This window comes from Triturus cristatus, chromosome 4_2, assembly GCF_964204655.1.
Source record: "Triturus cristatus chromosome 4_2, aTriCri1.1, whole genome shotgun sequence".
Classification (NCBI taxonomy): Eukaryota; Metazoa; Chordata; class Amphibia; order Caudata; family Salamandridae; genus Triturus; species Triturus cristatus.
In genome coordinates, this window is record NC_140586.1 from 234,147,386 (window position 1) to 234,280,799 (window position 133,414).

Genomic DNA, 133,414 nt, shown 5'->3' on the forward strand with positions numbered 1-133,414 from the left:
GCTGGTGGTTGTCACATGGTACCGGTGCACCCATGTGCTCGACTGGTATGTATGCATACTACTAATTTATTGTGTTACACACTATTTCTGCACCCAGATGCCAGAACACTGGTTCATTGGATGTCTGCGTTGTGGCACACCCTACCAGTCGGTCCTTTATACCTGATCAAGCATTAGAGGCCTATGGTTTGTCACGCAGTATCTCTGCACTCGGTTTCTGCGATACACTGTACCTACCGCTCATGGCTTGTGCACTTATAGTGTGTTGGATGCCTATGATATCTTGCATTTGTTTTGTGTCAGTCACACTGTGTATCTTTTACCCAAAGACAAAAACACTAATCATCTGTTTGGTTTTCATTTATGTATACCTGGATCCACGCCTGATGCCTGGAAGTGCTACACACCGCTATGACTACTAGAGGTGGACAATCAGGGGAACTGGTGGATCCGGAGTGGCAAGCGGCAGCAGCAAGTTGGATGGGTGATCATCCAGTGGTTCAAGTGGTGCTAGCTTGAGACAGTGCGCCATATGTTTCATAGTGGAATGTATAATTGTCACTCATTTGTTGTTGTCATTTGTGGTAAGTCGGCAGTACGTCTGCCTGGCAGGGGTATACCTTCAGAGCTGCCCATGCATTATAGTGGGAGGGTATGGTTGTCATCCATTTACTTTGCCAATCGTGTTACGGTGGCAGTGCGCTGCCATGTAGGTATATACCTTCGCCGATGGGATACAACACCAGTATCCGGGGCAGAGGGACACATTAACTCCTGTGTCACGGAACGGTTAACTGCCATTACGGCGCATGTGCACGCAGGTGCCTTTTGGTGCGGACATTGAGAAGTTGGGATGCTCCGTATAGGGGGATAGGCTGGTCACGGGGCCTATTCCAGAACATTGTGCTCGGATGCAGATAAGTTCACGGAACATAATTTCGGAGATTAGTTGGTTAGCCAAGGCCTGGCAGGGTTGTTGCATAGTTTGGTCTCACATGATACCCGGATTTAAATGGAGAGGGGGGACTCTGTGAGGGCTTCGAATCACTCGGTAAAGAGGGTCAACAATAATTTAGGGAAACTTTTCAGATCTTCCAAATTGCAATGCATTGCGCATGGGTGTGTCAGGGGGGAACCGTGCTTCTTAAAAGACGGGGTCCACCTGACTAGGTTAGGTAATGACATAATGTTGGAGAATTTCATGGCCTGACTAGAGGGTCTGAGGGAAGGGGCATGACCTTTTTGAGGGTTAGTTTGGGGGGGGCCAGATAGTCGGTCAACTATGCTGGCCTGTGGCGGTAAGGTCATGACTGGTGAGCAGTAACTTTAAGGTCCTTAGGGGGCGGCGCCATTCACGTATGGGGTCGCCCAGGAGGAGAGACAAGGGTCTCTCCTAGAACTCCAGGGGCGGTACATCCGGTTGGATGGATGGGTGCGGGGAAAGAGGGGAGTCACGCTTTCTTTAGGCTGGTTGGCCACCCCGCACTGGTATGGACGTCATTAAAATGGCGCCGAGTGCAAGACCCCCCAAATTGGAATGGAGTTCAGGGAACGTATGGGGGTAACCGGGGGGGGAAGTACCCTCTCGGTAAGCGGGCCCTCTGCGCATGCGCAACTCCTACGGGAGGGCGTGGTTAATTGATAAGGATCTGACACCGGTTAGCGACCTTGCCGTAGGCCCAAATAGGATACGCAGAAAATAAGTAATGTATGATTATGTCCAGATGTTAGATTTGGATAGAAAAACTATGTATTAGAGATAGTTTAAGGTTAGCCATCTGATATCTGTGCATATGAATTGTAATCAAATGTTGTGTTATGTTTCTGCGTATAATTGTGTAAATATTGTTTATTTCAAAATTTTAATTTTGTTTTCATATTTTAATAAATACGGCCGGGGGTTGTACGACCCCCGCCTCCAAAAGTAATTACCTTCTCATGTCCCTCATTAAAAATTGTGGTTTATGTGCAGGGGGAGGGGGAAATTCGGTAGTCCCAGACCATATGGAAAGGCGGGTCCGGTATCGGCCCAGCCGCAGATATGGCGGGGCACCGACCCCCTCCCCCCTCGCCTGTTCGCCCGGCCCGGCGCGTCCACCGCGTCAGCATGACGCGGTGGGCGCGTCACGGCCGGGATTGGGTGGCGGCAGGGAACCCTTGGCCCGGAAGCAATTAAGGTGCTTCCGGGTCAAGGGGGCGGCAGGGGACAGGCCAGTTAGAACTGGCCTGCCCCCAGTATTATGATAAAAGGCCGGGGAGCGCGTGACGCGGTGTTCTGCTTGGGTTTTCGGATCAGATAGAACCCGCTCATCAGAGCCTCACTAACCCGGCCAGAACGTTACCCCCTCCCTAGAACCTATTTACAATCCTACAACCACATATATCTATCACCTAAGGACAGGGGATTCCTACTATGCATACCAAGATCTCATAAGTGGCGGCCTCGCGGTCCCATACGAACCCAGACCTCTCTGCCCATACGACAGTATCACAAGTGGCGGCCTCGCGGTCCCATACGAACCCAGACCTCTCTGCCCATACGACAGTATCACAAGTGGCGGCCTCGCGGTCCCATACGAACCCAGACCTCTCTGCCCATACGACAGTATCACAAGTGGCGGCCTCGCGGTCCCATACGAACCCAGACCTCTCTACCCAGACGGCAGTCTCAGTACAATCGGCGGCCTCGCGATCCCATACGGATCCAGACCTCTCTGCCCATACGACAGTATCACAAGTGGCGGCCTCGCGGTCCCATACGAACCCAGACCTCTCTACCCAGACGGCAGTCTCAGCACAATCGGCGGCCTCGCGATCCCATACGGATCCAGACCTCTCTGCCCATACGACAGTATCACAAGTGGCGGCCTCGCGGTCCCATACGAACCCAGACCTCTCTACCTAGACGGCAGTCTCATACGACGGTTCATCCTATGATCACCATAACATACAAAAAGGGAATCAGTCTCACTATTCATCAGATCACACAAGGATTGCCAGTTCGGGCATAGCCTGTTCTCAGGTTTGAGGGGCTCCTCTTTCCCTTATTCAGTTACCACTTACCTGATCAGGGTTAACATCTGTTCATGTAGCCGCAGCTGACTAGAAGAATAGGCTACCCTCTTATACAAGAACACACAGCATATGTTGGTTCACTACAAACTGGATACTTTATTACTCATTGCACATACAATCACATAACATTACGATATAACACATAACCTGCAAAGAAAAGTGAAAGATTAAGTTGTACACTCTAATAAGAAAGGGTCGACATCACCTTAGTAGTATGTAGCCTGCACTCAGTGGTCATCTAGGCTCCCTTCTCGTCTGTGCCTCGGCTCGCCTGGAATCACCCTTCTCCGAGTCACTGGGACCTCTTCCTTATCGGCTACTCTCTCCTCTCTGGTTATTCTGTTAGGAAAGCATCTGTCTCTCAGTTCTTCTCCGCCCTCAAGATGGCGTCTGTCTTCCCTGGAATAAGTAGTAGCTCTACTGCTAACGGCTAGATGCCGCCTACGGACTGCCCTTGTAACTGCCTCAGACTTTCACTAATATAGAGGTGCATTTCCTCATGGAAAATTCCGGCCCGTAACCTGCCGCCCACCAAATTCTTGTACCTCCCCGTACCAAGGACACGTTCCCAGCCGGCCGGCCTGATGTAGTGTCTTCGGCATGAAGAAAAATACAATCCTTCGATAAGGGCCGGCCTGAATCGGTTCTCTCCAAGCGAATAACACCTCATAACTAAAACATTACGTTTGACCTAGAAGAATCCCAAGCTGCCGGAGCAGAAAGAAAGATGGAGTCTCTCCCGTTTGAGGCCTACCAGGCCTGCATTCAGCACGGCTCCATGAAATACCCTCACTACAGGACAGGTTATCCCTAATACTAACAAATCTATCCCCTAGGCTATATGTGCAAGCCCTGATCTATGGGGAAGAGCACAGAATCATGTCGAAGTGCCTAGTAAATAGGCTCCATCCACTACTCTAACCCTTAGGCTTGAATGGTAAGAGACTGAAGTCACATTCAATCACTTGTTAACACAAGAAGGCCAGGAAAATCGAGCAGAACATTTCACCCTTGACTTCAGTCTATTATACATTCATTAAACAGAACTAACATCTGTGGAAGAATAATATGAAACAAAACTAACTGATCTATGTCTATTACCAGGTGTGCAGAAGTGAAGTAGTGAAGGAATACACTGAATAAAGCAACAGATGGAAATCAAAATGCCAATAGCAATCAGAATACCTCCTAATATTTGATGTAACATATGTAAATCAGGTAACCAATTAAAGAGCCAGTCAAACCAGCCCTGGTCAATGTGTTTTCTAACTTCTTCTGTTAAGTCATGTAGCTTATTAATGTGAGCTCGAATGGATTGTGTATGATCAGACAAGTTAAAACAACAAAGACCCTCAAAATCAGAACAATCGTGTCCATGTTTAAGCAAAAGATAATCAATGGCCGCTCGATTTTGCAAGATAGCCCTTCGTTCACCCTGGGCGTCTAATAGCATGTCCGACAGGACTGTAGAAGTATTATTAATGGATTTCACCATCCAGCAGGCCATTTTCTCAATAGATTTTGCATTATAAACTGCCAAAGCAGGAACACCAATAATTGAAATAGCCAGGCTAAGGTATTCGGACTTAGAATATAAATGCAAAGATGAGTCACAATCCTCCTGTAACCTCACTGTATCTCGAATCATACGAGAGTTGGCATTCGGATGTGATGAAAACATGAGCAAGCTTAGTCTAGTAATGGCACAAGGGCCTCCAGAAATATTTGCGGGGACATATGGCCAGGAAGTATTACCACATGAGAAAAGCCATCCGGCAGGTAGTAGCATCGTGCGATAATGACTGGGGGCAACTACCATACTCTTGCAAGTCATGTTATTCTGAACAGAAGTACATATTTTCGGTGTCCTTTGAAGGCACAAAGTTCGTTCATGAGTGGTGAATGAGGTGGCACCTTTCAATTTTAAACGCATACATTCCGAAATTGCACTAGGATTACACGTAAGGAAAAAATACAAATCACCTTGTGTGATATTATAGGTAACTATTTGGGACTGGATGGGGGGTATCGGGTCTGACAATTCAGTACACAAGGGGCAATACTGATGGGTAGCGAAATCGCCCAGAAGAATATTGGGGCGAGCGGTTGATATATTGAAAATATGAGTCAGAGTCTCCAACGAAGCAGGGACAGCAACCAAACAAGTTGCCAAAATGTCATTTACTGATCTCATCGGTGTCAAGCAGAAATGAGGGGCGCTAGTCACCCGTTTCGCTAGTGAAGTCCAAAAGTTCGACGACGAATCCCACGCAGCGAAGGAACGCGACACTCGGGTTCTCAACTCATCCCGGGTTGATGGGATCCCTCCTCTCTCGTCGTAGCAGCCCAAAAACAGTCCAACGCTGACACATCCTGCAGCAACAGTCCAAAGAATGATCTGAAAGAGAATCAAATACAGGCATTATTCATTCTCGTAAGTAACATTTGTCAGCCGGGACTGCTTCCCAGCTATCTTTCCCTGGTCTCATAACTAAAATGGTATTATCTTGACCGGTTGCAATGACCTCTGCTTGTTCAGGGGGATTCTTAGGCGACTGCACCCAAACTCTGGCCCCAGGATTATCTGTGGAGCCAAAACCTTTCTGGCCTCGTACAGTTAGCAACGTTGGGGCAGTGCCTTTTACCATCTCACCACTGAAGACAGGCATTATTAGCAATTGAGCCACTCGGTCAGTTTTATGTATCAGTAAGTCAACCTCACTGCTATTCAGCAGGAGCACCTTAATCTCTCCCTGATAATCACTATCAATGATTCCTCCAAGCACCTGAATACCTTTTACAGCCAGCCCCGATCTAGGGGCAATTAATCCGAAATTTCCAGGTGGTATCTGAACACCAACACCTGTTTCAATGATGACTCGATCTTTACTTTTTATAATGGTGTCATCCATGGCATGCAAGTCTAAAGCTGCCGACCCTGGGGTCGCTCTGCATGGAGCCAAAGCTCCGGGAGTAATCTCCCAGTACATCTCAGTCTCTCTGATCTCGTTAGGTTTAGCATCAACATTCGGAGGAAACAAACGCATAAGTGGGGATTCAGCATTTAGAAAAGGACGGTTATTCAAAATCAATAGCGCTTGAGGCAAAAAATCTCGCCAATTCTTATACTTGTCATCTGTTAATTTGCGAAGTTGGTCTTTTAGCAGGCCATTTAACCTCTCCACAAGACCCGAGGCCTGTGGATAATATGGTATATGAAATACCCATTCAATATTGTTTTCCACACAGAATTCCTGTACCAATCTTCCACGAAAATGGGATGCATTATCAGATTGAATTTGGAATGGCACACCATAATACATCATAATCAATTCCAATGTTTTAATAGTATTCAATTGGGTAGCTTGCTTACAGGGAAGGGCCACCAACAGGCCACTGTATGTATCAACAATGGTGCAAACATATTGACAATTCCTACTCATAGGAAGTGGACCAATGTAATCAATCTGCCAAATTTGAGCGGGCAATTTCCCGCGATGTAAATGACCTTTAACAATTTGGGGCACTTTGCGCTGCCTGATATGCTGACAAATGGGACAATGTAGAATAACATTTTTAATTAAATCTAGGGGAATATAAATTCCTCGATCAGCAGCCCACCTGCTAGTGGCTTTCTCTCCAAAGTGTCCTGCTTTCTGGTGGGCCCATTTCGCCAATCCCGTAATATCAGAATCTTGCGTGTCCACCACTGCCTCAGCAATTTTAGATTTCTCATCTGCAATGTTATGAAAGAATTTGTCAAGAGAGTCTATCGGGGTATGAGCATCCACATGGAAGATTGTAACAGTACTCTGTGGGAGCATTTCCCAAATCTCCTGCCATAATTCTTTTCCCCACAATTCCTTGGAATGGATTTTCCAACTATGGGAATGCCAAGTCGGTAACCAAACTGCCAGTCCATTGGCAGTAGACCAAGAATCGGTAAAAATATGACATGTGCCAGGTAACTCTTGTTTCAGAACTTGATAAACAGCATAGAGTTCAGCAAATTGACTGCTCTTACCCTCACCAGTTGTACTCAGCAATTTTTGTGTGATCGGATTATAGGACAATGTCTTCCAATGCCGTTTCGTCCCTATGAACCTTGCTGAACCATCCGTAAACCAGACATGGTTTCTGTCCTCTGCGGACAAATCATCAAAAGGTTTACCCCACTTAACAGGAGACTCCTGTACTAAAGGTACGGAACATTCACTCTCAGTCTCAGTTGATGGCGCCCGTGCCACCTGCTCATGCAAAGATGCAACTCCTTTTTGTCCCACACGTGCCCTGTCTTGTATATACCATTTCCATTTAATCACACTCGCCTCTTGAGCGTGTCCAATTCGGTGAGTTTTCGGCGAACTCATAACCCACTGCATGATAGGAATTTCAGGTCGCAAAACTATATCATGTCCCAAAGTCAATTGCTCGGTATCCACCAGAGCCCAATAACATGCAAGTAGCTGTTTCTCAAAAGGTGTATAACGCTCACCAGCATCAGGTAACTTTTTGGTCCAGAAACCTAACGGTACTCTACTCTTGCCTTGTTTCTGCCACAAACTCCAATTCGCATAAAGGCCTTGTACAGACACATTCAAATCCACATCACCATCACATACAGGCCACAAATCCAGAGCATGCTGAATTGCTTCTTTTGCCAGACTGAACGCATCTTGCTGTGGCTTACCCCATTCAAATGCATTCTTTTTACGAGTGACCTGGTACAAAGGGGCCAATATTTGACTCAAATGAGGAATATGCTGGCGCCAAAATCCAAACAAACCAATGAAGCTTTGGGCTTCTTTCCTATTTCTCGGAACTGCAAAATCAAGAATTTTCTGTTTAACCTGAGGGATCACTTCTCGGTGCCCTTCATGCCAATTAATACCCAAAAATTTCACAGCCTGGGACGGACCTTGTAATTTATCCGGGTTGATTTCCCAACCTTTCTCACGCAAGCACTCAATGACTCTATCCAATTGGGTCTGAACTTCCTCTTGTGATTCACCTTGGATCAAAATATCATCAATATAGTGACATATCTGAATTTGTGGATGAACTGGTACCTCAGCCAGATGCTCTGCCACCAGCCGGTGACATATCGTAGGACTATGCACATAGCCCTGAGGAAGACTTCTAAACGTCATTTGACGCCCGTTCCACGTAAAACTGAATTGTTCCTGACACTCAGGGGCAATCGGAATCGAAAAGAAAGCATTAGCAATATCAATGGATGCATACCATGTACCTGGATGTTTCTGGATTCTTTCAATTAGGGTAATAACATCCGGTACTGCAACAGTCAAAGAGGGTGTGTGTCTATTCAATTCTCGATAATCAACAGTCATGCGCCAAGAATTATCACTCTTACGTACAGGCCAAACAGGATTATTCCAAGCAGAAGTAACTGGGGTTATAACTCCTGCATCCACCAACTCCTGAATAGTGGTACTAATCTCTTCATGACCACCTGGAATACGATACTGCTTCTGACGAACCACTTTTGTCGCCTGAGGAACTTTTATGGGGGGCATTCTTAAACGACCAACCCGTACAGGCCTGGACGATATATAATGTTTAGTTCCAAATTGGTAACATCCATCATCTAAGTGCAAAGTCATTCCTTTCAAAATATCAATTCCAATTATGAATTCTAAGAGTGGCACCACTAATACAGAGTATTCTTTTCTAGGAATTCTACCTATTCTTATTTCAAGTAAGGTTTGAACTGCGGGAGTTTCCTTTCCACCTAATCCGGTAATTGTAAAAGGCTGACCTTTAAACTTCTTTGATTTTCCATGAATAAGAGTGGCCTCCGCTCCTGTATCTACCAATGCTCGGGCCCTTTGGATATTACGATGTCTCCAATAAATATCAATATCTACATAGGGTCTATTATCTCTGTGAGCCCATCTGCGTACTGGAGCTTGACCTATTTCCTAGTCCTTTTTATTGTGTTCTGTGTACCAGGATAAATCAGGATAAAGACTCTCACGGTTCCTAGGTATCGATACCTCCTGTTCATATCCATCTCCATTACGAAATGGATTATTGTTCCCTGCATTGTACTGCGGGTTTCGATCGGCCAATATGTGTCGATCCTCTCTCCTTCTCAACTCAGGGGATTGATCCCTATCATCTCTACGTCTGCTGTTAACATAATCATCTCTCCCCCTCTCTCTTTCCCCCTCTCTCTCCCTGTCTCTCTCACGACGGGGGGACAAATCACGCGCATAACGTCGATCATCACGACGATCAGAGCGCCCACGGCGGTCGTCATCACCGCTACCGTCAGAAAAACCACGATCACACTCAGTTGTCCGAACACACCGGGCACCCTCCTTTCGATCCAAGCCACGTTTGCGAAACATTTCCCACAAACGAGAAGTAGTCTCACCATCAATGTCCTCCTTACACACACCATCAGCCAGAAGAGCAAGAAACATATCACGTCTAGTAAATTTATTTTCACCAGGAGTACGAGTGTCAGGCCGGGACTTCCGTTCAGGTTTAAACCACTCACCCAACTCACCGAGTTGGCGTACCGATTCCAGCACCACAGATAACATGTTACCAGTCTGATTAATCAATAAAGTCATCATGACCTGCTTATAAGCAACAGGGGAAGAACGAATAATACGATTCCGCACAGAAGATGTCAAGAAAGCATCAAGCAACCGGTCGGCAGTATTCAGAAAAATTGCCGTTTTCATCACCTCCTCTTTGAGACGTTGCGCAGCATCGCGCAAAGTATACCACGGTTTGTCATTCACAGGCCAGTCAGACTCAGTAGGATATTTTTGATTACAACCCTCAGTCGCCAATTGAAGCAAAGAAATTTGACCACCACCATTAAAGTTACGAAAATGATCCTGTACAGTAGAATCCGAACTCAAGGAGCAAAACTTCAAACAATCGCCAGCATCCAACATAATGCCAGCAGCGCCCAGTTCATAAAGGCGCACCATCCATGTGAGCAAGGGCTCACCAACTTGCTGCCGAAATCGCTGCAAAATATCACTAATTTCTTGTTGAGTAAAATCCTCCAAAGAGTCTAAAGCAATACCATTCGGAGCACCGGGAGCCTGCTGCACCTTCCGTCGAAAAACTGGATGCGCCGAGACCGCGGGATGAGCATTACAAGGAGCTCGACCAGTACACGTAGAGGAACAATCAGTGGAAGAAGCGTCGACCCCGCTCGAAGGACGAGCGTAATCACGGGGTGCACCATCAGAGGCGCAAGAAGCAGATTTACAAGCACGGCCGGAGCGAGAGGACTCGCGCTTGGCAGACTCCTCACCCGAGGAAGGAGAATCACTCGAGTTCCAGATATTACCATCCCATTCATCAGGATCCCAATCCAGTCCGGCTTTCGCCACGACCAGACGCACCTTCCGCGTCGAAACTCGACCACGCCGATTCTTGTATTTATAACGAGCAATTCGCACAGCCGCTCTCTCGGCAATAGTTTGGTACGTCTCAAGTTTGTCAGCAAGCAACGTATTTTGACACCGCAACAAAGTATGAGCATTCTGAATTTCAACAAAGTTCGCTTCCAAATCCTTATGCAAGTTGTGCAATTTCAACAACCTCTCATGGAGAATCCTGTACGCAGACAGAACAATCCAACCTCTGCGCCCTAAAACGGGAAGCTCATCACCCTTAGATACCGGCGCCTTCTGTAAGCAAGTAATCACATTAGCCGGCTCCGCCAGCTCCAAAAAAGAATTCCAATTCTCACTCAAACCAGTAGAATCAGCCCACTCACGGGCTAAGGCTTTATAAGGCGTTGAATCCCAACCGGGAATATCAACGGGCAACTTAAAAGCAGATTTCGACTTTCTAGAAAACATGTTTGAAAAGAAAGAAAAAGAGAAAAAGAAAAAGAAGAAAGAGAAAAGAAAATTATACGCAGGTAGATACAAATAATATACAAACAAAACCACGCACGCGCCAAAGGCAAACACAATACAACCACAACGCACACAGGTTTCGTAAACGGTTCGTGACGCCAAATGTTCTGCTTGGGTTTTCGGATCAGATAGAACCCGCTCATCAGAGCCTCACTAACCCGGCCAGAACGTTACCCCCTCCCTAGAACCTATTTACAATCCTACAACCACATATATCTATCACCTAAGGACAGGGGATTCCTACTATGCATACCAAGATCTCATAAGTGGCGGCCTCGCGGTCCCATACGAACCCAGACCTCTCTGCCCATACGACAGTATCACAAGTGGCGGCCTCGCGGTCCCATACGAACCCAGACCTCTCTGCCCATACGACAGTATCACAAGTGGCGGCCTCGCGGTCCCATACGAACCCAGACCTCTCTGCCCATACGACAGTATCACAAGTGGCGGCCTCGCGGTCCCATACGAACCCAGACCTCTCTACCCAGACGGCAGTCTCAGTACAATCGGCGGCCTCGCGATCCCATACGGATCCAGACCTCTCTGCCCATATGACAGTATCACAAGTGGCGGCCTCGCGGTCCCATACGAACCCAGACCTCTCTACCCAGACGGCAGTCTCAGCACAATCGGCGGCCTCGCGATCCCATACGGATCCAGACCTCTCTGCCCATACGACAGTATCACAAGTGGCGGCCTCGCGGTCCCATACGAACCCAGACCTCTCTACCTAGACGGCAGTCTCATACGACGGTTCATCCTATGATCACCATAACATACAAAAAGGGAATCAGTCTCACTATTCATCAGATCACACAAGGATTGCCAGTTCGGGCATAGCCTGTTCTCAGGTTTGAGGGGCTCCTCTTTCCCTTATTCAGTTACCACTTACCTGATCAGGGTTAACATCTGTTCATGTAGCCGCAGCTGACTAGAAGAATAGGCTACCCTCTTATACAAGAACACACAGCATATGTTGGTTCACTACAAACTGGATACTTTATTACTCATTGCACATACAATCACATAACATTACGATATAACACATAACCTGCAAAGAAAAGTGAAAGATTAAGTTGTACACTCTAATAAGAAAGGGTCGACATCACCTTAGTAGTATGTAGCCTGCACTCAGTGGTCATCTAGGCTCCCTTCTCGTCTGTGCCTCGGCTCGCCTGGAATCACCCTTCTCCGAGTCACTGGGACCTCTTCCTTATCGGCTACTCTCTCCTCTCTGGTTATTCTGTTAGGAAAGCATCTGTCTCTCAGTTCTTCTCCGCCCTCAAGATGGCGTCTGTCTTCCCTGGAATAAGTAGTAGCTCTACTGCTAACGGCTAGATGCCGCCTACGGACTGCCCTTGTAACTGCCTCAGACTTTCACTAATATAGAGGTGCATTTCCTCATGGAAAATTCCGGCCCGTAACCTGCCGCCCACCAAATTCTTGTACCTCCCCGTACCAAGGACACGTTCCCAGCCGGCCGGCCTGATGTAGTGTCTTCGGCATGAAGAAAAATACAATCCTTCGATAAGGGCCGGCCTGAACCGGTTCTCTCCAAGCGAATAACACCTCATAACTAAAACATTACGTTTGACCTAGAAGAATCCCAAGCTGCCGGAGCAGAAAGAAAGATGGAGTCTCTCCCGTTTGAGGCCTACCAGGCCTGCATTCAGCACGGCTCCATGAAATACCCTCACTACAGGACAGGTTATCCCTAATACTAACGAATCTATCCCCTAGGCTATATGTGCAAGCCCTGATCTATGGGGAAGAGCACAGAATCATGTCGAAGTGCCTAGTAAATAGGCTCCATCCACTACTCTAACCCTTAGGCTTGAATGGTAAGAGACTGAAGTCACATTCAATCACTTGTTAACACAAGAAGGCCAGGAAAATCGAGCAGAACACGCGGTCTCTTGGTCCCGCGCTCTCGGCCATCCGGACGCAGCCCCTGGGAGGCTGCTAACCATTTTGTTTGCCCACCCACCATCCCCTGTTGCAATATGGTCATCGAGTAATGAATGTGACGGTGCGGTTTTGTTTTGTTCCTTAGGTTTTTTCCCGTTTACAGGTCATCTATCGTCGTATTTATTGCTATTCCTTGGTCAGGCGGTAAGGTCATGACTGGTGAGCAGTAACTTTAAGGTCCTTAGGGGGCGGCGCCATTCACGTATGGGGTCGCCCAGGAGGAGAGACAAGGGTCTCTCCTAGAACTCCAGGGGCGGTACATCCGGTTGGATGGATGGGTGCGGGGAAAGAGGGGAGTCACGCTTTCTTTAGGCTGGTTGGCCACCCCGCACTGGTATGGACGTCATTAAAATGGCGCAGAGTGCAAGACCCCCCAAATTGGAATGGAGTTCAGGGAACGTATGGGGGTAACCGGGGGGGGGGAAGTACCCTCTCGGTAAGCGGGCCCTCTGCGCATGCGCAACTCCTACGGGAGGGCGTGGTTAATTGATAAGGATCTGACACCGGTTAGCAACCTTGCCGTAGGCCCAAATAGGATACGCAGAAAATAATTAATGTATGATTATGTCCAGATGTTAGATTCGGATAGAAAAACTATGTATTAGAGATAGTTTAAGGTTAGCCATCTGATATCTGTGCATATGAATTGTAATCGAATGTCGTGTTATGTTTCTGCGTATAATTGTGTAAATATTGTTTATTTCAACATTTTAATTTTGTTTTCATATTTTAATAAATACGGCCGGGGGTTGTACGACCCCCGCCTCCAAAAGTAATTACCTTCTCATGTCCCTCATTAAAAATTGTGGTTTACGCGCAGGGGGAGGGGGAAATTCGGTAGTCCCAGACCATATCACTCTCCACTCTTTCTATCCATCTTTCTCTTTTTCCTGTACATATTCACTTTTTATCATCTCCTTCCTCTTTTTCCTTCCCGTGTGTGTCTCTCTCTAGTCTCCACTCCCTTAAGTTTCATCTCTCATGTCCTTTCTTAACTCTTATTGTTACCTGTCTCCGCCCCCTCACTTTTCGCCACTCATCCACAACAATGTTCCGTGTTTGTCTCGCCTCTACCCCCCTTTTGTCTCCTCACCCTCTGTGCTCTAGCTACCCGTTCCACTCTACCTCCTTTCTCTCCCCTCCTCCTTCCTCACCCCCGCTCCGGGAAAACAGCACCTGAAAAAGCCCTCCCCACCCTCCTTGTCACACACCTACTCCAGGAAGTCTGAGACGAAAATGTCCAAGGTTCCTCCAATGGGGCTCTGGGGAGGGGCCCTTGCTCTGCCCCCGCTCCCTGTCCCAGGAAACTATTGAGTCACCAGGAAGGACTGCCTGCTGCAGCACACCCTGCACAGAGAGGCCAGGAGGCAGGTGGACACCTTCGGCCCCTCACCTCGCGCCCGCCTCGATCCGTCACCTGTGCGCGTGACAGCCGCGCTGCTCTTCCCGCGTCGGACGTTGTCCCTTCTGCACGTCTCATTTCAAAGGACGCCTCGAGGCCTTTCTCCGGCCCCACGCCTGAGCGGGCTTCCTCCCACCAGATACTGTTTCGGTTTTACCTCACTGTTCTTTCTTAGCCTCGCACCTGAGCAGCCCCCCAACTGCCGACCCACCCCCACACTCGAGCAGTCTCAGGGTGCCCCCCGCACCTGGGCAGGCGAACCTCTCCTCCAGTGACAGTGCCTCCGTGGGGGGCAGGCCTCCCCTCAATTTTCGGCAAAAATGCAGACCCTCTCTATCAAGTGTGTGGTCGTGGGAGACGGGTAGGTGAAATGCTTTTCTGTGTCTTGTTGGGGGTTATGGGTGGGGGCTGAGGTTTGGAGTGAGAGGGTTCAGTCACGGAGTGCGTGTTTTGTGAATGTCGTCCCGGCTCTCCACTGACTGTGTGTGAAATTTCTGTTGCCTCAGTGCCTGCCTGTACCAGCGAGGGATTGAGAAAGGTTTACACATTGAGTCACAGAAGCACATGCTGTGCCGAGCACTGCCGGAGACAGGTCACACTGATGGCACTGCCGGTCGTGCAGATCCGACAGGGCTCTGCTGGGAGTTACATGTGTACTTCCCGGCAGTCCACTCACGGCGGGACGGAGCAGCCTTTGCTGGTGCCATGTGGCACTGACAGGTCACTGGTTGTGGGAGCTCTCACTGTCTGGTGCTTTGGTATTGTGACTTGAATAGCAAGTTTGACAAGTGTTTGGGAAAGAACATTTTCTGAATATTGCAAAATGTGTCTGACATGAAACAACATGCTTCCGGTTTCCTCCTTGGATGTCAAAGCTTCTTAAATTGGAAAAGTCACCCGGATCTTATCACTCTAACCTGATGGCACCCTTCTCAACCCTTGTGCCTTAGACACCTTGCCAGTGCATAATACCCTACTCCCTGGATTGTGCTAGTACTTGTAATGCGTTTTCTTACGCCTTGTGGGGCCAAAAATACTTTCAGGGAATTTGAGTAAACAGGGATTGAGTTATATAATTTATAAAGCGCTTCGTATCCCTGGCAAGGTTTTGAAGCACTCTGATATGCGTCTGCTTACTGTGTGCGCTTCTCAGTGCATGATTAAAAAGGGCATTCTTTGTTATTTGGAATGTATGGGGCATGCTAGTTGAGGTGCGTGGGGTTTGAAGATGTGGTATTAGCATGTCATGTTATGTGTATTTGTTAAACGCACTATCACCCGTGAGGGTAGTTTCTTGGTGCTGAGCAGGTGCGTGTGCCTAGCCCTGTCTATGGCACTTTGATTGGTTAATTGGAAAGCCAGGTCCCCCAGCTTGCAGAGTTCAGGAAGAGAGGAGGAGGCTCTGATGTGGAGTGGGGGCCGTGCCACGCTTTACGAGCGATGCAGGAGAACACCTGTCCTGGCGATCTGTGTCTGGGTGGTTGGTGGAAGGAGCTGCGACTGTTTAGGTGAGGAGTTTGAAATGAGCGCGTGTGTGTATCAGGAGCCAGTGGAGCTCGCTGAGGTGTGGTGTGATGTGAGTGCTGTTTGGGAGGTTGAGGATGAGTCTGGCTGCTGAGTTCTGGATGGGTTGTAGTCTTCTAGTGAGTGAGCACGGTGTGTCGAAAATTACTGTGTATAAGCATGGAGTGTTGCAGAGTGTTAGAATGTGTGCAAGTGCACAAGAAGGTGCTTACCATCTTTGCAGTTTGCCTGTATCATTGCAGGCAAGACGCATATTGGTGTGCATCAGAGGGTCAACCAGGGTATATACTGTGTGGAGTCCACCTAGTAGTGACAAAAGCTCAACCCTCTGGTACACTGTTAAACCAGAGAACTACTCTGAGGATGATGGTTAGTAGTGACCGGGCCCGGCCTACTGGAGGAAAAAGTAAGTCATAATTAGGGCTCCCGGTTTTATGGTTTATTTTTTTGACATTTCCATCGGTATTTAACCATATTTATTTTTTGCTAATTTTTTCTGTATTTATCTATTTTTATTTTCTGTTTTCTACATAAATGAAGCTGCAATGGGTATTTTCCCCCAATTATTTGACTGATAAATGAATACTCGCATTTGAATGTCCAAAAGGTTACAGAAGTATACAGTGCAATAGCGTTATCTGAAAACACTTGAATTATAGAATGGTTGTATGATTATACAACTACCTCCTAAATCACGAGTGCCTAAACCACGAAGGCTAAACAACGATCAAAGCCAAACCCCTAAGTATTGAACCACGACTTCCTGAACCACAAGAGATATTCAATTTACATATTTACCGAATCTTCCACTACCATAAAAACAGAACATACCATGAGCAACTTGCTTTCTGGCTGTGCTTTAGCGGACTTGCAATATTTATGTTATCTTGCTTCACTCATTTGCAATGAACCTTCAGTGGGCCTCTTTGGCAATGAACCGTGTTACATTTTTTAAAAATTTGAATTCCACTATACAATACGATCTGCAATGTGCCAAAGGATTTTCCTCCTGAATTTCTTTCTACAAGGGTGAGACACTGTTTATTATACGCCACCAGCAGCTCCACACTCGCAAGGAGTCCCTCACAGTGTCCATGAAAAACATCAGCACTATGAAATAGAGGTCAGTGGAACCCTCCCTCTCGATTATTGAGTGAAAATCCATGGTGGCACTGAATGGACGAGAGTGCCTGACCTTCGAATGGCTGCTGCCAGAGACAGCCCTGCATAAGGAGCGAGTTACACCTCAGCACCAATCAACATCACTGTGCGGGAGGCAGAGGTTGCAGAAGTGAGGGGCACATTGCGAGTCACCTAACACCAGTGAGGGAAGAGAAGCATCACTATGCTGCGTATTGAGTTGCCCCCCTGCCCCCGCCTTGCCAGAGCATTAACTCGCTGCCAGCAGCTCCATACTCACAAGGAACCCGACATTGAGAGGGGAATCCGCGAGGTGCACTCCGAACGCTAAGCATGGCTCTGGAGAATTCTGGCGGGAGCTGAGCAGAGCCACGAGTGCCCAACCCCCTTGCGTCTTCTGTTTGCCCGCACTCTCCCGCACATCCCGATACTTTTAATTGCCGTTCAGATGTCGTGCATCCATGCACCATTATCTGTCCCTACAATCACCACACTGCGATGGCCGACTTTCCTCTGCCTTGTAAGCTTTAAAATGACAAGGCCTTGATTGCTTTGATTGCCATGCCCTGTTGCTACCGCCGGCATCTGGTCCTCCGCTCTGTCCTCCTCATAATGGCGGCCCATCGACTGCTCCAAAATGTCTCTATCTACCCACTTCTTGGACGCCTGCGATTACCACGCTGCGATGGATGATGCTCCCCTGCCTTGTAAGCATTAATATGACACACCTATTTTTGAATAATGGTCACCATGAGTGGGCCCCTTTCCAAAGCACTTCTTCTCCCCTTGTTGGGGAGAGGTCCAGCATTTATGTCCTGGAGTCTCAGAGACCACTCTGAGAGAGTCCACAGCGACAAGAGAGTCTCACACAGCTGAGGCCTGGGTTTTTACCCCATTACCGCTGGGAGCACAGCACCGTACACCGTGACCGGCGTGCTCGATGGAACCTTTTGGACCATGCCCCCCTTGGTGGAAACTATAACCTTTCTGTATGTACTGCGGTGCCAGAGCAACCTCTGGCCGATGACCGGTGGAGATGTCCCACACAGCTATAGAGGAGTTTGGCTCTGGTTCACCCCTCGGCCGTCACCTACCCAGCCGGACGTCGGACACTGTTTTTCCTCATCTTCCCGTTGTGCCTCCTTTACCCTCCCCCTCCTCCTCCCTCCATTATTATCCTCTACCTCCCCTATTCCTTCCCTCTCTCCCCTATTCTTCTTTTCTCTTGCCTATTTTGTACCTTATATTTATGCTATGCTTTTGTACTCATGTAATTCCTGTAACTACGCTCAAGTAACAGATGTAATTTTGTAACCATGTTCTGAAACAATGTTTTTTCCTTGTGTAAAGCGCTCTGATACCTCCGGGTATAGCCAGCGCTATATAAAACTTAATAAATAAATAAAATAAATAAATAAATTATACAAAGATCTACCGGGCACTTGTAGCCATGTCAGTTATCAGCGGTGTGCTTTTTTATGTTGAAGGTCTGCCCCGTACTTTTGAAATCAGCGCTGAGTACCTAACTCTGCCTGTTATTTTGGGGAAATGCTACAATTCTTCCTCTGTTTGTGGAGATTACACTGTGGGCCTCCTCTCTAAGGTGTAACTGGTCTCATGACAGACGACACACTCGCCCATGCCATGCCGGCCTTTCAGACCAGAACAGCCAGTTTTCCCTCTAGAATAGTCATTATTAGCGTTATTATTACTACTGTTCTCATTATTTTATTACTAATTATTACAATTACTATTAGTAGTAATACTCCTATTGTCAGTAGTAGCAGCGATCGCGTTGTTCCTCCATACACTTAAATCTGGAGACCCCTGCCTTGCGCCGGGAGCTGCTGACGTGTTCATACATGAACAACAGCCTGGATACTCCACACACAGAGGAAGAATGGCAGCATTTCCCAAAAAATACCAGGCAGAGTTAGGCACATCACGTGAGCTTTGACCCCTTTGCCATATCGCAGGAAGTGGCATTTGTTCTGGTCTCAGTGATATCGCACATCACATAAGGATGCCTTTGTCTCTGGGGAAATCTCAGAACATCTCACACATTTTATGACATTCTGATATGTAACTTTTAATTATCATAAAAGCAGATAAAAGGCCATCGCAGGAACCAGAAGGATAGCATGGGCCCGATTTGCAGACTCTGGTAATGCTCAAGAATGATGCAAATGTGTCCCATTCCAGATGTGTATTCCCAGCAACCTTTGCATCAATCCGTCATGGAAGCCACAGCTCCGAACTGACTCTCCTTACTAAACAAATAAATATGTCTAAGAGGTTCTCACCTATCACAAATTTACAAATAAAACGTTACTAGGCAAATGTCAGTAAAAAGCTGTGTAGAAGAACTAAGGAATAGACTATGTTTCCCATTACAACAGTAACTCTGTACATTTCTTGTATACATATTAATTTAAAATTAATCTAAAATGTGTAACCAGAAAGTATATCTCCCCTGAATGGATGATGGCTGCCTCTGCTAGAGGTTACATAAGAAAATAATAAACTTACCTTTGAAAATCGGAGCTCAATCAGTCGTTGTAAATGAAGTAGTGGTTAAGGAGGCCGTGGTTCAGGTCCAGGTCGTTGTTTAGGAATCGTTGTTAAGGCTACTCGTTGTAAAAAATTTGTTGTTAAGGCCGTCTCCCTTGTAGAATAGTATCAATAACTAGATCTGCACTTAATTGGGAAATCTATTGTCTTTTTTCATCTCCTATACCTCTCAATTTGTACTCCTGCTGAGCTGTCACTCATGATTGACTGTAGAACAAATCATCCAAAGAAGACCTATATTCCGTATTTTTCTGTATTTAAAAATAAACACCAACAGGAAAATAAATAGTTTTCTGTCTGTATTTATCTGTAAAAATCTGTAAAAACGGAAAACAGGGAGCCCTAGTCATAATGAAGTCGTTTATGTGGTCCACGCAGGAGCGACAGATAACTTACTCAAGGAAGGCATTGACATAATACATGGGAGCATGCAATTATGGTATAAAAGCCTGTCTCTAATGTCCTTATTATAGGTGACTTGTGACAACTCTAGTCACAACTCCTCAGTGAATTGCCAATTCCTTATAATTCCCTTTTCCCATATATAATGGCTTGCACAGCAATCCATAGTTATTTCGCACACAATGCCACCTCAGTTTGGACTCCGCCATATGCAAATCAGTCTTGACCCAGCTCCAATGGGAACAGTCCAGCCCAAACTGCCAGGCCAGGCCAGGCCCTCCCTGAACTGGAAGACAAGCAACCCAAGACTGGTTTAGCCCTATTTAGGGCTCATCAGCCAGGTATAACTTGATTCCATTGACACAGTGTGCATATGACCCACGTCTGGGCATACTCATCCCACTTAGGGTGAAACTCTAAAGTATGGAATGCTCGAATAAATCTCTGTCGCTTGGCCGCATTCCAATTCATCATTATTTTTCACACAATGCCACCTCAGTTTAGACCCAGCCATATGCAAATTAGTCTTGACCCTGTTCCAGTGGGAACAGTCCAGCCCGAACTGCCAGGCCAAGTTCTCCCTGAACCAGAACACAAGGAACACAGGACTGGTTTGGCCCTAATTAGAGCTTACCAGCCAGGTATAGCTTGGTTCCAGTGACCCAGTATGCACAAGACCAACGTTTGGGCATACCTGTGCAACTTAGGACAATAAACTAAAGTATACAAAAATGTGATGGATGGAATGCTTGAATGAATCTCAACCACTGGTAATTACTCAGGCCGCATCCCAATCCATCATTATTTTGCACACCAGCTCAATCCATCATTATTTTGCACACCATGCCACTTCAGTTTGGACCCAACCCTATGCAAATCAGTCTTTACCCTGCTCCAATGGGAGCAGTCCAGCCCGAACTGCCAGGCCAAGTTCTCCCTTAACCTGAACACAAGGAACACATGACTGGTTTGGCCCTAACTGGGGCTTAACAGCTAGGTATAGCTTGGTTCAAGTGACCCAGTATGCACAAGACCAACGTCTGGGCATACCTGTGCAACTTAGGACAACAAACTAAAGTATACAAAAATGTGATGGATGAAATGCTTGAATGAATCTCAACCACTGGTAATTACTCAGGCCGCATTCCAGTCCATTATTATTTTGCACACCATGCCGCTTCAGTTTGGACCCAGCCCTATGCAAATCACTCTTTACCCTCCTCCAATGAGAGCAGTCCAGCCCGAACTGCCAGGCCAGGTCCTAGCGGAACTGAAATACAAGCAACCCAGGACCGGTTTAGCCAGTGCTTAATATGTAAAATGATGAGGGCCAGTGCTCAAAGCTCTTCTCAGAAGTCTGCGGCTGGTGCAGTTAAATACCAGCACACCAAATTCCAAAGATGGCAGTCTTAAATCCAGCTCATGCCTCTTTAATCCACTACCAGACACTCCCCGACTCTTTATCTCACTCTTGCATGTTCCTGCTTTCTGCCTTTGAAGAGGTTTTTCTTTCTTTCCCTTCCTCCATCTTTTTGAATTGTGTGTTTTTCCCTCTTTTACCATGGGAGCAGTAAAAAAAAGTGAGGTTCCCTAAAAATAAGAGCATGTGGCCCCCACCAGCAACCACTGGCTCAAATTAAGCACTTGGTAAGTCCTAGTTTGGGCTCATCTACCAGTTAAAGCTTAGATCCAGTGACACAGTTTGCCCGGGACCCACGTCTGGGCATACCCATCCCACTCAGCGCCATACAATGATGCTGTGCATTATAACAGCGTGCACAGCACCACTGCAGCCCATATATATGGGATTAAGTTCCCCCTTGCTGTACATTATAAGGATATTGCAAGTCACTGGGGAGTTTCATGTCCATATAGAGGAACAAGGTCTAAGGTCAAGTTTTCATGTAAGGTTATGGAACTCTGAGGAGACTTTCAATATCCTTAAAATGTACGGAAGGGGGTACGTTATCCCTTTACATGGTCACATCATCACCTTTCCCATAAGCCTCTTAATACCTATGTGCGTAGTTTTTTCATATGAAGGAGAGAGCCTGTTTGCAAACATGAAGAATAAAAATAGAGTCACTAGTGCAAAATCCAACACTTTAAAAAAGTTGTTATCTTGTTGATGAAAACAGATATTAGAAGCAATTGAATAGAAGTCAGTTTTTAAAGAAAAAAAAGGTGCTGCTGAAACATGCAGAAATATTCTAACTTTTCTATAGTTTCCCAAGGAGTGCAAAAAATAAATATGTTGCCATATATTTTCTTGGCACTGTAGAGTAAAAAAAAACAGAACAGAAAAAAGGAACATTTCATTTTGATTGCTTTAATTAGCTGCTTCATGTCCTGACCTGCCTTCCCCCTCCACTGCTGGCATCTGAACTCAACTGTAATAAGTTTTTACAGTTGGCTTCTGACATTGTTTCTTTTTAATTGGTGGCTCAGTGCGCCAGAAGTTGCTGATTATAAAGAAATTAGAGATAGATGTTTATACAGGGATTACAGAATCCCATGTATTATATAAGGAATAAAGTACCCCATGTTGTACATTATAAGGATATTGCAAGTCAGCGAGGAGACCATATAGAGGACCGAGGCCAAAGGCTGAGCTCCTTTATAAGGTTATGGAACTCCAAGGTGACTTGCAATATCCTTAATATGTACGCCATGAGGTATGTTATTCCATATAATACATGGTCACACCTCCACCTTTCCCACAAGCCACTTAAAACTTTGGTGCATAGCTCTTTCATATGAAAAATAGAGCATGTTCGCAAATATGAAAAATAAAAGTCGAACATCTAGAGCAATATTAAACACATCAAAACCCTGTTATATATTTGTTGCAAAAAGATATTAGAAACAGTTCTATACAAGTCCGTTATTTTTAATACAAAAAACTACAGTAGCTCAGATTGTATAGAAAGACGGAGAAATACCCTAACTTTGCTATAATTATCTAAGGAATGCAAAAATAATCCTGTTATTTCTTGTAGTCACTGCAAGCTAGTAAAATAGGGCAGGAGAAAGAAAAGCTGTGTTTTATTTCCATTACTTTAAACAGCGGCTCCATGACATGACATGCCTTTTACCTTGGCTGCTGGTCTGGCATCAGGCATTGTGAAGTCTGAACTCTATTGCAAATACAATTGAGTTCTGACATCTTTTCTTCATAATTGGCAACTAGTTGCACCACAAGTCACCGATTATATAAGGGGTAAAGTACCCCCTGAAGCACATTATAAGGATATTGCAAATCACAGAGGAATTACAGAACCGTATAGAGAAACAAGGCCAAAGGCTGAGTTCCTTTATACGGTTATGGAACTCTGATGTGACTTGCAATACTGTTATCAGGGACATCTGCCAGGGGGTACTTTATCCCATATAATACTTGGTCCCACCATCACCTTTCCCACCAAAAACCACATAAAACCTTGGTTTGTAGCTCTTCCATATAAAAGAGCGAGCATGTTTGCAAACATTGAAGAGTAAAAATAAAAAACCCTAGTGCAAAATTAAACACATCAAAAACCTGTTAGATAATTGTCACAAACAGATATTAGAAACAGGTCAATACAAGTCAGTATTTTTTTTTAAAATAAAAGAAAGCTGCAGTAACTAGGAATGTGTAGAAACATGCAGACAGATTCTAGTTTTTTGCTATCTTAGGAGCGGAACAAAGAAACACATTTATCACTGTAAGCTATTAAAGTAAAGCAGAAGAAAGAAAAGAAAAGTTCTGTTTTCGTTGCTTCAAACTGCTGCTTCAATTATGCTCTGTTCGTTTCACCTCCGCTGCTGGCTTTGGCAGCAGGCATTGTGTTGCCAGAACTCGACGGCATGATGTATAATAGTCAAGGTCTGATATCTTTTCATTGTAATCGGCGCGTCACAATTCGCTGATTATTAAAACATTTGAGCCTGCCGTTTATACAGGGATTCCAGAATTTCATGTATTATAAAGAAATTGGAGACAGGCGTTTATACAGGGAATGCAGAATCCCATGTATTACAAACAGAAATGTGTATTCTGTGCGAATACAATTGAGTGAGCAGTCTTACCCAGGCCAATATGATTGTATGTTAGTATGCTATGCGGATATAATTGCATGCACAGCACTATTGGAGCAATTATAAAGGCATTTTATATACTATGTGGATATAGTGGTATGCACAGAACTGCTGGAGCCGTCAAAATGCATGTTAGTATATTATTTGGATATAATAGCATGTGAAGCAATACCCGAGCAATAATAAAGGCATTTTTGTAAAATGTGCTGATGTAATAGGTGCACAGAACTACTGGAGTCATTATAACGACATATTTGTATAAGTGGATCTGGCGGCATGCACCACACTACCTGAGCTATTTTTAAGGTATGTTAGTATACTACGTAGATATAATGGTATGGGAAACGCTACCCGAGCGATGATAAAGGCATATTTGTGTACTGTGCGAATATAATTGCGTGCACAGCACTACTGGAGCCATATTAAAACCATGTCTGTTTACTATGCTGGTATAATGGCATGCACAGCACTACCTGAGCAAATATAAATACATGTTAGCATGTTATGCTGATTTAATGGTTTGCACAGGACTACTGAAACCATTAAAAAGGCATGTTAATATACTATGCTAATTTAATGATGCGCACAACATTGCCAGAGCCATTATAGAGGCATGTTCATATGCTATGCACAGCACGTCTGAAGATATTACGGATGCATGTTCAAACACTGTCTGGATAAAATGATGTATGCAGCACTCCCACAATTAGATGCCATTCTTAATATATGTATGGATACCATTCAGATATAATGGCAAGCACAAGCAATAGTTAACAAGGTGGTGCAAAAACAAAGAAAAAAAGACAATTGACAAAGACAAGTACAACGGTTTTCCATTAAAGGTAATGAGAGGCAGTTAAACTCTTCATAAAAAATGTGAAAAACTGCATATAATGTTAAATTGCGCAGGGAACGTTTCCAAGTCTGAATAAAACACAAAAGTTGCATGTAACTATCTGTCTGCTTAATGCGAAAATAATTAACTATACTACATCAGACTTTTTTTAGCTGTATTCATTTGTTTTCAATTTTCCTAAATGTTTGGGAAAATAATTGAAATAGGTCAGGCCTCTGTTGCCCCCCCCCCTGCATCTTGATGTCAACATTTCTGTTCTCCTCTCACATATACTCTTGCAGCCCCCCTATGTCATTATGCCATGTGGTCTGCTCTTTTACACACCCACCTGTTGTGTGTTTGTGCTTTAAGAACAGACACGTGCCTGACACATTCACTGTCAGTGGGTGGAGCAGAGCCTCTTCTGAGTGACTGTGGCTGGATGACTTCCCTGAAAGATTTAATACGCAGGTCCCCACTACTCAGAAAGGGGGTTTTATCACTACCTCCTGGTCGAATTAGGGACCTGGAAAAATATCTTAGCCACAATATTGTTACGGTAAGTGTTTGGGGAGAGACGATTCGTAAATATATGTGTACATCTCTATATTTTGATAATATAGTGGCTGTTGAGTTTACAGATGCAATATTTTTGCAAGTCAATATTTTGAGCATGATATAGCGACATGTAACCCTCAACCTCGCCGCCAGTTCACTTGAGCTGCCATTACAATAATGTATTGCCTCAGTCATTACTGCTGCTGTGTGACTGCCATACAATGATAATTGCTGTGATAGCACTGCTTCTTAGCTCCAGTCATTCCTTCTTCATTTCTGATGCTTAGGCACACATTGTCTCTTTCTGACCATTCAGGCCTTGATAGAAAACATGGAAAATTCCCCAAAATGTGTGCAAAAAATAAAATAATTCCGAAATCTGCAAGAAATTCATATATGTTTTCAACAGCAGACTATGTGCCGCAGATCTTCATTCTTTGTAGATGTAGGGAACGATGTACAAAATCTTTTTCATCCACACAGAGGAGTCTTTGTGAGGGAGGAAAACAAGAATACAATATTGCTAAATTGCAATGCAATTTGTAAATGATTTGCAACTCAAACATTTTCTAAGAAATAGCGCAAAGCAGTGCAGAAACCAAAGTTGTTTCCCTTGGAGAGAGACCAGTGCTCTCAGCTACATTCATTAAATATGGCTTTCTGCAACTCTTATCCCCTGTGCTTGTGTACAAACAGGCTGCCTAATGTCTCATTACTTACCGGTTATCTTCATTACTCCTAATCCTGTTGTCCTCGTCCCATTCATTACACTCACACTCACTCGCAAATTGTCAGCCTTCATATGGAGGGCTTGGTAGTTCAGGTGGAATGCTGGTTAAGTATTGCCTATGTAGGTTCCAGAGTGAGGGGGAGGGGCAATCTCTATGAGCATTCCTCTGTTCTTTTTAGGTCTTGCCTAGGCAGGGCTTGCGCTGTCCTTTCAAGACATGCTCTATCTAGGATATGGGCTTGAAAAAACGACCCTCTTTTTCATTGGGTCCTCTTGCTGTCCTTCAGAAATGCTAGCTTTTCATTGGTGAATACACTAAGTAGTCCCTCCTTTTTGGATTTTGTATCCTCCCATGAAGACTGCCCCTCTTACATGTGTTCTTACTGTTCAGGTTATTTATACTTAGAGAGAAATCTTTTTTTAGTTGGCCTGCCCCTTTGCTCGTTTCTGAATGGCGAGAGGGCTACATCTCAATAGTGATGAAGGGGACAAGGACAAGAGTGACCTGGGGTAATGTCATGCATGCACGTTTGTGTCTGCCTCAATGAGACATTAATTTTTGATGCAAAGCCAGGTTTGACAATCTTTGTAGATCTGCCTTTGCAACAGAAACCGTGGGTGGAAGCATTGGAATGCCCAACGACCACCCATTAAACGTTCCCCCTAAAGCAAAGCAGCACAAAATACTATTTGCTGGATTTTAGGGCAACTTTTCAGCACAAAAATGTGTTGCATGGAAAGTAAATACTTTACCAACAGTTTGCACTGCTTTGCGTTACGTAGTGTGACTTTGTGGTGGCCACTTGTCTTGATCCATCTGCCCCATATTGTCAACATTGCAATACCTTATGAATTGCATTTAGGAGTGCTTAGCAAGTGGTATTCCACCATTTCTTGTGATTTATTTATTTATAAAGTTTTATATAGAGCGAACAAGATCCCAAGGGATATCAGAGCGCTTTACAATCAAACTAGAACTGGAATGATATTAATGTAACAACAACAAGTTAAAAACACAAATGATCATAAGGTGCACGAAAATTCAAATGGAAGTTATGTTAAACAAGGTACAGTGTAACGACAGAGGGACACAGTATGTCACAACAAAAAAAAGTGTAGTAGTAAATGTTGAAACAATGGAAGTAGGAACAATGTCAACGGGCCAAGGGGCTAGCCCAATTACTGAAGGAGTTTATTCATCAGGAATCTTTTGACTTCCAGTTTGAACACCGTTGTTCTGGAGATTCTGCGTATTTCTGGAGGAAGAGAGTTCCATATCTTTGGAGCCGTGCCAGAGAAGGCTCTGTGACAGGTTCTCTTTTTGTTAAGGATAGGTGGTTTCAAGAGTAAGGTAGTGGCGCTTCTAGAGGCTCTTGCACCACAAGATAGTTCAAGTTTTTGTGCCAGGTACCTGGGCGTCTTGAAGTGGATAGCTTTGTGCGTCATAGTGGCAATTTTTAGCTGGATTCGTGCTTCATAGGGGAGCCAATTTAGAGTTTTTAGGACTGGCGATATGCGCTCATTGCGTTTGGAGCCTGTAACCAGTCTAGCAGCAGCATTCAGTTTTGATTCCCAAAGAAACGGATCAGTGTGTTCGGACAACTCCAGCAGTTGCAAAACATTGAATGTTTACAGACTAACCTTGTCAGTCACAACACATTTTCAAATTGAATCATTTTTGTGTGGGACAGCTTCATCAATGTGAGTGCCAATTTGGACATAGTGGGAGATACTGGTCCCATTGCTAGCTGTGTGCTCCCAACAGTGCCATTTCCACAATGATTCACTTGTATAGGGTGTATTGCTTGGAATGCTAGCATTTTGCATTTGCAGGTGGGGGTCTCCTGTCTCTTGCAAGCCTCCATTTGTGCATTCACAGGTATTTGCAACAAGCATTGATAATGCAATAGGTCTCACCCTCGTTTAAGTTAAAGCAATTCTGTTTGTAATTAGGTGGCTTTTTAGCTTTGCCTTTATTAGTGTTTTTCAAACTTTCATGTACATAACATGCATATGTATGCATATATGTATATGTATATGTATGCAGGCTTTATATTTGTATTTATATAGATATGCAGATGTGTGTATATATATATATATATATGTTTATGTATGTATGTATATATATACACATACATATATATATAAATGCATATGCATATATATGTATATATATATGTGCATATGTATTGTATTGTATTGTAATTGCATTTATATAGCGCTTCCTACCCCTGACGAGGCGTCGAAGTGCTTTTTCGGGGAGGCTAAGAGTAGCCTCCGGGACCCATAGAGGATTAGTGTTGAAATAGTATAGTGAAACATGCAAGTACATTTTAAGTGGTGGATAGGTTAGTCAGTTATTTGGATTTGGATTTGGAATGATAGCAGAAGGATAGAGGAGGAAAAAAGGTTTGTATTTATATAACGCTTGTTACCACTGATGGGGTGTCGAAGCACACTATTCAGGAAGCCCATAAAGGATTAGTGGTGAATTAATATGGTGAAATATGAAAGTGATATTCAGTGGTGAATATTAGTCAGTTATTTGGAGTGAGAAGGATAGCGGAGGGATAAAAGGGGAAGAAAGGTTTGCATTCATATAGCACTTGTTACCCCTGATGGGTTTTGAAGCACTTTTCTGGCGAGTAGCACACCACTCCGGAACCCACAAAGGAATAGTGTTGAGTATTAGTATAGTAAAATATGAAGTAATTTGAGTAGTGGAAATGTTATTCAGTTATTTGGGTAGAGAACGGTAGGTGGCGGGATAGAAGAGGGAAAGAGGTTTGTATTTATATAGCGCTTATTACCCCTGATGGGGTTTTGAAGTGCAAGTAGCACGCTACTCTGGAACCCATAAGGATTAGTGTTGTGTGCGCGTAGAGAGGTAGAGGTAGAGAGAGGTAGAGAGAGAGAGGTAGAGAGGTAGAGAGTAGAGAGTGAGTAGTAGAGAGAGAGTAGTAGAGAGTGAGTAGTAGAGAGTAGTAGAGAGTGAATAGTAGAGAGTAGTAGAGAGTGAGTAGTAGAGAGTAGAGGGTAGAGTAGTTGAGAGTGAGTAGAGAGTAGTAGAGAGAGAGTAGTAGAGAGAGAGTGAGTAGTGGAGAGTAGTAGAGTGTGAGTAGTAGAGATTAGTAGAGAGTGAGTAGTAGAGAGTGAGTAGTAGAGCATGAGTAGTAGAGAGTAGTAGAGAGAGTGAGTAGTAGAGAGTAGTAGAGAGTGGTAGAGAGTGAGTAGTAGAGAGTAGTAGAGAATGAGTAGTAGAGAGTAGAGGGTAGAGTAGTAGAGAGTAGTAGAGAGAGAGTAGTAGAGAGTAGTGGAGAGTGAGTAGTAGAGAGTAGAGGGTAGAGTAGTAGAGGGTGGAGTAGTAGAGAGTAGTAGAGAGTGAGTAGTAGAGAGAGTGAGTAGTAGAGAGTGAGTAGTAGAGAGTGAGTACTAGAGAGTAATAGAGAGTGAGTAGTAGAGAGTGAGTAGTAGAGAGTGAGTAGTCTTGATTAGTAGAGAATAAGTAGTAGATAGTAGAGGGTAGAGTAGTAGACGGTTGTTAGACCTGTCAGCCCTTTGGGTGGTCCCTCCTCATCATTATTTATTTTGTCCCACTTTTGCCTCAAACCCTGTTTGAATTTTTCCTTTTTGGGAACCACCAGACTTTTTAGTGTTGCTACAGATTCAGGGAGCCATTTTAGCTACCCCTGAAACTTCTGTCTGAGGGCCTGAAGCACAAAATGGTGGCCTCCTGTGACATCACCAGCATCCACTGGAACCTACCAGCACCTTCCAGAACCTTCCAGGAGATTCCAGAACTGTGTGACAGTTGGAAACCGTTTAGAATGTTGGGAGGATAAGAGAGGCAGTTGGCAGTTGGAGCTGGCAGTTGGCACCTGACTGGTGAAGAGAGAGCAGCACAACAGTGAAGGAGGAAGGAGTGAAGCAGCAGGGGTGGAAACTTGTGCCTGGAGTGGGGTCCATAAACCCACCCTTGATACTTGTCCCTACTGATGGATCCCAGCCTATAGCCCTGTGTGGGAAGAAGACAGAAAAACCCATCCTAAGGACCTGGACAGCAGGAACAGGCCTTAGAACCAAGAAAACAGCAAGATTCTGACCTGAGAACTGGTTTCCCTGGAGTCTGGCGTCGAGTAGCCGAAGACCTGGAGCCCGAGGTGGAGAAGCGGCGCTGACTGAGGTAGCAGACGTCGTACCCGGAGCCGCCTGAGGTCGTGAGAGGGCGCCGACGGAGGTCGTGAGGAATACCAGAGGTCGAGGAGGAAGTGAACCGAGGTCGAGCGAGCGGCGTCATCGGAGGAGTGAAGTCCGCCCTCCGGAGTCGTCGGAGACCGAGGTAGAGGAGCACCGGAGGTCGGGAGTGAGGATCGCACTCCGGAGTCGCCCGGAGCCTGTGAGGAGGAGCACCGGAGGTCGGGGGTGAGGATCGCACCCCGGAGTCGCCGGAAGTCGACAGCGAGGCCAGGCCGGCCGACGTCATCGGAGCCGAGAGCGCCATCGGACCGGAGCCGCCCGAAGTCGACATCGTGAAGAGACTGCCCGACGCCATCGAATCGGAGGTCGAGATCGAACCGAGGCCACCGACATCGGACCGGAACCGCCTACCGGCGTCGACAAAGAACTGACACTGTGCCGAGGCCGCCGAGACCGAACCGGAACCGCCTCACGGCGTCGACACGACTCCAGCGGCGTCGGAACATCAGAAAAGGGCAGTAAGTGGAGTAGAGGGCGCCTAAGGCCCTGTGGAGACCTGAGAGACTACTCTAAGGGGCTAGGGAGGTGCTGAAACCCACCTGACTGTGCCTGGGGTGAACTGGGACTAACCTAGAGAGGTTGTGTGGAGAGGAAAGCCAGGGCATTGGAATTCCCCCCTTTGATCTACCTCAGTTTAGGCCTCAGCCTTTGCCTCAGCCAGGGAGTAGGACCCCCCAAGCCTTCCACACCCTACAAGCTGTGCCTGGGCCAAATCAGCCCTTAAGAATTGAAGTGTCATCTGATTCACGAAGTGTACGGTATACTTCTAATTATTTATTGGGGATACTGTATTTATCAAATTCTTATCTATTTAATGCTGCACTGTGTTTATAGGTCCACAGGACTTGTTGGTGTACAGTATTTATTGGTACAGTATTTATTGGTACAGTATTTATTACCTCAAAGTATTTAATTGTCTGTATATATTGCACTTGTATTTATGCCCTGTTATTTATGATCACCCCTATTTATTTCAGCAAACAGCAATTATTTATTTGACCTGCTCTATTTAAGAATTTGTATATTGTGATTGTTATTTATTTTCCCAATCAGCAACTAAGAGAAAAAGATAAAGAAAGGATATTTTCATAATTTTTACGGTGTAGAGTCGTTTTTGGAACGGATGCACGCATGGTTATTGTATGGGTATATTGTATGCTTAGCACTGCGCCTGTTTCCTGACCACTCGAGCCAAGCTACCACAGTGTGTTCGGGAAGGCCCTCCACCACCCTGCGGAGTGGGGGTGGGGCTGTTTCCAACATAAATTGGTGTTCAGCGGTGGGATAGAGCTGTGCCTACATATACTCAACAATAACTGTGGGTAGTCCATAGGCCTACACCGGGAGTTTTCTCACAGCGGCCTTCCTAATTGTGGGTTTTTGTTTTTTCCAAATTTACTCTGGTGGTGGGAGGAGGTATTACTAAAGGTACCCCCCTGCATTGTTACTGCACAAAACCTGTCCTCTAACCTGAGTGGGCAAGATGGAGTTTGTTCTTGAAAATCTAGACACGTACACTGTGGCCCAACTCAGGGAGTTTTGCCAGCGAGAGGGGGTGTACTGTCCCCCAGGAGCAAAGAAGGGTGCACTTCAAACCAGCTTAAGGGCTTGGGGGGAGGCACGCAGGGAAAGCAAGGCTGAGGAAGAGGACAGGGATGGAGAGCCTGACCCCGAGGGGGCTGAGATGTACCAACCTGAGGTGGGGAACCTGTCAGCAGGGCCCAGGACACTTTCTAGGAAGGGCAGCACTGTCTCTAGTGGGGGCTTATCCGAAGTGGAGTTAGCAGACCGGAGAGAGAAGAGACAGCTCACATGGGACTTAGCAAGGCTGGAAAAGGAGAAAGAGGAGCAGAGGATGGCCCATGAATTGCGACTGAAAGAAATAGATCTTCAGATTTTGAGAATCGGGGCACAACCTGTTCCTAATGGTGGCAGCCAAAACCAAGAGTCCACCAGGGAACCCAAACCTTACCTGCCAAAGGACATAGTAGCTAGCTATGGGGCGGGTGACGACATCGCCAAGTGGCTAGCAGCCTATGAGGTCTCGTTGAGGGCCCATGGGGTTCCAGTGAAGTATTGGGGAGGAGGATTGTATAGGTACATGCCTCCAGCTGGTAGGGATGCTTTATTGGGCCTCGAAGAGGATGAGCAGACCCACTACCCCACCATGAAACTGGCGCTCATCAGAAAGTTTGGACTAACACCTGAAAAGTACAGACAGAAGTTCAGGGGTAGTCACAAACTGGGCACACAGAATTGGGTGGACTTCCTGGACTATGCAAAGAAGGCACTGGAAGGTTGGATTCAGGGCAGTGAAGTAAGGAACTACGAGGAGCTGTTTGACCTAGTACTGAAGGAACACCTACTCGAGAAATGTTTCCCTGAACTGCGGCAACACCTGGTGGATAGCAAGCTGACCAGTCCCCGGAAGCTTGCTGAGGAGGCGGACACTTGGGCTAGTACCCGGGTGTCCACAAGGGGGACTGGAGGGGATACTCAAAAGGCCGGACAGGGCGCCCCCCAGAAGAAAGAAGGAGGGGAAAAGAAAAAGGAGTTCTCCAAAGGCCCCCAAAATAACTTCCAAGGGAAGGGAACAGGATTCACCTCTAAGGCTAACCCACCCAGAAACCCTAATCCTGGCCAGAGTCAGCAGCCAAGGGTTGTCCATTGCTATGAGTGCGGTGGCGTTGGACACTATAAAGGAGATCCGAAGTGTCAGAAACGATCACCCCCTCCCACTGGAGGAAAGCCCCCCGGAGTAGCTAGTGTAGTGCTCGGGGAGGAGATGCCCTTAACTAAGGGAAGGGAGTGGGCGGGTGTCACTTTAGTGTCCCGGGGAGAACGGGAGATGGTTCCTAAGATCCAGGTGCCCGCAAATACCGCAAAGTATGGGCAGTGGATCACCATCAACGGCCAAAGAGGGGAGGCTCTGAGAGACACAGGAGCCAGTATGACTATGGTGCGTAGCCAGCTGGTGTCTCCAGAGCAGGTAATTCCCGATGTACTCCACCCAGCCGCGATGGCTGACGGCAGAACAGGTCACTATCCAGTGGCCGAGGTTCCCTTTGAATGGGGGGGGGTTGCAGGTTCACTTCGAGTTGCCGTAAGCCCTGCCGTGCCAGTCGATTGTCTGCTGGGCAATGACATGGAGCACAACGCTTGGAAGGAGGTGGAATACCGGACTCACACCGAGATGCTGGGTACACCTGACTGGGCCTGTGTTAGCACAAGGTCCGCGACTACCCGAAGAGGGAGTTCATTCCGGCTGGAGCCTGGAACAAAGGCCCAGCCAGCTGCCAGTCAAGGGATGAACCGAGGACAGGAGGAGCCTGCCTCGGCGTCTCCACCCCGTAGGACGGATAGGCCACCGGAGGTGGTGGACCAGGAGTCTGCGGAGGGGGACGTTACCAACCTGGAGGACCTGCCCATCCCGGCCGAGTGGCACGTGGAGGGAGGCCCGTCCAGGGAGGAATTCTGCCAGGGCCAGAGGGAGTGCCCTACCCTTGAGGGGCTGAGGCGACAGGCCGAAGCCCAGGCAGCAGGGAACGTTGAAGGGAACTACAGTGTTTACTGGGAGGATGGCCTCCTCTACAGTGAACCCAAGGCACCCCTACATGGATCGTCACGAGCCTTGGTAGTTCCTCAACGTTATCGAGCCTTCCTTTTAGAGTTGGCTCACGAGATACCATTGGCAGGACACCTGGGGCAAGACAAGACCTTCGCCCGTCTTGTCCCACACTTTTATTGGCCTCAGATGAAAGTGTCGTCCGATACCTACTGCCGGACATGTGTGTCTTGCCAAGCCAGTGGGAAAACAGGGGTGAAGCTGAAAGCTCCCCTGGAACCACTTCCTGTCGTTAGCACCCCCTTTGAAAGGGTGGGCATCGACATTGTGGGTCCGTTAGATCCGCCAACATCAGCTGGTCACAGGTTTATCCTGGTTCTGGTGGATCATGCCACACGGTACCCAGAGGCAATACCTCTGAGGACCATAACAGCACCTGTTGTGGCTAGGGCCCTGATGGGAATCTTTACCCGAGTGGGTTTTCCCAAGGAAGTTGTGTCCGACAGGGGGACCAACTTCATGTCAGCATATATGCGGGCAATGTGGAAGGAGTGTGGAGTGACCTACCGGTTCACCACTCCTTACCACCCCCAGACAAATGGTCTGGTGGAGAGGTTTAATAAAACCTTAAAAGGCATGATCAGAAGTCTGCCTGAAAGCCTGCGGAGGAAATGGGACGTCCTCCTACCCTGTTTACTTTTTTCCTACAGGGAAGTGCCACAGAAGGGAGTGGGCTTCAGCCCCTTCGAGCTTCTGTATGGGCACCCTGTACGTGGACCTCTTAACCTGGTGAGAGACGGATGGGAAAGAACTCCCAGAAAGCTCCCCCAGGATGTGGTGAGCTACATGCTGGCCTTCCGGAGCCAAATGGCTAAGTTGTGGAAGCAAGCTTCTGACAACTTGGAAGCCAGCCAAGCAGTGATGAAGGCGTGGTATGACCACAATGCTCACCCGGTGGAGTTGGAGCCTGGCCAGAAAGTGTGGGTGATCGAACCAGGAGAGCTTAGTGCCCTCCAGGATCGCTGGTCAGGACCCTTTGAGGTGTTGGAGAAGAAGGGTAAGGCTACTTACTTGGTGGACCTGAAGACCCCTCGTCAGCCCCTGCGGGTGCTGCATGCCAACCGCCTCAAACCCCACCACGAGAGGCCCGAAGTCATCTTGATGATGGTGACTGACGGAGGAGAGGACGTGGAAAGCGAGCCTCTCCCTGATCTGTTTGCGTCTCAGGAAAAGGATGGGTCGGTGGAGGGAGTGATTCTCTCCCCATCTCTAACTCCTGAACAGCAGGAGGACTGTCGCCAGGTCCTGGGGCAGTACTCTTCGTTGTTCTCCCTTGTCCCGGGTAGGACTCACCTGTGCGTCCATGACGTGGACACAGGAGACAGCCCACCTGTGAAGTCCAAGATCTACCGGATGTCAGACAAGGTGAAGGCCAGCATTCATAGTGAAGTCCCTAAGATGCTGGAGCTAGGAGTGATTGAACCTTCTAGCAGCCCCTGGTCCAGTCCGGTGGTGTTAGTACCAAAAGCTGCACCACCGGGTGCCCAACCAGAACTGAGGTTCTGTGTGGACTACCGGGGACTGAATTCAGTGACAAAGACTGATGCTCATCCGATCCCTAGGGCGGATGAATTAATTGACCGGCTGGGAGCTGCCCAATATCTAAGTACCTTTGACCTTACTTCGGGGTACTGGCAGATCTCTTTGACTGATGGAGCAAGGGAAAGGTCAGCCTTCTCCACGCCCAATGGCCACTACCAGTTCTGTGTGATGCCCTTTGGGCTCAAGAACGCACCTGCCACGTTTCAGCGCCTGGTAAACCAGATCCTCACCGGAATGGAGAGTTTCTCTGCTGCTTATCTGGATGACATAGCCGTCTTCAGTAACAGCTGGGAGGATCACTTGCGTCACCTGCAAGCTGTTCTCCAGGCCCTGAGACAAGCTGGATTGACGATCAAGGCCAGCAAGTGCCAGATCGGGCAGGGGTCGGTAGTGTACCTTGGACACTTGGTGGGTAGGGGAACGGTGCAACCCCTCCAGGCGAAGATCGAGGCCATCATGGCCTGGGAACCCCCCAAGACACAGACTGAGGTCCGAGCATTTTTGGGCCTCACGGGTTACTATCGCCGCTTCGTGAAGGGGTACGGTACCATCGTAGCCCCTCTCACGGAGCTCACGTCCAAGAAACAACCTCGACGGGTAGTCTGGACGGAGGCTTGTCAGCAAGCCTTTGAGAAATTGAAGAAAGCCATGTGCGAGGCCCCGGTCTTAAGGGCCCCAGACTTTTCCAAGGAGTTCATTGTCCAGACAGATGCATCAGAACATGGCATTGGGGCAGTGTTATCGCAACTCAACGAAGAGGGTCTGGATCAACCCGTGGTCTTCCTATCCCGGAGACTACTTCCCAGGGAACAGAAGTGGAGTGCAATAGAGCGTGAAGCCTTTGCAGTGGTATGGGCTCTGAAGAAGTTGCGGCCATACCTGTTTGGCTCGCACTTCCTAGTTCAGACCGACCACAGACCCCTTCGTTGGCTTATGCAAATGAAGGGGGAGAATCCCAAGTTGTTGAGGTGGTCTATTTCCCTACAGGGGATGGACTTTCAGGTGGAACATCGGCCTGGAGTGGACCACGCCAATGCAGACGGTCTCTCAAGGTATTTCCGCCTTAGTGATGAGAACTCCCAAGGGGTTGGGTAGCTCTCCCCACTTTCAGCTGGGGGGGACGCGTGTTAGACCTGTCAGCCCTTTGGGTGGTCCCTCCTCATCATTATTTATTTTGTCCCACTTTTGCCTCAAACCCTGTTTGAATTTTTCCTTTTTGGGAACCACCAGACTTTTTAGTGTTGCTACAGATTCAGGGAGCCATTTTAGCTACCCCTGAAACTTCTGTCTGAGGGCCTGAAGCACAAAATGGTGGCCTCCTGTGACATCACCAGCATCCACTGGAACCTACCAGCACCTTCCAGAACCTTCCAGGAGATTCCAGAACTGTGTGACAGTTGGAAACCGTTTAGAATGTTGGGAGGATAAGAGAGGCAGTTGGCAGTTGGAGCTGGCAGTTGGCACCTGACTGGTGAAGAGAGAGCAGCACAACAGTGAAGGAGGAAGGAGTGAAGCAGCAGGGGTGGAAACTTGTGCCTGGAGTGGGGTCCATAAACCCACCCTTGATACTTGTCCCTACTGATGGATCCCAGCCTATAGCCCTGTGTGGGAAGAAGACAGAAAAATCCATCCTAAGGACCTGGACAGCAGGAACAGGCCTTAGAACCAAGAAAACAGCAAGATTCTGACCTGAGAACTGGTTTCCCTGGAGTCTGGCGTCGAGTAGCCGAAGACCTGGAGCCCGAGGTGGAGAAGCGGCGCTGACTGAGGTAGCAGACGTCGTACCCGGAGCCGCCTGAGGTCGTGAGAGGGCGCCGACGGAGGTCGTGAGGAATACCAGAGGTCGAGGAGGAAGTGAACCGAGGTCGAGCGAGCGGCGTCATCGGAGGAGTGAAGTCCGCCCTCCGGAGTCGTCGGAGACCGAGGTAGAGGAGCACCGGAGGTCGGGAGTGAGGATCGCACTCCGGAGTCGCCCGGAGCCTGTGAGGAGGAGCACCGGAGGTCGGGGGTGAGGATCGCACCCCGGAGTCGCCGGAAGTCGACAGCGAGGCCAGGCCGGCCGACGTCATCGGAGCCGAGAGCGCCATCGGACCGGAGCCGCCCGAAGTCGACATCGTGAAGAGACTGCCCGACGCCATCGAATCGGAGGTCGAGATCGAACCGAGGCCACCGACATCGGACCGGAACCGCCTACCGGCGTCGACAAAGAACTGACACTGTGCCGAGGCCGCCGAGACCGAACCGGAACCGCCTCACGGCGTCGACACGACTCCAGCGGCGTCGGAACATCAGAAAAGGGCAGTAAGTGGAGTAGAGGGCGCCTAAGGCCCTGTGGAGACCTGAGAGACTACTCTAAGGGGCTAGGGAGGTGCTGAAACCCACCTGACTGTGCCTGGGGTGAACTGGGACTAACCTAGAGAGGTTGTGTGGAGAGGAAAGCCAGGGCATTGGAATTCCCCCCTTTGATCTACCTCAGTTTAGGCCTCAGCCTTTGCCTCAGCCAGGGAGTAGGACCCCCCAAGCCTTCCACACCCTACAAGCTGTGCCTGGGCCAAATCAGCCCTTAAGAATTGAAGTGTCATCTGATTCACGAAGTGTACGGTATACTTCTAATTATTTATTGGGGATACTGTATTTATCAAATTCTTATCTATTTAATGCTGCACTGTGTTTATAGGTCCACAGGACTTGTTGGTGTACAGTATTTATTGGTACAGTATTTATTGGTACAGTATTTATTACCTCAAAGTATTTAATTGTCTGTATATATTGCACTTGTATTTATGCCCTGTTATTTATGATCACCCCTATTTATTTCAGCAAACAGCAATTATTTATTTGACCTGCTCTATTTAAGAATTTGTATATTGTGATTGTTATTTATTTTCCCAATCAGCAACTAAGAGAAAAAGATAAAGAAAGGATATTTTCATAATTTTTACGGTGTAGAGTCGTTTTTGGAACGGATGCACGCATGGTTATTGTATGGGTATATTGTATGCTTAGCACTGCGCCTGTTTCCTGACCACTCGAGCCAAGCTACCACAGTGTGTTCGGGAAGGCCCTCCACCACCCTGCGGAGTGGGGGTGGGGCTGTTTCCAACAACGGTAGAGTAATAGAGAGTAGTAGAGAGAGAATAGTAGAGAGAGTGAGTAGTAGACAGTAGAGAGTAGTAGAGAGAGTGAGTAGTAGCGAGAGAGTAGAGAGTAGTAGAGAGTGAGTAGTAGAGAGTGGGAGAGAGTGAGTAGTAGATAGTGAGTAGTAGAGAGTGAGTAGTAGAGAGTAGAGGGTAGAGTAGTAGAGGGTAGAGTAGTAGAGAGTAGTAGAGAGTGAGTAGTAGAGGGTGAGTAGTAGAGGGTGAGTAGTAGAGAGTAGTAGAGAGAGTAGTAGAGAGTGAGTAGTAGAGAGTAGAGGGTAGAGTAGTAGAGGGTAGAGTAGTAGAGAGTAGTAGAGAGTGAGTAGTAGAGAGTGGGAGAGAGTGAATAGTAGATAGTGAGTAGTAGAGAGTGAGTAGTAGAGAGTAGAGTAGTAGAGGGTAGAGTAGTAGAGAGTAGTAGAGAGTGAGTAGTAGAGAGTGAGTAGTAGAGAGTGAGTAGTAGAGAGTGAGTAGTAGAGAGTAGTAGAGAGTGAGTAGTAGAGAGTAGTAGAGAGTAGAGGGTAGAGTAGTAGAGGGTAGAGTGGTAGAGGGTAGAGTAGTAGAGAGTAGTAGAGAGTGAGTAGTAGAGAGTAGTAGAGAGTGAGTAGTAGAGGGTGAGTAGTAGAGAGTAGTAGAGTGGTAGAGAGAGTGAGTAGTAGAGGGTAGAGTAGTAGAGAGTAGTAGAGAGAGTAGTAGAGAGTAGTAGAGAGTGAGTAGTAGAGAGTAGTAGAGAGTGAGTAGTAGAGGGTGAGTAGTAGAGAGTAGTAGAGTGGTAGAGAGAGTGAGTAGTAGAGGGTAGAGTAGTAGAGAGTAGTAGAGAGAGTAGTAGAGAGTAGTGAGAGTGAGTAGTAGAGTGAGTAGTTGAGAGTGAGTAATAGAGAGTGAGTAGTAGAGAGTAGTAGAGAATGAGTAGTAGAGAGTGAGTAGTAGAGAGTAGAGGGTAGAGTAGTAGAGGGTGGAGTAGTAGAGAGTGAGTAGTAGAGAGTGAGTAGTAGATAGTAGTAGAGAGAGTGAGTAGTATTGAGTAGTAGAGAGTGAGTAGTAGATGGTGAGTAGTAGAGAGTGAGTAGTAGAGGGTAGAGTAGTAGAGAGTAGTAGAGAGTAGTAGAGAGAGTAGTAGAGAGTGGTAGAGAGTAGAGGGTAGAGTAGTAGAGGGTAGAGTAGTAGAGAGTAATAGCGAGAGAGTAGTAGAGAGTAGTAGAAAGAGAGTAGTAGAGAGTGAGTAGTAGAGAGTAGAGGGTAGTGTAGTAGAGGGTAGAGTAGTAGAGAGTAGTAGAGAGTGAGTAGTAGAGAGTAGTAGAGAGTGAGTAGTAGAGGGTAGTAGGGAGATTGAGTACTAGAGAGTGAGTACTAGAGAGAGTGAGTAGTAGAGAGTGAGTAGTAGACAGAGAGTAGTAGAGAGCTGTAGAGAGAGTGAGTAGTAGAGAGTAGTAGAGAGTGAGTTGCAGAGAGTAATAGAGTGAGTAGAAGAGAGTGAGTAATGGAGAGTGAGTAGTAGAGAGTAGTAGAGAATGAGTAGTAGAGAGTGAGTAGTAGAGAGTAGTAAAGAGTGAGTAGTAGAGAGTAGAGGGTAGAGTAGTAGAGGGTGGCGTAGTAGAGAGTAGTAGAGAGTGAGTAGTAGAGAGTGAGTACTAGAGAGTAATAGAGAGTGAGTAGTAGAGAGTGAGAAGTAGAGAGTAGTAGAGAGTGAGTAGTAGAGAGCAGAGGGTAGAGTAGTAGAGGGTAGAGTAGTAGAGGGTAGAGTAGTAGAGAGTAGTAGAGAGTGAGTAGTAGAGAGTAGTAGAGAGTGAGTAGTAGAGGGTGAGTAGTAGAGAGTAGTAGAGTGGTAAAGAGAGTGAGTAGTAGAGGGTAGAGTAGTAGAGAGTAGTAGAGAGAGTAGTAGAGAGTAGTGAGAGTGAGTAGTAGAGAGTAGTAGAGAATAGTAGGGAGTGAGTTGCAGAGAGTAGTAGAGTGAGTAGTTGAGAGTGAGTAATAGAGAGTGAGTAGTAGAGAGTAGTAGAGAATGAGTAGTAGAGAGTGAGTAGTAGAGAGTAGAGGGTAGAGTAGTAGAGAGTGGAGTAGTAGAGAGTAGTAGAGAGTGAGTAGTAGAGAGTGAGTAGTAGATAGTAGTAGAGAGAGTGAGTAGTAGAGAGTAGTAGAGAGTGAGTAGTAGATGGTGAGTAGTAGAGAGTGAGTAGTAGAGGGTAGAGCAGTAGAGAGTAGTAGAGAGAGTAGTAGAGAGTGGTAGAGGGTAGAGTAGTAGAGGGTAGAGTAGTAGAGAGTAGTAGCGAGAGAGTAGTAGAGAGAGAGAGTAGTAGAGAGTGAGTAGTAGAGAGTAGAGGGTAGTGTAGTAGAGGGTAGAGTCGTAGAGAGTAGTAGAGAGTGAGTAGTAGAGAGTAGTAGAGAGTGAGTAGTAGAGGGTAGTAGGGAGAGTGAGTAGTAGAGAGTGAGTACTAGAGAGAGTGAGTAGTAGAGAGTGAGTAGTAGACAGAGAGTAGTAGAGAGCTGTAGAGAGAGTGAGTAGTAGAGAGTAGTAGAGAGTGAGTTGCAGAGAGTAATAAAGTGAGTAGAAGAGAGTGAGTAATGGAGAGTGAGTAGTAGAGAGTAGTAGAGAATGAGTAGTAGAGAGTGAGTAGTAGAGAGTAGTAAAGAGTGAGTAGTAGAGAGTAGAGGGTAGAGTAGTAGAGGGTGGCGTAGTAGAGAGTAGTAGAGAGTGAGTAGTAGAGAGTGAGTACTAGAGAGTAATAGAGAGTGAGTAGTAGAGAGTGAGAAGTAGAGAGTAGTAGAGAGTGAGTAGTAGAGAGTAGAGGGTAAAGTAGTAGAGAGAGAGTAGTAGAGAGTAGTAGAGAGAGTGAATAGTAGACAGTAGAGAGTAGTAGAAAGTGAGTAGAGAGTAGAGAGTAGTAGAGAGTGAGTAGTAGAGAGTAGAGGGTAGAGTAGTAGAGGGTAGAGTAGTAGAGGGTAGTAGAGAAAGAGTAGTAGAGAGTGAGTAGTAGAGAGTAGAGGGAAGAGTAGTAGAGTAGTAGAGAGTAGTAGAGAGTGAGTAGTAGAGAGTGAGTAGTAGAGAGTAGTAGAGAGTAGAGGGTAGAGTAGTAGAGGGTAGAGTAGTAGAGAGTGAGTAGTAGAGAGTAGTAGAGAGTGAGTAGTAGAGGGTAAGTAGTAGAGAGTAGTAGAGTAGTAGAGAGAGTGAGTAGTAGAGAGTGAGTAGTAGAGGGTAGAGTAGTAGAGAGTAGTAGAGAGAGTAGTAGAGAGTAGTAGAGTAGTGAGAGTGAGTAGTAGAGAGTGAGTTGCAGAGAGTAGTAGAGTGAGTAGTAGAGAGTGATTAATAGACAGTGAGTAGTAGAGAGTAATAGAGAATGAGTAGTAGAGAGTGATTAGTAGAGAGTGAGCAGTAGAGAGTAGTAGAGTAGTAGAGGGTAGATCACTAGATAGTAGTAGAGAGTAGTAGAGAGTGAGTAGTAGAGAGTGAGTAGTAGAGAGTAGAGGGTAGAGTAGTAGAGGGTGGAGTAGTAGAGAGTGAATAGTAGAGAGTGAGTAGTAGATAGTAGTAGAGATAGTGAGTAGTAGTGAGTAGTAGAGAGTGGAGAGTAGTAGAGAGTAGTAGAGAGTGAATAGTACGGAGTGAGTAGTAGAGAGTAGTAGAGAGTGAGTAGTATAGAGTAGTAGAAAGTGAGTAGTAGAGAGTAGTAGACAGCAGTAGAGAGTAGTAAAGAGAGTGAGTATTAGAGAGTAGAGAGTAGTAGAGGGTAGAGTAGTAGAGAGAGAGTAGTAGAGAGTGAGTAGTAGAGAGTAGTAAAGAGTGAGTAGTAGAGAGTAGAGGGTAGAGTAGTAGAGGGTGGCGTAGTAGAGAGTAGTAGAGAGTGAGTAGTAGAGAGTGAGTACTAGAGAGTAATAGATAGTGAGTAGTAGAGAGTGAGTAGTAGAGAGTAGAGTAGTAGAGAGTAGTAGAGAGTGACTAGTAGAGAGTGAGAAGTAGAGAGAAGTAGAGAGTAGTAGAGAGTAGAGGGTAGAGTAGTAGAGGGTAGAGTAGCAGAGAGAGAGTAGCAGAGAGTAGTAGTGAGAGTGAGTAGAGAGTAGAGAGTAGTAGAGAGTGAGTAGTAGAGAGTAGAGGGTAGAGTAGTAGAGGGTAGAGTAGTAGAGGGTAGTAGAGAAAGAGTAGTAGAGAGTGAGTAGTGGAGAGTAGAGGGTAGAGTAGTAGAGTAGTAGAGAGTAGTAGAGAGTGAGTAGTAGAGAGTGAGTAGTAGAGAGTGAGTAGTAGAGAGTAGGAGAGAGTAGAGGGTAGAGTAGTAGAGGGTAGAGTAGTAGAGAGTAGTAGAGAGTGAGTAGTAGAGAGTAGTAGAGAGTGAGTAGTAGAGGGTAAGTGGTAGAGAGTAGTAGAGTAGTAGAGAGAGTGAGTAGTAGAGAGTGAGTAGTAGAGGGTAGAGTAGTAGAGAGTAGTAGAGAGAGTAGTAGAGAGTAGTAGAGTAGTGAGAGTGAGTAGTAGAGAGTAATAGATAGTGAGTAGTAGAGAGTGAGTAGTAGAGAGTAGAGTAGTAGAGAGTAGTAGAGAGTGACTAGTAGAGAGTGAGAAGTAGAGAGAAGTAGAGAGAGTAGTAGAGAGTAGAGGGTAGAGTAGCAGAGAGAGAGTAGTAGAGAGTAGTAGAGAGAGTGAGTAGTAGACAGTAGAGAGTAGTAGAGAGTGAGTAGAGAGTAGAGAGTAGTAGAGAGTGAGTAGTAGAGAGTAGAGGGTAGAGTAGTAGAGGGTAGAGTAGTAGAGGGTAGAGTAGTAGAGGGTAGTAGAGAAAGAGTAGTAGAGAGTGAGTAGTAGAGAGTAGAGGGTAGAGTAGTAGAGTAGTAGAGAGTAGTAGAGAGTGAGTAGTAGAGAGTGAGTAGTAGAGAGTAGGAGAGAGTAGAGGGTAGAGTAGTAGACGGTAGAGTAGTAGAGAGTGAGTAGTAGAGAGTAGTAGAGAGTGAGTAGTAGAGGGTAAGTAGTAGAGAGTAGTAGAGTAGTAGAGCGAGAGTAGTAGAGAGTGAGTAGTAGAGGGTAGAGTAGTAGAGAGAGTAGTAGAGAGTAGTAGAGTAGTGAGAGTGAGTAGTAGAGAGTGAGTTGCAGTGAGTAGTAGAGAGTGATTAATAGACAGTGAGTAGTAGAGAGTAATAGAGAATGAGTAGTAGAGAGTGAGTAGTAGAGAGTAGTAGAGTAGTAGAGGGTAGATCACTAGAGAGTAGTAGAGAGTAGTAGAGAGTGAGTAGTAGAGAGTGAGAAGTAGAGAGTAGAGGGTAGAGTAGTAGAGGGTGGAGTAGTAGAGAGTAGTAGAGAGTGAGTAGTAGAGAGTGAGTAGTAGATAGTAGTAGAGAGAGTGAGTAGTAGTGAGTAGTAGAGAGTGAATAGTACGGAGTGAGTAGTAGAGAGTAGTAGAGAGTGAGTAGTATAGAGTAGTAGAAAGTGAGTAGTAGAGAGTAGTAGACAGTAGTAGAGAGTAGTAGAGAGAGTGAGTATTAGAGAGTAGAGAGTAGTAGAGGGTAGAGTAGTAGAGAGAAAGTAGTAGAGAGTGAGTAGTAGAGAGTAGTAGAGAGTAGACAGTAGTAGAGAGTAGTAGAGAGTGATTAGTAGAGAGTGAGTAGTAGAGAGTAGAGTTGTAGAGAGTAGTAGAGAGTGAGTAGTAGATGGTGAGTAGTAGAGAGTGAGTAGTAGAGGGTAGAGTAGTAGAGAGTAGTAGAGAGAGTAGTAGAGAGTGGTAGAGAGTAGAGGGTAGAGTAGTAGAGGGTAGAGTAGTAGAGAGTAGTAGCGAGAGAGTAGTAGAGAGAGAGTAGTAGAGAGTGAGTAGTAGAGAGTAGAGGGTAGTGTAGTAGAGGGTAGAGTAGTAGAGAGTAGTAGAGAGTGAGTAGTAGAGGGTAGTAGGGAGAGTGAGTAGTAGAGAATGAGTACTAGAGAGAGTGAGTAGTAGAGAGTGAGTAGTAGACAGAGAGTAGTAGAGAGCTGTAGAGAGAGTGAGTAGTAGAGAGTAGTAGAGAGTGAGTTGCAGAGAGTAATAACGTGAGTAGAAGAGAGTGAGTAATGGAGAGTGAGTAGTAGAGAGTAGTAGAGAATGAGTAGTAGAGAGTGAGTAGTAGAGAGTAGTAAAGAGTGAGTAGTAGAGAGTAGAGGGTAGAGTAGTAGAGGGCGGCGTAGTAGAGAGTAGTAGAGAGTGAGTAGTAGAGAGTGAGTACTAGAGAGTAATAGAGAGTGAGTAGTAGAGAGTGAGAAGTAGAGAGTAGTAGAGAGTGAGTAGTAGAGAGTAGAGGGTAGAGTAGTAGAGGGTAGAGTAGTAGAGAGAGAGTAGTAGAGAGTAGTAGAGAGAGTGAGTAGTAGACAGTAGAGAGTAGTAGAGAGTGAGTAGAGAGTAGAGAGTAGTAGAGAGTGAGTAGTAGAGAGTAGAGGGTAGAGTAGTAGAGGGTAGAGTAGTAGAGGGTAGTAGAGAAAGAGTAGTAGAGAGTGAGTAGTAGAGAGTAGAGGGTAGAGTAGTAGAGTAGTAGCGAGTAGTAGAGAGTGAGTAGTAGAGAGTGAGTAGTCGAGAGTGAGTAGTAGAGAGTAGTAGAGAATAGAGGGCAGAGTAGTAGAGGGTAGAGTAGTAGAGAGTGAGTAGTAGAGAGTAGTAGAGAGTGAGTAGTAGAGGGTAAGTAGTAGAGAGTAGTAGAGTAGTAGAGAGAGTGAGTAGTAGAGAGTGAGTAGTAGAGGGTAGAGTAGTAGAGAGTAGTAGAGAGAGTAGTAGAGAGTAGTAGAGTAGTGAGAGTGAGTAGTAGAGAGTGAGTTGCAGAGAGTAGTAGAGTGAGTAGTAGAGAGTGATTAATAGACAGTGAGTAGTAGAGAGTAATAGAGAATGAGTAGTAGAGAGTGATTAGTAGAGAGTGAGCAGTAGAGAGTAGTAGAGTAGTAGAGGGTAGATCACTAGAGAGTAGTAGAGAGTAGTAGAGAGTGAGTAGTAGAGAGTGAGTAGTAGAGAGTAGAGGGTAGAGTAGTAGAGGGTGGAGTAGTAGAGAGTGAATAGTAGAGAGTGAGTAGTAGATAGTAGTAGAGATAGTGAGTAGTAGTGAGTAGTAGAGAGTGAGTAGTAGAGAGTGGAGAGTAGTAGAGAGCAGTAGAGAGTGAATAGTACGGAGTGAGTAGTAGAGAGTGAGTAGTATAGAGTAGTAGAAAGTGAGTAGTAGAGAGTAGTAGACAGTAGTAGAGAGTAGTAAAGAGAGTGAGTATTAGAGAGTAGAGAGTAGTAGAGGGTAGAGTAGTAGAGAGAGAGTAGTAGAGAGTGAGTAGTAGAGAGTAGTAAAGAGTGAGTAGTAGAGAGTAGAGGGTAGAGTAGTAGAGGGTGGCGTAGTAGAGAGTAGTAGAGAGTGAGTAGTAGAGAGTGAGTACTAGAGAGTAATAGATAGTGAGTAGTAGAGAGTGAGTAGTAGAGAGTAGAGTAGTAGAGAGTAGTAGAGAGTGACTAGTAGAGAGTGAGAAGTAGAGAGAAGTAGAGAGTAGTAGAGAGTAGAGGGTAGAGTAGTAGAGGGTAGAGTAGCAGAGAGAGAGTAGCAGAGAGTAGTAGTGAGAGTGAGTAGAGAGTAGAGAGTAGTAGAGAGTGAGTAGTAGAGAGTAGAGGGTAGAGTAGTAGAGGGTAGAGTAGTAGAGGGTAGTAGAGAAAGAGTAGTAGAGAGTGAGTAGTGGAGAGTAGAGGGTAGAGTAGTAGAGTAGTAGAGAGTAGTAGAGAGTGAGTAGTAGAGAGTGAGTAGTAGAGAGTGAGTAGTAGAGAGTAGGAGAGAGTAGAGGGTAGAGTAGTAGAGGGTAGAGTAGTAGAGGGTAGAGTAGTAGAGAGTAGTAGAGAGTGAGTAGTAGAGAGTAGTAGAGAGTGAGTAGTAGAGGGTAAGTGGTAGAGAGTAGTAGAGTAGTAGAGAGAGAGTAGTAGAGAGTGAGTAGTAGAGGGTAGAGTAGTAGAGAGTAGTAGAGAGAGTAGTAGAGTAGTGAGAGTGAGTAGTAGAGAGTGAGTTGCAGTGAGTAGTAGAGAGTGATTAATAGACAGTGAGTAGTAGAGAGTAATAGAGAATGAGTATTAGAGAGTGAGTAGTAGAGAGTGAGTAGTAGAGAGTAGTAGAGTAGTAGAGGGTAGATCACTAGAGAGTAGTAGAGAATGAGTATTAGAGAGTGAGTAGTAGAGAGTGAGTAGTAGAGAGTAGTAGAGTAGTAGAGGGTAGATCACTAGAGAGTAGTAGAGAGTAGTAGAGAGTGAGTAGTAGAGAGTGAGTAGTAGAGAGTAGAGGGTAGAGTAGTAGAGGGTGGAGTAGTAGAGAGTAGTAGAGAGTGAGTAGTAGAGAGTAGTCGAGAGTGAGTAGTAGATAGTAGTAGAGAGAGTGAGTAGTAGTGAGTAGTAGAGAGTGAGTAGTAGAGAGTAGTAGAGAGTGAGTAGTAGAGAGTAGAAGAGAGTGAGTAGTATAGAGTAGTAGAGAGTGAGTAGTAGAGAGTAGTAGAGAGTAGTAGAGAGAGTGAGTAGTAGAGAGTAGAGAGTAGTAGAGGGTACAGTAGTAGAGAGTAGTAGAGAGAGTAGTAGAGAGTGAGTAGTAGAGAGTAGTAGAGAGTAGTAGAAAGTAGAGGGTACAGTAGTAGAGAGTAGTAGAGAGTTAGTAGTAGAGAGTAGTAGAGAGTGAGTAGTAGAGGGTGAGTAGTAGAGAGTAGTAGAGAGAGTGAGTAGTAGAGAGTGAGTAGTAGAGAGTAGTAGAGGGTAGAGTAGTAGAGGGTAGAGTAGTAGAGAGTAGTAGAGAGAGTGAGTAGTAGAGAGTGGTAGAGAGTGAGTTGCAGAGAGTAGTAGAGTGAGTAATAGAGAGTGAGTAGTAGAGAGTAGTAGAGAATGAGTAGTAGAGAGTGAGTAGTATAGAGTGAGTAGTAGAGAGTAGTAGAGGGTAGAGTAGTAGAGAGTAGTAGAGAGAGAGTAGTAGAGTAGTAGAGAGTGCGTAGTAGAGAGTAGTAGAGAGTGAGTAGTAGAGAGTAGTAGAGAGTAGAGGATAGAGAGTAGAGGGTAGAGTAGTAGAGGGTAGAGTAGTAGAGAGTGAGTAGTAGAGAGTAGTAGAGAGTGCGTAGTAGAGAGTAGTAGAGAGTGAGTAGTAGAGAGTGAGTAGTAGAGAGTAGAGGGTAGACTAGTAGAGTAGTAGAGTAGTATAGAGAGAGTAGTAGAGAGTAGTAGAGAGAGTAAGTAGTAGAGAGTAGAGAGTAGTAGAGAGTAGTAGAGAGAGTGAGTAGTAAAAAGTGAGTAGAGAGTGAGTAGTAGAGAGTGAGTAGTAGAGAGTAGTAGAGAGTGTGTTGTAGAAAGTAGTAAAGAGTAGTAGAGAGTGAGTAGTAGAGAGTAGTAGAGAGTGAGTAGTAGAGAGTAGTAGAGGGTAGAGTAGTAGAGAGTCGTAGAGAGAGAGTAGCAGAGAGTAGAGGATAGAGTAGTAGAGGGTAGAGTAGTAGAGAGAGAGTAGTAGAGAGTGAATAGTAGAGAGTAGTAGACAGTAGAGGGTAGAGTAGTAGAGGGTAGAGTAGTAGGGAGTAGTAGAGAGTGAGTAGTAGAGAGTAGTAGAGAGTGAGTAGTAGAGAGTGAGTGGTAGAGAGTAGAGGGTAGAGTAGTAGAGGGTAGAGTAGTAGAGAGTAGTAGAGAGAGAGTAGTAGAGAGATGTAGAGAGAGTGAGCAGTAGAGAGTAGTAGAGAGTAGTAGAGCGAGTGAGTAGTAGAGAGTAGTAGAGAGTGAGTTGCAGAGAGTAATAGAGTGAGTAGTAGAAAGTGAGTAATAGAGAGTGGGTAGTAGAGAGTAGTAGAGAATGAGTAGTAGAGAGTGAGTAGTAGAGAGTGAGTAGTAGAGAGTAGTGGAGGGTAGAGTAGTAGAGAGTAGTAGAGAGAGAGTAGCAGAGAGTAGAGGATAGAGTAGTAGAGTGTAGAGTAGTAGAGAGTGAATAGTAGAGAGTGTGTAGTAGAGAGTGAGTAGTAGAGAGTGAGTAGTAGAGAGTGCGTAGTAGAGAGTGAGTAGTAGAGAGTGAGTAGTAGAGAGTGAGTAGTAGAGAGTGAGTAGTAGAGAGTAGTAGAGAGAGTGAGTAGTAGAGAGAGTGAGTAGTAGAGTGTGAGTAGTAGAGAGTGAGAAGTAGAGAGTAGTAGAGAGTAGTAGAGAGTGAGTAGAGGGTAGACTAGTAGAGGGTAGAGTAGTAGAGAGTAGTATAGAGAGAGTAGTGAGTAGAGAGTATTGGAGAGTAGTAGAGAGAGAGAGTAGTAGAGAGTGAGTAGTAGAGAGTGTGTTGTAGAGAGTAGTAGAGTGAGTAGTAGAGAGCAAGTAATAGAGAGTGAGTAGTAGAGAATAATAGAGAGTGAGTAATAGAGAGTGAGTAGTAGAGAGTAGAGAGTAGTAGAGAGTAAGTAGTGGAAAGTGAGTAGTAGAGAGTAGTAGAGAGTGAGTAGTAGAGAGTAGTAGAGAGAGTGTGTAGTAGAGAGTGAGTTGTAGAGAGTGACTAGAGAGTGAGTAGTAGAGAGTGAGTAGTAGAGAGTGAGTAGTAGAGTGAGTAGTAGAGAGTGAGTAGTAGAGAGTAGTCGAGAGTGAGTAGTAGAGAGTGAGTAGTAGAGCGTAGTAGAGAGTGAGTAGTAGAGAGTGAGTAGTAGAGTAGTAGAGAGTGACTAGTAGTAGTAGAGAGTGAGTAGTAGAGAGTGAATAGTAGAGAGTAGTAGAAAGTGAGTAGTAGAGCATGAGTAGTTGAGTAGTAGAGAGAGCTTTGAATGCACATGTGTGACTTGTTTCTCTGTGGCGCTGCGCAGCTCCTTAGCATGCCTCAGAGGGTGCTCTCCCAGGGCCCCCACAACAAGATCGGGGAACACAGTGTCTCGAATGAACAGAGGCCGGGGAGGCGCTGCTTGTGCTGTCTTCTGCGCCAGGGTGGAGATAGCGCCTAAAGGCTGCTCGGTGCACACAATGTACTTCCAGGAGGACAGGAGGGCGTGTTCTTCATCCTTGTTTCTCTGTGGTGCTTCGCAGCTCCTTAGCAAGTCTCAGAGGGGGCTCTCCCAGGGCCCCCACAACAAGAGCGGCCAGAGTAACCACGTCTTAACATGGCAACAGGCCATGCATGTGTAAAACATAAATCTTCCGGCTGAGCAATCTCGTGAATCTTGGGCGGAATAATTTACATTGTTTATCGAGCTAATAAGGTAAATGTGGTGTATTTACATTGCGAGTAAAGTTCTACACAGTACCCCAAAAATCGGCAATGTGAAACATAATATACCCGATCCTGCTGGTGATTTATATTAAATGCACGGGGTTGCAATCACATAACTAAAAAAAGTGATACAATAGAGACACATATTGTGATCGGCTTTTCGCTGAAGCACTGAACCGGGGTTGCTACAATAATTCATTTCTCACCCTGAATTACAACTAAACTAAAAGCTTAAATGTACAGCAGCATCAGGACTGCGGGCATGAGGCCGTCACTGGGGAAGAAAGGCAAAGCACAGAGAGACCAAACATGGAGAGACAAGCACGGCCCGTCATGGGACGGACAGAAGGGGCCCGATTCACAGAACTAACTTAAGACAAAATCCTAAACTTACTACCATTTTGGTATTCACAGAATGCACTTACTGCTTTTGGTATTCACAGAATGCACTTACTGCTTTTGGTATTCACAGAATGCACTTACTACTTTTGGTATTCACAGAATGGATTTACGACTACTAACTTTACGTCTGCACTCCGGCCGGAAATTCCGGCCCGGAGGCGGAGCTTCCGGCCCAGAGGTGGAGATTTTGGCCATGGCTAAATCTCCGCCACTGGCCGGAATCCCCACCTCCGGGCCGGAAGCTCCGCCTCCGGCCCGGAAGCCCCGCCTCTGGGCCGGAAGCTCCGCCTCCGGCCCGGAAGCCCCGCCTCTGGGCCGGAAGCTCCGCCTCCGGGCCGGAATTTCCGGCCCGAGTGCAGACGTAAAGTTAGTAGTCGTAAATCCATTCTGTGAATACCAAAAGTAGTAAGTGCATTCTGTGAATACCAAAAGTAGTAAGTTTATGATTTTGTCTTAAGTTAATTCTGTGAATCGGGCCCAAGATGTGCGCGCAGGGGCTGCCTTTACTGGCGGTGAAAAAAAAAGTCCACAGTGTATCATGCCGCCAGTAAAGGGTCCAATACCCGCGTGCACATCTTCTGTCTCAGTTTGTCTCCCCGCGTGCACGCTGGAATCATATCGATTCCAAAAGGCTTCTCATGGCATTGCAGCGCATGCGCTGCTTTCGCCAGGCCGAGACCTAAAAATGTGAAGAGGCAACCTTTACTCGTGAATATTAGGGAGAGAGTATTTCTGTACGTGTTTGTGAATGGGCTCTTTACGCTATGCTCGCTTCGTGCACCCTGCAGAAGCACAATGATGTGGCCAGATGCATCACCCAGAGTTATACTGTGTGCACACGACAACACTTAGAAAAGATCTTTTAACCTGTACTCAAAAACATCAGTTTAGGTGCTCTATAAAGACGTCAAATGGCTGCAAAAAACTATGGTGGGGGAGGTTGGGCAAATTCACTTTCCTCGTCTTTCGAAAGTTAGGGCCATATGTACGACGAAGTGGAGGAGCGTGTCGTTAGCCTCTTGCGCTTAACGACACGCTCCACCACTTCGGAAACGCAAGGCTGCACCATATTTACAAGAATGTGGTGCCGCCTTGCATTTCCCCCTGCGATGGCGCTAAGTTTCACAACTTAGCCCCAATGCAGGCACCCTTTGTCTGTGTGCAGGGGAGGTTTGTTTATGTACAGGAAGGTGTCCCTTCCTGCACATAAACAATCCTAAAATGCAATTTTGTCTCTTTCATGTGTGCTGCTTCGTGCAGCACACATGAAAGTTACAAAGTGGCATTTGTTTTAAAAGGTTTGTTTATGTACAGGAAGGTACACCTTCCTGTACATGAACAAACCATGGCATTTTGCTTTTTCCATGTGTGCTGCACAAGGCAGAACACATGGAAAAAGCAAAAATGAGGAGAAATAATGCATTCCCCGTCTTTTGGCCATCTTAAGACCAGGATTTTCCTGGTCTTAATTTCGGCGCTGCCTCTTATGTACTCCATCCTTGTACATAGGGGGTAGCGTCAAATACAATGGGTGTTGCGGTGGAACGCCCACCACAACACCCACTCCACGCCCCTTTCACGCTAAGCATAGCGTGAAAGGGAGCCTTATGTACAAGGCAGCGTTAAGGCACATTAAGTGGCTTAACACTGCCTTGTACATAAGGTGCAGCCCCTCTCGCCACGAGAACATCACAAAAAGGGACGCTTACGCTAGTTAGCGGCAGTTTTCTTAACGCTGTGTACCGCTGAAAACTATCGCCTTGTCAGCGACGTATGTGCAAGACATCGCTCCATGGCGATAGCTTCAGGGATCAGCGCTGAAAACTGCCGCTAACATTAGCGTGATGGCGATAGGAATTCCGACGTTAGCGGGTGAAAACCAATGAAAGGCCCATTAGCGGCAAAAAACGCACGTTAGTCAGCCTAACGTAAGCTTTTTTTGCCTCTAATGGAAAAAATAGCCTATCAGTCGACCCCCAATAGAAAATAGGCAAAAAAACTATGAAATACAGAATGGAGCAGCCAGGGCCAAGTGCAGCACACATCAACAACACCCTCAAGCCACCCAACATCCAGGATGACCAGGATGAGAGCCTGGATGCATCGCTGGACCTGCGTCTGGAGCCTGGATGCCTCGCTGGACCTGCGTCTGGAGCCTGGATCCGTCGCTGGACCTGCGTCTGGAGCCTGGATGCCTCGCTGGACCTGCGTCTGGAGTCTGGATGCCTCGCTGGACCTGTGTCTCGAGGCTGGATGCCTCGCTGCACCTGCGTTTGGAGCCTGGAGTGGAATGCGGAGGAGCTGTGGAGTCGTTGAGCTGTGGTGGTAGACATTGAGGCGCGGCGATCGCCCATACCTCGTGGTGAAGTCTGGCCAGTCACATGGAGACACGTTGCTGCCCTGTGTGAGAAGACCACCTTGCGCCGCTTGGAGCGGTGAATGGTAGAGGCGCTCCTGCGCACCAAAGTAGGGAGGTCTGCATCGCATACTACAATCCACCACTACACCGGGGTGCACAGTGAGGATTACCAACGGTGGGTGGCACCTCACTGCATCACAGGCCGGATGAGGTTGCGCTGGCCGGACGCTGTGGAGGGTGAGGCCCCTGAGCTGCGCCAAACTTGTGTTGCGTGAGCGCTTCAAGTTCACGCCAGAGGGGGCCCTGCTGCATCAACTGCATCTGGAGGCTCCCCGGTGGACTTGGTGGCGACTGCTGTACCCTTGCTTGTGAAATCCCACCTGGCTGAGGCTCCTGCTGGGTGAGTCTCAGATCTGGAGACACTTTAACGGATTGTGCCACGGTGTCAATGTCCAGGTAAGGAGAAGGTGGGACACGTTGCAGAGGAGGCCCGGGCTTCGAGTCACCCAGGCCTAGCACCAGTAGATGACGCACCCCCAGTGCCGGCTCATCCGCTATGGCGGTAGAGCATCACCCCACTGCTTCCAAGCAGTGCAAGAAGAGGAACAATCATCACATGATGATAACTTTCTGATGTTATCGTGCCATGGTTCCTTTGCGGGCGGGAGGGTGGGTAGGGCTGCTCCACTCCTGGAGCAGGGCAAGGGCGGGGTGGCATGCCCACTCAAGTGCGCAGTGACTGTTTCATCGACCCGCTCAGGCCGCACAAAGCAGTCATGCGCACTGTCCTGGTCACAATGCAGGCTGCATTACAGCCTGCATGGAGAAGATGCCCACACCTCTAGCCCCTGACTGAATACCTCGTCCCGGTGCCAATGACCAATCCCATGCCGTCGGTCTGGGAAGTCAATTACCTTGTTCGTAGCAGGAAAAAGAGACAAACCACATCTGTCGGTGTCGAGAAGGATGCGGTTTGTCTCTTTTTCCTGCTACGAACAAGGTAATTGACTTCCCAGACCGACGGCAACATGCACGCTGGCATAACAGCGGATGGGTGTGCGTCTGCCTAATACCTTCTGAGACACCAACGGATGCAGTTCGTCTCTCTTTACTGCTACGAACAAGAGTTTCAACACCCCATTGCCAACATGACAGCTCTGACTTAAATGGTCTCACGCAGTATGATCTCAGCGGTACCTCGGGGTGATTTTTTTTTCCCCTTTAAAGCATCAATTTACTGAATAATCTGGAATTTAGTTCTACACACCGCGACCGTGGTTGGGTTTCCCCCTTTTCTTTGTCCTGAGGAAGACCTGCAGCTGAGGAGTCTACTCACCCTTTGGCTTAAGGGTCGAAACGTCGACCTTTCCCCAAGAGGCCTACACCCAACATCCACTACCCTACTACTCATACCACAGATGAAGTGTCACTGTGCTCAGAATTAAACAAACAATTAGTATTGAAATTGTAATTAGGGGTAGGCCCATTACGTGAGGGGTACCTGCTCTGTCAGGAATTCAAGCCGGATCCCTTTTTCTTTAACTATTTTGACTTGTTCTCTATATAATACCTTTTGATGCTTTTTCATCCTCCTCTACTATACACATGAGCACTTATCTTCACTTCTTTCTCCTACCTTGGAAATAACTGTGTTAGTATCATATGCTACGTATTATGTCTCATTTATGTTCATTTTTTAATATGAAAATAAATTGATGTTTACAATTCAATTGACTTTTGGTGACCGTGTATCTCGCTGCGGAATGTGCCTCTACTTTGAATTCTTGATTATATGGATTCATTTCATATTACACTCTTTTACAGTTATTAATTAGAATGTTTTCAGGAGGACTGGGGACCAACTGTTTTCCTTACTGATCGATACCCAGGTCCTTTGGCACTTTATTTGGTAACCCCATTTATTATAATGATCGTCAACTCCCTCAGCACCACCACTCCGCCAACGCTTACAGACGATGACACCGCAGCGCGCACCCGCTACCGATGGATCTCCAACTGCGCCGACATCCAGGCACCCCTCAAAAACGGCACTGCATCAGTACCTCACGCCTGCATGATGGCAGGCATAAGGGTGACACAGTGCCCCAGGGATAGGCTGGCTCCATGCATTGCTGGAGGTGCGTCATGGTTGAGTCAAGACTGCTGCAAGGGGTGACTTTAGAGCAAACAGATACGTCAGGATTCCAGACATATCTGTCATTACTTGCATCATGGAGCGGTGTCCAGTAAATACAGCGCATCTGTGGTGTCACAAGAAGGGGGTAGTGAAAAGTGTTGCAACGCTGTCTTGTCGCAGCGCTGTAACACTTTTTATGAGTGATGCCCAGGAATGCGTACTATCTTTTTGATGGTGCGCAGTCCTGCCCCGTAGTTTTATCGCAGGGCAGCGCAGCAACATTGCTTGCAGCGCGGTCAATCAATCAATCAATCAGGGATTTGTAAGCGAGCTACTCACCTGTACGGGTCTCAAGGCGCTGAGGGGGGGTATGCAGATCCGTTCAGCCGAAGAGCCAGGTCTTGAGAGCTTTCCTGAAGGTGTCCAGGGAGCGCGTCTGATGTCTGTGGGTAGTTCGCTCCAGGCCTTGGCTGCAATGTGAGAGAAAGATCTTCTGCCTGCTCTGGCTCTGTGGATGCGCGGGATTTCTGCTAGTGCAAGGTTGGCAGATCGGAGGTTTCTATTGGGTGCGTGGAAGTTTATTCTGTTGTTAAGGTATTTGGGTCCGTTGTTATGTAGACATTTGTAGGCGGGAGTGAGGATCTTCAAGGTGACTCTCTTTTCCACGGGGAGCCAGTGGAGTGTTCGCAGGTGTTGGCTGATGTGTTCGTGCCGGGGGATGCCGAGGACGAGTCTGGCCACGGTGTTCTGTATTGTCTGGAGTTTGCGCGGTAGGGACTTGTTAATGCCGGCGTAGAGAGTGTTTCCATAGTCCAGTCTGCTGATGATGAGTGCGTGGGTGACTGTCTTCCTTGACTCCGGGGGGATCCATTTGAAGGTCTTTCGGAGGATGCGGAGGGAGTTGAAGCAGCTGGAGTTGACAGCGTTGACCTGTCGGTTCATGGTGAGTGATGAATCGAGTACGATGCCAAGGTTTTTGGCGTGGTCTGAGGGGGTAGGCGGGCTTCCGAGGGCGGTGGGCCCCCAGGTGTTGTTCCAAGCTGAAGGGGTGCTTCCCAGGACGAGGACTTCTGTGTTTCTGCCGTTGAGTTTTAGGCAGCTGTTGTTCATCCAGACTGTGACGTCCTGCATCCCTTTCTGGAAGTTGAGTTTTGCGGTGGTGGGGTCTCGGGTGAGGGAGAGGATGAGCTGGTTGTTGTCAGCGTAGGATACGTTCTTGAGGCCGTGTTGTCGGACGATGGCTGCGAGGGGGGTCATTTAGATGTTGAAGAGGGTTGGGCTCAGTGATGACCCCTGCGGGACTCCGCAGGTGATTTCTGTGGGGGCGGAGAGGAAGGGCGGTAGTCTGATCCTTTGGCTTCTTCCGGTGAGGAACGAGCTGATCCAAACCAGGGCAGTTCCTTGTATGCCGGCGTTGTGTAGTCTGTCGACTAGTGTGCGGTGAGAAACGGTGTCGAAGGCTGCAGACTGGTCGAGGAGGATGAAGGCTGCGGAGTGGCCTTGGTCTAGGAGGGTGCGTATGTCGTCTGTGATGGCGAGTAGGGCGGTCTCGGTGCTGTGGTTGCTCCGGAATCCGGATTGGGATGGGTCGAGGATGGCGTTCTCTTCGATGAATCGTGTCAGTTCCCTGTTGACTGCTTTCTCTGCCACTTTGGCTGCGAAGGGGAGGGGCGAGATGGGCCGGTAGTTCTTGAGGTCGGCCATGGGCTTCTTGAGCAGGGGCCTGACTTCTGCGCGCTTCCAGTCATCTGGGAAGGTGCCAGTAGAGAAGGTGGTGTTGATGGTCAGTTGCAGTTCAGGTGCGATGGTGTCCGCGGCCCTGTGGTAGACGTGTGGGGAGCAGGGGTCAGTGGGGGCCCCCGAGTGGATGCCTTTCATGGTCGTGGTGGTGTCCTTGGTCGTGATAGGTGTCCAGCTGGAGTTGGTGGGCTGGCTGGTATCTCTGGGGGCGGAGTGCAGGCTGTGGCGTCTTGTGGGCGGTCGACGAAGTTGTCGTAGAGTGTTCTGATCTTGAGGTGGAAGTAGGTTCCAAGCTTGTCTCAGAGGTCTTGGGACGGGGTGATGTCTGTGGCTTCGTTGTGTGGGTTGGTGAATTCCTGAATGCCACTGAAAAGTTCCTTGGAGTTGGCAGAGTTGGCGAGGATTTTGTTGTGGATGAAATTCCTTTTCGTTGTTCTGATTTGGTTGTGGTAGTTAGTCATGGCATCCTTGTAGGTGGAGTAGCTGTCGGCTGTCTTGGTGTTTCTCCAGTTTTTCTCCAGGCGTCTGCAGATGCGTCTGGCTTCTTGGAGATCAGAGGTGAACCAAGCGACTTTCCTGGGGCGCTGGTGGTCTAGGTTACGTAGCGGGGCGAGCTTGTCTGTGCAGTTGGAGATCCAGGTGTGGAGTGCTCTAGCTGCAATGTTTGGGTCGGATGTCCAGGTGGGGTTGTCTCGGGTGAGGGTGGAGTTCAGTTGCTCGTCGGTAACCTTGCTCCAGTTCCTTCATGGTGTGCGAGGGGGTGGTTTTGGTGCCTTGGGTTTGTCGATGGTGAAGTGGACGCAATGATGGTCGGTCCATGGTGGTCGCGTAGTGTGGCTGAAGTGAACGCTGTTGCCTGAAGTGAAGATGGGGTCGAGGATGTGTCCTGCTCTGTATGTAGGTGTGGTGACGAGTTGGTTGAGTCCGATGTTGGCGAGGTTGTCCTGGAGGATTGTGGAGTTGGGGTCGCTGGGGTTGTCGAGGTGGAAGTTAAGGTCTCCAATGAGTATGTAGTTCCTGGATGCAATGGCGTGGGGTGTGATGAAGTCTGTGATGGTGGTGGCGAAGGGTGTCCTGGGGCTGTGGGGTCTGTAGACAAGGGTTCCTCGGAGTGTGGTGTTGGGGGTGGTCTGGATCTGGAAGTGCAGGTGTTCGGCAGAGCGGAGGGTTTCGCTGGAGGTGGTGAGGCGGAGGGTGCTTTTGTGTGAGATTGCGAGGCCTCCTCCTGGGTGGTTGGGTGGTTGGGTCGGTCCTTCCTCTGGATCTTGTATCTGGTCGGGATGGCGGTGTTGATGTCGGGTGCGGAGGAGGCGTTGGTCCAGGTCTCTGTGAAGAAGGCGATATCGGGCGAGAGAGAGTCGAGTAGGTTCCAGATCTCTATGGCGTGTTTGTGTACGGAGCGCACGTTGAGGAGAATGCATCTCAGGGTGTCGTCGGCGCAGATGTCGGAGGTGCCAGAGGTCAGGGTGGTGGTGAAGGTCTGGTGGCAGTGGAGGCAGTAGAACTGGCCCTGGGTCGATTTTGGCAAAGCCAATTGGCTTTCTCTGAGTCTTCTGGGGTTGTGTGCGAGGAGGGCGGCGGAGTCGTAGCGGTGGGAGGACGTGGCTCCAGGGTCCTGGCGCTGGTCGCGGTCGGTTCGCAGACGGGTGCAGACGGGCTTGCCTTTGGCGCGCCAGCAGCGCGCCACCGACGTGACCACACAGCGGCCGCCATAAATAGCAACAAAACCTGCTGAAATGAGACCCCAAGAGTTATCTCCATTTTTAGGACCAGCTATTTTCTGCAGTTAGAGGCAGTTTTTTCGGTGCTCCAAAGTTCAGGAATCCCCTTGTACATATCGTGAAGTGGGGTTAGCGGCAGTTTTTGCATGGGAACGCCTCCCTTGCATGTCATTATCGCTAACAGAAGTAGCGATCTTTAAAATGGATGTTTTCACCGGAAAACTGCCGCTAACAGAGATTAGTGACACCTTGTACATACGTCGATAAAAATATCGCCGCATTAGCGGCGCAAAAGTGCAGCTAACGCGGCATTAACTCCTTGAACATATGCCCCTTAGTTTTCAAACTGGTGGTAAACCCTTCAAACTTTACCTTTCGATAGAGAATTCTCCACAAACAGCGTTTCACGGGCATACGCTTATTTTTTGTGTTCTAATTTGTCCACAAGTTAGATCGTGCAAAGGTATTATTTATTATGCGCACAAAGTCTCCTATGATTATTCACGTTTCCTGCTTATTGTATTTTTACACTCTGGCATATTTTTTGCCTGCAGATTGGCAATATTTACTTGGTGGCGCTGAAAATGCACAACAGTTTAGATTTTTACGTGAACATCCACATACACAAAACGTTGTGAACAGATTCAAAGTAATATTAGTCCTTATGAGAATTATAAGAAGTTCTTCTGCATATTCGCACACCCTAGGCTACAGACAAGCAAAGTTGCATATTCGCACACCCTAGGCTACAGACAAGCAAAGTTGCATATTTGCATTTTGCACACCCTAGGCTAGAGACAAGCAAAGTTGTGCAAAGTCCAAAAAACGTCTTAACTTCACAAGTTGGAAACGGTGATTTTTTTCAGCTGCTGGTGGAGTCTTAAACTCTTTAGAACAAGTCTTAAATCACCCAAACAAGACCACTGCGCACAAAATGACCACATGTATCATATATATTGTGAGAGTTACGTTTTTTTACAGCGCTTTAATGTCATTATTTAAAAAACCCTTTAATTGAAGCATTTTATTACTCTCACACCTTAGCATCTGCATTGTAAGCCTCATGTAATAAAGAAAACCATAAATAAATAAAAATACATATATCTAGGCATAAATAGATGGGCTTTCGGTAAATTCTCTACATCCATTAGTCTATTAAACTCTTTCGTATTTTGTTGCTGCTCGCCACAGCACACAGCGTGGGCGAGTTTGTCCGCCTACTTCATCCATTGAATGTCTTGTATGGTGAGTGACGCCATTTTGCCTGATTTCATGTGCACAACTGCCAAAAATTAAAGGCTCAACAGTTCCAGAGCTGCTCAGCCAATACTTTATGTTGCCAAATCTTTGTTCCTCATACTTTATTTTGTTTCATCCTTGCACGTATAAACAATGTCTTTATGTTACAATATTTCAAAGCCATCGCTACATTTTATACGCGTCATTGCACCAATAAGAAAAATATACTCCTGCGATGTGCATGGAAAGTAAAACACTTTGAATACCTGTATCGCACCTGCCAGCTAGGAAATAACATACTGCGCTATTAAAATTAAATGCAATGTTGTTCTAATTAAACAATTGTATTGCAAGCATATGGAATCTATGTTTCGGACACAGCAATTTTTCTTGACTTTTTATTTTTGTAGCATGTGATTAAAATAAATTTAAAAAATATACGTGAACATGAAGCCAGACCTATTTATTTTGCTAAAACTTGTTTAGATGTTGGAGTAGGCATGTAGTGTATGTAGCCTCAGCTCCCACAGGAAACTTTGGTTTTTGAAACATATGTGTAAATAGTGGTACAATACCACTAAAGTAATTATTGTTAATTTCCAATTTTTTAGAGAGAATTAAAATATCTTAATTTACCTCAGACTTTTAAATTATTGCCTAAAGATCACCAAATGTTGGCTACTCTCTTTACACGCACACATACTTGCTGAACTGAAGTTTGGTAGACACTGATACAGCATTACATAAATTAAAATTCTTTTTTTTTTTTAAATAATTGTTTTGATAGTTTTGTCTTGATGCTTATCACTGATTTGGCATTAGTGGTGTGAAGCACTTTGTAAAGACAGGTGTAAATACTTTTACATCCATAATGTCTATCGGGATTGGATGAGTGGCAAATGAGGGTTACAAAACAGTTTTTTTAAAAGTTAGTTCGCTTAATTTTTTTTAATGGCTTCCGCATAATAAGCCTTTCACAACAAATTCCTCTTAACTGTGCATAACGTCATATTTGTCACGTACGCCTATCTAGTTTCAGCTTTGCACAGTTCACAAATGGTTCAAATATTTCAGTTATTGCCCACACAACAATAGGTTAAAAACAAAAGGCCTGGCTTAGAGTTCAGCCATGGAGTTTCTGTCCATTGCGGCAGACTTTCCCTTCACCACCATGGCCGAGGAGAGAGAGTTCAGCCATGGAGTTTCTGTCCATTGCGGCAGACTTTCCCTTCACCACCATGGCCGAGGAGAGGATGGAATCCCACCAAATTCATAGTCAGCCGCTGTGACATCATAAGTTTCCCTGCCAGGGTGGCTGAATCTGCCATTGAAGGAGTCACTCTGCCAATGGTTGTGTCAGTTGGCATAAGTTATGCCTCTAAATGTACCACTGAGGCCCACATTACCAGTGGCGGGTAATTGTAGGGATATTTATTGCACTTGATAAAATTCGAACCCCTGAGTTCAAATTCATGACTGCACATTTCGCTATTAACAGGGCCGTTCGTAATCAGGGCCATAGTTGAGGTACCTTCTAAGCACCCATCCATGAAATCTTCCTAACATGCTGGCTAGCTCCACCAGCTCTGGTGGCAGATCAAACTTTATAACCCTAGTGGTTGTCCCAACACTATTATTGAAGGCTTAACCTCCACACCATGACAGTCAGGGTCTGTGTTATTTCCACCAATCGGCCAGACTCAGCCCTCATTACGAGCCGTGCTAGTACACCCAGAGTGTTAACTCTGATAGAAAAAATGCATATCAAAATTAGAAGTATTTTACGGCCTGTGCATACCAGCAGCTGCAGCTCATGCGTACTGGCGAAGGAGTGTCACCCCACTGACTCAGCCAGTAGATAAAACGGTGGCGGCTCGCTGATGGAGTGCTGCGGGGCGGTGGGGCAGTGCGGGGGACGGGGAGGGTGGGGGGTAGTAAAGTCCAACATAGGGCAGAACGGAGTTAAGTAACTAAATAAATAAAACAATTTACATTGCACACGCTGCATCACCGAGATGGCGTTGCAGTGGGCGCAATGTAAATTGTTTTATTTATTTACCAAACTCTGTCCTGCCGTATGCCAGAGTTTACTACCCCTCACCCTGCCCCTCCCCCACCCTGCCTCACCGTCCCACACAGCACTCCCTCGGCGAGCCGCCACTGAGATAAAAACATATAAAATGAAATGATAAAAAAGCTGTTTTATTATCATTTTATTTTATACGACGGAGCCACAGCCAGAGCGGAGTCTTTAGGGCGGCACATCCTCTTGCAGCAGCAGGAGCAGTGGTGGGCACAGGGCACTGCAAGTGCGCAGGACGGATTAGCCAGTTGTCTTAGGACAGCCAAACCATCATGCGCACTTAGATATCTCCAGACCATTGAATGGGGATACAGCAGGCACAGGCTCCGTTCTCCAGACACAGGCTCCTAGTCCCTGTGGGAGTATAACACCAGCCCGCTCCATCCAATCCCAGTCCTGTTCTCATGCTGGTAATAGTATTACCAGCATGAGAGCAGCGCCTGGTTTGGCGCAGGGCAGTCTGGGAGCGTGTGATCAGGAGCAGAAGAGCACCGAAGCAGCACGTACGTTTTCTTTTTAATATATTTTTTATTGCCCCCTGCGCTGCCCCACCACTTTTCCCTGCTGGCAGCTGCAACTGTACACCAGGCCTCTCACAGAAGCCGCGGTGGCAGGCAACAGCATTGCCAAGCCCTTCCTCGCCACCTGCAGCAGCCCAGACAATACTCACCTTGAAAGGGCGCAAGCATACCTTGAAGCACTGTGCCCACGCCGTGCCACAGCCTATCAGCAGACCCGCATATACTCCTGCTCAGAGTAGCGGGAAATGGACAGCAGTGATCAATAAATGCGCGGTAAAACGCATAGTAAATCTGGGCTCGAAAATCCTAATCGCTGGTCTTTGCGGTGGAAATACCGTCCAGTAAATTTAATACTAGCCTCCCAGTGTCTCCTGAGAGTAAAATAGGATTTTTTCGCTGAAGGAATGGCTGATGGTAATCCACAGGTCTTCATCACTGCCCTTCTCTAAATGAGTGCCACATTCACGTGCGTAGTTCTCTGCTAAGAGTCCCAAATGCCCAACACAACAGCTTTTGTTAATGCTTCCGTTCGAGTCTTCAGATGTGGACTGAGAGATATCATTCAAAGCTGGCACTGCCACTCCCAGACACACCACTGCACCTTTGGGAGTCCATTTAGTTGAACAGCGCCTCATACGTGTACTTGGCTGGTCTCCAAGCGCTCACAATTTGTTTCAGCAGATCTGTGATGAGCTGAAGCACAGAGTGGGGAAACCCGTGTCCAGATTCGCACAATCTGGCCGGATGGAGAAGCCGGGATTTGGATTCAGGTCTCCTGTTTCCACATTTAGCAACTTCACCAACAGACTGTATCAACCTTGACAAAACACTCCATGACAAACCAAACAAGGCCACATCCTTCCACATCTTTCCAGATGCACAAATATCCACACTGACAGCCCCTACATCCAAGCCCCTCTGTATCCACTTATCATCCCTCAGCATCACTCCACGTTCTCCTTTCTCAGAGTTATCATCCTTTCACATGTCTCTTCTCCTCACCAGCCTGCACATCATATCTGGCAGCCATGGCGTGGGTGACTGACAGCAGTTATGCCATGTCAGGTAACAATGGATCAAAGGGCTCAAAAGTTATATTAAGAGGGTCATTAAAAAAATTACATTTTCCCACTGACAATGTTTTCCCTTCCCCACAAATTCACGACACGGTCAGCAGTAACTCAAGCCAGCGGCCATATTGAGCTATAAGCTAAATCTCTTCCACTGAGCTGAAATTGATTTTTATGATCCGCCATGTTGGATTTATACGTCCAGGGTTGGATCATCTGATCTCATTGTAAGAACGTGAGTGAGAGACGTGTGGGTGCAGGCACAAACATGGCATGCATGCGCTCAGCCCCCATGTGCGAGAGCATGGCATAAAGATGAAGAAGCTTATTTTGAAATTTCAGTTCTGGCTGGATCATGCATGTTACTATAACCTGTGACTGCCGCCTTTTAGTTTGCAAGCAGGGAAGCTTTGGAGCCCCCTCTCACTGGACATCCTTCAATAGCAAACCTAGGGCCTGATTTAGATCTCAGCAGAAGGGTTACTCCGTCACAACTTTAACGGATATCCCGTCCGCTGAAATATAAATCCCATAGGATGTAATGGGATTTATATTTCAGCGGACGGGATATACATCACAATTGTGACGAAGTAACCTGTCTGCCGAGATCTAAATCAGGCCCTTAGTTATTCTTTTTTTAAAAAGCTCAATACGTGCCTCGTCCCATAATTCTATGTCTGTTCCTTCGACCCGTAACTCTTACCTAAGCCTGAAGCAAACTAGTGGCTCTAACATTGTCCCTTCTTACTATAGCCTTATAGCCTTATAGCCCTTCGTAGCGGGCTATACCGGCTATTAAAGGCCCGCTGCAGCGTTAAAGGCCCGAGCCAAAGGCTTATAGCCCAGCTGCGAAGGGCTATAAGGCTATTAGAACATTCTGCCACTAGAGGGCAGAATGTTCTAACAAATTAAACAAAGGCTTCAGGGAGTGCGAGGGGATTGAAATCCTCTCAGGCTCCCTGAAGCCTTTGTTCACAGCCACAAAGAAGCATTGGAATGTTGGAGCTCCGGGCTTATACCAGCCATTATAAGCCCGGAGCTACTCCATTGTTTTCAATCGAGCTCCCAACATTCCAATGTTCTAATAAGGCTTACTACAGCTCGACCATAACCAGGTCACTAACCCCCTACGTTACTGCTAATCTTTATTCTCGCCTATTTAAACGTTTTTCAATTACATCAGTTTTGCATTTTCTAACTTATTTAGACTATATAGAACAAATATTCCTTACACATATTTTGCTGACATAAGGCATTCATTGCGTTTGATCTATGCAGAAATTATTTCAATGGTTTGAAAGGCATTCTGTTTTTTTAATTAATAATGCTTATTTAGTTTAGTACGTTTGTGTAAATGCACACTATAAGATTAGCATGCCAATCCATTGACCCAAATTAATTTTAGTATTATTTTCAATTTTTTCTACTATTGACTTACATTTTTAATTTGTATTCAATTACATTGTAGCACGGTCATTGTCAAGGCAGATTTGTGTGATGTACAGAAACCTTGCAAACATAAAAAGTATTTTAAAAAGTGTGAATGTTCATAACTTCGTTGGAGGAATTTTAATTTAGTTCACTGCAAGATTTTAGTTTTTTTTCGAACAGCAAATGTGGTGAGTTAGCAAACAAAGAGCAAACGACAGACCAAGGTCCAGCTCGACCAATCCACATGTACAGTCAATTGAGGGATGGTGCAAACACACTTCCTGCACCCGTCGTCCTGAGGTGCAAATCACAGCCAAAGTTTTTTAAGAGAAAGCGGAAGGTGCACTCATAGCGAAGTCAGACATGTAGCAGTATTTCCAAAATTATTTCCTTTATTCTATCAGTCTTTAAAACTGGCACACAGCCAACACGTTTCGTTCTCAATAGTGCCAAAAAGGGAACTTCATCAGGGCGCTGGTTTTATGAAGTGCGTGTTTTTCGATGCGAAGACAAGGGCTAATCACTCCGTTTCTATGAAGGAATAAGATGTCTGTTAACCAAGGGCTAATCCAGTTTTAAAGACTGATCGAATAAAGGAAATAATTTAGGAAATACTGCTTACGTGTCTGACTTCGCTACGAGTGCACCTTCCGCTTTCTCTTAAAAATATGTGGTGGGTTAGTTGAGCTCTCAATAATTTCATCACTTTGTGGCAGAGTAGAGGGTGCAATGCTTTGTGGGACACGGTTTAGTGTGTCAATCATATAAATTGTGTTGGTAGATGGTTAGGTGTGACAGCACCTGTTTTGTGCACATGGACAAAACTTGGTTTTGCATGAAGTATGGATGGTAAATCATGGATGACCTCGGACTAACCATGTTTAAGACCTAGCATTTGACCCGACGGTGGGCAGCTTCTGAAGGCACAGAGAGCTTTGCATATGTACTTTGTCCTTAGAACTGACCAGGGGAGTGAATAAGTGCTTTTAGGACACGTTGTGTGCTAACACACAATATGTCTGCTTAGCTTTCTATTCCAGATAGCCTGTTGCTATGTGTGTTTTTTTCAGTTTGAGCTGGGTAAGTTATTTTGCAGTAGCCAAATCGCACCATTGGTTTGGATCTGGTTTGGACCAGTAGATGAAAACTGAGCCCTTGTTCACAGGATGAAATAGTACATATGCATGAGCTTTTTAAATGTTTTGTACAAGTACAGCCCTTCTCCATTCCTTTTTGTTGAATGTAGAGTTTTAAGACTGCACACGGGTGGTTTAACTGCTCGCAAAGCAGTGGTGTATTTGTAAGTCACCAATCACTTTCGTGGGAATAAATTTTTAAAAGGGTTAGCATCAGCAACATCTCTCCATCTTCTTCCCACCAGAAGAGCTAGTGTTTGCGAACAGATCACCAAGTAACAATTTTTGCATCTCAGGCAAGGCAAACAAAGAAGGGTTGCATCATTGCATGTAAGGAGAATAGATGACTGGACTGAACATGTCATGGGACACTTTGCATTCCTGCTTGTCCTAGGTACATCCAAGTTGTTGGGTGCAGACAGCCCTGTCCCACCTCAAAGGCAAACATCGATCTATGATGGGCGACACAACTCCGATACACTTTCCACCTGCTCCAGTTTTCATTGAATGGCTCAATTTCCTTAGAAAATCCCTTAATCTATTTACCCAATTGAAGGACTTGATTAGACTTTGGTAGATGTTATGTTATGTTATATTCCACTTGTAACGCGCTCGGCTACTCACGAGTATCCCGGCACGAAACCTGAGGCAGACAGAGGAAATCAAACAAAGAGAAACGTTTTAAGCTTCCTTTTGAAAGCAGCGAGCTCCTGAGTGAGACGAAGATCAGGGGGGAGGGCATTCCAGGCCCTACTGGCCCTGACCGTCAGAGAGCAACCTCCAATCCTCTGAAGTCTAAATCTCGGAATTATGGCCAAGCCCAGAGAAGCCGAGCGCAAGGCCCTCGCAGGGGCATAGAAAGAGAAACGCCTCTGGAGGTAGAGAGGACCCTGACCGTGGAGGGCGCGATGAGCCAGAACCAACGTTTTATATTTGATTCTAGCCGCTACTGGTAACCAATGGAGGGCGACCAGATGAGACGTGACACTCAACTTCGAAGAGAGGCCCAGTAGCAGTCTGGCCGCTGTGTTCTGGACTACCTGCAATTTCTTGATTAGGTAACCAGGAGAGCCAATATAGAGAGAGTTAGCGTAGTCCAACCGAGAAAGAATCAAAGCGCAGGTGACTGTAACTCTGGCTGCCTGCGGGAGGAGAGGAAAGAACTTTCTCAGGGTTTTAATAAGTCCAAAGCAGCAGCCAGCAGTTTTCTTAACCTGGGTGGAGAACAGCAGATTCTCCTCGAACCAGACGTCCAAGTTCTTGGTGGGCCGACCCTCGGACGAGGGGAGAGGAAGCTCCTGAGGCCACAGCTGATGACGGAAATCAGATGAAAAAGTGCCAAAAAGCAGGTTCTCCGATTTTTGCTCATTGCACTTGAGCTGAGCCCCTGCCAGCCAAGTGAAGATGGAGCGAAGACACTGTTGGGCAGCAAGAACCGAGCTGGAGGCCTTATCCCAGGTGAAAAGCAGCTGAGTGTCGTCTGCGTAGGCCAACACCTTAGCACCGAGTGCTTCAGCCAGGTGGATCAAAGGCGTAACATAAATATTAAAGAGCAGAGGGCTCAGGGAGTAACCCTGCGGGACACCCGTAGTGACCAAGCGGGGGGAGGAATAGCAAGGAGGGAGCCAGATCTGCTCAACCCTTTCCTCTAGGAAGGACCTGAGCCAACCCCATACAGCCCCTGACACACCAATCTCAGCAAGACGGATCAGCAGAAGATCGTGTGGGACCGTATCAAAGGCCGCCGAGAGATCCAATAAAATCAGAGCGGCCCTACCCCCAGCGTCAAGGCACGTCCGGATGGCCTCCACGACCTCGACAAGGACCGTCTCAGTACAAGGGCCCGAGCGGAACCCTGATTGCGATGGGTGAAGGAGAGCCTCAGCCTCCACAAAATCAGACAGTTGTTTAAGCACCACCTTCTTACAAATCTTAGCCATAGCTGGCAGGAGAGAGATGGGACGGTAGTTGGTTGGATTAAGCGGGTCCAAAGTTGGTTTTTTAAGCAGTGGCAGAATCTTAGCCTCCTTCCAGACCTGAGGTACCGCCATGGACTGAAGGGAGAGATTAACGATCTGATTAACTTCTAAATAAATGTTTTCTGCTACAGCTGCTAGAAGTCGGGCCGGGCAAGCATCAGCTGGGGATTTTCAGACTATCCAGAGGGTGAACTGGGGTAAAGGCGGACAACAGAGTAGATGGAACCGGCCACGCAAACTGCGAGCCTGGCAGAACACATAAGTCGGGGGGGAAAGAGGCCTGAATTGCCATTATTTTGTCGCCGAAGGCGCCAGACAGAGTGTTGCACCAGTCAAACGAGGAGGGAGCCACGCTTGTTTGGGCCACCAGGGAGGTAAAACTCTGGACTATAGAAAATATTTCCTTAGAGTTGTTCCTAGCAGCCTCGATACGGGAGGTGTAGAAGAGACCTTTAGCCTCCGAGATAGCAGCATAGTAAGATCTCTGGGCAGTTCTGAGCCGGCTTTTGGCCGCCGGGCAATACTTGCTCCTACGCCAGTCACGCTCCAGGATTTTACACTCCTGTTTAATCACCTTAAGAGCCGAAGTGAACCAGGGTTTAGAGGGAGTAATTCTAGCCGGTCTTATAGGACGAGAAGAGGTGATGGAGTTCACAACTCCAGACACCCAGCCTGTAAACCCTGATATACAGTCCTCCAAACCCCCGGACATCGAAGGCCTGGCAATGTCCAGAGCCTGAGCAAGTTCCAGAGGGTCCACTCTCCCCAGCGCAGGTTTCAAGAAGGCAGGTGCCTGTGCCTCAGCCCTAGAGACGGAGCAAGAGAAGTAAGATAGGAAATGATCAGACCATGACACAGGGAGGGGCTCTTGTACCAGAATTGGAAAATTGGAACAAATCGGGTCCAGTATATGGCCAGCCAGATGGGTGGGGAGGCCGATGTGCTGTGCAAGTTGGGCAGTATGAAGATTGTCCAGCAAAACGGAGGCCTCTCCAACCCCTGGCATATCCAAATGAAAATTCAGATCGCCTAGCACCAAATAGTGAGAAAACCTGGCTGCTCTAGATGTAAGAGCATCTCCCCACGCCAGAAGAAAGGGGCCAGAGGGGCCTGGGGGCCGATAAATCAGGGAAACCCCAAGTGTGAAGTGGGCTGACAAGCGGGCACTAAAGTCAACTGCTTCGCAGCCTACCCAGTCCCCTGAGTCGCCCAAATGAAGATCCCACTGGTCTTTATAAATGACTGCAACGCCTCCTCCCCTGGACCCCTGACGATCAACTCTCCGGATCTTATAGCCCAATGGGGTCGTCAACGCCACTATGGGAGCGGAGAATGGGTCCAGCCAAGTCTCGGTAAGGAACAACATGTCTAAAGTGCCGTCCTCTAACAACTCATAAACGTCCGCATGATGTTTCTTCAGAGAACGAACGTTAATTAGTGCAGCAGAAAACGCAGCAGGCTTAGTCCGCTCAGTGCGACCCGGGGAAATAGTGGAGGGGCGTCTGCAACTCACCCCTAGTCGAAAACCACAGATACTACAGGTTCCCAAATGCCTCTCAGCCACGTCCAAAGAGTGAAGATTGCGACAAGCAGTCAGGTCCAGTGCCCTAAGAGCCGCACCGGAATATGAAACCGGCGCCGCGGGCAGGTGAGACCTACGAACCCAGGCAGGGGCCTCTCTCGCGCCAGGCGCTGCCGAGGCGCGGACGGGCGCAGACGGGCTTGCCTTAGGTGTGCCTTCGGCGCGCCAGCGGCGCGCCTGCTGCGCCCGTCTGCTCGGCGCGCATTAAATGCCCCCTGATGTCAAAACGACTAGAGCGCTGACCAGCGCCAATCGTTAAAATGGCGCCCACAGAACCAGGAAGTCCCTCCAACCCTCGCCGAAAACGGCGCCCCAAAGAGAAAGTAGGTAAGATGGAGAAAATGTGCAAATTAGCGTAAATTCTTTTAAAGTGCGAGTAAGCGAAGGGAATCACATAAATAGCAGCGAGTAAGTAAAATTCTAAAATCACTGTTCATTAAAATACATCACGCAGAGCACACAACACAATGAATGACTCGTAAGTCAAACCCTCAGGACATAACATAACATAACAGGGACATAAATTGATATTGGTGAATTTATATTTAGGGCATATCACTGCTTGCATTATCTATTTAATTCAAGCCAGGTTGTTGTCTCCCAAAATATGTCCTTTCTTGCTTTGGGTAACCTGGAGGAAATATTGAGCTCCAATCCACACTTACACATCTTCTTCCACAGGTGTCAATACTACAGAATTTAGCAGAACCTCATCTCTTGTTTGGATGCCCCAAATAACTTTTGTGTGGTCATAAACATTTGCCAATAGATAGCTGAGATTTTTGAGACTTTCTGGTTTTAAATGCATGGGCTTTAACTCTTTACTTTATCAATGCTGTAGTCTTGGTGACAAATACTGTCCACTCCTTTACTATATAAATCACATGGTCTACCCTATGTCAGAGCCATCTTTACCTACAGGGACTGCGTTCACAAACCAGGGACTAACTGTAGACACTGGCACCTATCAGGTTAAAATGGGTTCGAGAGTGGACTATGTTGCCTTTCTGAAGGCCCGCAGTAGTCCCTCAGCGTTGGAAGCCAATGTTAGAGCCAGAGTTGTTTCTTGCAAGTGATGAAGAAATCATCTGGAGTTCAAGCACTTCCACTTTACACATTTGTGTGGACAGATGCAGGGTTGAACCCATGGTCTCTGAAGTAGATAGCGTTCCATTTGTTGACTTTTCTTTTTGTATACATTTGGTAAAATTCTTCAATCTTTGCAACTAATCCTCATCTCAGTATGGAACGGACTGTGCCTCAGAACTAGGAATGAGATCAGAAGTACAGCAATGCTCACTGTGAATCAGTATTTTACCTTCATGTTGCTCACTTGATCCTCTGTGGCGAATTTAAGGACCTTTGGGCAACAAAATCCCAGTAGTGCATTCAAAGCCTAACTGCGGTGGTACATGTACCGAAGACAGATCTACTCATCCATCAGATTTTTTGGGTGACACAGAGATGCTAAATTAAGTTTATTTTCTTTTGTGTCAACAACACTAGGGGCCTGATTACGATGGCGGTTGGACGAGAGTCTGACCGCCATTGTTGCAAGCAGGTAACCGTCTGACAATGTGTCGGCAGTCCCGTCTGCCCTATTACGATACGACCACCGTGTAGGTGGTCGTAAAATGCCTTTTTCTACTGAGGCTTGTGCTGCGGCCCGGAAAAGGGCTACAGCACAAGCAGATGTAGAAAAAGGCACTTTAAAAACATCCATGCACCGTGTGCCAGGCACCATGTGGTGCCTGGTGCACAGTGCATGATGTTTGGAGGGGACCACATGTGCCCCGCCTGGCAACTTGGCATTGGGCTACGGGGACAGGGCCCTTTTTGAGTCCCCAAAGTCCCTTTTCGACTGCCTTTCCATGGTGCTGGGACCGCCATGAACAGGCAGTTGGAAAAGGGCATCCTAATCCCTATGGCGGTGCCTGCGCAGGCACTGCCTCCATTGTAGGGATTAGAATCCAACCCAATGGGCTCCTTGAGCCTGTCGCAGGCAGCGGTCTATCCCCTTGACATCATCCCTCCGACGGCCGGTATTGTAATCCGGCAGTCGAATCGATGGCCTATCGGTGGCACTCCGCACAACATCAAAATGAGGATCTAACTTAGCATTTAGGGAGCAAGTATCCCCGCAAGAAAAAAGATAACAAAAGGCACTGTTGCAATGCCTACAAATCACAGGGTTCAGTCCCCAAACATGAAAAGAGAGCAAGAAACAGAGTGAAGGGTGTAGGGGGTGTTGGGTGGTTCAGCAGGACATGGCCTGGAGAACCACCGTCCCAAGAGCAAGATACAAGAACCTTTTAAAAATAGGAATGTTTTGGGTTTTTTACAATCTGTAATCTTGAACTGTCAATAGCATTAATTTGCTGCTTTAATTTGCAATGCACTGTTGTTGACATAGGCCACACTCTCATACTTAAAACCGAAGGAGAAAGGGGATTACGGGTGTGTGCTTGGAGGTATTTTAACAGCGATTCTCTCTTTTCTTCCTTTCTAGTGCTGTGGGTAAAACCTGTCTTCTAATCAGCTTCACCAGCAATGCTTTTCCTGGGGAATATATTCCGACTGTGTGAGTATCCATTAATACCATGAAAGAGGAGTCCAGATGTATTGTTTTTCCTGCTAGTCACTAGAATTGTTTCATATCTTTCTGCTTACTCCCTCTCAATCCCGCACACTGCTGCCTTAATACCCCACCCCATTCCCTATATTTCTCTTCTGTGTAATGCTCTTTCAAAACTAACTCCTTGTCTCTTCAATAAATTCTAATCTCCTCCTTTGCCTTTGTATATGCCTGTTGTTCTCTTCTCCAATCTCCTTTATGCCCACTTTGCAGATTCGAAAACTATTCAGCCAACATGATGGTGGATGGCAAGACTGTGAACCTGGGGCTCTGGGATACAGCTGGACAAGAGGAGTACGACCGACTCCGCCCGCTCTCATATCCACAAACGGTGCGTTACTTTCAGGGCCTAATTTTCTCAGGGTGGCAGTGTGGAGTGGAGAAACAAGGATACCTAAATAACTTAAACCAGAAGGTGCATGTTCACACCTGATGCGGGTCAAAATTGCTCGAAATTCATCACCGTCTGGTATTGACCCTAGGTCATTGTATGTCAGAATGTGTTATACAGAAATAATCAATCAATCAATCAATCAAGAAATTTGTATAGCGCGCTACTCACCCGGAGGGTCTCAAGGCGCTTGGGGGGGGGGGGTCTGCTACTGCTCGAACAGCCAGGCCTTGAGTTGCTTCCTGAAGGAGAGGTGGTCTTGGGTCAGACGAAGGTGGATGGGGAGGGAGTTCCACGTCTTGGCTGCCAGGTAGGAGAAGGATCTTCCTCCCATGGTGGCTTTTCGGATGCGTGGAACGGCGGCGAGGGCGTGGCTGGTCGATCGTAGCTGACGGGTGGGAGTGTAGAAGGTCAGGCGGTTGTTGAGGTACCTGGGGCCTAGGTCGTGGAGGGCCTTGTGTGCGTGGGTGAGGAGTCAGAACGTGATTCTCTTGCTGACGGGGAGCCAGTGGAGGTCTCTCAGGTGTCCGGAGATGTGGCTGTGTCGGGGGATGTCCAGGATGAGTCGTGCGGAGGCGTTCTGGATGCGTTGGAGTCTTTTCTGAAGTTTGGTTGTGGTTCCGGTGTAGAGGGTGTTCCCGTAGTCCAGTCAGCTGGTGACGAGGGCCTGGGTGACCGTCTTCCTGGTTTCGGTGGGGATCCAACTGAAGATCTTACGGAGCATGCGTAGGATGTTGAAACATGATGATGAGACGGCGTTGACTTGTCTGGTCATCGAGAGTGAGGAGTCCAGGATGAATCCCAGGTTGCGTGCGTGGTCCGTTGGTTTGGGTGCGCTGCCAAGGGCCGGGGGCCACCATGAGTCGTCCCATGCAGAGGGTGAAGAACCGAGGATGAGGACTTCCGTCTTGTCTGAGTTCAGTTTCAGGCGGCTGTTCATCATCCATTCGGCTACGTCTTTCATCCCTTCGTGTAGGTTGGTTCTGGCGGTGGCTGGGTCGTTGGTGAGGGAGAGGATCAGCTGGGTGTCGTCGGCGTAGGAGATGATGTTGAGGTTGTGTCGGCGTGCGATGGCCGCGAGGGGGCTCATGTAGACGTTGAAGAGGGTGGGGCTGAGTGATGATCCTTGTGGTACGCCGCAGATGACTTCGGTGGCCTCGGATCTGAACGGGGGAGGGGGACTCTCTGGGTTCTTCCTGCGAGGAACGAGATGATCCATTCTAGAGCCTTCTCTTGGATTCCGATGTTGCTGAGGCGCTGCACTAGGGTGCGGTGGCAGACAGTGTCGAACGCTGCGGAGAGGTCCAGGAGGATGAGGGCCGCTGTTTCCCCGTTGTCGAGCAGGGCTCGGATGTCGTCAGTGACTGCGATGAGGGCGGTCTCGGTGCTGTGGTTGGCTCGGAAGCCGGACTGCGAGTGGTCGAGGGATCCGTTCATCTCGAGGAAGGCGGCGAGCTGTCTGTTGACGGTCTTCTCGGTGACTTTGGCAGGAAACGGGAGGAGCGAGATGGGGCGGTAGTTCTTGAGGTCGGTGGGGTCTGCTGATGGCTTCTTCAGGAGGGTGCTGAGTTCGGCATGCTTCCAGCTCTCCGGGAAGGTGGGGTGTTGAAGGAGCAGTTGATGATGTCCCGGAGTTGGGGTGCGATGACGGAGTCTGCCTTGTTGAAGACGTGGTGGGGGCAAGGGTCGATTGGTGATCCGGAGTGGACGGTGTTCATCGTGTGGATGGTGTCTTTGGTGCTGACTGGGGTCCAAGCGCGGAGGGTGGTGGTGGGGGGCGTTGGTTCGGTGGTTGGGTGCGTGGTCTGTGCGCCGAAGCTGTTGTGTATGTCGGCGATCTTGCTGTGGAAGAACGAGGCGAGCGAGTCGCAGAGTTCTTGCGAGGGGGTGATGTCCTTGGTTCCGGCGCTGGGGTTGGAGAGCTCTTTGACGATGCTGAAGAGTTCCTTGCTGTTGTGTGCGTTGTTGTCTAGTCGTTCCTTGAATGCTGTCTTCTTGGTGGTGTGGATCAGCTGGTGGTGTTTGCGGGTGGCGTGCTTGAGGGCAGTCATGTTGTCTGTAGTCGGGTCTTTGCGCCAGGCTTTCTCGAGGGTACGGCAGTTCTTCTTGGAGTTCTTGAGATCGTCATTGAACCAGGAGACTTTCTTGCTGCCGGGTCTGCTGGGATGGTTTTTCAGGGGTGCAAGGTCGTTTGCGCAGTTCGTGATCCACTGTGTGAGGTTGTTGGCTGCCTGGTTGGGGTCCGTTGAGCTGGCGGGAGAATTCTGGTTCAGGGATGTGGTGAGCTGGTCGGTGGTGATCTTGCTCCAGCTCCTGCGGGGGACCTGTTGCGGGTGGTGGTGAGTCGTGGTCCTTCTGAAGCTGAAGTGGACGCAGCTGTGGTCTGTCCAGTGGAGTCCGGTGGAGTAGCCGAAGGAGATGTACTTGCTGGAGGAGAAGACTGGGTCAAGCGTGTGGCTGGCGTAGTGGGTGGGGGTGTTCACCAGTTGCTTGAGTCCGAGGTTGGCGAGGTTGTCCAGCAGGGTGGTGGTATTGTTGTTGTTCTCCAGGTGGAAGTTGAGGTCTCCTAGGAGGATGTAGTCAGCGGAGGAGAGGGCGTGTGGGCTAATGAAGTCTGCGATGTCTTCGCTGAATTGCGTGCGAGGTCCTGGGGGTCTGTAGATGAGGGTGCCTCTGAGGGTGGTCTTGGGGTCGGTGTAGATCTGGAAGTGAAGATGTTCGGCGGCTGTGAGGGTGTCCTCGGAGCTGGTCGTGATGCGGATGGTGTTCTTGTGGACGATGGCGATGCTTCCTCCTGTCTGGTTGTCGCGGTCCCTCCGGGTGATCTTGTATCCATCCGGGATGGCGATGGCGATGTCGGGCGCAGAGGAGGCGTTCATCCAGGTTTCCGTGAGGAAAGCGATGTCTGGAGATGTGGTGTCGAGGAGGTTCCAAAGTTCCACGGCGTGCCTGTGGACGGAGCGGGTGTTGAGCAGGATGCAGTTCAGGTGGTTGCTGCTGGTGCTCGGCTTGGCGGGTGTGGGTGCGGTGCGGGTCCGGATGCAGGAGAACTTGCAGGATTGGCAGGTGAGGGGTCCGTGGGTGCGTCTCGGGGTGGCTTGGTAGCAGCCGGGGGTCCGGCCGGTGTTGAGTGCGTTAAGGGTGGCGGCGTCGTAAGTCCGGCGGGTGGGGTGGCTTCTGCGGGGGTCAGGGGTTCTGGCGCTGGGCGCGGTCCAGTCGTGGATGGGCGCAGACGGGCTTGCCTTTGGCACGCCTTTGGCGCACAATCGGCGCGCCCGCTGCGCGCGTCCGCTGCGCGGTCGCTTCGGGGGTGTCATAAGAGGGGAGGAGGGGTCAGCTGGGAGGTGTGGGGGGATGGGGCCGTACGGGAGGCAGCGGCGGGAAAAACGGGGCTGAGGAGCCCGGCGGACGAACCACTCACTCGGGGGTACAGGAGAGAGAATGGGGCGGGCAGGCACACGGGCACTCAGGCAGTCCAGGCGGGGGTACAGAAAAAAGAAAATGGGGCAGGCAGGCACACGGGGGCACTCAGTCCAGGCACAGGCAGTCCAGGCGGCGCTCGAGCAGGGTAGGAGAACGCCGATCTGGAGGGAGGAGCAGGAGGCAAGAAGACTCTTACATAGAGGATCCAAAATATTTTTACAAAAATATGGTCCCATTGTGTGTAGATTTCTATTATTAACTCCTAATGGGCATTTTATTCCTAAATTATATTAATGCAAGACATTATGGGGCCGACTCACAGAACTAATCTGAGATAAAATCCTAAACTTACTACTTTTGGTATTCACAGAAGGCATTTAGTTTATTCCTAAATTATATTAATGCAAGACATTATGGGGCCGATTCACAGAACTAATCTGAGATAAAATCCTAAACCTACCACTTTTGGTATTCACAGAAGGCATTTAGTAGTAGTAAAGTTAGGACTCCTAACTTTACTACTACTAAACTGAGACAAAATCCTAACTTTACGACTTTCGGTATTCACAAAAGGCATTTAGTAGTAATAAAGTAAAGTAAGGAGTCCTAACTCTCGTAAATGTATTACTGGCTGAAATTCCTGGTCCTTTCTTTGAACCAGAAAGAGATTGCTGAGGAATCCCCTGGGGTCTAGGGAAGTCGGAGCGATCGCCTACTTCTCTAACATGGCTTGTTCCCCTTTATCTATTATTAAAGAGTCCTCTTCTGAGAAGAAAAGTGAGTTGTGTTTTTAGCTCGGCACTGGAGTATGAGAAAGTGCCATCTTTCTCGCATGGTATGCCCCCACGTTTTGCTGAATTGCTGAATGTACTTTGACTGAGTGTGCCCTGGACTCCTGCCAATCGGGTGCCCAGGGCCTATGTTCCTTCCAAAAACCTAAAACCCAAATTGGCAAACCCTGGCCACATGTCAGCCCCTGGTAAATGGTACCCTAGGTACCCAGGGCCTTGTGACCAGGGAAGGCCTCTAAGGGCTGCAGCACTCATTGTACCACCCTTAGAGGCCCTGTATCCTAACACACACACTGCCCTTGCAGGCTGAGTTTCTGGGTACAAGACAAAACAAAGAGTCGACATGGCACACATCCCTGTGTGCCATGCTCACCACCTACACTGCCCTGGCATACTTCAGCCACCCCTCTAGCTGGGTGCCCTATGCCAGTGGTGTGGGCACAGGAGCATGAGCCCTGTGCCCCTACAGTACCCAGGTCCATTCCTGGGCACTGTAAGTGCAGTGCTGCCATTTAAGAGTACATGGTGCTGAGAGCTCGTCAAACACGAACTCCACAGCACCATAATGGCAACACTGAAGACTGAGAAGTTTGGTATCAAACTTCTCAGCACATTAAACCCGCACTGATGCCAGTGTGGGATTTAATGTACCAAGCACCCCAGAGGGCATCTTAGAGATGCCCCCTGAAATCTAACCTACAATCCACGTCTGGTCTGGGAGGCTGCCTAGGCTGCCACACAGCAGACATGTTGCTGGACCCCTGGGTAGGAGAGCCCCTGTTCTCCTGGGCCTGCAACAATGCACATCCTGGTCGAGGTGCTAGATCTCCTCCCCCAGGATGGGCAGGGGGAAGCTTCAAAGGCATGCCGCCTCTGTGAGCTTCCCCAGGCCACTGGCAGCCCCCACTCTGGCGGGAAGCCTGGCCGGAAACCCCCAATAAGGACAGGGGATGTGACAGCCTGCCAACCCCACCCCTCAGGTGGGGGAGGCTAGGTGAAGCACATCTCCGGGCGCTCGCCATCTTGAAGATGGGAGGCCCTACCCAATCAGGACCAGGCTACTGCCCCCATCCCACTGGAGAGAGGCAGGATAGGGGGTGTACCCACCCCAGGACAGGGACCCATTGTTCCCTGCCCTTCACCTACCTGTAACGCCCCTAAATCTAGTATTTAGGGGCACCCTGGACCTTCCTTCCCCAGATTCCAGATTCCAAAATACAAAGCAGAGCAAGAAGAAAGAAGACCTGCCCTACAGCTGCTAAGAAGAGGAAGACACCAACTGCTTTGGCCCCAGCCCTACCGGCCTGTCGACCCTCGAGCCTGCTCCTGCTCCAACCCGGCATCTCTTGTGGCCAGCAACCTCACAAACCCCGGAGGACCTGGCTACCTTTTGGCTCTAAGCACCTGGGACTACCATGAGTAGAGGCTCTACTCAAAATCAGCTTCTAATCCCTGGCATTTGCCCGGAACCGCGAACCCTACACACTCTGCACCCGCCAAGCCTGGCCTGTGCCAGAGTGAACAAAGACCACGAGGACGACCCCACGGTGACTGTGACCCCGAGTCCGGCACCCAAGGACTTCCCTCGACGCTCCTGACGACGCCTGCAGCCTCAGAACCAGGTGCCCCCCCAACCGCGATCAACAAAGGGTAAGATTTCCCGACACCAAAAGGCACCCCTGCACCCGGCGCCCCGCGGCTCTCTGTGCCCAACTCCTGGGTACCTACCTATCCTCAAACTACCCAACTTACCTCTTGAAGTGGTGGTGGCACCTGAAGAATCTTTGTCCCCGAGCTTGTAGTCTTTTTCTAAACCGGACCTTTCTTATTGAAATCAATTGAACGCCCGAAGGCTCAAAAGCACCCTGCACCCAGCCGCCCGAGTGGCCCTGGCAGTGTAACCTTTGCACCTATCTACTTCCCCATTTGCCCTGAGCAAGTGACCAGGAGCCCAGCTCCCACAGCCGCGTGGCCTGCTAGTAAGCAGCCACCAACCAAGGCCCCCCTGCCTCCCATAGGATAACATTGGGCCTAACTCACTCTGCACCCGGCTGCCCCTGTGCCGCTGAGGATGTAACAACTGAACCTACCTGACCCTGGGAGACCCCTGAGTCTGTGCCCAGAACCTTAACTTTGCCAGTCGAGTACTTACCTGAAAGCCGATTACTCAATTTTCTCTATAGGGTAACATTGACTGGTTTTTCCTGAAATTTCTTCGAAGTGTGGACTTTTCAAAACTTAAAATATTCACCAAAAATAAGCCGAGTAACGAAAACGAAAATACTCACCTGCTATTAGGTGAGCTTCCAGTGCTGGATCTTGGTGCCCAGCACTGACCCTGAAAAATATTCACAACCGTACTTACCAATAACCCAATTTTCTTCCATAGGAAACCATTGACTGTTTTTCTGTGAAATTTCTTCTAAGTGTCGATTTCTGCAAACTTTAAATATTCTTTAAAAATCGTATAAATTGTGAAAACGTAATTACTTGCCTGTTTTGGATAAAGGTCCCAGTACTGAGTCTAGGCACCCAGTACTGGATTACAAAAGTAACGAGAACATACTATACCTGCAACTTGAATTTTGTTCCATAGGGAATCATTGACTGTTTTCTATGAAATATGTGTCAACTTTTAAAATAGCAAAATATTGTCTAAAAATCATAATAGTAACTAAGTCGACTTTTATCACTTGTTTCTAAGTACTGACCCAGGACTGAATCTAGGATCCAGTCCTGGAATCCCAAAAGGAAACCTAAAAGTAATCTATTGCAAATAACTTGAAACTTCCATTGAACTCAATGCATTATTGTGTTTAAAATTGTGTTGCCTATTGCAACCACTTGTAACTTTCTACAAAAGCCAATTGCATATTGCAAAATTATTTATATAAAGCATCTCATTCTGAGAAAGTATATTTTAATACCTATTGTTGGTTCTAAAATAAAACAAGCATATATTTCTTTATATATAAACCATTGGCCTAGAGTTCAGTTATTGAGTGTGTGAGACCATTTGCTGACTGAGTGTGTGCAACAAATGCTTTACACTGTCCTCTGATACTGCCTTACTGCTCGACCAAGCTACCACTTTAGAGAGTAAGGTTATATCTAACTTTAGTCTCTGCCAAACCTCTGGGGACTGTGGACTCTGTACACCCTGTACCTATTTGGGAACAGTATATACAGAGCCACTTTCTCACATGGAGTCCATTAAAACTCTATTTGAAAGCCTGCCACAGCTTGGAGAACCCAGGCATTGCTGGTCAGGGTTAGCTGAATCATCCCTGTCATCACAGGTATACCTCTGTGGGAAGCTTCCAACTCGCCTGGACGCTTCCAGCTGGCAGGAAACGCTGCCCGTTTCTATTCAGGTGTATTAATGTCTCCTTTAATCTACTCTAAAGAGGTGCTACTGGAATTAAGGGATAATGCGGCTAGCATTAGATGTGAGGGGAAAATATTTGTAGAAAATGGCGTATATGCAAGCAACTGCCCACAGTGTGACTGGTCTATAGGTCACCCTCAGCAAATAACAGACCCACACCACCCTCACCGAGTACCCAACAAGCAGACTACCAGGGAGAGAAAGCAGAACAAGGGAGGGCAGGTAGTTACTTTTCAAGGCTTGTACCTTAATGCTAGATCTATCCCCAAGAATGCAGCCGGAATCTAGGATTTGCTGGATGATTTGAAACCAGATATCTGCTTTTTCACTGAGACATGGCTACATATGCAATCTTCACCATCTTTGGCAATTGCCTTCCCTGCAGACTATACAGTAGCTAGAATAGATAGAATAGGCAAGAGGGGAGGAGGTCTGGCCAAAGCCACCCGCCTAGCCCATCATATTAAAATCTTGGATACTATTTCTACTCCTAGTATGGAGTTTATGATATTCTGGCTGGAGCCTGCCCAAGGCATTAGGTAGATGGGAGCTGTAGTCTACCACCCCCCTGGGGAAAGCAAGAAATCCTTCTGCTCGTCATTATTGGAAAATCTTGCCCCATATACCTTGCAAGCAGATAATTTTCTACTCCTAGGGGACTTTACTCATCATTTAGATACCATCTCCAACCCAGACTCCGCATGTTTAATAGCGGCTATAGAGTCCCTAGGTCTTTTTCCTAAAGTACGCATCTTGACACATACAGCGGGACATACGCTGGATAACATCTTCACAAACATTCAGCATCTCATAGTAGAAACCCCCACAGCACTAAGCTGGACTGACCTTCTGATGGATACATCTGCCAGTGGATTCCTCACCTTATGAATATCCCCTGCGCCAGCAACATTCGGAAACTTTTGTAGCACTCCACGCCGATGAGGTCGAAGACGACGTCACAGAGACACGGCTCCGCTCGCGACTCCGCTGACGTCACCGGATCCATAAGAAGACCTCGTCGGCGTGATGACGACAGTTCCATTTTTTCTGCGCCGTCAATGCTAACGGTTTTCGGGGACTCTCTCTGTAGCTCTTGCTGGATACTTTGTTTTCCTGCTGGTATCTCTCTTTCTTCTTGTCTGCAGCTGAAGATGTCGACCTAGAAGTCCGGGTTTAAGCCTTGCAAGGAATGTGGTAAGCACATGTCGATTACGGATCGGCTCAAAGAATGTGTCTGGTGCCTTTCATTGGATCATGATGTTGAAGGATGTTCTTGCTGCCGCAAGATGAGCACAAAGGCTCTGAAGGAAAGGGAGGCCAAATTATTCATTGCCAGGATGAAAAAGGAGAAAAGGGGTCGAAGAAGATCAAGATCGAGGTCGAGATCGAGGTCGGCGTCGAAGTCGATGTCGGGGCATGCTTCCAAGTCCAAGAAACACAAGAAAAAGAACAGGCATGGATCTCGACATCGCTCGGACAGAGATGCGGCTCTGAGATCGACCTCACCTTCTCGACGTCGTAAGGACTTTGTGTCTCCTTCTCCTGTCTCTGTTCCTGATTCTCCTATTGGCCTGACATCGCCAGCAGCTTCTCCAGAGTATTCTCCGGCTCCGGCCCCAGCTCCATCTCCGACCCCGGCTCTATCTCCGGTTCCAGTTGAGGAAGTTCCGGCTCCGGACGAGTCTTCGACTCCACTGGTTCCACCGTCAGCGCCGATCGGCCCGAGTCCGGTGATGCCTCAGCCTGAGCCATATCCTTCATTTCCAGGCCACTGTCAAGATCCGACGCATTATTTAAATGCTATGTATGGATTCTTTTCAAGAGCTTTGTACCCCTCTGGAGCGCCTTCGGGTCCCATGGGTCCAATGGCCTTCACCTTGGGAGCTCCTCAAGCTTACTCTCAAGCTCCCTTTATGCCATTTTTCCCGGCGACGCCGTCTTGGCATTTACCGGCGCCGAGGACATCGACACCGCTTCCATCTTCACCGGCGCCGGCTCAACCTCGTTCGACTCCGGCTGCCCCACTGGATCCGGGTTCGACGCCGGCTCCGTCGATTCGGTTACAGCGCCACCGACTCCTGCTGTGAGAATCAGATCCAGCAGGGAAGCTTAAATGGTACTAGAGGAACAAAGGTACCAGATGGAAGAAGTAGAAGAAGGTGAGCTGATGGAATCAGATGATCTCTTTGAGGAGTTGAAAGAGGCTAGTGGCCTGGACTTGTCACCTGAATGGGAGATTACTCCTCCTACTGATGCTCCTTCGAAAGATGTGGCTCCCTACCACTGAGTTATTAAAAAAGCGGCTGAGCTTCTGGATCTGCAGTTACCATCTGCCGAGTTTAAACCGAACATCCTCACAGAGGTTTTACATTCTCCTATCTCTGTATCAGAGCCCTTGCTTCCATTTAATGACGCCATTATTGAACCGGTAATGGAAGTATGGCGTAAGCCCTTCTCTGCTCCTGCGGTCTCTAAGGTGGTTGCAAGAAGATATAGGGCGGCTCCAGGGGACCCAGACTTTCTGACTTCCCATCCTTCTCTGGAGAGTCTGGTGGTTCAGGCTGCCTGTTCCAAAAGATCTTCGGGTGCCTTTCCCCAAGTCCCTAGTGACAGGGATGCAAAGAAATTGGACCAGTCAGCCAAGAAAATCTTCTCTTCTGCCAGTATGGCTTTAAAATCGACAAATGCCACATGTCTTTTGGGCCGATATATCCATGCCCTAATGGATTCAGCAAAACAACTGGCACCAAAACTGTCAGAGGAGGATAGACTGAACTTTAACGAGGTGCTATCAGACACTTAGGCGGCTGCACGTCAAGTAATCCAGAGCGGCCTGGATACCGCTGATTCTGTTGCTAGGATTATGGGCTCTTCTGTTGCCACAAGGAGGGATGCGTGGCTCAAGTCATCTGAGTTCTCCCCTGATGTGCAAGCAACGCTCCTAGACTTGCCTTTTGACGTCTCTGGTCTTTTTGGTAAGAAAGCTGATGTTGCACTGGAGAGATTTAAAGAGAGCAAAGCCACGGCCAAATCTCTGGGTCTGCAGACTCAGACTAGGGGCTCGTTTAGGAGGTACAGGGGCTTTGGAACTTACAGACAGCCCCAGCAGCAGCAGCAGCAACAACAACAGAACACCCTGTATAAGGGCTACAGGGGCAGAATCAGAGGTTGTGCTCGAGGTCGGCAGCTCTCCTCCTCCTCTTCCTCTTCCTCCGTCCCTCCCACCACCGCGAAGCAGCCCTAGATCCACCATTCTGGATCATGCTGGTCCTGTGGGGGGCCGGCTTACCCATTTTCTACAGGATTGGGAATCAGTTACTACAGACCTTTGGGTTCTAGATCTTGTAGAAAATGGGTACGCCCTTCCCTTTTGGGAATTCCCTCCAAATTACCCTCCTTGCCAAGGTGCTTGCTCGGAGGACCATCTTCTTCTCCTCCAGGAGGAGGTCCTAACGTTGCTAAAAAAAGGTGCGGTACAGGTGGTTCCCGAGCAGGAAAGGGGTCAGGGATGCTACTCCCGGTATTTCCTGATCTCGAAGAAGGATGGCAGGTTGCGTCCAATCCTGGACCTCAGGATCTTGAATCTTTTTCTGAAGCAAGAGAAGTTCAAGATGCTCACCCTTGCGCAGGTTCTTCAAGCGCTTTAGGAGGACTGGATGGTGTCCATCAACTTGCAGGATGCGTATTTCCACATCCCCATTCTGAAGTCGCACAGGAAGTATCTCCGTTTTACGGTAGGGTCGCAACATTATCAGTTTGCGGTCCTTCCATTTGGTCTTACTACTGCACCTCGAGTCTTCACCAAGGTGATGGCAGTGGTGGCAGCCCATCTCAGAAGGTCGGGGATTCCAGTTTTCCCCTATCTGGATGACTGGCTGATCAAAGCGGAGTCGCCAGAGAAGGTGGTTCATCATCTGCAGGATACAACCCAGCTGTTGTACAAATTGGGTTTCTTGATAAACGTGCCCAAATCTCACCTGGTGCCCTCTCAGAGCAACCTGTTCATAGGGGCAGTACTGGACACTACTGTGTGTCGAGCATTCTCACCTCCACAAAGGATTCTCGACAAACAGGAAATGATTCCCTTGTTTTTCAATGGAGCGGTTGTTCCAGTCCTGAAGGTCCTTTGTCTGCTCGGTCTGTTTGCTTCCTGCATTCTGTTGGTCAACCATGCACGCTGGCACATGAGGGCGCTCCAGTGGTGGTTCCGCAGGCAGTGGTATCAGCACAAGGGAGATCTCAGGGAGTCTGTGAGGATCTCCAGAGAAGCTGCGGCGGATCTGTCTTGGTGGAGCGTGGAGGGCAATCTGTCTCAAGGAAAGCCTTTCCATCTTCCTCCATCGGTGGCCACGGTGATAATGGATGCATCCACTTTAGGGTGGGGTTCTCATCTGGGGGATCTGGAGATCAAGGGTCTTTGGTCTCCAGAGGAAAGGTTGCTTCACATCAACCTTCTGGAATTACGGGCGATACGTTTGGCATTCAAGGCCTTCCTCCCTTCCCTTCGCGGTCAGTCGGTTCAAGTCCTGACGGACAACACTACCGCGATGTGGTATGTCAACAAGCAGGGAGGAGTGGGATCGCAATGTCTCTGCAGAGAGGCTCAGCGTCTCTGGTCCTGGGCTCAGGACCATCGGATTTGCCTGATGGCAAATCATCTGGCCGGAGCTCTGAACGTGCATGCAGGCAGTCTCAGTCAGCAGTTATCCGCCGACCCCGAGTGGAGGCTCCATCCGGAGGTGGTTCGTCACGTCTTTCGGACGTGGGGAACTCCTCGGGTGGACCTGTTTGCCACTCACGAGAGCGCTCACTGCCCGTCATTCTGCAGTCTCCAGTATCCGATGCAGAGAGCTTTGGGGGACGCGTTTCAGTTGAGATGGGACTCTCGTCTCCTTTACGCCTTTCCTCCCATACCCTTGATTCCTTGGGTTCTGAGGAAGATTCGCCAAGACCGGACCCAAGTCATATTGATCGCCCCAGATTGGCCAAGAAGGGTGTGGTATACAGATCTTCTCCACCTCTCCTCGTGCCCTCCGCTCCGTCTCCCTCTCAGGGCAGACCTCCTCTCACAGTCAGAGGCGCAGGTTCTACAACCCCACCTCCAGAGCTTACACCTTCATGCCTGGAGATTGAACAGGGCAACCTGAATTCCTTTTCTCTCCCGCCTGATGTGGTAGATGTAATTTTGTCTGCCAGACGTCATTCCACCAAATCTATCTATTCCTATAGGTGGTCTAAGTTTGTTCTTTGGTGCGGAGAGAAATCTATTGACCCTTTGAGGGCTCGTTTATCCAACATCCTTCAGTTTGCTCTTGCTCAGCAGGGCTTTGCTGTAGCTACTATTAAGGGGTATTTGTCGGCTTTGTCGGCATTTCTTTGCTTGCCGGATCAGCCTTCCCTGTTTAAGTCACCTATTGTGTTACGATTCCTTAAGGGCCTCACAAACAAGTTTCCTCCTACTCCTTTTATTGTGCCTCAATGGGATTTGAATCTTGTCTTAACTTACTTGATGGGTTCTCCCTTCGAGCCCTTGCACAGGTGTCCCTTGAGGCTGTTGTCTTTCAAAACAGTCTTTCTCATTGCTATTACCTCGTCAAGGAGGGTAAGTGAGCTTCAAGCTCTAGTTCTAAACCCCCGTTTTTGACCATTCATGCTGAAAGAATGGTATTCAGGACCAGGGTTGCTTTACTGCCTAAGGTGGTAACTCCTTTCCATCTGGGGCAATCCTTTACCCTTCCTACCTTCTATCCTCCCCCTCACCCTTCCAAGGAGGAGGAGCGGCTTCACCGCTTGGACCCTAAGAGGGCTTCTATCTTGATAGGACTAAAGACTTTCGAGTGGACGACCAGCTCTTCATGGGCTTTGTTGGCTGCAGGAAAGGCAGAGCGGTGCAAAAGCGCACCCTTTCCAGATGGATTATCTTGTGCATCAAGATATGTTAGTCTTTGGCCGGTAAGGAACCTCCAGAGGGTATAAGGGCTCATTCTACCAGGGCTAAGTCTTCTACATCTGCCTTGTCTAGAGGTGTTCCTGTGGAGGACATTTATAGGGCGGCAACTTGGGCCTCCCTCCACACTTTCGCGGATTCCGAGGTGAGGAGGGACGGACACTTTGCTCGTTCCGTCCTTCAGGACTTTCTGGTATAGTAGGGTGGACACCCTCCTCCGGGAGTGGGACTGCTGTGGGAATCTTTTCACAAGGTGAGGAATCCACTGGCAGATGTATCCATCAGAAGTTACTTACCTTCGGTAACGCTTTTTCTGGTGGATACAGTATCTGCCTATGGATTCCTAACTGACCCACCTGCCTCCCCGTTGTCGACCCTTGTATACCTACAATTCTAATGATGGTGTTTCAAAATGTATTTGTTTCTGTCAAAGGCAGTGTGTTATTTCTTTTGCCTTCCTATTTATTCTCCACACTGTGTGTGTTGCTTTGTATATTATGTACTGTGTATACTGTGTATATATTGCTGTCAGTCCGTCTGTGTGCCTCGAAGGCACAGAAAAAAGGGCGGAACTGACGTCATCACGCCGACGAGGTCTTCTTATGGATACGGTGACATCAGCGGAGTCAGGAGCGGAGCCGTGTCTCTTTGACGTCGTCTTCGACCTCATCGGCGTGGCGTGCTACAAAAGTTCCCGAATGTTGCTGGCGCAGGGGATATTCACAAGGTGAGAAATCCACAGGCAGATACTGTATCCATCAGAAAAAGCGTTACCAAAGGTAAGTAACTTGTTCATCTGGCTCTAGGATTCTCTTTGATCATCCCGAAACCATTAAGCCAGCCCCAATGTCGTAGAAGTTCTCGTAGATCATGGAGGAAAGTGAATTATTAGCATTTAGTTCGCCATACTCCCCCCCCATCATTCAGCAACTGTACTGACAGTAATACAGCTTTGCATATGTTGGAGACCTCTGTAATAGAGGCCCTCGACAACATCGCTCCAATTAGGGCAGTTTCAGTCCTGGAAAGGGCTGCCCCAGCCCGTGGTATTCAGAAAGCCTGAAGAAAAAAAAAGCCACTTGTAGAATCAGAGAGCGGAAATGGAGGAAATCAAAATTGGAGGAGGATAAACTGGCATATAAAATAGCACATAGAGCGTATCTAAACAATTGCAACACATCCAGGAGATCGCATCTAGGTACACCAATCATCGTAAAAAGCTCCTCTAAAGAGCTCTTTAAGTTCCTCAAGGAGTTCACTAATCCTAGAGCTAAGAATTCCTCCCTCCCACCCACACAGGGGCTACGTGACGATTCAGCCAAACATTTTAAACAGAAGATTGACAAAATCTATATCTCCTTTGACCTGGAAGAGGCGGTTTGGGCGGTAACACCTCCCCCGGAAGGCTCTTTCTAACCCAGTCTAGAGACTTTTTCAGCCATCAACTCTGAGCAAGTTTTATTTCTGCTTGCACACACTAAGTCTGGCTCTCCGTTAGATGTGTCCCCCCCCCATTATTTCAGATCTGGCACTGGCCTTGTCTCACCCGATTATGGAAGTCTGCAATTTATCATTAGCTACCTCTTCGTTTCCTTCAACATGGAAGAAGGCTCATATCAAGCCACTGCTTAAAAAAGCATTAGCTGACCCTGCAGACTTACAAAACTATTAACCCATCTTGCTTCTCCCATGCTGCTCAAAGATTATGGAAACCTTGATTAATCGACAACTCTCGGGCTATCTGGAACAAAATAACCTGCTCGACTCTTCACAGTCAGGTTTCCGTGCTTGCTACAGCACCGAGTCCGCTTTGACTGAGGTAACAGACTCGATAAGGATGTTACTGGACGAGGGAACCTCCACGATGTTAGTGCTTCTGGATCTATCTGCAGCCTTTGACACCTTCTCTCACACAATCCTTTTTGATAAGCTGCGAGAGATTGGTGTCAGAGGAACAGCATTAAAATGGATGCATAGCATTCTGACCAACAGAACACAATGTGTACAATTGGACACATTTGTGTCACAGACCACGGTAGTGGATAAGGGGGTACCACAGGCTTCCATCCTAAGTCCCACCTTGTTCAATATCTATGTGTCTTCCCTGGCTCCGATTATTAGATCCTGCGGGTTCGAAACGATCTTGTATGCGGACGACACCCAGGTGATAGTCCCCATAGAGAAGGACACTGTTTTGACCAGAGAAAAATGTAAGATCTGCATGTTAAAAATAGCCACATGGATGAGCAAGAACTTCCTACAGCTTAACTCCAATAAAACAGAGATTTTGCTGTTTGGGAAAGCTGAGGAGTTATGGACCACTGAGTGGTGGCCTGTGGAATTTGTGGAAGCCCCCATGCCTAAAAAATGGGTGAAGAATCTGGGCATCGTAATTGATGACAGACCTTCTATGGAGGAGCATGTAAAAACCATTTCGGGCAAGTGCTTTGGTATGATGTGCATGCTGAGAAATTTCTTCGCTTGGATTCCTCTTTCTACCAGAAAAGTCCTTCTATAGGCGCTTCTGGTCAGCAGACTAGATTATGGAAATTCTTTACTGGTAAGGATTAGAGAAGACCTATTATCAAGGCTGCAAGTCGTCCAAAATACAGCACCGCACCTTGCCCTTAACAAACCCGCACAAACTCCATCACTACCTCTGGTGCGACAATTGCATTGGTTTCCTATTAGGAAAAGTTCAGTCTTTAAACTCCTATGTCTAGTGTTTAAATCACTCCAGGGGTTGGGTCCGGCATATCTAACAAAAAAACTAGAACCCTACATTCCGGTACGCCATTTGAGATCTAGCAGTCGAAAGCTGCTCTGCACTCGGAGAATTAGGAAGGCAAAGATGAGCGGGCGCGCTTTTTCTCATTTGGCCCCCGCCCACTGGAATAGATTGCCAGAGGATCTCCGAGCATGTTCCAATTTGGCGAAATTTAAGAAACTTCGTAAAACCTGGCTGTTTTAATGAACACTCCCTAATTATGTTGTCTGCTACCCTGAAACACTGTGCACAGAACAATCACAACGCTGCATTGCAGTGTTGTGATTGGCTATGGGAAGCCTGGGAGCCAGATGCTTTCTGTGTCGCCGCCACTTACTGTCCAGGGCATTTGACACTGCCCTCTGCAATGACACATCCATGGTGGAGAAGGGGCTGTTCCTCCTGCATCTCCCCATCAAAGGCTTCCCCTTGAGAGCCTACCATGGTATTCAGGTCTCTGCGAGTGTTTATACTGCCACTGTAAGAAAAAGATTATAATAATAAGAAAACTTCAGGAGTAATCCTTGGTATGTTAACAAGAATCTCCCTGTAGTGGCATAAGAGTTTAGTAAAGGCCGGTAGGATCATGCAAAATAGAAGCACAACTACCAGCAGAGCTGTCGCCCACGCCCAAGAAAACGGTGGACAGGCTAACAGAAGCAACAAAATAACCTTCCTGCCTGCACACTAACATCCATCATCCTGTGGCCTGCCTAATTCTGTACTTTGTGTGGTGTCCGCCACCACTCTTTTGTTTCTTGATTCACCTGATACTGGGAAGACCAACGAGACGTGCGGAGGAGCAAACCAAGACTCTACACCCTCAAGTGGTGCTGCGGTGCCACTGCGTCTCATGAAGAGAGGCGATTGGGCGAAAACTGCATCCAAGAGTGCAGATGCCAAAACGATCAACCCACACAATAGTAGCCCTCCAAGGCCACAACTGAAAGGCCCCACTTTTTTTAGGTCGATCCTCGGCAGCACATGCGGTGCTCTGCGAGACATGCTGTATTCAGGTAGGGACTTGAAGCCCCGCCCACTCTCCACCCTTACTTTTCATTGGCTTGTGTCATTGTCCACTGTAAACTGTGGCTGTTCACTGGTCAATAGGCTTAGTAGTCCCGCCTTAGTACCGCCTTGTCTCATTTTGTAACCTCCCATGGGGACACTCCCTGTTACGTGTGTTGTTACTCAGTAGGCTTTAATTACAGCCTCTGAGCACTTTTTTCTCAAATAGTTTAGGACGCGCTCTATCCTAACGCTTTAAAAAAAAATTATAGCACGGGCGCCGAACGCATTCGCAATGCAATAGGTCTCTCATTTGCGAGAGTGTAAGCTATTGGCATTGTAAATGACAGTGCCTTTTATTTATTCGTTTTTTAAAACAACACATAAATAAAATGCATTGTCATTTACAATGCCAATAGCTCAAGCTCTCGTGATTGCGAGACCTATTGCAGTGCAAAGGCTTGTTCTTTTAAGATATGTATCACTACTGGGCCCCACAAGTAAACAATGCCCCCACACAACGAGTGACCCCCTCATGTGGAAAGCTTGGCACTTGGTGTGTCACACAAATCGATCAAATACATCAAACAAGGAAAACTATTTAACTGGCTACTGAGAAGGGAAGAAAGCAGAAGGACTTGTTTTTGGAGCCTAAATGTGGAAAGACAGTGATATGATTAGTGGACTGTGATTATTGTTATTGTCTTAATGTTTGTACAGGAACCATGGAAAATGTATTCCTGAATGTTGTTTTAATGTTATATTTGGTTATGGCTACTGAGAAATTAAGCAGAAGAAAGATTGCATAGTCTGAGCTTCCGGTTCTGATATAGAATTAACAGCAACAACAGTAAGTTATTTTGCTTTTCCGAATAAAAATACACTTTGCAAACCAGGCAGGTCAAGAATTCTCTCATCAAACATTGCAGCTGCAGTGCAGTGGAAGTGCCAGGCTCGCTTCCCTGAGAGGATGCTGTTTCGTCTCCTTCAGGGAGCAGGGGCCCACTTTTTTTTTTTTTTTTAAAGTTCGCCATGCTGTCAAAGTTTTAAAAAAGTTAACCTCAAGTTGTGAAGCGTGGAACTTCCCGAATTCTTACACCCCTACTTCTGATAATAAAGTGGAACCATAGCAAACCTTTGTACTTTTCTTGTTTGTATAATTCCTGACGCCAAGGTAAACGGACGTCTGCAATTTCAATCGGATATGGCCTTCTCCAGTCTGGTTCCCAGCCTCAGGGTGGTTTCACCGTTGTGCCTCTGGCTAGCAGGTTCAGATGTTGACCCCACCATGAACTACTTAATGAGAAGATTCCATGGGAAGCTGCCTAAGCATCGAACCCATCTGAATGATTAAAATTGGGGTGCACGAAATTCATGTAATTTCCTTTTGCAAAAATACCTGAAAATCTGGAAAAAATATGTAAAGTGTTTGGAAACGCAAACCACGCATTTATTGTAATATTTTAGCAGAAAATGCGTTCTCTTGTCAATTTTGGACACAAGGATGCAATTTGCTAAAAAAATACAGTACAAACAACACAACTGCCATGCATAACAGTGTTGTGGTCATTCATCATAATGTACTGTGCTCCACAAAATGATTTTTAACTGAATAAACTTGAAATTAAACAACATATCATAATGACATCATTTTGGAAATTTCGCTTTACAAGTCTAGGGCGAAATGCCCGAAATTATGGGAGATTATATCAGCATAATAACCCACGTTGAGGGACTTTTATGCATGGCTAATTCCGACTGATCGGCAGGGGAATGGAGGGTCCAGGGCGGCTTTTCTCTATTTCGAGTGCCTTTTCATACTCCTCTACAACCTCCTCCAATTCAAATACATGGTCAGAGATGTACTCCCGCAGAACAAAAACAAAATTGAGTTCTTGTAGAAGTTTGACATTTCACCAAGCATTATTGGACAGCAAGCCTTCACTTTGTTGCAAACAGGAATTTACAAAACTTCCTGTCAGAGCCTACGCACCTGTGCTAGGACATGCACAAAACATTTTTTTTCTCTTTAAGGTGCTTTTGGTACATAAAGCCTTATGACAAAGCTTATATAAAATAAACATAAACCTTTCTAAACAACCTTGTAGGATTACACTGCTAATCTTTAAGTCTGATTTCCTAAAAAATGGAATATGATTTTTTTTTCTTTAACCTGAATCTTTGACCTGTTACAAACATAGTTTATGTGAGAACATCTTCTGATCATCTTAGTGAAGTTATAACACAGTCGTTGCAGGGAAACAGAGCTAAGAACCGGCACAAGAGGTTACAACATTCAGTTATTTTCTAAAGTACTATGAAAAATGTGGATCATGTTTAAGTTGTACATAACTTGTGTAGCCTTTGGAAAAAATGGCCTGTTTTACACAAAACTTGTACATACATTTTAAAGTGTCTAAAATACATGCTAACAACTTAAGAATAGCTCGAATAATAGTTTAAAAACGGTGTGACGTTTCAATAAACAACATAAACATGTTGAAAAGTTCTGTATATCATGTATGAGATCTTAGTGGGAGTCTGGGCATCAGTTTTAATTCACTCCTCACCGCTCTTGCTGCTGGATCTCATCTCAAGATCAGGGTTTATTTATTTGTTTTTTTATTTCATTTCTAATGCTTGTTCTCAGACTTTCAGGACCAGTGTTTATTAATGTAAGCAAGAATTTACAGGGATGAGCGCTAGAAATGTCACCCAGTTCTATTGCTTTGACGATCCAGGATGAAAAAGAAGAATTAATGGTGATGCTTTGCATGTTTGTTAGGGCTTCATCCTACCTATGGATACAAGAAAGTTCTGAGACTGGCGCTGTTAAAAGAAAACTCTAAACTCCAAAAAGCAGAACTAAATGTTGTCTTGATATGCCCTCACCCTCTTTGACTTTGAATACTTATAGCTTTTTCTTTCTTTCTTCCCTGGATCTTCCTTCTCAGGATGTTTTCCTTGTTTGTTTCTCAGTGGTCAGCCCCGCATCCTATGAAAACGTCCGCGCCAAGGTAAGAGTATCCTGGTGTCAGCTCCTACTGGGTGGGGTCATGCACTCATGCTATGAACATGTAGTGAAGTAGACGGAACAAACCCCTCCTGCTCATAGATTCAAAATGTCAGAACTGCTTCCTCCTGCACAGTGAGGTAGGAGGTGGGGTTTAATGGAGGTGAAAGGAATGAAAAAAGAGAAGACCTGTAGAGAACGTTGTGATGAGTAAAATCTGGTTACTTTCACCAACAATAAGAGAGGAGCTCATCTCAGGCCCTACCGCTCCTCTCAAAATGGGCGTCAGTCCATTTGTACCACATTGTAAATTAATGCTGCTGGGACACACGATTGCCAATCCAGGCTTTAGTCTGCAAACGTCAAATCCAGATGTCACCAGTGCCTCCAGTGTAGCTGATGTTTGCCTACATTTTGCAGGAAAATGATATACAGGCTCATCCTAGCACTGGAACCTGCAACGAGAAGTTAGTCTAGCATGCTTGATAAGGGTAATGTTGCTTGCCGGACAATATTGCTTGTACAGCTTTTCAGCGCCAATAGGCCCCATCTGGGGTACTAAAGGAGTTTTACAACATGTGTAACATTACAGTGGCAGTAAGTAGAACATAGATTTTAAAAACATCTTTTCCCAAAAAATAGATTTCAAAATATATGCAACCAAGCTTTCAACCATATAAATATCTCCATATAAAAATTTCGATCTGAACCCAATCCCGGTATCAAGCACCAGCCTTCAAATGTGCTAGGACTGATGTTAGAATAGTAAAATACACCAGCCCTAAGATATGTAGGAAGTGAGTTTGAGTAGATTTATGAATTAACAACTGTTCATAATTCCTGAATAGAGATATTTCTGTATGCTCGAGATGTTGCCAGAGTACGTTTTGGAGACTATGGGCATGATGTGCAAAGCCATTTATCACAAAATGGCTTTGCACATCATGTGGTTTTGAGAAACGCAGAGATCACACTCTGCGTTTCTCAAAACCACAGGGTTTGTGACTGTTAAAATAGCTTTTTTTCAATTTACTAAATCTATTTCGAATCTCAGTTAGGAGGTTGTGAGTCATCAAGTATCAATTATTTGCGGCCTCAGTTGCAGTCGTAAACCATTGCTCAGTTACGACACTTCCAAGGTGATAGTAACTGATTCACAAAATATCAGCAAGCCTTCAGCAACGCTTTTATTACAATGCAACACTATTTCCTTTATGGATCACGAGCTGCTTTAAAAAAACAGGTTTCCTATTTGGGAATGCCAACACAGGGATGGTGGTTAACTGTTCCTATACTGCATCTTTGTGTTTGTACCCAACACAGGGTGTCGTAAGTAGCGACTAGGCTCGTAAAAAAATAATTAGGCAGGTCATTCTGCAACCTCCTGCGACTGAAGATTTTGCTACACAACCTTTTAGTATATAGGTCGCATCACAAAGTTAGAGACACGATGCAAACAGTCGGAGTGCAGTTTACAACCACTTTTTTGTGCTGTCTTTTAGTACATTACCCCCTGATTTTGCAAAACATTTTTGCACGCTATGTTTGCGCGTGAAGCCGGTGCTGTATCTCATTTCTTATTTCCACTGCTTCCCCAGTGGTACCCTGAGGTTCACCACCACTGCAGCAACACACCCATTGTCCTTATTGGCACAAAAATGGACTTGCGTGACGCTAAGGAAACAATTGAAAAACTGAAGGAGAAAAGGCTGTCGCCCATCACGTATCCACAAGGCCTGGCTCTGGCTAAAGAAATAGGTAAGCGCGCCCTGAGAACCAGTGGACAGCATGGCTCTTATTAGTGCAACATCTCACAAGTGCAGTGGATCAGAGGCAGCATGACAAGTGGCAGACTGTCTCTCGTTCTTCCTACCTTTGTATCTTGCATGTGTTTGTAGTCTTTACCTCTCTCCTACAACCTTTTTTCACATAGCACTCCTATTTGAGCCCCTCTTCATAGCTCACTTTAGTGCAGTAATGGCATCTAGTGACCACTCAGCCCACGTGGCATTGAAAGAGCTCTTATGTGTATGCCAGTGACACCTTCTGACCAGTCAAAGTAGGGTATTAGTGGACATCTTAGGAAAGAGAGCATACTGGCATGGGCTATCTTGACCAGGGTGGTTCTTGTGTCCTCTTTGGGGAGATATAGGTTGCTAAAAGGAATTCACCTTCTTCTCTCTCTTCCCGCCGTAGGCGCTGTGAAGTATGTGGAATGTTCTGCCATGACGCAGCGGAATCTGAAGACCGTGTTTGATGAAGCCATCAGAGCTGTCCTTGAACCACAGGCAAAGCCTTCTAAAAAGACGAAGAAATGCTTGCTACTGTAATGGTAAGGAGGTGTGCTGCACCCCTTGGGACATAAACACATTGCATCTTCAAAGCATTAGGGTATTATTTGGCAAAGTGTGGATTATCCACTCACATCCTACACCACTATTGAGAACCAAAGGACGGACACACACACACTCACCCACACACACCCCCACACACATCCACTCAACCCTCCACACACACCTGTATGCACCACTCCACAGTGCCAACTAACAGACTAGAGAAAACTAAATGCAAAGGACTACCCTACCCTCATATCTTCTGTCTGCCACCCTTTAACTACTACTGAACATCATTGAAGACTAGGGTTACCCACACCTGTGCCTTTGTGGCCCAGTTTCAATGTGGGCTTTCAATCCTCAGGAACATAGCAAAGACGATTTTCAAGTGTACATAGAAACATACACCTAACTAATGCAATATACACCAGAGAAATAGCGAGAGTGAGTATCCAAGAATGTATGTTTCTTATGAAAATTCGACAAAAGAGAATGTCTCTGTCAGCATTTTTCCCTAAAAGCATAAAGCCATGTTGTTTGAGGCCTCTTTGCCCACATTGTGAGGGTGAGGACGGTGCACCAGAAACGAAGTCAAGGCAGAGCCTCCAGTTCATTCAAAGTATCCTTTATTCTGTAAAAAAAAAAAATTAATTTCCACCACAGCCAACGCGTTTCGTTCCATAGGAACTTCGTCAGGGCTGGAAGAACACAAAAATATAGACATACTAAATATATGGACGCAACAAACAGACTCATATAGATAAACATATTACATATATAAAATCACAAGTTAAAATACAAATGAAAACAAGAGACATATATAACCAAATATAAAATACACAAAGGTAACACTTATTAGTGCATTTCAAAAGACAGAAAAGGGGCAAAGGCCATTGTATGTCTAATAGATATACCTAAACATACCCAAAATTATTAATTATACCATAACCAATAATATCATTGACAAAAGATCTACTTGGTAGAAATACAACCATTACATATTATAACCTACATGAGGAATGTAGCAAAGTGCCGAACAAGAAAAATAAAGAAATAGGAAAAAAGGAAATCAGAAAATATATATATTTTTTAAAAATGAATACGCACATGAATAGATAAGTCAATAAGTAGAGAGTCTGAAAGAAATAAAGAGGAAAAGAAGAGGAGAATAGAAGAAGAGTGGAAAACCCGACCAATCGATACTATTTGGTTTAACAAAATATTCCAAGGAGCGAGAAAATTATTGATGTGTAAAACACTCCACCAAAATCACAGTAAATCTCACCTCAAAAAGGTGTCTCACGGGGGCTCAAAACTGTCCTATGCCCATATACACAAGATCATAAACACCTAGTAGTGCATAACAAAAAAATGTATATCTCATTTTCATTTGAGGTACGATTGCTTTATAATATATACATATATAATTTTCAGTTGTAAAGAGATGTATTTAAAACAGTCTTTTGTAGTAGCAAAGAAGTGGAACTGTATTTGTAAATAGTTGGATCAATATTACAGCCTCTTATCCTAATGGTAGAGGATAAAAAAGGAGGGAAGGCGTATATTCACCTATATCTGATTGGTAACCAATCATATCCTAATTTATATTATATGTTAATTAACCATCAAGTGTATGTCATACCCAAATGGGACATGCGCCCCACTAATATTCATAATCGCAAAAAAGTTTACTATATCATGTTGACTTTGTATAAATCCCCACAAATAGTTTCACACAGTCCACTGAAAGTGCTAAGGATCTTACCCCCATAAGTATCCGGAAGTTTAATTCAAAAAGAGTAGTCACCCCAAGTTAGTGTTGGGCGAAGAGTAGGCCAGTGTAATGGCCTGCCATCCTAAAATGAAAGATTCCGACTACGTATAAAAAGCATAATCACGTTCCAAACAAACAAAATAAATAGAAAACAAGTCACAAAGATAGGCATCATAAATCGCGGTCTAAGACTGCGTCCGGCATGCAACCCATACACTTTGGCAGTCCCCCCGGTAAAGATACCATACGTACACCACCTTTGGTAAAATAAGAGGCCCTCTAAGTACGATTATACTACAAGGTACACCACTTCTAAAGTCCACATGCACAAGTAAAGCCAATGAACGAGGAACGAAACCAACAACAGTGAGACCCAAACACCCCTTCAAACGAGACACGCTCCCCCGGTGTAACATTCAAAACTGGGGCCATGTTCCTCCACGTTTATACAGCAAAATCGCGTTTTACCGAGCATCAAATATAACTATCCCACAGGGCACACTACTCCAAAGGACCACAAGTACAAACAAAGCTCATAAGCAGAACAAAAGTCAAACAAACAGCAAAGAGGCCCAATTACCTTTTCGATGGAGACGCGCTCTTCGGTATCGTATTAAAACCGGGCACCATATTTCTCCATGTTTATATAGCGGACTCGTATTCTATATCGCGTCACGTGCGTTCATGTTGGAGAGCCCGATCACGTGTATATTCAAACTCGCAGCCAGCGCCATATTAGAGTGGAGCGACGTACACTATTGAATAGATGCTAAGTAAAAAAAATGACCATGAATACGGATATAATGGACGGTATTAATTCACAATCCTTTGGATAATATGTAATAGATAGTGATATATGGATCCGGCAATACCATTACATATCGGACTTGTGTTCAAAAAAGCATCGCACCATATTAAAGATGTATTAGCGATCATGATCACGTGTTTTGATAGCGCTCCCAACCGGCGCCATGTTGGAATGAAATAACTTACATTAGTAATACTAGGCAAAGAAACAAGTATCAAAATTATTGATCATAACGAACAATATTGACACGTGATCTTTTGTTATAATTAGTAGGAATACAAAAAATTATATTGTTGAATAAAGCCAGATTCGCGGTCAGAATTGCATCACACCGTGTTGTGTCGGTGTGTGTATGGCAAACGCGTTTATAAACATATAGCCTATGTGCTCATATTAGTAGCAACGGTCACGTGTGTTTTCACACGCCCGACTCGAATAAGGTGACCTCCATCATATATTATAAGCTATGGGAGTGAATACCATAAACATTCAATTTCAAGACTAACAGGCACATGCATCATCATAGGGTTTTGCGATTCCTTAATAGCGATTATTAAGGAATCGCAATTAAGGAATAGCAAAACCCTATGCATGTAGGAATCGCTAAAGAAATAGCGATTCCCACAAATTCCTTAATTGCGACTAGCAAATTGCGAGTCGCAATTAAGGAATGTCTTCCCATTCATTCCTATGGGCCTCCAGGCCCATAGGAATGAATTAGAGATTGCGGGAGCAATTTGCGAGTACCAGTAGGCACTCGCAAATTGTTCCCGCAATGTCGATGGTGCAAGGGTGTCAAAATGACACCCTATTGCACCCATGTATGTTCACTCTGCACAAATGTTGCATACACACATGCTCTAAGGGCATGTGTGTGGGCAACTTGAAACTTAGAAAAATGCAAATAAGTGCATTTTTCTAAGTTTTCGCAAATTACCATGAGGTCCAGCCTCATGGTAATTTGCTCACGCTAATAGCGAAATCGCTATTTTTTAAACTGTAATGCATTGCATTTAAGGAATCTCAATTAGGGATTCCTTAAATGCAATCGCTATTTAAGAAATCACAATAATTTGCGATTTCTTAAATTGCGAGTGGCAAGTTGTTTCATGCATCGCAAAAGCTATTTTTGAGATCACAAACGGCCGATTTTTGCGATTCGCGCCGTTTGCGATCGCAAATAGCTTTGATGCATGTGCCTGATAGTCCTCATCTTTTAGAAATCTTAGTGACAATAGTTATAATGTACTGGGTCAGATCATATTATTCAATACCCCAATAGTATATTCATACATTCATGTAGATAAACACGATCATGTTTATTTCTAAATTCCCTATCATCACCAGATTAAAGTGAAAAGATATCTTCATATACTATGAGATTTTGAAGTCGTTAGCTTATTCATAAGATAGATAGAGATTCACCTCCATTCAAAAATGGTACCATTAAACCAATTTGAATGTTATTTTTCTATGTCAAGTCCACGATCTAAATAAAGTTTGAGATAAATTCAATTAGAAATTGGTAGCATTAATCCAATTCAAGCACCATTTTCTATATCTAGTCCAAGGTCACTGGGAAGGATTCACCATCCATCGGCCATAATAATATGTCAATAGGGTAAAAAGAGAAAAGAAAAAAGAAGAAAAAGAGGAAAAAAAGAAAAGGAAAAGAAAGAAGAACAGCGTAAAGGATACAAGGGGATACAACATACATATATGTGAAGAACATTGATGTGGGGACACCACTATGTTGGCGACATAATACAGTTAAGGATTAGAATCAAGTTCAATAACCTAATCCATTGTGGACCGTATATAGTATCAAACATCACAGCAATTAGCACATTCAAATGGTATGGATTCCATACTTTTCTCAGACTTGGCATTACCAATAAAACAGATTCTTTATATAGTCATAAAAAATAATGCATCTCTCCATCTGTATTATGTCCTAGACTGGTAGCCCTCAGGCGACAAATCCATCTAGATTCCTTCTGTCGTAGTAGCAATTCTCTAATGCCACCTCTGGTTGGCACCGGGACGTGATCAATAGCATGGAACCAAAAGGAGAGATCTTCCGGATGTTCCTTAGTATAATGATTTGTTATTGGGTACCTATCATCCTTGGTTTTGATGGCTCGTCGGTGTTCCTGTATCCTTAATTTCAAGCAACGAATAGTACTACCCACATATATAATACCACATTTACAACCCAGAATATAAACCACATGGGTGGTGTTACAATTCAAGAAGTAGCCCATTTTATATCTCTTAGGGGTATTATAGCCAAATTCCAGGGTTTTGTTCGTGCCTAAGGGGCAAATGCTACAGGTCCCACATATAAAAAAACCTTTCGGCTTAGATGTTAACCAAGTCTGTGATGTCCTTGGGGTTGTCACATAGCTAGGACAAAAAGGGTGTTTCTCAGAGCCACCCCTCTCCTATATGTGATCAGGGGTCTATTTTCCACTGAGTCTTTTAGTCCCGGTACTTCAGTCAAAAAATGCCAATGTTTACGAAAGATGTTAAAAATGGCACCACTATATGATGTATACTGGGTTATAAATCTTGCTTGTTTATTCGTTATATCCCTAGTTGGTTTCTCCTGTAATGTAACATCCCTGCTCAAATTGTTAATTCTAGATTCCGCCTTATCTAAAACAGCTTGTCCATATCCCCTTTTAGTGAATCTGCTTTTTGAGTCCCTGATGTGAGTTTTGAAAATCTCCTCACTGCAATTGCGCCTCATTCTCATCATTTCACCAAAAGGGATGTTATCCTTCACTGATCGTGGGTGTGCGCTCGTCGCATGGAGTACAGAATTGCAGGAAGTTTCCTTCCTAAAAAGGGTACTGTGAATCTTCCCATCTTTAATGTAAAATTGAATATCAAGGAAGTTGATATGTTCCTGATGATACATCATAGTAAATTTTACATTATAGATATTATAATTTAGAAAGATCACATATTGTCGTTGTTGTTCAACTGACCCAACCACAAACAAATTATATCATCGATGTACCTCCCCCAATACACGATGTTGTTAATCTAAGGGGAGGCACCTCTGCCCCAAGCATACTCCCTCTCAAACCACACCATAAAGAGGCAGGCGTAGGAGGGAGCAAACTTGGAGCCCATCGCGGTTCCATGTATCTGCTGAAACCATCGATTCTCAAAGAGAAGGAAATTGTTAGTATGGATAATATCAATCATAGAGACAATCATTTCATTATAATCATATAATTGTGCATCATCTCTGTTAAGAAAAGATTGTACTTCTCTAATCCCTATTTCCTTGTCTATACACGTGTAGAGACTTTCTACATCGAGTGTAACAAATAACAAGTCTTCCGACCATTCAAAGTCCCTGAACTTCATAAGGATGTCTTTACTGTCCCTAACGTAAGATGGTAAATTAGGGACATATTTCTGAAGTTTCAAATCAACAAATTTTGATAGTTTTTCCGTAGGTGATCGCACCCCAGAGATTATAGGCCTACCAGGTGGAAATTGTCTGCCTTTATGTATCTTAGGTAATACATAGATACAAGGAAAGGACGGGCAATCCACCCAGAGGTACCTGTACTCATCTTCATTCAGTAGACCTGTTTCTTTCCATTCAATTAACTTGGCATTTATCATGCCAGTGCTATTTGGAATAGGGTTGTTTTTAATCTCCCGATAATGCATATTGTTACTGAGTTGTCTAGTTATTTCCTGAATATAATCGACCTGATTCATTACAACAATATTTCCTCCCTTGTCCGCTTCTCGTATTACGATGTTAGAATCACTGTTTAGTCTTTTGAGGGCTAGTTTCTCCGCCGCCGTGATGTTATATGTGGTTTTCGATGTAAACCTTTTTGGAACTTCTGGATCATATAGATCTTCTCTAACCCTATCATGAAAGATATCAATATTATGATGGTAAGAGTGTGTGGGTATGAACTTTGACCTAGGATGTAATCCGCTATCTGTACTAGTATCTTGAGGTATGTTGAGATCTCTAAGCAATGAAGGAATATCCAAATCCTCCTCATCATTAAGAGTCAACAAGCAATGTACATCACGGATCTCCCGTATTGTGTGTGTTCCAGTACTAGGGGCAGCAGTTGAACCCCCCAAATTAAGTGGTCTATTGGAGAAATAATCCTTGAGTTTCAATACCCTAATGAACTTAAACAAATCAACATGTGTGTTAGGGAAATCACCCTCTTGTGTAGGGCAGAAATTCAGTCCTTTACTCAAGATATTCACTTCATCAATATCAAGAACTTTATTTGATAGGTTAACAATCTTGAGATCAGTATTTGCATTTTTACATGACATAGGATCAGAGACATTACATGGGACCAAGGTAGTTATTTCTTCGGTTTCGCACCCAGCTTGAGTTTGTTCGCAGGAGTTCTTCCTGTATCTACCCTTTGCCCTCCTCCCTCCCCGCCTTGTTTTGAAAGATCTCTTTTTTGTTGTGGGCGGTTGCTTATCCTTAGTTTGGCCAATTCCCTACAAAGGACTTTTTTCACTTTGAAATTGAAGTGCTGAACCTTGGTGAGCCGCATTGATCTCTAGTAACACTCTTTGCCCACATTGCCACACCGGCAAGAAATGGAGAGAGACTACTTCCTTACACACTGCCAAGTTGGTGCGAGCTAATGGGACCAAGAAGGACATGCACTTACAAACCCAAAGGGAGCAGGGAGGGCAGCTCTTTCAGTGTTCTCCCATACACAGTGCTAAACCAATAGTGATTGGTATCTAGGAGTAACTCCCTACCTCCATGCTACTATACCAATGGGAACCAGCTTTTTCAAAGTGTTTACCCACATACACACTGCCAAGTCCCTCAAGTTTGGCCCTTGAGAGAAACCCCTCATCCACACACTGCTGAACAAAAGGGAAGGGGTACCCAAGAGACACCTCCACTAAACACTGCTCCACCAATGACAACAAACAATGCATAAAATAGGTATCTCAGACTCCTCCCCAGCACAATGTGCCACCACTGAGAACAAATAATACATGGGAAATTGTATCCTAACAGAATCCTGGCATTTAGTATTGTCTTTCTAAATGATTGTGGCCAACATATTGACAAGTACAATACCATGAAGGTAAATATGCATAGGTAAGTATAAATGTCATAGTGTTAGCGCCTCATATGTGTATCTTAATTATATATATATATATGCTCTTATAGATCTGGTTGGGGTAGAAGATGGTTTTGTTGGAGAAGGCAAGACTGGTTATCGGCTGGAGCTCTCTGATCTCATTGCAAATGGTGGTGCCTTGCTTCCCTCACAGGTGTGGTGCCGGAGACATGCTGACGTCACTATCTTGCACACCTATATCAGCGCCACGGAAGGTTTGACCCTATGCTATCACCTTCCACGCTTTCCATCTTCTCTGCTGCTGACATATGTGTATTTTGTCACTGACTTCATTCAGGAGTTTACAAATTTCAGTGGTGGCCTATTTTATTCCACCAGTCTCGGCTCCTTACCATTGACGAGATGGACATTGTTCTGGGACCTTATCCTACGCCAGCACCCAAAGGATGAGGAACCAGTTGGAACCGATATGTCTAAGAAACTTTGAGGTCCTGTGATATGTGACTCCAGCTCTAAGGGTGGGAATGCCACTGAACATTTCCCACTAAGCAGAAGTCCATCTGGCTTGATTCACCATCCCACCCGACACACCTCCTGCGACGTCCATTAAAGTGAGGAGGTTGAATGTGAAGGGTCATGGCTAAAGTGAAGGAAAGAGACCTCAGCCTCTGAAGGCGCCTAGAGGACAAAGATGAAAACTCCTTGATGACATATATTGCATGCTGCTGATCTGTGGCACTATTACTCACCAGTTTCATCTTTTCAACTCTCTCTTTCTATCCACTGTCTCTCGTCTAAGATTGTTTCTTCTCCTCTAGACTCATCCGCAAAGCTGATACTCCACTGCTTTCCCTTAAACAGACATTCTCTGTGTGGTTAGTACCACTCTGTTTTTGTTAATCAAGGAAGAAAAATGTGTTGGTTATGGGGAAGAGGGGTGGCAAATAAGGCGGAAAAAATAGCACCAGATACAGTGCCAACGTTCAAAGAAAGTTGGGAGCAGAGCTATTCAGTTTCGTTGACACTCTTACAGCCTTATTCATGGTCATGATAAATTTATGTGTGTGTGTTTCTTACTGAGTAATTGTTTGTCACGAGTACTATTTGATGTTGGGGAAAGTTCTTCTCACATATTCATCATCTGAAAGAATCATCAGTTTACGCAGGTCTCCTTCACCTTTGGTAACGCTGAAAAAGTTTTTATTAACCTTTGGAAGAATGTGGCTTAATCTTTGGAAGATTGGGCCGGATACACTCAAGGTTTTCTCTTCTATCATACAAGGGTCTTGAGACTATTGTAAACCAGCAAAGACGGCCCTAATTTAGAAATGGTTTGGTCTTTGCAAAAGAAAATGTTAGTTCTGTCTGGTGTTCACTTCCTACAGCCTCAAGCCCGTGTTTTCTGTTGTAAAACAGTGAGCTCATCAGACCTATGTTTTCTGACTTAAAATATCCTTAGGCTGTTTTCATCCTGGCACTAAACTTAATAAATAAGGTCAAATGTCAATAATTGGGGTTTTTCCAGGAAACATGTGACTGGAAGGTAAACATAGTAGTTGGTATTAGGTGCAACAGGGACTCCTTGTCCCTTTTTGTAACTGTCTAGTATCATATCTCCCCTCATTGAACGAGGTATCTTCGTAAAAGCAAGCACGCAGAGATCTGAATTTTCACTGTAGCACTCCATTGCTTGACAAGCAAATAAGTTGGATGCCTTTGAATAATTTTGCCTAAATTAGTGGTAGGTATTTAAGCCACCTTGGTAAGGGAATCCACAGCAACCGAGGTCATAAATTGTCAGTGTTCAGTGCACCCCCCCACCTTTACCAAACCCATGGTTCGCCACTTTGGCCACAGGACCTGCAGGTCACAGGGAATGGTGGCCCACCCTACGTAGGTAAGGTGTGAGGTACCTGGAATAAAAGCATTATTCAAATCCGCTCAAGAGATCGGCTACATGTGCGCCCCTCTGACCCTAGGCGCCCAGGCTGCCCATGTCAAAAGCCGGCCCTGCTGCCATGAAAGCAAGGACGCAAAAGCAAACAAATATTTATCGTGCTGGCAGAACACTCGCTGCACATTTAGGGCATTCACTTTTTGTTTCCACATAACAAACTCCACTTTCTTTTATTCTTTTTATTCGCAACACAAATAGCGGCAAGTGAGCCGCCATGACATTGAGGCCAAGTGCCAATCAATTACTAATCATCAAAAGTGCTTCCAACTTGTCAGTACCCGGACAACTCAGCAGGGACTCTTGATTTGGCGGGCTCGCTGTAGCCTGACTGGGCCCCCTAGCAGAATGAGTGCCCGTCCACCAAACAAAAATTAGTCCATTGAAAAAAATAGTAATCTGTAAAAGCAGATCATAGGTTATGGAGTGGTACTGTGGACATAACAATTCTTTATTCTGGATGCCAGTTAAGCTGTGGCATGGGCCAGTTTGACACTGGGTGAAGGCTTCATATAGTTGACCAAGGCACACACAAGGCGTCTTTTGGACAAACAATTGTCACCCTAAAAGTAAATCCGTTAATGGCTGACCTCTCCTTGGCTGAGCTGTTTTGCATTCCATTGCCAATCCTCCATTTATTACAGACCATTGCTCTAACACCTTGATGGGCTATAGCTTGTTTGTAAACCAGGACCATCAAAATCAGAATTTAGAACATGTTCCTTATATAAACTGCTATGTATTTAAATAAATGAACCGTAAAACTCCAGTATTGACTGGGCAAGTGCTTTAGAACACCTTTAACATTTACACTCAATCATCTTCAGGGCAAGGAATGCATAAACAATGGGTAGTATTCAGGGCAAGGAATGCATAAGCAGTGGAAAGTATTCTGGGCAAGGAATACATAAGCAGTTGATATTTGGTCCAACCATAGAGAAACAATTATAAGCAATCTTGTTCTTTTTTTTAAACAGATTTTTAGGTTTCGATTTTAATCTTCTTTTTCCTACTTTTTTTCTCATGCGGCACTTTATGTTACAGGTTTATTTTAAAAACTTTATAGAAAGCTGACAATATATGGTTTTGCTAAATAGATTTAGACTGGGCAGTGGATTTAAATTATATTTAAATACTGCCCCGGCTATTGGAACATCCCATATTTGTGCCTAGATAGAAAAACAACGAAGAGCCTGATTTAGAGTTTGGCGGACAGGTTACTCCATCACAAAGTTCACGGATATCCTATCCGTCGTATTACAAGTGCCATAGGATATAATGGACTTGTAATACGGCGGCCGGAATATCTGAGACAGAGTAACCCGGTCCACCCCACTCCAAATCAGGCCCCAAGTTATAACCTCGTGTAGTCCTCACTCGCGAAGTTTATTCTGCGACTCTGATGCGTGCCTGTACCTGCCTGGTGCAGCTGTTTATAAGCATTTAGTCTGTTAAAGGAGACTGTTGTCCATGGTTCGCACACCATCAGATAGACGGCTGAGTTACTGACAAGGTTACCTTTAGGGCTCAGTGGCCTCTAGTTAAAAGAGGCAATTTCGCTACCACCCACTTCACAAAGTTTCTTTTAAACATTTGACAACTTCATCACTTCCAAAAGTTGGGGAAAACTGAAAAAGGAAGAGGGTGGAAAATAAAAGAAGAACGTTTTTTGTGGAGAGAAGTGCTTGTGAAAATATGTTTTTTCTAGAAAATATAGGAGTACTATGAAGTCCAGAAACTATGCAGGACTTTGCCTGCAAGAAGCCGAACTGTATATTCTTGAGAACAAAACAGTGTTGCTTACATAACCTCAAAAGGGAATGTATTTGGTGGAGATTATCACAATTGGTCACGTGATTTCCTCTTCCCATAGCAATAATATTACGATGTTCCTGTCAACGATGTATTTGAATGTGTGAATGAATTTGGGATTTAGAAGTGCACTCTTACTTAAAAATTGTGTCTTAGTGTTAGGTGGACTGATCTCTAACAAGAGGAGGACGTGGAGTTGGATGGAGAACCACCACCTTCTTGAGACCATCAATTTACTTTGAAGCCCGAGAGATAAACAAAGATAATTTCAGAGTATGTATCCGATGTAAAGGGCCACCCTCCAACACGCGTCCAATGAATCTAAAAACTGGCAGCAAGCGGAGCTCGGCGACCACAAAGAATGCTCCATAATATGGAATGCGTGAATGAAGTAAAGCAGGGTGTTTGTTTGGTATGGGAAGGATGGCAGATGCACTGAGATTTACTTAGGATAAGATTGCCTCTTGAAAGCCAAAGCAGATTGGCAAGATACAGACAGCTAGTGTGAAGAGCCAAGCCAAGAATGAGAAGGGCAGCTGTATAGTCGCCGACTTGCTCTTTGGAGATAAAATAGTTGGCAGGGCAAGATAAAGACGTTGCCATTAACCAGCCTGAAACACTGTCTTTCTGCCCCGAAAAGATGGTTTTACCAAAGGTCAGAAGTGGGAGGAAGAATGCAGAAACCACTTTGTGGTTTAAATGACAAAGACTCATCCTTTCAGACCCCCAGATTGCAGATCGTGGTTCCAGGCTGGGGAAGGAGTTGCAGGCTGTGCCAAGACCTTTATTACAAGTGGCCCAGAGCGGCGGTATCCCAGGTTAAAATACCACTTCAGGCCATTGTGTCCCAATAATCCCAAAGCCTGTGTTTCTGCCTTTGGGAATATTCGGTCCAAAACACTAGATCCATTAATACCGGTCTGGGAAACATAGGACCAGGAGCCTTATGTATTGCTGCAGGGGCTGCGGGCAGCCCCCTTTTGCCTATTTTCTATAGCGTGATGAAGCTAAAAAAGCTTCTCACAGCTGTGTAGTAGCCCAACTTTTGTCAGAGAAGTGGGTTTTTGCAGGAAAGCCCACGTTCTTGCACTATAAACTCAGCAGCCATTACAAAGTTTGCCAAGCTAGCATAGTTTAAAAAAAATCTGCTTTACATTTGCAGAGAAAAAAATCTCACACACTAAATTATTAGTAAGTGTTATATAAAGCCAAATTATTAACTTCAGATGATCATAAAATGTGATGATAAATTGTTTAAAGATAGTAGCCACTCGGTAATTATAGGTGCCATTTTCAAGGATATATCAATATTGCACTCATCAGTGTTTGGTACTTTACATACAAAATTTTTAAATCAATAAAAGCAGATGTTGGGTTGGGTTGAATGGCGATTCTATGGAAGTCTCTTTAAACATTGTTATCCATGCTGGCCTGGGAAAATGAATTTTAAAAAACAGCAAGTTCAAAATTTAAACACATGTTCATGAAGTATGTGGAAGTTAGTATTTGTCTTTAATTTTCAAAAATGTCAATAATGATCTGTGAATAGCTCATAGTATTTCTTATATGTGTAAAACTTGTTTTTTATTTACTATTAACAATGTTTATGTTCTAAATAATATTAATCATTCTTTTTAATTTCTTAAGAAATATTTAGATAAGATATAGAGCACGTCATTCCAGTATAAGTTGTTGGTTAATATGATTATATTTTGCCACTGGAATGTCTCTAAATGCATACTTATAGTCGCTGAAGCAGCAATTTTGAAATGTAGCTACACACTTGTAGTACTTGGAATCAAAATTAAGATGGCTTTGTTAAAAGGAGTTTAACTATTCTTCTCTAACCTGGGGCATCATGTACAAAGGGGTTTTGTGTTTTCAAAGCCTCTGATTTGGTAAATAAGAGGGTTTGAGAATGCTAAAGCCTTTTTTAAATGTACTAAACCAATTAAAGGATTGAGAAAAGGTATTTCAAATTGTTAAATGGGTTTAGGAAATATTAAGGAATCGCTTTTTTGAAGGATCATTTTAAGGGTGTCGCTTCCAATGCCTGTTCCTTATTGTATGTATTAATGTTTTTTGATGGCAAGGAGGTTTTGCGACTAAAAGGAGGTGGTAATCTATCCACAAATGGGACTGGGTCCCCAGGGGACTCCTCCCCTTTTATGAATGTTGAAAGAACGTTTTTAGGAGTAGGCAGAGGTCCTAAAAAATATGTTAATATTTTCATTTTCTTTTTTTAAACACAAACTATTTTCCTTTTAGAAAAACTGGCTGCATTTAAAAAAATGCTTTATTTAAAAGCAATCACTGACCTGGTGGTCTGCAGACCCACGCAGGCCATCATGCCTTCCATTGTAGCCAATCATATCAATTAGACAGTTTGTGACCTGTCTAATTGATATGTATAAGGTAGTTGAATTACAGCCCGCTACAATTCTGCATTTTGTCAACTGACCTCTTAATACGTAGGTCTGTTGGCAAAATAGGAATGCATTCGGTAAAAGTCGGTGCTGAAATTGCGACCCCCTTTTAGAAAATGCATTTTTCGTACATGAGGCCCCTGGTCTATACATAAAGCATACACTTGAACTAAGTGAAGACTGTAACAGGGAGGTTGATATATGTGTCTCTGTAGAGGGTCAATGGCTTAACACAACTGTGGTTGCGTTGACAAAACACAATTGTTCCTGATCTTACTAACGATATCAATTCTATTTTTATACATTTTTCAAAATGTCTTTTAATTGCAATCTATTAAAAAGTTTCACGTTTTAATGTTATATCCATAGTGAACACCTGTTATTCAAGTGCAAGAACATAGCAGGCTTTTCAAAACATAACCAGGATATTATAAAATATAATGGTTTCATCCCATCTGCTGAGACATTTACAGCTTATTACAAACACATTTGCATTCTTTCTAGGTTTGTTTTTAAGAACAAGCACTTCAGGGATGTGATATCGCAGAATAGCATCCCTGTAGAAATCCAAATACATTTTTGGGAGAAGAACTGTGGTCTGACATTACCACCAGTCTAATGACTGTTGTTATACCTTATATTATCAATTGTTTTTCTACTGTATTTCTATTGCACTCTGTCCCGCTTCCATCCAATCATGTACAATGGTTCGGCAATCTCAGGGGCCACAGTTGATCTATGTTATACCACAAAAACATTTAATAAATGATAAATTAAAAGAACAAACAAGTTTCATCTTATTTTTAACAGCTTGAAATAAAGAGACACAAATGAGTTTGGGTTAAAGATGCAAAAACGGTTTCATTTGTGCCATTATGTTTGCATCTTTAAGACCTATGATCATATTTTGAAAAGGCATAATGCGAGTGTCTTGTTAATATGCTACTTTTATTTTCAGTTTCTCCATTAGTATTTATGAGCATAATTTTCTGATTCCTGGAGTAGCCTTTTCTTCTACATATACATAATGAGTACTCTAGACAGGATGCTTCAATTTTCAGTGGGATCTCACCATCTTGCTCTGGGCCACTGCACATAAGATTCCATAGAGGAGCTCAGAGTCCCTCCACATAGTTGGTAAGGATACTTGCTTCTAAGTATGTTTTGCGAAATCTTGCATCAGAGTACTAGGAGTCACACTGTTGTCAGTGCAACGTATGGCTTTTGTTGTAGATTAAGGGTCAGATGTACGACCGTTTTTTGTGGTTGCAAAGGGCTATTTGACCCTTTGGCGACCGCAAAAAACGGATGGGCAATGTACTAACCTTATTTTCCAAGTCGCTAATCTTTTAGCGACTCGCAAAATAGGGTTAGCGACTCGCTATTTGGAAGGGGTGTGCCAAGGGTGTGCCTTCCTAATAGCAAGTGCAAATGCCATGTATGAGTGTTTTGTGACCGCATTTGCGGTTGCAAAAAACTTGCAGTTTACCACCTACTTCAAGTAGGTGGTTAACCATTCGCAAACGGGAAGGGGTCCCCAGGGGACCCCTTCCCCTTTGTGAATGGGTGCGCAAATATTTTTTAAGAGCAGGCAGTAGTCCCAGGGACCACTGCCTGCCCTTAAAAAATGAAACTGAAAATGTTCATTTTATTTTATAAATGCAGCCCTGCTGTGTTGCTATGTTACTCCTAAATGATTCCATAATGATATCCGGGTGTGCTGTATTACTCCAGGATGATTTGTTACTGCAGAAGGACTTCACAATGACTAAGGGCCTGATTTAGATTTTAGCGGACGGGTAACTCCATCACAACTGTGATGGATATCCCGTCCGCAAAATATAGATCCCATCGGATATAATGGGATTTCTGTTTCGGGAGATGCGATATCCGTCACCATTGTGACACAGTAACCCGTCATTCGAGATCAAAATCATGCCCAAAATGTCAACAAACCCCGTCTTGCAACCTGTTACTGCACTTGTTAATTCTGGTTCTTTTAAGCTTTCCTGCCTACACTCTAACCTTTGCTGATTAATAATAGAAAGGAGGGTGGGTGTAGATGAGTGACAGTTAGTCCAGGGGATACCAACATCAGTGTAGAATCGCTGCTGTGGGAATCATGGTTAGGATCCTGTCAGTCAGCCCCCAAGCCCTCATTATGAATGGCCCAGAGCAGTGTCCTTGTGGGGAAAGGTTAAAAATGGAGGATATGAGTAATAGCGCTCCAGACTGATACGTCGAATGCTCCCACACCCGGGATAACTGGATGAAATAACACAGAGTTTAGTCTAACAAATGTGGAAACACATGCGAAAAACCCCCAAAGGTTTCTGTGGACATTTTCCACCTCTCAATAAAGATGGAAATATCTGTGGAAAAGGCTCTATAATCCGGAAAAACCTGTAGTATAGTATACTCAACATAAACATAACAGACCAATCGATGAAGAGGGCTGGTGGAAAGTCCCTATAAAGCATATTATACATATACATGTATTCAAACCAAAAGCTCTTGCCTAACACCAGACATACAGATCTAAACGTCATGGTTAGTGCCAGACTTAATAATAGATTAAACCAGCACTGGCAAAGCCAGTAGGTGTTACCGTTGGGATCTATTGGCGTTGCCAAAGTCTTCTGGTGATATTGTACAGCATTAGCAATATTTTGTGCAGCTTGGCCAAAAGAAAGAAAAGAAGAGACACAATGGTGCATTTGCATAATTTTGTGTTCACGCATGCAGGATGGAGTGTCCATGTGTCATAAAACATGCATGCACCTTCTTATAGACACAAGCCCACTCATCTGTCATTACACCTACAAAATAACACAGCCATAAAGCGATCCAAATTAAAATAACGAAGTAGGTTCAAAGTGATTTTTTCTTAAGGTGGAGAGGCTAGCAGAAATTTGCTTACTGTTTTTCTCAACCCACCAATCCCCAAAAATATTTTTTTTAAATAGACGGTGGGGGCAATAGTGGAGGGAGGGATTGACATCCAAGTCTAGACAGGGGAGGGACAACCGGAGATACCAACATTAAGGGATAAGCAGGAGTTGAAAGAAATAATAATTTTTTAATCAGTTGTTTAGGGTTTTCAAGATAATCTGAAAGAAACGATTAGAGAATAGTTGAGAGTGGTGTTTATGTAGGACATACGATATCTAATACAGCACCCTGGGGTACTATGTGTAGGAGGAGATAAGGCAATGGTGATCGTTTGATCCAGAGTGCAACAGAGAAGGAGGATTGTAGGAAACTTGTTTTTTATTTAGTGTACCAAAATGAAGTACACTATGTAGAAAGTCCAGGTGGCTCTTATTGGTTCACAGGGGTTACACTAATAATCCCAAATGATCTTTCTGTGAAAGTATGGACGAGCAGTTGAGGCTTATCAGAGGGTAGTGTTAAGCACTTGTTGTACACACAGAGTCAATAAATGAGACACACTCAAGAAGAAATTCAAGATCAATTTAGAAAAATAACACATATTTTTATATGAATTTTGACACCAAGATTATTTGGATCATATAAGTACTCATATGTTTATTGGCATTTATAATAAACATTACCCGGAGGTGAAAACAGTACTACATATTGGCAACAATAATCTGACAATTCCAGTCTATCAGTAGTCATGCAGCATCCAAGCAATGATCTACTAAATAGTGCTTAATACACAGGTAACAAAGTGTCCCAACAATTGTAACTGCTCGAGCTAAGCTGTTGTGTGATTCAAGGCAACTAAAGACCATAAAAAAGAACTGCAGCATCTAATATGCAAGGAGCTTTAAGGGAACTAAAACCTTCAAACTGATACAGGTATCACTCAGTTGGATTAGTTCAGGGAAAGTGAAACATTTTAATAAGAAGGGGGGTGCAGGGGAGGGCAGTCCTGTAACCACTCCCCAGTCCACGATGGAGTTCCCCTGTGACATGTGCAATAAGCTGTAGCCCTGGGGTAAGGAGACAATCCAGTGCCACGCGTTCTGTAACTTGAACTGGAGAAGATACTAGTAGCTCCATGTCCTCCTTTGCTCAATGTATGTCCTCTCTGCCAGTAATGTCTCCGGGAGAGTCTGCTCCGTCCCCCTTGGTTGGGCCCCCATGTTCATCAGGATCTCCCTCTAAGTCTTTATCCGGGTGCTCCCAAGCCTCTAAGACCTCCGTCCATAGTCGCGCTATTTGGCATCTCCGTTACCCCTGGGCCACCTCCCTAAGCAGCGCCCTCTCCTTACCCCCGGCCCACTGAGTAACATCTTTCATCCAAGTTCCCACTACCTGGCCCACCATAGATTTCCAGGCCATTGCTATTCACCTCTTGGCTAACACCAGGGCCAGATCTCAGAATCCAGGCCCACTTGGTCTTGGGAACAATTCCAGCAAGCAGATGTCTGAGATAGGGGTATAGAATAATCTAATGTATATCCAGTATTGGGGTATCTTTCATAGATTCACATGCTTGAATCCTTCCCAGTCGTCGAAATGGCAGTCCAACAGTAAAATAATCAAGCAGTAATTAACAACTATAATAGGCTTAATTGGCCCTAAGCCATGTAATATATAGCCTATCTGTCCATTTTAAAAAGGACCAAATGTTGAACACAGCCAATCAGCTGTCAGCACCCTCTAGAACACTCCCAGCAGAGGCAGATTCCCTCAGATTTTCACCGCACGTCGTGTGGAAGGGAGTCTCCCTGAGTGCTATTCAGTTTCTTTCTACAACTTCTGGAATTTCTACAGTCTGGACACCATGCCTGACAAAATTAGGCCTTTCCCGCCCATGTACAACCTGGGGCAGGAAAAGGGTCCATGTGGATGATCCGCATAAGGAGTGTATAAACTGCCTCCATCCTAAGCATGAGGTGAGGGAATGCAAGATCTGCCATACCTTTTCCTCAAAAACCCTCAAATATAGAGAAGGAAGGTTGTTGCTTTGGCACCAGACCACTAAGCACCAAACAGTTTAATCAAATGAAGAGAGTGAGAAATCCTCTACATATCACAAAAAGGCCAGGTCGAGGGACAGTTCCTCTGGAGAAGGTAGAAAACACCATAAACCTACTCATGGCTCCAAGGGCTCTAAGAAGGAGAAAGGAGTGGAGCACTCCTCATAGCCTACATTGTCTGTGCCCTGCACGCCGTCCAGAACTGACAAAGACTGTCCAAGAGCTGTCTCCTCAAACTGTATGAGGCTGAAATCTGGCAAAACATCATTGCCAATGACATTACCACACTCATCGACAATGATAAGTGTGACAACGTTGGCACTGTCGTCGACAGCAACTGTGACGACTACTACAATCTTGGTTCCTATATCATCTATGAGAGTCTTGCTCTCTAAGAGCCTGTCAATGTTGAGATCTCCATCTTCATCGAAGACCGTTGACGAAGATATCGTCGATGAGGATACCATCGACAAAGATACCGCAGACGAAGATTCCGTCTGCGAGGGATTCATCGATGAGTGCCCCGTTGATGACCACCACTTTAAAGACACTACTGTCGTGTCGATGACAATACTGTTGATAAATACACCGACAACTATGACACTGTCGACACCGACGATGATGACACCGTCGATAAAGCAATCTGCCCTTCCGGCTATGTCTGCTCAAGTGACGCCACAATCGACAACGGTTATTCAGATCACAAAGGTAACCAAGACTTTTTTACACCCAACCATTTCTGAATATAGTAAGGGGTCCCCTTTACTGCCATCACAACTCTTGGACATGCAGTACTGTGTTCATGATGGTGCTTATGGTGTAGCTCATAGTCCATCAGAGCTGCACGGTAAATGTCGAGACGAGGAGGATGAGGATTACCAGGATGAAACTCAATACTATCAGCAGAGCTATATGACTCCACCTCATCACTACCATCCATAAGGTTTTCAACCAAAACCGCGTCTCAGATACACGGCCCATCTACTGTTGTCTCTTATCCAAGATTTACAGGTGATGTTGGCGGATTACAAGCAACTGTTTCCGCCACAAGGGGATCAACAAGAGAGACCATTACTTCAAGCAGATCCACCGGGTACGCCAGTTTTAGAGCCTACAATTACTCGTCGCCCGTTATCAACAAACCCTGCCGCACGGGAAACGTCTGCTTCAGACAAAGAGAGAGAAGAGGGTGAGCTATTGGATCCTATCTCTGCACTAGATCCTTGGGAGGACTATATTATTCCAAAGCCCTCCCCTCCTCTGCACCTACCATCAGACTCTCCCCCAGAGGACATTGGAGGATTTCATAATTTGATGGAGAGAGCATCTACCAGGTTTCACTTTCCAATGACGGTCAAGCAGACCGACTGCTTCCTATTTGATTTCAAGGAGGACACTAGGAAGTTGGTGCGCTCCATACCCATTATTGATTACATATAGCAAGAGGACATCAAAATTATTGAACACCGACGACCATACCTCCGGTACACCCTCATATAGAGAAGAAGTATAGGGCTACAGAGGATTCTCCATCTTGCCTCATAGGACACCCCGAGCCAGATTCAATCTCCCAAGCGGCACAAAGAAGATCCAAGAAACCTGCCACTCGAAATCACTACTCCACCTGATAAGGAGGGGCTCAGGATGGACATCTCAGAAAGCGCTACGCCACTATGGCCACAGTCACGATAAGGCCGGCGAATGCATTGGCCGTCATCGGCCGCTATGACCGCCAGATGTGATTAGATATGGGAGCTTTAGTAGATCTCATACCAGAGGACAGAAGGCAGAAAGTAAGGAAGATCCTGTTAGAAGGAGAACGCGCAGTATTGGAAACCATCGACTGCGCTCTTGACGTAGCCAACACAGGCTTTTGACAATTGGCGGGTGCCCACGATGCTCAGGAGACACTGGTGGCTGAAGGCGACCACCTTTAGACCAGAGGTGCACACAAAGATCTTGGATATGGCTTTCAACGGATATTCCCTGTTTGGAAAGCTTATTGACTAGGCACTTTTCGCGATCAAGACTGATATGGACACTGCAAAATCGTTGGGCTCGTAACAATATCGAAAAGTGCCATCCCGACGGGCTAGAGAACGAGGTTTTACCTTATACAAAGGAGGTCCCCAGAGAGCCAAACAGTATCAGCCTAATCAGCCTCAATACCAGCAAAGTTATTACCCTCCAGCTTACTGCCAGTCTTCCACAGCCAAGGGGGCTGCAAAAGAACACCTTCACAAGGTCACGGCTCTAACAGGAAACAATTATCACGTCCGGGTACTAGCTTCCCTCTCCTCCCAACCTGTGGGTGCGAAGATTTCCAACCCTGTGCAAAAATGGCACAATATAACAACATATCAGTGGGTGTTAGACTTTGTCACCTTTGAACACACCCTAGAATTCACTCAGCGCTCACTGAATACTCCATCCAGAGAAGCCCTCCCCCTCGTCTTCACTTACTGAGCAAGGAAGCTCAGGTCAAAGGAGCGATAGAAGAGGTCCCTTTATCTCAAAGGGGAAGAGGTTTCTATTCTGTTTTTTTGCTTGATAAAGAAGAAATCAGGGGAATGGAGACCAATACTGGACCTCAGGAATCTCATCAAGTTTCTCAGAAAACAGACGTTCAGGATGGTAACACTCTCTGAGATTCTACGTCGTCTCAACAAAGGAGACTTCATGCCCCCGCTCGACATGGAAGACGCATTCACATCCCTATCCATCAGAAACATCAGAAAGATTTAAGAATTATGGTAGCTGGTACCCACTACCAATTCAAAGTACTTCCGTTTGGCCTCAAATCAGTGCCAAGAATCTTTACCAAGTGTCTTGCCCGGTAACAGCAGCCCTACAATCTCAAAGTCTCCAGGTATTGCCATAACTGGGCGCTTTGCTGCTAAAAGCACTCACAGCACAGAAGGCAAGTCAAACTACGAAAGCCTGCCTTCAGTTGTTGCGGACCTTAGGCCTCACTGTAAACAAGGCAAAATCTACACTCCTTTCCAGTCAAGTCATATAGTTTCTGGGAGCTACGATAGATACCATCCTCTGCAGAGCTATCCTATCACAAGAGAGGCAAATACAATTGCGACGACTGGCAACGACTACGTAAAAAAAGCATGTCACCCACACCCGGAGTCTCTTCATTTGCATGCATGGCTCCTGAGTTCTGGGAGTTCAGAGACATGAATATCTCACAGGAGTGCAGGGATATCATTGCGAAATCCAGATCTGAAAGCACTAATAAGATGTACCGCCTAAAGTGAAAGCAGTTCTACTGCTGATGCCAAAGTAACAACTTACTTCCGTGGCAAGCGTCCCCGAAACTGATTTTGCCATATCTCCTCTCTTTAGCAAAATCAGGTCTCACATTCTCTTCAGTGAAGATGCACCTCGCCTCGATTTCCCAATACAGATGATATCCTCAAGTTCCGTCTCTCGGTGCCGCGAATCCTGTAAAGCAATCATGAAGGGGCTCTTCCATGTCTTCCCTCCGGTACAAGCACCACCTCTGGAATGGAAGCTTAACTTGGTCCTCAAGCAATTGTTGAAACAGCCCTTTGAACCAATTCACAAAGATGAGCTGAAATTTCTAACTTGGAAAGTTGCTCTCCTGGCTCTCACTTCCACAAGGAGAGTTAGCGAAATCAAGGCTTTTACTGTCAAGGAACCATTTCTTCATTTCAAAGAAAACTACGTGGCTCTGCGGACAAACCCAAATCTTCTTCGAAAGGTTCTGACACAGTTCCACTTTAATGAACCAGTAATACTTCAGGCTTTCTTCCCAAATCCATCTACTCCTGCAAAGCAAGTGTTGCACAAACTAGATGTTAAAAGATGTCTCAAATTTTACCTGCACAAGACTAAAGACATAAGAAAGACTGATCAGCTACTGGTAGCTTATGACAGGGCCGGGAAGGAACAGCAATTACTAAGGCCATTATCACCAGATGGGTTTCTTCAGCAATCCAATTCTGCCATGACAAGGCTAACAAGCCCTTAACTAGAAAGTCGAAGGCACATTCCACCAGGGCAGTGTCCACGTCGGCAGCTTTTTTCGCTGGAAAACATTTCCTGTGCTGCAACATGGAAAAGTGGCCACACTTTCACACATCACTACTGCCTGCAATCTACGCAGTGCGAAGATGCAGCGGTGGTTCAAGCACTGCCGCGTCATCTCTTTAATTAAGGTGAGCCTCTTTCTAGTAAAGAAGTTTTTTATACTTTATACTTTCTTGAAATTGCCTAATGTTATTTGTTAAAGTTATTTCTAACAAGTTTGAGATAGAAAGGAAGTAGCTTAATTTTCTTTCACTATTGCTAAACATTCCATTGAATGCCTCATACTCATAGCATGATATAGGTGCTTCATATCTTATTGTATACATATGATAACGTTTCTGGGATTGGAAGGGTGTTTGCATACATACAAATGTCTATGTTGATGCACTGATTTTATGTATTTATGATTGGCATCCTCTACAGACAGTACGATTATAGGGTACTGCTTGCCATTCTGATTCAAGCATGTGAAAGATACCCCAATACTAGCTAGGAAAATAAGATACTTACCTGTAACTGTGGTTATCCAGTATTGGTATTATTCAGAGGCGCAACTAGAGCCAAATTTCGGGGGGGGGGGCTAAGAAAATGATTTGGGGGTGGCTGAATCTTTTAAGCCATAGGCAGAGTGGAGCTGCAGGGGCTCTTAGAAGGGGTGAAACAACAGCGAGGCCTCATTAACATGCAAATGGTCTTTTTAAAGACCTGTGAAGTGCTCAGGCGCGGCTTTGTGTCTGCTCGGGAAGCGGTCTCATCCCGGGCTGCCACACGCGACGGGGGGGCTGAAGCCCTGTGAGTCCAATGGGTGTTGCGCGCCTGGTATTATTCATAGATTCACTTGCAACCCACCTTCCTCTCCGTAGAGGCTTCTATCTTTGACTTTATGGGATTCTTACATCCCACTTTTGCTTAGATAATCTGAAGAACTCTGCCTCTGCTGGGAGTGTGCTAGAGGATGCTGACAGTTGATTGGCTGTGTTCAACATTTTGTTTGTTTTAAAAGGACATAGATAGGCTATATGCTACATGGCCTAGGGACATTAAGCCTATTATATTTGTTCATTACAGCTTGATTATTTTACCGTCTGACTCCCATCTCGTCTACGGGGAAAGATTCAAGCATGTGAATCTATGAAAGATACCAATACTGGATAACTGCAATGACAGGTAGGTAACTTATTTACTTAGTGTTCAGGGTGTCCACTACAGTGCCCCAGAAGGGGTGTAGCCCAGAGCAACTCCAAGTCATGTGTACAAAGTCTGCGTCTAAGTGCTTACACCTAGGGCAGCTACACAGTTCTCTGCCATAAAACACTTGGATTCTGTGAGGGATCATATATGGCATATGGACATAATTAAACTACGTGTATTTCAGCCTCATGTTATGGGAGACATTTTTGGGATATGCCATTATCTTGCGCCACTCTGAGTCTGTAATTTCCCTTTCCAGTATCTCTCCCCACCGTCGTCATAGTGTCAACAACAGTTTACGGACCATCTCAGATAGCGACCTATAAAAATACGTAACCAGGTATCTCATGGGGCACAAGGACACTAATAATTTCAGCACTGCGTGTGTTGCTGGCTTCTCATGTCCCCCAGCCCACAGGTCCCTGGAAGTATGAATCAAAGCTTCATATACAAGGAACTGCCCCGGGGGTAAATCATAATTGGTCACGAGATCTTTTAGGGGAAGTGTGGCACCTTGCTGGTAGAAATCGCCCATTGTCACCAGCCCTGCATCTATCCAGGCTGGCAACTGCCCAGCTGTGCAGTAGTATAGGGGGTCACCATGTGGGAGACCCACCAGGGGTAGCACAGGGGCATAGGGGGTGTTCCCGCTGTCTTCCGCACGCAGTGTTTCCAGCACTTCAGTGCCACTGCCAGCAACACTCCGGGCATGGGATCACCACTGTGGGGCAAAGTAACTTAGCCACCAAAGCGCCCAAGTGAGTGAAAAACCCCACCGGGCCCAGTTCCTCCTGGTGGGTCTCATCAAGCCATTGCACAATCCATTGGAGCTGCAAACCTATATAGTATAATTCTAAATCAGGGGCACCAAGCCCCCCCCCATTCGGAGGGCGTTGGAGTGTCCCTAGAGAGGGATACCATATGGCAGCCCCCATCCCATATGACCTCCTGCAGTAGGGTGTTCAGCTGCCAAAACCAAGAGACTGGCACCCCAACCGGGAGATGAAGTAAGCTATAGAGTAATCTTGGTAGCATGACCATCTTGGATGCAGAGATCCGGACCATGATTGGCAGTTTAAGAGAGCGACAAAAGGGAGCACAGGTTCAAAGGGACCAGAGGGTTTTTCCCAGATTACCCTCTTGCAGGTCCTTCAACGAGTAGAACACCAGTATGCCCAGGTATTGAAAGGATGTTGTGGGTTCCACGTCAGGTCCAATGGGAGATCTGGGGGCCGCTGGGCATCTGGCAACATGGGAAACATGTGTGTTTTGTTCGTATTGACCTGGAGACCTGAAACAATCTCAAATTCCCCCAGGAGGCGCAGCACTGTTACCGAGCCCGCAGGCCCATTCGCTAGGTAAAGTAGGAGGTCGTTAGCATATAGGGAGATAATGTGCTCTCGACCCTCAACTACTATGCTCGCATTAAACACGTCTACTCTAGGAAAGAGCTGATGTTGATTGGAAGTCGCCCCCTCCACTTCTCCTTCCAATGTCACAGCAAAGGCCCATTCTCTCCCCAAGTCCTGGAAGGATTCTTCTCCTGCCCTCACTGCAGATTCCAAAGCATGCAATTCGCTGCAACACTTTGTGACAGTTGCCCTCCTATCCCCCTGCTCACTGCATATCACAAGGAGGACATGAGGGGGAAACCTGCCCCCAAACCTCCACAAAAAGCCCCTCAACCCCAGCTAAACTGGAAAGGCTTCTTGGAAATGTAAGATCCCTCCCGAAGCATGCAATAGAGTTATGGGACCTACTGGATACCAACTCACCCGATATCGGCCTCATTACCAAGACCTGGCTAAAACCTTCTAACACTCCAGCAATCGCCATTGCCCTACCTGAAGGGTATAAAATTCTCAGACTTGACAGGCAGCCCAAAACCGGAGAAGGGATTGCTATAATTTACAACGACAGGGCAAAAGTGTCCATCCTGGAACAATGCTCAAATGACCTGATTGAGATCATGATATTTAGGCTCGACCTCTCTCCCCAAGTAAACTGGAAAGGGGCACTGGTATACCGCCCTCCGGGCCCCCTAGCCAACTTTTCTCTCTCATTAATGGAATTAATAGCCCCCCACGTGATCTCCTCCAATAAGTTCATGCTAATGGGAGACTTCAACATTCACAGCGAAAATCTAGACAAGGCGGAAACCACATCCTTCCTCAATGACCTCACCGCCCTAAATTTAAATAAAATAAACAATGGCCCAACTCATTCAGCAGGACACACATTAGACATTGTCTTCTCTAACTCCTCCCTCCTCACATGCAACGCCCCGAAACCAATCAATTGGTCTGATCATGCCATCATCGATTTCCAACTACAGGGACACATAGGAACACATTGGACTACCGCACAAAAACTATCCCCATACAGACAATGGTATAAAATCAATCCTGACACTTGTGCATCCGCCTTTACAATCCCCATAAATTCTCCTCACAGCTAGACAGACTAGCGCATTTCAATCAATCCGACCTAGCTGTCATCGACCTGATCGCCCCGGTAAAAAAGGGCTCCTCCAAACCCAGATCCACTAAGGCAGTGTGGTTTTCCTTAGAACTCCATAAAGAAAAAAACAGGTGCAAAAACCTTCAAAGGAAATGGCGCCGCACCAACCTTGCAGCCAACAAAGAGAAGTACAAAGCCGCCCTCTCCCTCTATCACAAAAATATTAAAGGTACTCGCAAATCTCATATAGCCCTTCAACTTAGCTCAGCTAAAAACACCCCCAAAGCTATGTATCAGATTCTAAAAACCTTCACCCATCCCATAGCCTGCGAGACAGTAGAAGTTACCTCCCGAACACTGTGCGATAAAAAAGTAACCTCTTCATACAGAAAATTGACACTACTTACAACAAAATCATCGCCTCAGAGCATCCCCCCTCTTCAGATACTGTCTCAGACACTCCTCGCAACTGCCCACCTCACCATACCATCCTACAGAATTTTCCCCCTCTTAGACAGGAGGACACCGAATCCATAATGATTAAAATAAAATCCGGCTCCCCTTTGGATTCTATACCGGCCAAGATCATGGCTACTCTAGCAAAACAACTTTCCCTTCCAGTCTGCTCCATACTAAACCAATCACTGGAGGAAGGGTACTTACCCCTCTCCTGGAAGGCCGCTCAGATCATCCCCATCCGGAAAAAAACAAACCTCCCACGGAAATTCTCTCGAACCCCCGCCCCATCTCCCTCCTCCCTTACCTGAGCAAAGTCCTGGAAAAACACGTTAACAAACACCTCTCCGTCCATATCGAAGCAACTGGCTGCCTGGACCCGGCCCAATCGGGGTTTCGTCCAAAATATAGCACGGAATCAGCCTTTGTGGCCGTCACCGATAACATCAGGTGTACCTTAGACCAGAACCAGTCTAACCTTATTGTGCTATTAGACCTCTCTGCTGCGTTCGATGCGGTCGACCACCAGACTTTGCTCACGAGAATTAGGGAGGCAGGAATCGGGGGGACGGCCCTGAAGTGGATGACCAGCTTCCTCTCCAAGCGCTCCCAGACTATCAACCTCGGCCCTTTCTGGTCTAAACCTCAAGACCTCACCAAGGGGGTGCCACAGGGTTCATGTTTAAGCCAGACAATGTTTAACATCTACATAGCTCCCCTGGCCACCTTACTCAGACACTACGGATTTGTCCCAATATCCTACGCGGACGATACACAGCTTACATTCTCTTTTAACAAAACCTCTCCGAAAGCTCAATCCACATTCTCCCTGGCATGCTGGCTATATCTCACTGGATGGAAAGCAATTTCCTCCAGCTGAATGCCGGAAAGACGGAAGTTTTGCTCTTCAGAGATGCCTCTCTCCTGTAGACTCCTCAATGGTGGCCCCAGAACTAGGCACCCCCCCCCCCCACCCCGGCGACCACTGTCAAGAACCTCGGCGTTCACCTCGAACAGACCCTCTCTATGAAGAAACACGTCTCACACACAGTGGGCTCATGCTTCCATTTCCTGGGCCTTCTAAGGAAAGCATTTCCCTATCTCCCCGACTCCACTAGAAAGACCCTGACCCAGACCCTGGTACTGAGTAAGCTAGATTACTGCAATGCCCTCCTGATCGCAGCCAATGAGTCCTCATTGGACCGCTTGTAGGTGATACAGAACACCGCCGCTCGCCTGGTCCTAAATGCGCCCTACAGATCAGCCTCTCTCCCTCTCCTTCATCAACTACACTGGCACCCAGATTGACTCCTGAGGCGGAAGCCGGGAGTTTGCTTTTTTAATATATTGCCTTGCGAGAATACTGTGTAATACTTTCTTTTAAAACTTGTACTTGCACTCACCTTGGGCTCCTCACGCAGCGCTCACTGTCCTGCCTCCTTGTCGGATCTTGCATCACTCGTCGCGGTGTTCTTGAGACGGGGGCAGACGCCTACGCTAACTTTGGCAGCCATATTGGGTGAGGGACCCGGACAGCGTTGTAGACGCACTCACGCCGGGGGGATAAATTGCGGATGCATTTGTGCACGCGCTGCACCCAGTGTCAAGAATTCCTGTCATACAAGGGAAACACGCCCTTATGTAAACAGGAGAGCTGTTACATAACTCAAGGGAAACACGCCCTTATGTAAACAGGAGAGCTGTTACATAACTCAAGGGAAACACGCCCTTATGTAAACAGGAGAGCTGTTACATAACTCAAGGAAAACACGCCCTATAAAGGGAGGAACCGGGAGGTACAAGGCTGTCGGATATTGTGTTTACACCGACGTACCTGCTTCGTGAAGAGCAGTGTTCCGGAGTGGTGCTCCAGTAAGGCAAGAACGGAGGTAGGTCGAGTCGTTACTCCCTGGGCCGTGTCTTGCCCCATCGTCACCTGTGAAGGACCCGGAAGCTCTACCGGTCAACCATTGAGCTTCGCTTTTTGACTCGGCTGAGTCCAAGCGCAGTGGAGCTTTTGCTGGTTGGAGTCGTAACTCCCAGCCCGACCAGAGACACAGGGACTGCCAGCTGTAACGCACACCAGGAGGTGTTTGCCGCGTTACAGACTCGGAAGTCCACAGGATCGATCGAGCGGCTGCTCTCGGTTCAGTCTTCTTGCTTGTGATTGGGGTATCGGTGACGCATCACCAGGAGGTGACTCCGCGTCCCGGTGCAGTCTGAGGAAGAGGTTGAGCGGCTGCTCCCTTCAGGTAGAGACCCCGGCTGGGTGTTTCCCTGACTCCTCGATTCTCCCCAACACTCTTCGTGCCCCTCACAGCCTACCGATTGGCATTGTCGGCCATTTCATTTCTGCCCTCTGTTGGCATACGCCGGGATCAGCGTATATGCAGAGGACGGTTAGGACCATCCGTGCTGTGGGCTGGTAACGTACTTAGCCTGGAGGATTCCAGTGACTATAACTTTTGTTTGTTCTTTGTATTTTATTTGCCTTCATTAAAAGAACTAACCCTTCACAAGTGGTTGCGTCCTCATTGTCGTGTCTGTTAAACGATCCTGAGACGTTCAGGGCGTTACAAAATATCCGACCTTAATAACACTAACTGTCTCCCGGTCGATAACAGACATGGCAACACTTGATGATGTGCTGGCTGCTTTAGCGGCCATGCAAGTTGAAGTGGCTGCCTCTAGGCAAGAAACAGCCGATGTAAAAGCCAGACTGGATGCTATCCAATTGGACCCGCTCACGCCCAGCACCTCCCTCACGAACCAGACCCCTGCGGTAGTAGTGGAAATGCCGGTAGCCATCCCCTTGGCAACACCAGAGAGGTACAGTGGGGATCCTAACACAGTGCAGGTATTCCTCACACAAGTGGCGCTACATTTATCGTGCAAACCAAAGGCGTTCCCCACGAGTCAGGCTCGTGTGGCTTTCCTTATATCCTATTTGGCTGGAAACGCGGCACAATGGGCCGTACCTCTGGTGAGCAGGGACGACCCCCTCTTATGTGATTGGGGTGCTTTTCGCGAGGAATTCCTGAAGGTATTCGACAGAAGGGCTGACTCGTACACGGCGGACCGTGAAATGCTTGAGTTGAGACAGGGATCCAACGACCTGGTGCAGTATCTCAACGCGTTCCGAAGGCTGGTTGCGGAAACCAAGTGGCCTGTTGCTAAACAGACGGCGCTCTTCCATCAAGGGCTGTGCGATGAGCTCAAGGACGCCGTGGCTCATATTGACCCTCAACCCAAGACATGTGAGGGCCTTATCAACCTGGTATTACGGCTGGAACATAGGCTAAGTGAAAGAAAGGGGGATCATGGGAGAAAAGGAAAATCCCTTCCATCCTATGTGACGGTGGGAAGTCCTGAAACTTCCACCGCATCCAAGGGAGAACCCATGGACATCAGCGCAATACGAGCGAGCCTCACAGCCACGGAGAAAGAGTCACGCCGTAAACAAGGATTGTGCCTATATTGTGGCAAAAAAGGCCACTACGTACGTGAATGCCCTGCCAAACCGAAGACGTCACGTTATCGGGCCAACCGGTCGGTAACAGCCGTGGTGGACATACCGGCGGAAAACTAGTGGACTCCAAGACCAGAGAAGGGGCATCTCGGAGTCACTCATCCATCCCTTCACTTTCCAACTCGGTCACTAAGGGACAACGACACCTGTTTATCACGGTGCACGTGGGAGTGCATGACCAGTGGATACCCGTTGTGGCCATGGTGGATTCAGGGGCCACTGGCATGTTTATGGACCACAACGAGGCATGCAGGCTAGGGCTAGTGCTTCTTCCCAAAGCAGTACCCGAAGACGTCTATGCGGTAGACGGAAGGCGATTGGTGACGGGGCCCATCGGACAGCACACGGGGGTCCTTCCGATGAGATATGGGAGGAACCATTTGGAACAAATCGATTTTAACATCATCCGAGCGCCCCAATATGGCGTCATATTGGGATTGCCGTGGCTACAGAAACACAACCCCTTTGTGAATTGGCCAACACATCGCATCGAAATGACGTCACCGTATTGCATCCTGCATTGTGGAATAAGAACGGAATCCCTTGACGCAGATGAGAGCGGGAGTCAGACGGTGGCTACAGCGGCAGAAAAAGATGTGGCTCTCCCCCAGGCTTATCACAGTTTTGAGGATGTATTTGATGAGGTGAAGGCGGAAGTGCTACCACCACATAGACAGTTTGACTGCCAGATCGACCTGGTGCCAGGGGCCAGCGTTCCCAGCGGCAGGCTGTATGCCCTGACGGAGCCTGAAAACGTGCATCTCCGGGGGTACCTGGATAAACTCCTCAAGCTAGGATTCATCCGCCCGTCCAAGTCTCCGGCCGCCTCGCCACTCTTCTTCATCCCGAAGGCTAATGGGGAGCTGAGAGCCTGTGTGGACTTTAGGGCATTGAATGCGATAACCATAAAAAATCGGTACCCCTTGCCTCTCATCAGTGTACTTCTGGAACAGGTCAAGAAAGCTCGTATCTACACCAAGTTGGATTTGAAAGGGGCATACCATCTGGTGCGCATGAGGGACGGAGACGAGTGGAAGACCGCCTTTAAGACCAGGTTCGGCCTTTTTGAGTACCTCGTCATGCCGTTCGGTCTGTGCAACGCCCCGGCAGCCTTTCAGTACTTTTTGAATGAGGTATTCAGAGAGGAGTTGGATATCTACGTGGTCGTATATATCGACGACATCCTCATCTATTCGTCCAGTGTGGAGGAGCACATACACCACGTCAAAGCTGTGCTCCAAAAGCTGAGGGAAAACATGCTGTTTTGTAAACTCAGCAAGTGTGACTTCCACGTCACATCCGTGGAATTCCTCGGAGTGATGCTGAGTCCAGAGGGACAGGAGATGGCAGAACGAAAGATCAAGGCGGTGAAAGAATGGCCGGTGCCCCAAAGCGTGAAGGACGTCCAAAGTTTCATTGGCTTCGCCAACTTTTACAGGCGGTTTATAGATGGATTTTCAGGAGTGGTGGCCCCAATCACACAGCTACTGAGGAAGTCCAAGGAGTTTGTCTGGTCCCCTGAAGCGAACAAAGCCTTTGAGGCCCTGAAAAGCGCCTTTGGTAAGGCGCCGGTGTTGGCTCACCCCGATCCGGATCTCCCCTACGTGGTGGAAGCGGACGCGTCGGATGTGGCGCTGGGGGCTATCTTGTCCCAACGCAACCACGACACAGGGGTGCTTCATCCCGTTGCGTACATGTCCCGCAAACTCAACGACGCCGAACGCAACTACCATATTGCGGAGAAGGAGCTTCTCGCAATCAAGGACGCCTTCACCGAATGGAGGCATTGGTTGATGGGGGCAAGACATGTGGTATCGGTGTACACGGACCATCGGAACCTACAGTTCATGACGGCCACTAGACACCTTTCTCCCAGGCAGCTGCGGTGGATGATCTTCTTTGCGGGGTTCAACTTCCGCATCACATATCGGCCGGGGACGGAAAACCGGAAGGCGGACGCCCTGTCCCGTCAATCTGCAGTTAAGGAACCATTGCCTGCAACCGAGCGTTCCATCATTTCCCCGAGGATGGTATTGGGGTTATCCAACCGGATACTTTCCTGAGGGGAATAAAGAGAGGGATCAGGTCATTCGCATGGCGGAGGTGGCTCCTCAGTCACAGAGAATGGCAGCTGAAGGACGGGATACCCCTGAAGGGCAGGTGCCTATTGATACCCACGCCTAGGCTAAGGAAACAAGCATTCATCTGGTGCCATGACTCTCCATGCGCAGGTCATTTGGGCTTTGAAAAAACGGTGGCTAGCATGGGACGGCATTTCTGGTGGCCAACCATGAGAGTGGATGTCAGGAGGTGGGGACAGGAGTGTCCTACGTGTGCTACCATGAAGGCCGACCATGGCCGAACCCAAGGGCTCTTACATCCACTTCCGACCCCGGATAGACCATGGGATAGCATATCACTGGACTTCGTGGTGGGCCTACCGGTAGACCAGGGGATGACGGCAATACTGGTGGTGGTGGATTACTTGACGAAAATGGGGCACTTCATCCCCTGCAAGAGAGTCCCTACGGCCGGGGAATTGGCGTCACTACTCCTAAAGAATGTGGTACGACTGCATGGATTACCTGGGGTGATCGTGTCGGACCGGGGGTCGCAGTTTACTGCGCAATTCTGGAAGACTTGGTGCACTGCGCTGCATGTTAAGACCGCCCTGTCCACCAGCTACCACCCTCAAACGGACGGCCAAACCGAGCGCCTGAACCAAACGCTCAAACAGTATCTGCGATGTTTTGTGGACCAGGGCAGGGAAGAATGGGTCGACTTGCTATGGGTTGCAGAGATAGCCTATAACAACGCCACTCACAGCTCCACACAGTCATCTCCGTTCTATAGCAACTATGGCCAACATCCCAGGTTCTTGCCATTTCTACATCCGTTCAGAGAGGACAGGATTCCCGCCACAGCGGACAGGGTGGCACACATAAAAGACACGTTGATGCGCTCAAGGGCTGTCCTAATAGAGGCCAAGAGAAGATACAAGGCTGCGGCAGATAGGAAGAGAAGGCCCGGGCCACTGTACCGCACTGGAGACTACGTCTGGATATCCACAAGAAACATGAGGTTTCGAAAGAACAGTGTGTTCCATCCCAAGTACATGGGCCCCTATCGAATTACCAAGTGTATGGGTCCCGTGAACGTGAAGGTGTGCTTGCCCCAGTCATTGCGGATACACCCTGTCTTTCATGTATCATTGCTCAAACCAGCACCCTCCAAGCCGTCTGGGACACCTAGGCCGGTATGCGTGGAGTCGGAGGTGGAGTATGAAGTGTCGGGCATACGGGCGTCCAAATGGCGCAGGGGGAAGCTGTGGTACCTGGTTGCGTGGAAAGGCTATGGCCCGGAGGAGCATTCATGGGAACCGGCTGAAGGGGTTCATGCTCCGCGCTTGGTCTCCTTGTTCCATCGGCGTTTTCCTGCCAGCGCTGGACCCGTGGGGAGCCGCTGAGAGGGAGGATGTACTGTCAAGAATTCCTGTCATACAAGGGAAACACGCCCTTATGTAAACAGGAGAGCTGTTACATAACTCAAGGGAAACACGCCCTTATGTGAACAGGAGAGCTGTTACATAACTCAAGGGAAACACGCCCTTATGTAAACAGGAGAGCTGTTACATAACTCAAGGGAAACACGCCCTTATGTAAACAGGAGAGCTGTTACATAACTCAAGGAAAACACGCCCTATAAAGGGAGGAACCGGGAGGTACAAGGCTGTCGGATATTGTGTTTACACCGACGTACCTGCTTCGTGAAGAGCAGTGTTCCGGAGTGGTGCTCCAGTAAGGCAAGAACGGAGGTAGGTCGAGTCGTTACTCCCTGGGCCGTGTCTTGCCCCATCGTCACCTGTGAAGGACCCGGAAGCTCTACCGGTCAACCATTGAGCTTCGCTTTTTGACTCGGCTGAGTCCAAGCGCAGTGGAGCTTTTGCTGGTTGGAGTCGTAACTCCCAGCCCGACCAGAGACACAGGGACTGCCAGCTGTAACGCACACCAGGAGGTGTTTGCCGCGTTACAGACTCGGAAGTCCACAGGATCGATCGAGCGGCTGCTCTCGGTTCAGTCTTCTTGCTTGTGATTGGGGTATCGGTGACGCATCACCAGGAGGTGACTCCGCGTCCCGGTGCAGTCTGAGGAAGAGGTTGAGCGGCTGCTCCCTTCAGGTAGAGACCCCGGCTGGGTGTTTCCCTGACTCCTCGATTCTCCCCAACACTCTTCGTGCCCCTCACAGCCTACCGATTGGCATTGTCGGCCATTTCATTTCTGCCCTCTGTTGGCATACGCCGGGATCGGCGTATATGCAGAGGACGGTTAGGACCATCCGTGCTGTGGGCTGGTAACGTACTTAGCCTGGAGGATTCCAGTGACTATAACTTTTGTTTGTTCTTTGTATTTTATTTGCCTTCATTAAAAGAACTAACCCTTCACAAGTGGTTGCGTCCTCATTGTCGTGTCTGTTAAACGATCCTGAGACGTTCAGGGCGTTACACCCAGATTGACTCCTGAGGCGGAAGCCGGGAGTTTGCTTTTTTAATATATTGCCTTGCGAGAATACTGTGTAATACTTTCTTTTAAAACTTGTACTTGCACTCACCTTGGGCTCCTCACGCAGCGCTCACTGTCCTGCCTCCTTGTCGGATCTTGCATCGCTCGTCGCGGTGTGCTTGAGACGGGGGCAGACGCCTACGCTAACTTTGGCAGCCATATTGGGTGAGGGACCCGGACAGCGTTGTAGACGCACTCACGCCGGGGGGATAAATTGCGGATGTATTTGCGCTCGCGCAGTGGACGCGCCCAGCGGGCGCGCCGACAGCGCGCTGAAGGCGTGCTAAAGGCAAGCCCGTCTGCGCCCGTCCGCGCCCTTCCGGACCAAGGGACCAGCCACTCCGGTCGGACCGCAACTTATTCACCTGAGACACTGAAGGCTATTGTTAGACCTGGCACCTTGGCGTGAGTCTCCCTCCCTCTTTTTGTCACTGTGCCTCATGTGTTTTTATGGTGTTGGCCGCTCAGCGCGCTGTGCCACTGCCAACCAGTGTCGCGGTGCGAGTGCTCCCTATATAAATTGTATATGTTGGTTGGATTCCATGATTGGATTGTTTGGTTTACTATCAGACCCCAGTAAAATGCGCCAGGGGCGCCAGGGCATGTAAATACGAACACCGCTGGTGGGCTTGCAGCACGGGTTGTGCCACCCACAGAAGCGGCCGGTAAAATACGTCTAAGGTCTGCCATCGCAGAACCTGCGTGCAGTCTGGTACTGACACGCCGACCGACAAGTGCCCACACTTGCCAGTCCCTAAAACCTTCCCTTAGCTGCATGTTAGTCACCCCTCTGGTAGGCCCACGGGCAGGGTGCGTTGTAAGCCTAAGGTAGGACAAGCCCGGATGCGTGGCATGTCCTAGTAGTGAATTACCGCCATCTTGTTGTTCACTACTGCAAGGCTACCCTGTTCTCATAGGCCAGTATGGGCGGCCTGGATTATTACACCCTATGATCCTAACCGACCCAGGGAACATGGTAGAAGATCGAGTTTAGTATGCCTGAACTCGGAATAATAAGGTACATCTTTTCGCAAGGTTTATTTTAATATTCCGGGTTTGCAAATGCCGCTTTTAGAAAGTCGGCCTTTGCTTGCCTAAACATTTCAGCCGCCTCTGCGTGATATGTATCTGATGTCTGGCTGGTGTGAGTGACAGGGCTGGGGGAACCCAGATGGGCAGGGCTAGGTAGCCTGGTATGAATAGGACGATCGACAGGTAGATGGGTGGGAGGAGTGCTCCTAGGTTCTGAATAGGACAGTGCTCCGCTACCTCGATGCCGGCTCCACCCCCTGTGGAGCGTCTAATGACTCTGCCCTGCACTCTGAAAGAAGAAGCCTGCATCACGTAAACAAAGTGCTCAGAAACCGGACTGAACTAGGCAAGGGCCCCCCTGGCCTGGGAGAACAAAAGATTTGTGGTATAAATGGAGGAGCCCTGCTCCTAAGAAACTAGATCCGTTTTTGACCAAGAAGAATCTCTGCCTGAGGAGGAGGCGCCGGGAAAGCTGTAGGAGGAAGACTGTCCCTATCCTGGGGGATTGGCCTGCAGTGGTGACCTCGCTGCCAAAGGAGAGAAGAGAAACTGTTGCTGAAGACTTTTACTTTACTTTTACTTTCAAGACTTGTGCTTTTCCAAAACGATCTCCAAGGGCTTGGAACTGAGCTTGCACCCTGAACTGAGCCCCAGGACCATTGGGCTCTACCTGATCTTCACTCGCCTGCTGCTGGACTGTGGTGTCCTTTCCCTCGCCGGAGCTGTGACCCTCGTGCCCCAGTCCCTCCTTGAGCCGTGACCAGGACTGCTTAGCCGCCCCCGCCTTGGGAAGAGCCTCGCTCGATCGGAGCCGCTCCCCCTACGCTGTGCTGGGCTGCCCCGTCACCTCGCTCGTTGGAGGCTCGCTGTGCACCTTCACCCTCCCGCCGGAATCGGCGTTTGTGAGCATCTCCAAGCCTCGGACGGCCCGGACGTATCTGCGTGCCCGGCTGCCCCGCTTTGCTCGCCCGCCACCTGCAACACCCCGCTCTTGCCGTGAGCCTGAAGACCAGACACCCATCGTGAAGTGTGGGAGCCCCGGACGCCGCCTCGCTCTTCTGTCGAAGAGCCGCTGAAATCCCGCACCCGCCTTTGCGTCAAGAAACAAGGTACTGTACTTACGAACTCGACCGCGAGCTCGCATCGGATCCAGGGTCCGCAACGTTCTTATTTCCCTGTCATCGGCTGTGTGCTTCCGGGGCGCTGCCTCAGCACAAAGTACGCTGAGGCCTACAGTTACCTTGTGCCCGCCTAAAGAACTTTCCGTAAAACAAAGAGAACTTTACCGTATTTCCAAGAATTGTGGCCCCATCAGTTCAACGTTACTGGGCCTTGTATTTGCATCTGCTGAATCTACATAAAAGCTTATTTTTATATACTTCCTGATTGGTGTCCGTTTGTGGTGCATGGAAGGGGTTTACTGTATGTGTAATTGCATTTGCTTAACCGTGTACGCCTGAGACTTAGCCTAGACTGCTCGCGCCACGCACCTAGAGGGTGAGCAGGGGTTATTCTGGGGAGTCATCCTTCGCCCTGACAAGAAGTAAGGGGTCCCTGCTTGTTGTGGGTTCACACCTGCGTCAACCAGAGCCCCCTCATTTCTAACAGCTATGAAGAACATGTATGGCCAACCTGCTAGTAAGGTCTCTTCTATCCTAATTGCCAACAAGTTATTCACTACACGCAATAGTTTTCCGGAACTCCGGCCTACCGTGGCTCTTAATTTGCGCCCACTTATTCAGACTACACATAGAGCAGTCCCTTTATCATTTTATTATCTTAACACCCGTTCCTTGGTGAGACATCAGCTGGACATCTTTTCACTCCTGATTATGGATAAACCTGATGTCCTGCTTTTAACTGAGACATGGCTCACCGATGATTCTGCCCCGGATATACTCGCTGCACTCCCCCCTGACTGGCGGTGTGGCGGCCATCATTCACACTGACCTCACTTTCTGCTCTCTGTCGTGCCTATCTCTTGCAGACACGGATAACATAGTGATTAAGTTAGAGTCAGCCAATGATTCCATGGCCTGTGTCCTACTGTATAGACCACCTAAACCGATGCCTTCCTTCCCATTGGCTCTTAGTGAACAGCTAGCCACGTTAGATGTCTGAACATGCTAGGGTTCTCCTGGTGGGAGACTTTAATTATTGGTATGGCGACCCTAATGAAGGTACGCATTCTGCAGAGATGTCTGACCTACTTAAAAACCTCAATTTATCTCAGTTTGTTCCATCTCCAACCCATGTCAAGGGCCGAATCTTGGACCAAATCTGGC

The 133,414-nt window shown here is 46.7% G+C and overlaps 1 protein-coding gene across 3 annotated transcripts; it reads left to right on the forward strand.

The window, feature by feature from the left end:
• The first annotated feature begins 14,258 nt into the window (after nucleotides 1-14,258).
• Nucleotides 14,259-109,674, forward strand: LOC146833509 (ras-related C3 botulinum toxin substrate 1-like). 3 transcript variants are annotated; one of them, XM_085601356.1, is made up of 7 exons: nucleotides 14,259-14,725; nucleotides 71,814-71,885; nucleotides 72,153-72,270; nucleotides 92,609-92,671; nucleotides 94,266-94,425; nucleotides 94,864-94,999; nucleotides 102,786-109,674. In XM_085601356.1, the coding sequence occupies exons 1-6, from the start codon at nucleotides 14,685-14,687 to the stop codon at nucleotides 94,995-94,997; spliced, it is 588 nt and encodes a 195-aa protein (XP_085457482.1). In that variant the 5' UTR covers nucleotides 14,259-14,684; the 3' UTR covers nucleotides 94,998-94,999; nucleotides 102,786-109,674. The 3 variants fall into 3 exon arrangements, with proteins under 3 accessions (XP_085457482.1, XP_085457481.1, XP_085457483.1); XM_085601355.1 differs by having other exon boundaries at nucleotides 102,890-109,674; XM_085601357.1 differs by having other exon boundaries at nucleotides 106,619-109,674.
• The last annotated feature ends 23,740 nt before the right edge of the window (nucleotides 109,675-133,414 follow it).

What these genes read in the sequence shown, in the direction of transcription:
- LOC146833509 (XM_085601356.1), top strand. Translation starts at nt 14,685, where the DNA reads ATGCAGACCCTCTCTATCAAGTGTGTGGTCGTGGGAGACGG. An exon ending in GGGGAATATATTCCGACTGT is followed by an intron (nt 71,886 to 72,152) that starts GTGAGTATCCAT and finishes CCCACTTTGCAG; the next exon opens with ATTCGAAAACTATTCAGCCA. An exon ending in ATGAAAACGTCCGCGCCAAG is followed by an intron (nt 92,672 to 94,265) that starts GTAAGAGTATCC and finishes CTGCTTCCCCAG; the next exon opens with TGGTACCCTGAGGTTCACCA.